This window comes from Aptenodytes patagonicus, chromosome Z (assembly GCF_965638725.1).
Source record: "Aptenodytes patagonicus chromosome Z, bAptPat1.pri.cur, whole genome shotgun sequence".
In the NCBI taxonomy this organism is placed as follows: Eukaryota; Metazoa; Chordata; class Aves; order Sphenisciformes; family Spheniscidae; genus Aptenodytes; species Aptenodytes patagonicus.
This window is the reverse complement of record NC_134982.1, coordinates 45,116,918-45,261,096: the sequence shown is the minus strand read 5'-3', so window position 1 is coordinate 45,261,096 and position 144,179 is coordinate 45,116,918. Positions and strand designations below refer to the sequence as shown.

At 38.4% G+C, this 144,179-nt stretch overlaps 1 protein-coding gene across 1 annotated transcript; it reads left to right on the top strand.

Moving 5' to 3' along the window:
- Positions 1-67,481: 67,481 nt before the first annotated feature.
- RASEF (RAS and EF-hand domain containing) lies at positions 67,482-104,496 on the top strand. The gene is made up of 17 exons (XM_076362496.1): positions 67,482-67,837; positions 79,408-79,554; positions 80,338-80,428; positions 83,156-83,251; positions 84,363-84,440; positions 84,906-85,021; positions 85,823-85,891; positions 86,799-86,883; positions 88,288-88,379; positions 91,211-91,445; positions 92,488-92,625; positions 92,715-92,862; positions 93,825-93,906; positions 95,190-95,304; positions 96,164-96,283; positions 97,297-97,373; positions 99,332-104,496. The coding sequence occupies exons 1-17, from the start codon at positions 67,482-67,484 to the stop codon at positions 99,438-99,440; spliced, it is 2,154 nt and encodes a 717-aa protein (XP_076218611.1). The 3' UTR covers positions 99,441-104,496.
- Positions 104,497-144,179: the final 39,683 nt, after the last annotated feature.

The following is a 144,179-nucleotide window of genomic DNA, read 5'->3' as shown; positions in this document are numbered from 1 at the left end:
TGCTTAATATGAGTCAGCCTGCTTAGGTGAGTTACTTGGGCAAGGGACTAAGATCGGGGTGGGAACAGAAGTCCAAGAATATGCAGTGTTTCACCTAAATTCTTGATCATCTGTATCTGTTCACCTTAGTGGCTTTAAGCCTAGTGGAAGCTTCAGATTTTAAGGAATATGGCTTGCCTTGACAGTATCTGCTGTCAGTTTTGCATTGGGAGTATCTGTCCAAAGAGCAGCCTCTGAATAAATTTGTTTTATTGATTATATTAACTTGGAGAATTGATCTTTGGAAACACAAAGCCAGTCTTAGCTGTGCTGTCAATTCCATTGCTTCACTACTCCCTTTTTACTTATCACTAAAATTGTGATTGATTAGCTTGTAATGTATTTTATTGCCTTGTTTCCTAAAATAAAAAAGTAGCAATATGAATCTGAGGGCTCAGATACTCAAGGAAGATACTTAAAAATAGAATAGAATCATAGAATCATAGAATCATAGAATAGTTTTGGTTGGAAGAGACCTCTAAAGGTCATCTAGTCCAACCCCCCTGCCTTGGGCAGGGACATCTTCAACTAGAACAGGTTGCTCAGAGCCCCGTCCAACCTGACCTTGAATGTTTCCAGGGATGGGGCATCCACCACCTCTCTGGGCAATCTCTTCCAGTGCTTCATCACCCTCAGCGTAAAAAATTTCTTCCTTATATCTAGTCCATATCTACCCCCCTTTAGTTTAAAGCCATTCCCCCATGTCCTGTCACAACAGGCCCTGCTAAAAAGTCTGCTGCCACCTTTTTTATAAGCCCCCTTGAAGTACTGATAGGCTGCAATAAGGTCTCCCCAAAGCCGCCTCTTCTCCAGGCTGAACAACCCCAACTCTCTCAGCCTTTCTTCATAGGAGAGGTGTTCCATCCCCCTGAACATTTTCGTGGCCCTCTTCTGGACCCGCTCCAACAGGTCCGTGTCTTTCTTATGCTGAGGGCTCCAGAGCTGGACGCAGCACTCCAAGTGGGGTCTCACCAGAGCAGAGTAGAGGGGCAGAATGACCTCCCTCGACCTGCTGGCCACGCTTCTTTTAATGCAGCCCACGATACGATTGGCCTTCTGGGCTGCGAGCGCACACTGCTGGCTCATGTCCAGCTTTTCATCCACCAGTACCCCCAAGTCCTTCTCGGCAGGGCTGCTCTCAATCCCTTCATCCCCCAGCCTGTATTGATACCGGGGGTTGCCCCAACCCAGGTGCAGGACCTTGCACTTGGCTTTGTTAAACCACATGAGGTTCACACAGACCCATTTCTCAAGCTTGTCCAGGTCCCCCTGGATGGCATCCCGTCCTTCCGGCGTGTCGACCACACCACTCAGCATGGTGTCATCTGCAAACTTGCTGAGGGTGCACTCGATCCCACTGTCTATGTCTCTGATAAAGATATTAAACAGTACCAGTCCCAATACGGACCCCTGCAGGACGCCACTCGTCACCAGTCTCCATCTGGACATTGAGCCGTTGACCACTACCCTCCGGATGCGACCATCCAACCAATTCCTCACCCACTGGACAGTCCGCCCATCAAATCCATACCTCTCCAGTTCAGAGAGAAGGATGCTGTGGGGGACCGTGTCAAAGGCGTGACAGAGGTCCAGATGGACGACATCTGTAGCCCTTCCTATGTCCACTGGTGTAGTCACTCCATCACAGAAGGCCCCGAGGTTAGTCAGGCAGGACTTGCCCTCGGTGAAGCCATGCTCGCTGTCTCAAATCACCTCCCTGTCCTCCATGTGCCTTAGCGTAGCTTCCAGGAGGATCTGTTTCATGATCTTCCCAGGCACAGAGGTGAGACTGACTGGCCGGTAGTTCCCCGGGTCTTCCTTTTTCCCCTTTTTAAAAATGGGGGTTATATTTCCCCTTTTCCAGGCAGTGGGAACTTCACCGGACTGCCACGACTTCTCAAATACGATGGATAGTGGCTTAGCAACTTCACCCACCAGTTCCTTCAGGACCCACGGATGGATCTCACCGGGACCCATGGACTTGTGCACCTTCAGGTGCCTTAGATGGTCCCGAACCTGATGTTCTCCCACACTGGGCAGCTCTCCATTCTCCCAGTCCCAGCCTTTGCCTTCTGCGGCTTGGGCAGTGAGGCTTGGGCACTTGCTGGTGAAGACCGAGGCAAAAAAGTCATTGAGTACCTCCACCTTCTCCATGTCCCGGGTAACCAGGTCTCCTGTTTCCTTCCAGAGAGAACCCACATTTTCCCTCGTCTTCCTTTTATCCCCGATGTACCTCTAGAATCTTTTCTTGTTGCCCTTGATGTCCCTGGCCAGATGTAATTCTATTAGGGCCTTAGCTTTCCTAACCTGATCCCTGGCTGCTCGGACAATGTCTCTGTATTCCTCCCAGGCTACCTGTCCTTGCTTCCACCCTCTGTAGGCTTCCTTTTTGTGTTGGAGTTTGTCCAGGAGCTCCTTGTTCACCCATGCAGGCCTCCTGGCGTTTTTGCCCGACTTCCTCTTTGTTGGGATGCATCGCTCCTGAGCTTGAAGGAGGTGATCCTTGAACATTACCCAGCTTTCTTGGGCCCCTCTTCCCTCCAGGGCTTTGTCCCATGACACTTGACCAAGCAGATCCCTGAAGAGGCCAAAGTCTGCTCTCCTGAGGTCCAGGGTAGTGAGCTTGCTGTGTGCCCTCCTCAGTGCCCTAAGGATCTTGAACTCCACCATTTCGTGGTCACTGCAGCCCAGGCTGCCCTTGAGCTTCACATTCCCCACCAGCCCCTCCTTGTTGGTGAGAACAAGGTCCAGCATAGCACCTCTCCTTGTTGGCTCCTCTACCACTTGGAGAAGGAAGTTATCATCGACAAGTAATCAGTGTCTACTTTCAAATGAGTACTCCAGCCTGAGACATTGCTAAAGTTCCTTCATATTAAGGGAAATTCATGATTACAGAAGTGACCCCTGAAAAATGCTGTTGAGAGTAAGCTTTACCCAGGTCTTATTAATATACTCAGTCACATGCAGGGTCTTGTTATCAACATTTCCCTATTTGACTGTGTGGTCACTCTGGAAGGCAAATGCTGGTGTTAAGTTGTAAGAGAGAGAAAAGGACACCTTTTTATTTAACCTAGGATACCTATATGCTTGAAGTTAAGCATGTACAAGGTTTCTTGTAAGATTAAGGTCTGTATCTGTAGACAAGTAAAAATGCATGGAGCAGATTTCCTGCTCTTTACATTATTGCTTCTTTTCCTCCAGTAAGATCCATACAGATCTTAATTAACAGCAAAAAAAAATTGTAATATCAACCTTATTGTGGCTTTTGAGTTTAAAAGCAAAAATCAAATTCAAATATATTATAATCCTTTTTGAATGACACCTTGATTGCTAAATTTCATCCTAAATGGAATTGTGTATTTCACATGAGTTGAGGATATCTTGCGGCACTGCAGTGTTCATTCAGGGGAGTTTGCTTGTGTTTCCCAAATCTGAGCTAGTTTAATATTTCTGAGCCTTCAAGACTCAGCTGGACCTTTGAAACAAATAAAATTGTAGACTTCACGTTAATATCACTGGAAATATTTTCACTTATCTCAATGAAGTCAGGATTTCACCTTCAAGGTTGTTGGGGTTTCATGTGGCTTTATAAGATCACACATTAAAAAGATTTTTGCAGAGGCATATATGCATATATCTATGAGTTTGTTGAATATCTGACAGCATAAAAAAACTTCCTTACCATAATTCCTGATGACTGGAATAGTGAGCTGTGATTGAGGATTTCATTTTAAAATTAGGTTTTAATGTTTTTTATTAAGCTTCACTGTTGCTTTGCTGGCTAAATATCAGTTTTATTTAATACTCTATATTATGCTTCTACTTCAGATTGTTATTTTGGAAATAGTGGGTTTCAAAGTTTTGTTTCTGTTGTACCATTTAAATTTCTGATTGATTTTCAAATCAACCAATATAATCCTGTTTGCCAAGTGGAAAATGTATGGATTTAATAGCAAGCTGGAGTTCTGCATGTCGTTGTATCTGGCTTAAAGGTAACTATGAACATAGCTGTGGTTTGATTTGTAACATGTCAAAGTAGCAACAGAATACTGTGTAAAAGAAGCCTTCAGCCCAAAGAAGGAAATCAACTACCTTTTGTCCAAAGAGAAAATGTATTCTGAAGAGAATACATTTGCCAGACATCTTGAAAATAAAGTGGTTGAACAAGACAAGATGGAAGAAACTGGCAATGATTATAGATCATCCAGACTAAGTTTTATTAGTAATTGAAAGATTGGTGATGTGGAACAAAAGACCATACCTCCTGAAGATGAGAGCTCTTGAGCAGAATCTGCTGTAGAATGTGTTTTTTCAAAGCCTTTGGATAGTCCTGAGTCAAGTAATGAAATAAGGCAGAACAAATGTCAAGTTCAGATAGGTAAAGAATTTCTAACATATGCTTAGCTATTGATTTCAATTCTGTAAATAATAATTGTTAATGATGCTGTTAAATACAAAACATGCATTTTGATATGACTGTAATTAATTTTGTTATAAATACACTTTGTTACTGTCTTTAATATAGTAGTAGGAATAATTACATTACCCTGAAAAGTAGTACCCTTACTCATTGAAATACATAATAGATTCATCTATTCCAGCATGGTCAATTTCTGCATTAGAAAAATATTGTCAAATAACACCTGAAAGTTGCTTATATAACTAATTGCTAATGTTAGCACTTTTCTATAGCCTGGTTGTACACAAAACATCCCCAATAAAGCTGTTCTTGGGTGTTCTTCACAAGAGATGACACCAAAAACTGGTTTTAATGCAGCACAATGTAGTGGAGAACCGTGAAACTGTGCTTAAACAATGCAGTTGTGTTACAGTGGAGGAGAAATTTTGCTCTCTCCTTATTAAAAGTAACACCCATCATGTTTTGCATTAATTAAATGTGTTTGGTAACATTTACTATTGTCACATAATTTAGATAAGAATGTCTCTAGATCAGAAACCCTTAGAACAAAAGTGACTGGTCCAAGAAGGCACTGGGATTAGTCCAGCCTTGCATAGTCATCTTACATACATGGGCAGCTGAAGCCAAGGTTTGCTTACTTTTTTAGGTTATATTTCTTATAAGATATTTCTTATCTTTAGTGAGTATTCCAGTGAAGGCTTTAATACTGATTTTTTAATACTGCTGTGTCCTTAATCCTTATCTTCAGCTTTAATATTTTTCTCAATTTTTAGTGTACTGCCTTAAGGTTATAATTGTCCTGAGAGTGATTTAATTTAACTCAAAGAGATCAAATTACAGTCATCAGAGCTTTGTTTTAATAGAGTCTCCAGTGAGGTGGTAGGCTACAATGAATACATCCTTTTAATCAATGTTTCTATGAGTTTGATGCACATCCATAAATGAGACAAGATAAGTCCTATATTATTAATATCCAGTAAGGCCTCCATAATGTCTGTGGTAAATTTTTATTCAAGGCCTCAGAACTTCATTACTTCTGTTTCGTAGACAGCTGAATATTTAAGACAGGGAAAAGAAAAAATAACTATTAGAAATAGAAAGCTTGTATACTTAAATAGAAGAGATTTTTTGGTATGGATCAGATTAGCATTTACAGTAGATGTAAATCTAATATAAAATGAGTTTTAAATGAGAAAAAATTTGAAGTAACTGATCTAGTGAAGAATGAAAATCAAACCCGCTGGAGGAAAGGAGTGGGAGAAAAAAAATATTTGGAAAACAGGTGAGGAAAAGGGCATTGAAAAAACATTTACATAACAAGTACATATTTTTCTATTTCCGCCTTCATTATACACCTTCTTCTAAGGTCACTTACAGCACCAGGAAACTGAGTGCAAGTAAACTGGCTGAGCCCTTCTGGGCTGGTGTTTTGAATGTTCCTGTTTTCAGAGTGCACGGGAATTGTCTGAGTAGGTCTTTTCCTGTCTGGTCGTTGTGATGTGCTTATCAGCATCCTTGCCAAATTATTGCCCGTGGAGTCCCACAAAGGCAGCAGGACTCTGGACCTAGCGGGTTTCCCTGCACTCTCCCATTCCAGTTGTGCATCTGCATACTTGATAAATCTCCCAGCCTGAAACTGGGAATAAGAACGTGGTGGATGACTGAAGTACTGCAAATAGTCCTTTTCAATATCTTTTTATTCTCGAGCAGTATTTGGTCTTAGTGGGAAATCTGTCCCGTTCACTGATTTGCAGGGGCTACTGTCCCAGTTTCTTGCCATGGGCAAGAAATGGCAATGCCACCTTTATTTTTCTTCAGAATCTTTTCCTGCCTTCTATCCTAGTTTTACTTGAGATTTAGCTGAAAACTTGTTTTTGCACAAAATAGAAGTAAAGAATTCAGTGTTATTGTCAGAACCTTATGACAATATTACATTTTGAAAATAAGAGTTTCAATGTAAAATTATATGGGGAGATAATAAAAAAAGTGATGTAACCAAATAAATTTGAAAGACAAATACATTTTATTTTTGAGACACTTCTTAGAATTTTTTCATTGAAAGATTTGTCAAATTGGTGCATTTCTGTAAAAGCTTATGTTTGCAGTTAAGTAACGGTTTCCAGTGGAAAACTCCTCCACCAAAATACTTTAACTACTTCTTCTCAACTTAGATAATCTATGCAGTGTCTGCACTCAGATTGTTCTCAAACTATTATGTGTATATGTTTCTAAAACATATGCATGCATGCATCTTTTTCAACTACCGTGTTGGAGATATACATGAAGAGAGAAAAAGGAAAAAGGTTCTTCAGTGTGCTGACACTATTTTTATTTCTCTTTCTCTTTCACAGCATGTATTTCTGATCATATTGTGACCTTACTACCAACTGAAACTCTCCAAGCTGGATGTTTTTGGATCACCCCATCCCCCCCACCCCGCATTATTAATGCTTTTCAACACTTTGCTGTTATCCTTTTGTTTTGATTAATGTATAACTTCTTATGATTCAACAGCAATGAATTTAGTTGTGGCTAGGATTATTTGATGTGGTATTAGTCATGTGGTACAACGAACTAAGCAACCTGGGCAGTCTCATCCACTCCTAGGTTCTGCTACCAACTCCTTTGCATCATTTGCAAAGAATTTAAATGGGATGAAAGCAAATGTTAGGACTCTGGATTATTGCTCTAAAAGTTTCCCTACATACAGTTAATTGCTGCTAACCTGCTGCTTGTTTTTCTTCATTCTATCAGTTTTTGTTGCATGTGACCTAAACAAATTTGAATGAGCTTTGTATGTAATGTTGCATGAAAAAGTGTAGGAAACTGTATAAAATCCCATCAATTTCCTAAAAGACTTTCGAATGAACTTTCCTGCTTAGAAATGACTCTGTACTTTGTCTCTCATTTTTTCTGGTTCATTCGTAAGGACAAGCAGTAGTAATTTATATTAACAACAAAAAAATACAAAGCTAAAGCTTCTTTAACCCTTGTAGTGTAAATCCGTATGCCTGTATTCATTTTTTCTGGAGCACCTCATTAAGAAGAAATAATAAGAACTCTTCTGAAATACACTGTTGTCAGAGATCATATCCCTAGGTGAGAGGTATACTTGCATTAACATTTGATCTCATTTGTTGTACGATGCTCAAATGAACACAAAGATGCTCTTAATATCAGTTGTCTAATACATGACTGTTAGTATGAATGTCTGATTATTAAATCAGTATAAGCAATGTAACAAAAGTTTGGGTCTTCTGATACTTACATTTCAATGGGAAGAATCTGTATGCAACTCTTCAAAATACTTAACCCATGAAAGCTAAATAATAGAATTTTAATTACTTACTTTGAAGAGGTAATAAGCTCATAAATATAATAGTGAATTCCTAAAATTCTTCATATGACTGTTAGGGTGGTTCCATATTCCTTATTTGGATTTGCAACTTATTAAATTATACTGTCTCTGCAAAGAGGGACCCATTTATTAGGACATGTAATATACTTAGTACATTTAGTAAAATACTACTAGTATGATTTCAGTTATGTTTTTGTCTTCAGTGTATTTTAGTACTATATTTGGCAGCCCATAATACCTAATGGTCCATAAAATGCTAATTAGCATACTAATAACTCTTGATGAAGAGCAAATGAAAATAAAGAACTAATTTAATAAGAATTTTTTCATTGCCTGATACAGATCACACAAAGTCCAAAGACATGTTTCAGCTGTGACAAACAAGATGTTTAGTGATATGAATCAAAATGGTCAATCTTCAGATACGTGAATCAACAGCCATTAAAATGACAAGAGTCCTTAGGCTAAAGGTATGGCTAAGGCAATGGGGCATATCTGTTCACGATGTGCCAGAGTAAATGTATATGCTGTTGCATATTTGTAGATAAAATACAAATTCTGATCAACGTCTAGGTAGCCTGTACCTCCTGCTGATGAATGTGAGGCAAATCTCAAGGTTTCAGAATCTACATTTTCACATGGTCTAAAATGGCTATGTAACTTTGTTAAGAAGGATGAAAATAGATTTCAATCTTTTTATATTTTAATTAAAAACAGAAGTAAAGCATGGCTTTTCAATGAAAGGGGAAATGATGTATTGGAATCACTCAATATTCTTCCGTTTATTTCTTTCTGTTTTAATTCTCTGAATGAGTGTCATTCAATGTGACGTTCTGGTAGCTGCAATCCCACTTCCAAGTAAACAAATATTATGAAGTAGGAAAAAGGAAGCATAGAATTGTCTTCTTATCAGCCCAGAAAGTGGAACTGGATTGCATATATGCCTAGGAATACACAACAAGACCAGTGTAACATCTCACAGTTTGGTGGTAATCACATTGCGTTTCTTTCTTGCCACACAGAATCTGGAGCCTGTGGGTCTGTGTTGATTATTACCCTTCACTTATCTCCAATTACCTCTGCCCTCTGGTAGACACAGTTACTGAAAGCTTGACTCTGAGCTACCAAATGCAGGAGACTCACCTTTGAAAAGTAATTCAGAAGGTTATTAATTCAAATGTACATGATTTCTACATGTCATCTATGAGCTCATTTTCTTCTTCTCTTCCACACACTCCTACTTTTTCACCCTCCATCCTTTTGGAGAGGCATTCTTCTACTATCTACATACCCCTGCTGAAGAGCTTTCACAAAGAGTTGTGCTTTGTGCTTTGCTTTTTGTTTTAAACATGCAAAGCAGTGTCATTCCATTTATCATGGGATTACTTAGAGTAAGGATTTTACTGTTCACATCATTACTGAGTGAAAATCAGAGCACTTTTTGAAAAACTGGGAGAGTAAATAATCCCCTGGCTGAATGTAGAATCACAGAGTCATTGAAGTAGGGGGGACATCTGGAGACTGTCTCATGCAGTGTCCCTGCTCAAAGAAGAGTCAACTAGGGCAGTTTGCTCAGGGCCATCTCCAGTTGGGTATTGAATGTCTCCAAGGACAGAGCCTCCACAGTCGGTCTCCTTCATGGCTGCTTGCTAGAGTTGGTCCAGTGTGACCATGTCTCTCTCATAGTGGGGAGCCCAGAGCAGGACCCAGCTCTCCAGGTGTGTCTCACCAGTGCTGAGTAGAGAGAAGGATGACCTTCCTCAACCTGCTGGTGATGGTCCTCCTAATGCAGCCCAGGTGGTTGTTGGCCTTCTTTGCAGCAAGGGCACAGTGCTGGTTCATGTTCAACTTGTTGTCCATAGGACTCCCAAGCCTTTTTCTGCCAAGCTGCCTTCCTAGCTGGTTGGCTCCAAGCTTGTTCCGGTGCGTGTGGTTATTGCTCCTCAGATGCAGGATTTTGCCTTCCCCTTTGCTGAAATCTATGAGATTCCTTTTGAGACAGCATAACCAGCTAGTGTCAACCAGATAGATCAGGATTATTTCTGTAGCGTTGTGGTATATAATTTAATTATATATGCTGCATAAAATGCAATGTAATACTGTCCCTGCAAACGTTTTGTTGATATTTCATATAGGAGGATTTTTACTGACCCTTTGCTGAATTGTCTGCCTAAGCAAGTAGCTATTACTCTTATATAAAATATTCAGATTTGGTTTTGTGTTCTGTATTTTCAGCCTCTGGTTCATGCTTACACTTACACTTTCTGTGTTTGTTCCATTTCCCTTTTATATTAGTGTTCTGCACAAATCATACAATGACAATGACAATTATATATACTTTCTATAACAGCAAAATGCTTATTTAGCTGAATTTTTATCACACTGTGCCAATAGCTACTTATTTGACAATTCTTAAATTGTATAGCAGTCTTAAAGGGTTTTACATGCATTCCAAAGCATGCTGGTTTATATCTCCTGTGTCTGATCAATTAGATGAAATCTTTCAGTAGCAAATAATTCTCAGTTTTATAGATTACAGAACTTGCTTTTGTCCTTTTTTTTGTATGTCTTTTGTGCTACAGGGCAGCTAACTTATAACAGACAAGTTCCAGTAAATAATTTCATGCATGAACACTTCCACAATATACAGAAAATATACTCTCATAATAAATTAAGAAATTGCATTTCAGTCTTTCACATCTCATGTTCACGGTGTCAGAACACTGCAAGAGATCCTGGAAAGGCCTTAACATCCCATTGCTTAATAGGCTTGTGTGCTTATATTGGACGTGTTCTTACTGGAAGTAATGAGGGGTCATTCAGAAATGGAAGGCCCCAAACCAGCAATCATTTGATAGATAATTTCATTTAACTCTAACTGTGTGACTCAACAATGTTGGTTACATAAAGCCAACCTTGTTCACTAGCAATGCAACTAGAATCCATATTAATCTTTTGCCATTAATCTAGTCATACACTCGAACACAGCACAACTGAAAACTTCAGGCAAGAAGCTAAAAAGCTATTTTACCTTTTTTTTAGCTGCTTCCCCCCCCCCCCCCGTTTTTTTCCTGTTTGTTTATCTCTGAGTTCATCAAGCTGATGGATCCCAAGCCACATATTATGAGAAGCAGCCCATGACTTCTGAGACATGATGTGTTTAAAATGATTAAAATTCATAACATAGGGCTTGCAGTGTTTAAAGAGATTCAAAAACTTGGGAACCAAAGCATTAGGATAGAATGTTTGATCCAAAAAATACCTTCCAGATATATTCAAGACTGAGTGAAGAGGTCTGAATCATTATGGTTCAGCACCACAGAACTACTGGATTACTACAGGTAGGTTATGCATAAAGACTGAGTTGAGTTGTGGCATGGATTCTTTCCAACATTTGAAATAGTTTTGTTCTATGTTCCATTACTTATCACATCCTGAGAAACTGAGAATACTAAAAAATCATGGATTTGCTGATTAAGTAATTAACTTCTTTTATTATGTTATGAAAACACTTTTTCCATAGGTTGTGTCAATTCCAGACAAGGGAAAACACTTCCTTCCTGGAAATTTACTGTGTCTGAGAAAGTACAACAGAAACTGCCTGCTGAAGGCAGAGTAGTAGCTCTTCAGAAGACTGTAAATGCACATAAATAAAAATCTAATTTCTGTGCTTGCTACATCCACTGCTTTCCCTTGCTTGTTTTAACTTCTGCTCAGATCTGGTGTCGTGAATTCATTCAGTGATGGGCTGAGCCAGCTGAACATTGAGCAGTTGAAGCTGCTCCATCTCTTACAGTCAAGTTTAAGAAGCTTACAGGAGGTGGCATAAAAGCATAATCAAATAATCTCTCTTAGAAATGGTTTGAAGCTATTCTTGGATTAGTGGCTGAAGTGATATTAACAGGACTGTAAAATTTGAATGGGATACTACTGATATACCCAGTTCTTTGAAGAAATAATCAAGTAATCTCTAACTTTTGTATCTTAAGATCTTATATCAAGTAGTGCAGACAATAAGTAGTGTATTAAGTTTTAGAATCTGTAAACTACATGAAAAATATATATCTATATAGTGTAGACATAAATATATATATCTGTTATTGTATTGGTTGATTGTAATTACTTATACAGCTTATGTCTATAACTGGGAACAGTGTAGACATTTGCACTTTTACTATTGTTTTGCAATGAATACTAGCAGTTATGGTCCATCTGAGTTTATGACACTGTTCTCTTCCATCCACAAAGATAGTCAGACCCTCTACTTCAGTAGTCACATAATAACGTTTGCATGGATAGCTCAGCATGCTAACTATTTTGCTTTCCAAAAAAGACTCTGTGAGTACACCTGAGATCACATGTGGCTTTGCATCATTGCAAAAGCTATCTGGATAAAATACGGTTGCCCTACAATCACAGGTGCTTTAGACTCAGCATGTTAAACAGAATTTAATTTCATTTGTTTTTTTTTTAAATTTATGAGTCATTCAGGTTTTTTGGAAATGCACGTCTGGTATTCTGCAAAGAATAACGTCAACAGAAGTAGTAGGATGATTTTCATGCATAGTAATCCTGTTAGCACATCAGCTGTCAACTGAAGCACAGAAGTTGAGGTGAAGGGCAGATAGCGCGGCACTCCATGTTCTCACTTGCTGCGTTCACAGCCTTTTAAGTACCAGTTTACTATGTCCATAATTACTGGACCCTCAATTCTCTGCTCTGCCCAGCTATTTAGCTTTCCGTATAAGTGGAGCAACGGAGTGGAACTTGTCAGGCCAATGGTAAGCTAGCAGTCTTCTCCAATCCACCATGCTGCTGAACTTGAGCAGTGTTGATTTCAGCCTAGAAAGCAGTGTCAGTATTTCACAATGGTGTGTAAAAGCCTAATTTGCTTCATGCTAGAATAATTCATTGGCTATTAACTGTTGACCATGTAACAATTACAGTGACAGAAATTAATGTGTAATCACATAATAGCAGTGACTGGGATAAAATACTAATTGAATGAAAGACTGGCAAATAGGTGGTTCATTTGGTGAGGTCTGATTTCTTAGAAATGGGCAAGACATATTAAAAATCATGTAATCTGTCTGCCTCCTACTCTAGGATGATTCCCTACAATGTAGTGTCCTAGTAGTTGTTGGAGCTGGTTTTGTAGAAAATGTTCCTCTGCATGCTCAGACATCTATAAGACAGCAACTGTGCCCAAGTAAGTACAAGCACAAATGATCACGGCACAAAATTTTGCCTCCAGTTGCCTTTGCCAGTAATTTGGAGGCCTAATAGACCTTTGAAAGTCTGAACTAAAATGTAGAATAGATCCCCTAACATCGTAGGGCTTTTTGACCTTTTGCATTGGAAGTTCTTAGAAATTACAGTCTGGCCAGTTGTATAGTGGTTAAAATGGAAATGCTGAATTCCTTATAGAAAATTTAGAAATTTGACGTTGATCCTATTTGCCCTGTGATGACAATGTACATATTTAAAGCTCTGGTAGGGTATGCCAATGCAACTTGACCACTGCTTACGTATTTATTACTTTGGCTTTTTTTTTTATCTTTCCTTACTAAAAAAATGAAGAAAATTTCTTGTAACTCTGGGATTTCAAACTAATCTCTCTTTCTTCTAGTGTCCAACTCCAAATACAGTCCAACTTCCAAAAATACAGTTCAGACTACTGAGAGAACAATGTATTGGGTAAATATGTACATCTCTGCTTAGCTATGTGTTCAAAATACTACATTTGACTTTAATTTTTGCAAAGCCACAAATCAGCCTTTAGATTATTATTTTGTTTTAGGCCTATCCTAAAGATTCTCACTTTGGGATTGCAGAGGCATGAGTATCAAAGTTGACTTGAAAATGATAACAGCATGGCCTTTATTTGCAAAACTGTTCTCCAGCTTATTTTTACAAAATAGCTGTCTTCCAGGGTGTGGTAAGCAGTTTTTAAAGCAGGGACTAGTGATCTTCGTTGCAAGAGTCTCTGGTTCATGCTTTAGATCATGTTTCTTATTCAGGAAAGTCAGATGGCATTAAAATAGATCTGAAGAACAAAAGAAAATGCTCCCCTCTTCAGTATCCAACTTTGCACGCTTATTTCCTTGGACAAGAATTGATTGTCAGAGACTGTACTGTATTTGTTTGTCATCCCTTGCAATTACATGTAGCTTTAATCTACTTTAGCAGCAATAAAGGCAAAAGTGACTTCTCAGTGTGGCTTCTACTGCCTGATGAGGTGTGGCTATGCATCTTCTCTCTGCTGTCCCATAAGGAACTTTTGCAGGTTGCTCGTGTCCACTACCGATTCCACCGGATTGCAAGGGATGAATAATTTTGTAAGTGCATTATAATATCTGGATTAAGATCAGTAAGCAGAAGGGTAAGAAGTCCCCTCTGGTGGGAAATAACAAATGAAGACTCTAAGAAACACCCTAGTAACCACTGGTAGGTATGGAAACCTTCTAATGACATTTTTATGTTTCTATCAGGTAATTATTTAAAATCTAAATAACTTAGTGTTCACAAATGTTCAGACCTAAATTTTAATTTGGCAATACATGCCCAATTCTAATTGATTTATAAGTTTTTGTAGAATAAATGTCTGTGAATACTGTATTTGCTTAAGCAATAACTCCTGTTAATGTTATACAGTCATTGTTAATAACAGGTTACCATTGAGAACTGGTGTGAATATTTTCATTTTTAGGAAATTTTTGAAGAGGAAGAATCTACTTGGTTTTGGAGCAAATAAATGTAATCTTTTATAAGCTATTAAACCCATTTCTGAAGTCATAAATTGTAAGGATTTCCTTTGTCTCTAATGAGTTATGTGGTGGAAAGATGATATTTGGAACAAATTTCTCTGTATTGATAATCTATGCAGATCATGGTTACAAAGAAACATATGTCTGTCTGGAAGGGAGATTGAAAATAACTTAATTTTCATGGTCTTACTAGAAATTTGTCATGTGTACAGTGATATGTAATGTACCCCTTTTTGTTTCAGTATGTTATTTAAGTCTTTTTAGATATGCCGTCTTTTAGATATGCTCTGTTTTTCTTTATATGTGAATCTCAATATTATTGGAAATTGAGTTCAGTCTAGGCTTGTCCATGTGTTCAGCTTCTGCATTAAGGAGGATAATATTCCATAGTGTTCCATTTTTCCTGGAACATAGAAAGACTGTTTTAATTTACTAAACCACTTGCACTACAAAAAGGCCTTGCGAAGTGCTTTATTTTTGTCGTATATTGTAAATCAAGACAATGATAACGTGTGATGGCTAAGTAGCTGCATTATATGAAACAACAACACATATTACTATATTTGTTTTGTTCCATGTAATATATTTAAAAAAAAAAAAAAAGAAAAATCTCCTGAACATACTTATATTTAAGTTCTTTAAATATTCTTACATAAAATCATAGCCATTATAAATTTGGGACTATTGCAAATTCTAGTTAATAGTCCTTGATAAAATGTGAATTATAAATTACTTTAATTGGATTTTTTCAGTAAATGAAGTGTTTCCATTAAGGAAAATTCTCGCATACTTATCTCTTGTAAGTGATTTCCTCTCAAGGTGCCCTCTCCATTTTGTATTTTTGTTTTCATTTTTAAGTTCACCTTGACATGGTAGCTAAGGATTTTCTCCAGGTACTCTAAGTAGTCCTACATTCAGTACCCAGCTAAATGTATGCAGCAGTGTGAACCAAGAATGAAAACAAAAATTTCTTTTATTGTTACAAAAGAACACATAAATATGTGCCATTTCGTTAGGTCTGATCCACGTACTAAATTTGACAGATTTTACTTGAACAAGTTTTCTGTGATGAAAAAGTCTTCCTGCTCTCCTCCTTCAGCAGAGATTTTGACTGCCTGGGCTCACATGCATAGGTAGGTAGGGAAATTGTACGTTTGTGATCAGTGACATCTGGATTCAGATCTTTGCCACAAATTTTCGTTCATGACTGGGGTAAGTCACTGAACCCAAGTTTCTTCAGTTTGTTCATACAGTTTTCCAGAATCTTTCACCCATGGGAAAGTTTAACTTACTGCAGAGAAATAAAAAGAAAATTGAAGATTTTCCATTGTCAAACAGTGTTTCTGTTTCCTTGTTCTCAAGAATTTAAGTCAAAATATAATCAAATAAAAGCACCAACAAACTTTTTTCCAAAGGCCAAAGAGGAACAATTCAGAAACAAAGCAAAAGAAAACAAATATGCACTGAATGACCTGAATGGTTAATAGGGGATGTGGCTTCTAAAAAAAGAAGAAACTCAAGGCTGTGACTAAGGAAGCAAACAAAACTGTAGGTCACCTGCTGTAGCTAGCTCTGTCATGGCTTATGTCACGTTCTCACAGTGAATTCCTGAGCAAATACTTACACCTTGCCCAAACAAACGTCAGGTGTTGCATTTCAGTGTGCTGAACAAATGTTCTAGCAACCAAGCGTGCCGTTCCTTCGGAGAGGTGGCGGAAGCAGCAGCAGCAGCAGCAGCAGCAGGCAGGAGCCCTGCTGGCGGGCACGCAAGTCCTGGTTCAGCCCAGGTGTATCGTTTGAGGAGCTTGCAACAGAGGAAGTCAGCAGGCCTCTGTGCAGGATCTTTGCACTGTGTCATAGACTATCATATCTGACGTAAACCAAACTCATCAGGCAGGCATGGAAAAACCCAGGTCAGAGTCTGGGATTTTTCCTTTGGTTCTTTCATTTTATTCTGCTTTGGTTGTTGTGCATGTCATGAAGAACCAAAGCTTCAAAACTCAGTGAGGTTTTTTCAGTTGCGCGTGGTCAGTTAAATAAGAAAAAGGCTGCCGACTTCTGCGTAGTGAGGATAGCTATGTAGTACTTCCAAAGGCAGCATATATATATTCGTTTTCCAAGATTGATTAAGGCATACTATTATGATTGACAGTAGATACTTCAGTACGTATACTTCAGTGCTATCAGTATTCTGCTACTAATAACTCACAAAGTTTACGAATATGAAGGTAATGCTGATCTTCGTTAGCCTGTTAGGAAGCCTCTAACAACTTAACCTAGCTTTTTTCTGAGCTGAAGGCACTTTGTTTTAAGGGTTAGTCTGTCTTTATCTTGCCCTAGCATTTCAGACTAACATAATATCATGTTCAGCCCATGATGTCGATACAATTATGTACTTCATATGTGTATTTTTAAAATTTGCATAAATTCCTGTATTCATATGTTCAGTAACTGTAGCTACTTTCCACTTTAACCATTCCAGTTTCTTAACTGGTATAATTAAGAGTAGGGAAATACAAGGGTGAAGCCAATCCAAAGGCAGCTTTTTAGAAATCTGCCTGCTGGTGCCCAGCTGGTATTGACAGAAAGATTCATAGTAGTATAAACAGTGATCTTAACAAAATTCCCCTCCAGTTGCTGGAACAGAAAGTACGGCAGGATGGGAGAGCTAGTATTCTGAATACATTAAGGTATGAAGATCCTGGACTTCTCCTGTAACCAGCTGCTGAAAGTTACTCCAGCCATTAGGGTTACTAGCATGTATTTTACATTTAAGGATATCTTATTTTTAAGAAAAAATACAGATCTATATTATTTTATGTATTCTGTAAGCAGACAAATATACTATCTCATCAGGCCTAATTAGAAATAATTAAATCATTTAGCTCCACTGTAGTCATAAGTGCAGATAGCTGCTTTGGGTTCGTTGATAGTCTCTCAGCTGGTTGTGCAATACTCCGTCACGCAGCAAGAGTGGAGTGGGAGGCATGTCTTTCTGTAATTTCTGCTCTTTCGTGTTTAGAGTTTATGTCCCTGAAAATCAAGTCCTGCTTCTAATGCTTAGTTCATACTCTTAATTTCTGTTCTCAACCAGTTATTTAGATATATTTTTTATTAGTCTGTTGTAATGGAGAATGCCATTTTCCAGAGTGATTGCAAGGATTTCGGAACTGAGCACGGGGCAATCTCATGTAGTCAGGCAGTTCTCTTTGGGAAAGGATGTTACTCTGAGTGACTAAACTATATTTGACTGTTTAAAAACAGCAGGCTTGTTTAGCTCATCTATATTGTTCCCTGTCTCCTCTTTGAGGAAAAAGCTGAAAATGGGTCTTAACCAAAGTTATGGATTTTTTCTTCAGTTTTACATGAAGCTCTCCTAAATACAACCCACAGAGGGATGTGTATAGATATATATGTGTATACATATAGATATTTATACATGTAACTGCCATAGAGGCAGTGATTTTAAAAGAAACAAATCTTTGAGTTCCAAGCTCTGGAAGACAAAGTGCTTTTTAATATATACACTATTTACATTAAAGGGGCTGTGTGTTTCCTAAGCTTAGTAAGTCATAGTTAATTAAATCTTTCAGTAGATGTTAGCATGTCTACCACAGCAAATTATACACACCAGGACCTTAGAAAGAGCAATCCATATTTTTCTGTCTAGAAAGCTATCTTTCATCATTAATATTACATTTATAAAATATTTAATTATTATTCCTTTTGCTTCTTGCATTTTGAGGTGCTCTGGGCCCAATCTTGGAGCACCAGCAGTTTCTGTAGACATGAATGCATCCTGGGAGAGTTTACCAAACAAAGCCCTAGCTTGACAATATACTAAATATGACTAGGTCATTTATATGTACAGTTTGAACTGATGTACATTGTGTATAAAAGAGAAGAAAGAGATTAAATCAGTATATTGAAACAGCTAAGGTTTGTCAAAGTCACTTAACATAGAATCTGTTTTGTACTTTCTTTTCTTCTTTTTGGAACTGTAATTTAAGTTAATGGAGGTAAGTATTGTGATTGCTTTAAGTTTTGTTGTCAAATCCTACAGTGACTTTTGGCACACAGAAAAAGACACTAAGGTGATTAACTTAAAGTAAGATAGCATACGTGGTGAGAAATAGCAGATTCTAGATCTTTTGTGAATTAAGTTCGTTATTGCTGTTGTGATCATAGCTATTTATACAGCACCTGATATGCACGTGGTACCCTTTGGACAAGTAAGCAAAGTATTTTAGCTTTGTTTTAGATTAAACTTAATGGTACTTGAAGCAAAGGACAGTGAATAAATGGGAATAACTGATAATAGGATCTTAATATAGTTTTGTGACATTATGAAATCCTGAGCAGTAGGTGCTTAAAAAAGGGAAAATGGAGGACTCGTAAATGCCTGCAACCAGCTGTTTAAACAGTGCCCTCAAACATTTCCCATTAGTAGAACAGACTGTAGAACACTTTTGAATGACAGTATAAACTCAGGCTGCTGTACGTTGAAGTTCTATGCAATAATGAGGATATGAAAAGCCATATGAAATATCCTAACAGCTATTATCCTGTATTGCTTCAGTTTGGATGCAGAATATAAATTGGTGTACATTAGCAGAGCAGTCTTACCAGCTGAAGCCATTGTATGTTGAAGATTTAAGTAACCTCTTTAAAATAATTTTGACAGCTGTTAGGGAATTTTTATAGTACCCCTCAAGGTGAATTAAACACACATTTGTGCTTAAAATATAAAAGAAAAATTTAATGAACAATGCATTGGGCAGAGTCCCATTGCAATACGCTGTTCTACATGGAGTCTGCAAAGATGCATCACAAGCAGATTCCTCATACACACTTGCAATCCCTTGGATGGTTGCATGGGGCACCTCAGCCTGGCCGTGGGTCCATCCCCCAGCCCAGCTCTGCTGTCCAAAGCTGGACCCTGAGCTTGGGCCGCTGGGGCTCCCATTCCAGGATGGTCTACAAGACAACAGCTGAGGCTGTTCTTTATCTCATCACCAAGGGAAACTTCACTCCCTTGCAAGGAGTCCTTCTGTCTCTAGCATTCTTGCTTCCAGCCAGTTTAACCCCTTCTTGCAGTTGGGCCTCCTTGCCCTCCATGCCAGATCATTCCTTCATCACAAATTACCACTGCTGAGCAGTTACAATTAGAATTTCACTTTCACAACTAAAAATATGACTTCTTCTTCACATCCTAGATCCCGTTTCATCTGCATCCTCTTGTGCACTGAGCCTAGCAAAGTGCAATCATTTAATCTGCCATTTATCTGTCCAGGAGATTTGGTTTTCTTTTCTTTCTTGCTATGCATCGTATATATCTCTTGATACTAAGCAGCTAATTCAAAGGCTGTTTCAGATATTTATATAGAGGACTTCCTGTTGGATCATCAGCCACAGCAACCACATTTAAAACAGAGAAGGGAAGGTAATTGGGGTAACCTTTATTAGTGTCTTGCCACTCTCACTGCTTTGGGCGAGGGCTATGTGAAAGTTTGCCCTGGAGCAGTGTTTCATTATGAGGTTGCTATGGGCACTGGTATACAATGCCTTGCAAACACAGACAAGGACTGAACTTTCCAGGGGGCCCTGTTTTAGAGATGTTTCAGTTACTTGGGAAATGGTGAACCTTTAAGGTTAATTTTTTTCAGTGGTAACAGTCAAATTAACCTTTGCTATAACAAATCATTAGCATCTGAGCATGTATTACAAGTCTTTTGGTTACTTTATTTAGATATATGCTAGAAGTAACTCAGGTTCCTTTCTGCTCAGATTTTGCCTTGGTGATGTCCCATGTGTTCATCGTAAATCAGTTAGCTGCGGAGTCAGCTGGCATAGTGCGCTTTCACACAGTGAGCAGTTCGAAGTAAAGAGTCACAGCTGGAAAGAAATAAAGTGAAACTCTGGGAGTGAAGATCCTTTCAAGAGCAAGACTAAAAAAAGATTTTTCAAGCCAAGAAAGGCCCTGCCTTTGACAGATCAAGACCATGTTGAGGGGGTAATTCAGAATACAAATTTGGACTGGAATACATTCTCAAGTATGACCTGAGAAGTGTGCTTTAGATCATGAGTTTACTTGAAAGGTTTTTTTATGCTTCTTGCGTTAGCCCAGATACACAGAGCCTTGTTGAACAGGCTCAAGCAGTGCAGAACTAATTAGCTGACATCAAAGACGCTGCTTATTTGGAAGTGGATGAAGTCGACATGAACTGCCTGAGCAGCATGATCGTTTTCTGGGAAGTAAGCAGAGCATGACTGAGGTTGAGGTGTTCTTTATGCAAAGCCTGACATATATCCTAGAGGAAATTGCTAATGTACCTTCAGTTTTTAACAAGCACAAAGTAGTCTAAGCTTTATCATAACATATTGAAACAAATAATAAAGAAATTTACCAAACACCAGAAAGTAATTTTTTTTTCTCATGCAGTTAAAAATTAGGAGTAACACTTTTAAGAAAGTGATAGTATAAAATTGGATGAGCAAGAAAAGTGTCTGGTGGTTTTATTCCAATGGTGTTAAAGGAAACAGGGCTTTATGAACACCCTAAGCGAAGAAACAAAATTGCATCAGTGAAATTATTGTCTTTTCATAGATTCTCCTTCTAAGAGAAATAACCTGACAAGAATCCAAGAGATCTTAAAATCTGCTGTAGCAGATTAACCAGTATTCAGCAGAAACATGTTTTTAAAATCTTTGAAATATTTTTTGTAATAGACTCAAATGTGCCTTATACTAAAAATGTCTGTTTTGAAAAGCAAGAAAAAATGTTTTTCTAAAAGTTTTACACATACTTATAGAATGGACAGAATTACAGGAGTTTTCACCTCTAAATATACTCAAATGATACCTCTTGTTTGGTGTACACTGCGTAGTGTAGTGCTGTGATTAGTAGTTCAGGAGCTAGAATCAGTACAGCCACATCAGCATGGCTCTGCCCTGTGCTAATTAGGCTGATTGGCAGAGCTAATTAACCTGGATGCAGCATTGTGTTGATGCAATTATACAGCTTTTTGGAACGTAAGCTAATATTGTTGCATGGTAATGTGGTGTTCCAGTTCATTAATAGTTAGATCAGCTGTTTCCCTAGCATGGTATCAAATTCCTTAGTTTAGATGTGCTCACAAGGACTTTGCACAAGGGACGATTTCTGAAAAATTTCCATAAGCATTAACATGAGGCTGGAAACACTTGGAGACTTAAGGTAAGCCAGGTTGCTTTTGCTGCAGCTGTTCTTCAATCCTGCATTAGCAAGACTTGCACTAAACAGGTAGATTTGTAAAAGACTTTAGTCATATTCATTGAGACTAAACTTTAAAGGAAGAGAGGAGAGAGTTTTTAGAAAGTGATGCCATAATAGACATAGCCTGTCAATAGCTTTGGGTTTCTTTGTTTAACAGAGTCACAGAATGGCTGAGGTAGGAGGGACCTCTGGAAATCTGCTAGTCCAATGCCCCAGCTCAAAGTGGGTCAGCTGGAACAGGTTGCTTAGGGCTGTCTCCAGGTGAGTGCTGAATATCTCCAAGGATGGAGACTCCACAGCCTATGTGGGCAACATGTTCCACTGTTCAATAATCCCTAGAGTCAAAAAGTTTTTCCTATGTTTAAATGTTATTTCTTGCATTTCAGTTTGTGCCCGTTGCCTCTTGTCCTGTCACTGGATACCGCTGAGAGAAGTCTGGTTTTGACTTCTTTACACCCTCCCATCAGGTAATTATACACACTGATATGATCCTCCCAAACCTTCTCTTCTCCCAGCTCTCTCAGCCTTTCCTTCTGTGACAGATGCTCGAGTCCCTTAATCATGGGACATCAGTCTCCTTCATGGCTGCTTGCTAGAGTTGGTCCAGTGTGACCATGTCTCTCTTATAGTGGGGAGCCCAGAGCAGGACCCAGCTCTCCAGGTGTGTCTCACCAGTGCTGAGTAGAGAGAAGGATGACCTTCCTCACCTGCTGGTGATGGTCCTCCTAATGCAGCCCAGGCAGCTGCTGGCTCCTGTTCAACTTGTCCACAAGACTCCCAGGTCTTTTTAAGCTAAGCTGGTTGGATCCCAGCCTGTTCTGGTGCATGTTGTTATCCCTCCCCAGACGCAGGACTTTGCCTTTCCCTTTGTTGAACTCCACAAGATTCCTGTTTGCTCATTTCTCCATCCTGCTGAGGTCCCTCTGGATGGCAGCACAACTGTCTGGTGTGTGAGCCATGCCTCCTAGTTTTGTATCATCTGCAAACTTGCTAAGGGTTCACTCTGTCTCATCATCTAGATTGTTAATGAAGATGTGAAATTATATTGGCCCCTGGATCAACCCCTAGTACTCTACTCCACCAGTGACTAGTGTCCAACTGAACTTTGTGCCACTGAACCATAACCCTCTGAGGCTGGCATTTTAGCCTGATCCTCTTCCACCAATGGTAAGTCCTCCATGCTCCAGACTTTCCCCCAGGTCTCAGGGGACAGACATTCCTGGAGGCAAATCCTACCAGTAAAGACTTAGATGAAGAAGGCATTGAGCACCTCAGCCTTTTCCATGTCCGTTGTCACCAGGTCCCCTGCCCCATTCAGCAGCATGCCTATATTTTTGCTGCTGATGTACCTGTGGAAATTCTTCTTGCCCTTCATATCCCTCATCACATTCAACTCCAGGTGGGCTTTGGCTTTCCTAACCCCATCCGTGTACACTTGGACAGTGTCTCTCTGTTCCTGCTGAGTTACCTGACCCTGTCTCCAGCTCTTGAATGCTTGCTTTTTATGTCTGAATTTGGTCATGAGTGTTTTGTTCATCCATGCAGGCCTCCTGCGGCCTTTACTTCCTTTCCTGCTTGTCAGGATGGACCGTTCTTGAGTTTTGAGGATGTGAGCCTTGAAAATCAACCAGCTTTCCTTGACTCCTCTCTCTCCAGGGCTGTATCCCGTAGGATTCTTCTAAGCAGGTCCCTGAAGAGGACCAAGTCTGCTTTCCTGAAGTCCAGCATTGTGCTCCTGCTTTTTGCCGTGTTTTCTCCTCTTGGGATCCTGAACTCCATCATCTCATGGTCACTGCAGCCAAGGCTGCCCCTGACCTGTACCTCCCTGATAAGTCCTTCCTTGTTTGTAAGTGTGAAGCCCAGCAGAGCATCTCCTCTCATCGGCTCCTCGATCGCCTGCTGGAAAGTTGTCATCAGTGCAGTCCGGAAACCCCCTGACTGCTTGTGCTCTGCTGGATTGCACTGCTGCAGCAGGTATTGGGGTGGTTGAAGTCCCCCCCTGAGAATCAGGACCTGTGAATGTGAGGCTTCTGCCAGTTGTCTGAAGAACAGACAACTGTTTGCTGTACGTTTTACCTTGTTCCATTTTTTATGTTTTAAACTTATTTGAGTTATGGGTGCTAATAGTAGTTGTAGATGCTAATACAATGCTAGCTGTTGTTGTTGGTTTTTTTCTAACTACTATTTTTCTCCCACTTTCCCTCTCAGGAGTTTGTTATGATTCATTAGCTGTGATGATATTTTCCCTGTGATTTGGTTGTGGTTCTATTAATTCTGGCATTTACATACCTAAATTACCTTAACTTCTAATGGAAAAAAATTAACATAATTATGGCACATTAACTGTAAATTTATGCTGTGCTTCCTGGAGTACTCCTGAAGTCTCAATTGCAGATTCTGCTGTTGTTAGCCGTCTTCTGTATGTTGTTCTGCGGGTAGCAGAAATGCGAGTATGTTGGCCTTGAAATCCTAGTGCTAGTGTTTCAGGATTTACCATGTCATTCAATAATAAAAGCAAGACCTGAAGGGATTTTCCCTGCAATTTCTGCTTTATGACAGAGAATTTTCATCTCAAGTTAAAACAAGGGGAATAGGAGTAAATGGAAACGGAGAGACAAATTTTGTCTTGGTACAGGCCTACAGAAGATGCAGCAAAGGGTAGTGATTCAATAGTTTGCTTGTTTTCCCTTGATAATTGTAGATTATTTCATTATTTCCTCTCGTTTGTTTGCTGCACTGGCAGGTCAGTGAGAACTGCCCTTGTTTTCAGACATGTTCTGTCAGGTGGAACAAGGGCCCCTCATTTCCATGTACACCTTAGCCTGACCTTCCCTTGCCGTCTCTCCTGTGCAGATCCATCAGAGTATGCTGTTTCCCAGTTTTGTGTTTATAAATCAGGAAGTATGTGGCAAAACCCAAGATGGAATCCAGAGCACTTCCTACAAAACAATATTGATTTGATTTCAAGTTTTACAACTTTATTAACTTAATAACATGGTACTTTTGCCTTTATTTTAACTAGGACTGGTATCTGGCTACCTGTTGTAGCATTACCTGGTCTACCCATGTGCCCTTTCTTATAACATTTTCTAAACAATTAAAGTTTTTTAAAAATTGGTTGTCTTCTGCCATATGATCTATGTAGCCAACTCTTTTAGGATGGAAGTCTCAGGTTTGATGATTTTAAAAGGGTTATATCTAGTGAATGTTTTCAAATATAATCCTCAGTTCTTAATGACATGGAAATCTTCTGTTGTACAAGTAAACCATCTAGATTCTTTTCAAATACAGAACAGAAATATGCGTTGAACAATTTTGCCTTTCATGCAATATTAATAGTTTACCATCTCTGTCTGGAAGTGGGATTATATCATTGGCATTACTTCTTTTGTTGCTAGTTTACATCAAACATGTCTGTCTTGCTGGCCTTACATCTGACAATACAGATTTATTTCAGCAGTCTTTAGCTTCCCTTATCCTTTTCCTGCACTTTATAATTTCACTTTTATTACCATCTATTTCCTCCTTTTAACATTAATGAAATTATTTTTGTTATTTCTAATTGTTGCTTCTAAATGCAGTTCTCCGTTGTTTAGACAAAGATGGCTGGAATTAAGGAGTTCTGCCAAAGGCAACACTTGTTATAACTTCTGATTTTAGTCATATAGTTCCTGTGTTGCTAGTTTTGGCATATCAGAAGTTCTTTAATTTTAAGTGGAGTGAAATAAAGATCGAGAACCTAGATTAAATTAAAGCAATTTACATATGCAGTCAGACAAGAAAACGAACAGTCCTGCCAGAGGAATCAGCAGGCATAGATCTTGCAATCGTAGGCCAACAGTTAGATCAGAACTATTGATCTTCACTAATTATTTGGTGTTTCTTGACCTAAGTCACCACAGTTCCTATACCTTGAGAGATGAACTCTTGAATGCCAGAAACAGCTGACCTGAGACCGGGGTTCTGTTTTGACTCACATGTTCTGATTTTCATTCTCAACAGCAGGTAAAACCTATTGGTGTCCTCAGAAATTGCTCTTCTTTTTCTATTCAGAGTAAACGGGTTATGACACTTTTAAGGTAAAACAATGTTGATACTTTGGCTTGAATGAGTGTCTGAAACTTTTGCGTATGACAATAGCAGTATTATGTCTGGTCTAAATAAATTATTTGAGTTTTCATAGGGAAAAGTGAACATCAGAATGGAATAAATATGCAGAGGCAAAAAATGTTCTTTCATCAATAGTAATTTATATGGGTTATTTCCAAATGGCACTGTGTAACTATGGAGTAATGTTTTTTGTCAAGTGATAATACCATACCAAATAGCAATAAAACTTTTAAAGGATTTTTTGCTGGTAGAAGACACACAGAAAATGTATGTGATTGAATTTTCGTGTTTGTTTGGGGAGCACTGGCCTTTGCTTATGAAGTAATCAAAGTTCATCTTTAGTTCATACTGTATTCTAATGATGGATTTATTAGTAGAAAAACACACTGTGCACATATATTCTGTACCTAATTCTTTACATGAAGTCTTTAAATAAATTATTTTCAACCAATTATGTCATCCAAACAATGGAATAATAATATGTGTTTATACTTCTTTGTATCATGGTAACATGGTAACATGAGTTTCTTTTTGCGGGAAGGCAGATTCAGATTGCAGATTACCATTACTTGAATGATGAATGGCCAATCAGTTTAGGGCTCTGTCATCCTCAGTGTTTCACTCTTTACCTTTGCTGTGATGAAAAACAGCAGCTTACTCATAAGAGGTTAGTTCTTTCATCATTGCAAAGAGTCTCTTAAGGTAATGCAAGGTTTTGTGATGCAAAGTCTTCTTTTTTCAGAAATGTAGTATGGCTTATGTGCTGATATATTCTGGATTTTTAAAAATGTGCCATTTTTCTACTACAAGTAAATTCCAGGAAATATTTATTCCACATAAAGGTCTGCTTCTTTTTTTTAATCCAAATTTTTAATATGTTTAAAAAATACATGTATAGCATGTGATGAGAATTGTCTCTTTGTTTCCTTGTGCTCCTCCATTTGTTGTATTTACTTATTGCCCCACATCTCAGTACTTAAATTTATGCTGTTTGTGGCAGGTACATTCTTTTGTACTTTGTACATTATCTGAAAAAATGATGGTTAAATCCTAGGAATTAGTGATAGACATTGCAGTGCAATAAAATGCTTGATGATAGTCATAAATACTACTTGGATACAAAAAGGCTATATTTTATTTTAAGTATGTTATATAGTGATAGTTAACAACTGTATAGAGGTTTACCTTTTCGAAGTAGTGTCCTAATGACAATCAATTACTGCTATCCCTATTTTACAGAAAATGAGAAAACTGAAGTAAAAAAGCTCTAGCTTTGTCAGGCATATGTGAGTAAAAGTAAGGACTTATATTACACACTTGTTCTATTAATTTCTCATACTTCACATCTAAATATTTTGTGAATATATGATGCATTTTAACTTACATGGTCAAAATAGCATATTAAAATATACACACTTTCTAATTGTATTCTGATTTTGTCAGTAACTGCGCTTTCTAATTTATGTAGGCCTAAGGAGAGAATTTACTATAGTCCTTCATATATCATACGAAGATCCACATACGTTTTAAAAGAAGTAATGGTTTTAAAACATTGAGGATCTATGGCAAGAAGAATTTTCACTAGGCAAGTATCTCAAATCAGCTTTTGTCAGCAATAAAAAGATGGCAGAAAGGACCTGTTGGTTTATTAAAGCTCTGTTTTACTGAACTGAAATAGTGACATTGTGTTTGTATCATAAATTAGGCTTTCAGGGAAAAATGCAGACATTGATTAACTAACTTTGCAGCACTCCTGTTAAGGTACATAATTCTTATCTTGGTTTTACAGCTGAGGCAAAGAACAATTAACTTGGATGCATAAGACTAACCACTGGGACAGCTTTTTCTCTTACTTGTGCCTTTTATATAGCAAAGTAACTGAGAGTGTTCCTGGTTCGTACAATTAGAAATGTAAGAAGATTCGGTTCCAAACAGTTAATGATAACACAGCAATTTTATGCTAATAAAACCTATCTCCTCATTTGAAGAACATTCAGAAAACCCAGAGTCAGGGAGTGGGACTGATAAATCTTTCTCACTAATGTGAGGGAAAGTGCGCTGAAGAACCTGTAATAAATCTTTGAGGTGTGGTTTTAAAAACCCATTATCCCTCCAGCAAATGCAACCAGTGTAAGTGCAATTAACTTTGGGTGCCTTTAACAGGATGCAGATGTCTAGCTACATGATCTGTCAGTTTGCTCAATTAACTATACATCCTAAAAATAAGTCTGCATAACACTCAGTACAGTAAGATGCACTCCTCTAAACTCCATTTTGCCACAGTTCTGTATTCATATGTCTGTGAGCTCTTTTAAGTGGCAGGGTTATTTGCGTATTATAATGCTGTGGTTTCAGTGTTTAATATGTATTTGCGATTGATTACACTCACAAACTGAGAGACAGGATTAAGAAATATTGCCTATGTTGCTTTCCAACTGTCTGCTTGGCCATGTGTCAAAGAAGACACATCTCTACTGAAGTGCCACTGCTGTGAAAAGTTTGCAGTACAATTAGAAAAATAAAAATCCCCACATGCTGGAGCTAAAGTTGGTAAGATAAATAGTAAGCAAAGTCCTACTTTATGCTGTGTTTTACTAGAATGATTGCATTTCATAGTGAGATAGAGCTCACAGAGTTTCTACTTGCTTTTGTTGGTCCTGTTTATTTATATTAGAACTCCCTTTTTTTTCTGCAAAATGAAGTATACTGATTTGTATTTCATTCCCATTCACTTTCTAAATAAATTGGGACTATTCTGACAGTTTTCTCCTTGCTTTTCTTTTACAGACAATCGGGATTACAAATCTAGGCTGTTTTAGTGAAAGCTGTGCAAAAGTGTGTCTATCTATATATGACGTTGCACTGTGGAAGAAATCCTTAAGTTTGAACTAGGTAGCGGTCTCTGGAATGACTAATGCATGCTGTTACAGGCAGGAAGATGCAGACAACAGCCTTCACCAGGACAAAGCCCAGTTTATCCCCAGGGAAGGTTCAAACTGAGTGGTATGTGGGTGCATCTACATTACCAACCTGTGCAGTGCAACAAGGGAAGGACTGGGCATTGATTTGACATGAACTGTTATGCCTCTAGGATTACATGTCTATAGCACACATTTACCAGCAATAAAGTTCATATCATTTGTCAGTCCTAGGCAAGGACTGTACATCTGTCCCTAACAGATGATGCAAGACAGATTGCTGTGGAGAGGATGTTGGTGTTACTAACAGAATACTGGACACAGAGAGTGAACTGCAGGAGACCTTGCATCCACATTATGAATTAGGTGCCTTAACTGATGCCCTTGTGCAAGATTTCAGCCTTAGTTGCACCACTTTGAACACACCTGTGGTGTGCTTGAGTGCATACTGCATAGCTACAAGTGTAGAGACAAGGAAAATTTGCGCAAGGAAACTTTCCAGTGCACTAGATTGCTAAAGTATGTTCACTCAGTGAGTCACTCGATAGTGTAACACTGTAAGTGCAGACTGTAAATTCTTACCCTCTCTGTACCTCCTTTTCTCATATATAAAATAGGAATAATACCAGCTGTTACCTGTCCTGTATGATGAGGACAATTTCTCTTTGTGAGATGGTCTGTTGCTGTAGTGAAGGTCTGGCCTTAGACCTGGCTTTGAATAGTGGGCAGTAGGTGGTACACAGTGGTCCATGGAACCAGGCGTTAAACACTTAAGACAAAACAAACTATTCTGCAGCTGCCCATGAGGTAAACACTGCCGTGCCAAGCAAAGCAATTTCTGTTGAAAAAGAAGTGCGTGATAATATAAGTTAAGGCACTTGAATTAGATTTCCACACACATTTCTGACATCTTATTAGAAACTCCCTTACCATAACAGCAGTTAAAACTATACCTATTCCTTTCCAAAGCTGTCTTCTACTTTTATTTAGCATACACGAATTATATTGGTATAAAATTCTTAGAAGGTATAAAATTTATAGATGGAATTACTTGATTCTGGGTTGCTTTTGATCGGCATTAAATGATGATTCAAGAACTGTTTGATTTTGATCTTTTACAGGTGACTGAAAAAAATGTCTTTACACAAAGCACATTTCATTTCAAAACATTCCCTTGCTTGGATTTCTGTCTGTTATTAGTCCGGGCAAATTTAAGGTTTTTGTATGGAAAGTTAAAATATTTCATAAGAAAAAAACCACGAGGGGGCGCCCATGTCACCGCGGTTTTTAATACACTCAGCAGGCGGTCCTGTGCTCTTTAAGGCGTTAAACACATGAGCATTTTTCTTTAGTAGTTAAAGGTGTTCAAACTTCTGTTCAACGGAACCTAGTGAAAAGTTATCTGATGCAGTATATTTCTGAATGTTACCTTTATATTGGGGAAGGATTAAATCGGTAAGATTCTTATTTTGAATAAAGACAGAACCAAAGAAGGTATTGAAACTCAGTTGACTCAGTTGTTCTCCACTGAATTCAGAAGTTTTCCTATCAACCTTAATGAGATTAGAGTTTCATCTTCAACTTCTTAAGGATAACACACACAAACTACATAACTACGTAATCCGTAGTTTCTGTTGACTTTTTTTTATTCCTTTAAAAATTTTCAAGGATTAACATGGTGGTCATAGCTACCATATAACTTTGATCAACCATTGATTAGAAAAACTCCTTGAAGCCCATTGTACAGTGATGAAATTGATGCAGTGCTCATCAGTATGTCAAGATATTTCAACAGAAAAATATAGAAAAGTAAAAGAAATCCTTTGCCAAAGCTTCATATTACTAATAAAATACATTTCAGTGGCTGCTTTATTGAAATCAATTAATTAAATGTGAGCATAATGTAAAACTGGGGGGCTTAGATCTATAATGGCTTCCCAGAGAACTGTCTCAGAACTCGAAGATGACATAGAGAATTTGGTATTTTGAAACATATACTATTAAGAGCTATTTTGTGCCATTTGAGTATATTTATTAAGAAGATAGCCACACATTTCCAGAGGAGATGTAGCTAGAGAGTTTTATCAATAGTTACGAGAAGTCATTCTACATAAGCAGTAATAAGAGAAAGATTAAGGAAAAATGGTGTTATATTAAGTGGTCTAGGAAAGTGATTGACAGACAATGTGGGAGAAATATTTACAACAAATTTTGCATAAGGTAACTACAGTCAATTGGATAAAATAATTGATAACAGAATTAAATGTGTAAGCACTCAGCATCTTGTAGGGAAGAAACTGGTTTTGGCTGGGATAGAGTTAATTTTCTTCCTAGTGGCTGGTATAGCACTGTGTTTTGGATTTAGTATGAGAATAATGTTGATAACACACCCATGTTTTAGCTGTTGCTAAGTCGTGCTTACACTAGTCAAGGACTTTTCAGCTTCCCATGCTCTACTGACTGAGAAGGCTGGAGGTGCACAAGAAGCCGGGAGGGGGCACAGCCAGGACAGCTGACCCAAACTGGCCAAAGGGACACCATGGAATGCTCAGTATATAAACTGGGGGGAGTTAGCTGGGGGAGGTGTGACCGCTGCTCGGGAACTGGCTGGGCATCGGTTGGCAGGTAGTGAGCAATTGCATTGTGCATCACTTGCTTTGTATATTATTTTATCATTATTATTATTATTATTATCCCTTCCTTTTCTGTCCTATTAAACTGTCTTTATCTCAACCCACAAATTTTACTTTTTTTTTTCCCCGATTCTCTCCCCCATCCCACTGGGCAGGGGGGAGGAGTGAGCGAATGGCTGTGTGGTGTTTAGCTGCCTGCCAGGCTAAACCACAACAGTCCTTTTAGTGCCCAAGGTGGGGCATGAAGGGTTGAGATAACAACAGATCTGACCAGAGCGTGTTAAGGCAAATTTGTTATAAGCATTCATCATATTGGTTTAACAGTCACTGGTCACAATGTTGATTAATTTACTCTCAAATCTGTTGTGCTTGCTCTCAAAGTTGTAACACCTTACTGGCTGTATATGTTCCCTGTTGTGCTGTCTATCACCTCTGGGGGCTGGATCAAGGACATATTTTGCTGCACTATGTAACACTACTGGTTTACGACATGATAAAATTTTTGGTTGTGAGGCTAATTTTGTATTTGTACTTTTGTATTTGTACTTGGCACTGCCATCATCTCCCTACCTCCGGAGCCACCTTTTGGAAACTATTAATAATTACACTCCTTACCTTTTCTCCTCGGGGAACCAATCTATGAGGGAGAGAGCCAAGGACTGATCAGCAAGACTCACTCACCCTTTAACAGTCCCATATGGCCAGTGCAAAAGTCTAATGGAGACTGGAGACTAACAGTAGACTATTTTGACTTGAATGAAGTCATGCTGCCGCTGAGTGCTGCCGTGCTGGACATGCTAGAATTTCAATACAAACTGGAGTCAAAGGCAGCCAAGTGGATTGCCACAACTGATAGTGCTAATGCGTTTTTCTCAATCCCTTTGGCAGCAGAGTGCAGGCCACAGTTTGCTTTCACTTGGAGGGGCGTCCAGTACACATGGAACCGACTGCCCCAGGGGTGGAAACACAGCCCCACCATTTGCCGTGGACTGATCCAGACTGCACTGGAACAGGGTGAGGCTCTGGAACAGCTGCAATACATTGATGACATCACCATGTGGGGCAACACAGCAGAGGAAGTTTTTGAGAAAGGGAAGAAAATAGTCCAAATCCTTCTGAAGGCCAGATTTCCCATAAAACAAAGTAAGGTCAGGGGACCTGCACAGGAGATCCAGCTTTTAGGAATAAAATGGCAAGATGGACATCATCAGATCCCAATGGATGTGATCAACAAAATAACAGCCATGTCTCCACCAACTAGCAAAAAGGAAACACAAGCTTTCTTAGGCGTTGTGGGTTTTTGGAGAATGCATATTCCAAATTACAGTCTTATTGTAAGCCCTCTCTATCAAGTGACCCGGAAGAAGAATAATTTCAAATGGGGCCCCGAGCAACGACAAGCCTTTGAACAAATTAAACAGGAGATAGCTCGCGCAGTAGCCCTTGGGCCAGTCCAGGCAGGACAAGATGTGAAAAATGTGCTCTACACCACAGCCGGGGAGAATGGCCCTACCTGGAAACTCTGGCAGAAAGCACCTGGGGAGACTCGAGGTCGACCCCTAGGGTTTTGGAGTTGGGGATACAGAGGATCTGAGGCCCGCTATACTCCAGCTGAAAAAGAGATATTGGCAGCATATGAAGGGGTTTGAGCTGCTTCGGAAGTGGTTGGTACTGAAGCACAGCTCCCCTTGGCACCCCGACTGCTGGTGCTGGGCTGGATGTTCAAAGGGAGGATCCCCTGTACACATCGTGCAACGGATGCTACGTGGAGTAAGTGGGTCGCACTGATCACACAACGGGCTTGAATAGGAAACCCCAGTCGCCCAGGAATCCTGGAAGTGATCATGGACTGTCCAGAAGGCAAAGATTTCGGAATATCGCCAGAGGAGGAGGTGACGCGTGCTGATATAATAAACTACCAGAAAATGAGAAGCAATAGTCCTGTTCACTGATGGGTCCTGTCGTCTTGTGGGAAAGCATCGGAGGTGGAAAGCTGCTGTATGGAGTCCTATAGGAGAAGTTGCAGAAACTGCTGAAGGAGAAGGTGAATCGAGTCAGTTTGCAGAGGGGAAAGCCATCCAGCTGGCTTTAGATATTGCTGAATGAGAAAAGTGGCCAGTGCTCTATCTCTATACTGACTCATGGATGGTGGCAAATGCCCTGTGGGGATGGTTGCAGCAATGGAAGCAGAGTAACTGGCACCGCAGAGGCAAACCCATCTGGGCTGCTGCATTGTGGCAAGATATTGCTGCCCGGGTGGAGAACCTGGTTGTAAAAGTCCGTCACGTAGATGCTCACATACCCAAGAGTCGGGCCACTGAAGAACATCAAAACAACCAGCAGGTCGATCAGGCTGCTAAGATTGAAGTGGCTCAGGTGGATCTGGACTGGCAACATAAGGGTGAATTGTTTATAGCTTGGTGGGCCCATGACACCTCAGGCCATCAAGGAAGAGATGCAACATACAGATGGGCTCGTGATCAAGGGGTGGACTTGACCATGGACACTATTGCACAGGTTATCCATGAATGTGAAACATGTGCTGCAATCAAGCAAGCCAAGCGATTAAATCCTCTCTGGTATGGAGGACGATGGCTGAAATATAAATATGGGGAGGCCTGGCAGATTGATTATATCACGCTCCCACAAACCCACCAAGGCAAGCACCATGTGCTTACAATGGTGGAGGCAACCACCAGATGGCTGGAAACAGATCCTGTGCCCCATGCCACCACCTGGAACACTATCCTGGGCCTTGAAAAGCAAGTCCTGTGGCGACATGGCACCCCAGAAAGAATTGAGTCAGACAACGGGACTCATTTCCGAAACAACCTCATAGACACCTGGGCCAAAGAGCACAGTATTGAGTGGGTGTATCACATCCCCTATCATGCACCAGCCTCTGGGAAAATTGAATGATACGATGGACTGTTAAAGACTACGCTGAGAGCAATGGGTGCTGGGACGTTCAAACATTGGGACACACATTTAGCAAAAGCCACCTGGTTAGTCAACACTCGGGGATCTGCCAATCGAGCTGGCCCTGCCCAGTCAAAACTTTTACGTACTGTAGATGGGGATAAAGTCCCTGCAGTGCACATAAAAAACATGCTGGGGAAGACAGTGTGGGTTATTCCTGCCTCGGGCAAAGGCAAACCCATCCATGGGACTGCTTTTGCTCAAGGACCTGGGTGCACTTGGTCGGTGATGTGGAAGGATGGGGAATTCCGATGGGTACCTCAAGGGGATTTGATTTTGGGTGAGAATAGGCAATGAATTAAACTGTGTGATGTTAATTGCTATATAATACTGTATATCATCACTTCTGTGGTGGCTATATGCCATATCAACAGTATTACAGTAAGAATTGCCCAGATTAATGAAGAATGAACTTTGATGAAAACCAAGCAAAGCACAGTGATAATGGAACCAGAACGGGCTTCAGCATGCGACAATCCACCACCACACACCATCTCTCCTGCCCTGAAGGACTGTTATGACAGATGGAGCCCAGAGTCACGGGCTAAATGAACTCAATGGACATTTTATAGGGATGGCCCATAGACTAAGGGAATGATATCTGTGTGTGTCCATCAAAAGACAGGAAAAGTGGTGGTGATTAATTGGGATGTATTGGAAAGTGTGGGGACCTGGGCATGATGTAGATGGTATAGAATAAAGGGTGGATACTGTCCTGGTTTCGGCTGGGATAGAGTTAATCTTCTTCCTAGTAGCTGGTACAGTGCTGTGTTTTTGATTTAGGATGAGAATATTGATAACACACTGATGTTTTAGCTGTTGCTAAGCAGTGCTTACACTAAGTCAAGAACTTTTCAGCTTCTCATGCCCTGCCAGCAAGAAGGGGGGAGGGGGCACAGCCGGGACAGCTGACCCAAACTGGCCAAAGGGGTATTCCATACCATGGAATGCTCAGTATATAAACTGGGGAGTGTTGGCCGCGGGGCAGTGACCGCTGCTCGGGAACTGGCTGGTCATTGGTCAGCGGGTGGTGAGCAATTGCATTGTACCTCACTTATTTTGTATATTCTATTATTATTATTATTATTTTCCCCTTCCTTTTCTGTCCTATTAAACTGTCTTTATCTCAACCCATGAATTTTACTTTCTTTTTTCTGATTCTCTCCCCCATCTCACTGTGGGTGAGGAGTGAGTGAACAGCTGTGTGGTGTTTAGCTGCCTGCTGGGTTAAACCACAAGAACAGGTTTGATGATACTTGGATAACTTAGATGTTTGCAATTGATCGGGCCTTCTGTGCTTCTTCCTGGGCTACTGCTCTTAAAGAGCAGACAGGTGAAACCTCAGCCGTAAGCGTAAGCATGTATTATTGTTGTGGAAGAGGTACTGGAAGACTCTAAAAGCCCTTAAGTAGTGTTTATCTTTGAAAGAGGAAAAAGAAGGAAGCCAGGAATTATAGTGTGCTAAGAATAACTTCCATTCCTGGAGAAATTTTCAGATAAATAATAAAATTTCACTATTAATGGTGAAGAATAAAAAGAAAAAGATGATAGCTACCCTTTTCCCATCAATCTAATCCCTTTCTGCAATATGCTAACAAGCCTTACAGAGAGAGTAGTAGATGCCAAGTAGGTTTTGGCACTGTGCTCCGTGATGTTCTCACAAGCAATAAAGGGAAACATGCTAGGTATATATATCTGCAAACAAATGAAAAAATGTTTGGAATCTGTTTCAAGAGTAGATGGAAGTGATTTGTTTTCAGCATAGTGAGAAAGCTTTGAGCTCTTTGCAGTCTTTGTTCTTGGTCCTCTACTGTTGAGAGTTTTAGTGATGATCCTTATGCTGCTGTAGGCAGTTTGCTCCTTACATTTGCAGTTGACACCAAACTGAGGGGCTGTGCCAGGGCTTTGCCAGTCAGGATTAGATAACAAATTTCAGTATGTATCAGCAATGTCATGCTGCTGCACAAAAGGCAAAGAGTGAAGAAACCAGATAGCTTCTGACATCTTGACTGTTGAAATCTCAGAGCTGCTACTGCTTATCGGTGTGGTGGAAGATGTATCAAAAAAACAGGACAAAAAGTAGTGTTATAGACTGATACTTCATATGCAAATGTGTAAATATGCACATACACAGGTATAGATAAATGATTTAACATGCTTCATATATGTATTATACCCAAAATAGGTAGTCTGTCATAGGTACCAGCCAAGTAAAGTGAACGAATCCTTCAGCAGCAAACACGAAGTGTCTGATAAAAGCAAGTATCTTGTAAATAGGTTGTCAGTTATATAAATTAACTAGTTATCTTCAGAACATTAGCTGTGGCTCAGTACTTCCTAATGAGAGCATTGGATTGAATAGTAAAACTATTTTAAGACATAGAGGATTACTAGGAATAATTAAATTAATTTCTGCAGCAGTTCATCTTTTGTGCAATAACCATTTAATTATATGCCCTTTTCTGCAAGTTTCAGATCAGTGAATTGAAAAAAAAATCTATTCTGCTAAAGCAGTTATGGGATATATTTACTAGTATTTAGTAGGTTTTTATTTAATACCAATATTAATTCTCAACTCTGGTGCTGAAAAATTGATGTTTTATGAAATTTGGACTACATACTCTTTCAGGTTTTTCTACTCATTGCCCATTTAATATAACTACATTTCAGACCAAACACAGCTTCCATTACTGGCAATAAAAAGGATCCTAGTGGCTTCTGCGGGAGACAGGTTCTTCCTTTCCTCTTCATTCGTAGACTTTGAGGTTCACCTGAAATTTATATGTGGTCTTCTTCCCAGTGTTTTACAGCAAACCTGACAAAATCTGACTAGTTGCACATCCGTGTAGTGACCTGTTCCTGCATGTGCAGCAGAAACTGTGGCCTGGCTGTAAGGACCCTTTTGAACTGACTCCAGGCCGGGGCTATTTGGATGTCTTTCTTCCAACATCGCTCTTTCAACATTGTATATTCAATGGCTTCTCATTTTCTTAGAGGGCAGTAATAAGAAGGGAGAACAAGAATATATATGGAAGAATAAAGGAAGTATTGATCAGCAACACTCAGTCCATTGTGCATGTCATTAGTCTATTTTCAGTGGTAAAAGCTACCAAGGGAGGAGAGGACCTGCAGCTAAAACTAACCGGGAGATGACAGGAAATGCCATAAGGCAGGAATCTTCAGTAAAGGCACTGAAACTGTGATACGGGAACTCCTGCATCTGTCACAGACTCCTTGTGCTATCTTCATGAAACTTCTCAAGGAGAAGTGAAAGCTCAAGAATTCCCATATTCATCTCTTCAGTTCAGATTTTATTTACTAACAGATAATGGGGCTGATAATGACACTTTTGCCCTCAGAGGTCACTGGGAAGTTATGTTCCTTACCTGTCAAGTGTTCTGATAATACGGTCATAGAAAATATAAAATTATCTTGGTAGATGGGTAGAGGAAGAATGTTAGTTAAAAATTGTATACTATTTTATATCTTGTTAGTATATCTATCATGTGAAATGTGAAAGCAAGAGAAAGAAAGGTGCCTAAAATATTTAACTGGAGTCCAATGATCCAATTCAATAGTAACATTTCAATTGTAGCACTTAGTGGTTTGAAGATTGCATAGGTGAACCATTAATTGGTAATTGATTTTAAAATTATACAAAATGCAATAGAAATCTGTTTCAGTGCTTTCTTCTGTAGGAGAATAACAATAAATCTTTTCTTGATTAGCACAATGGGAGTTTCCTGCCAAAATAAAAGTTTTCTTCTTCTCTTTGGAAATTCGTGTTCGTATCCTGTCTTATAGAGAAATGATTTGTGGCACCATGGTAAAGTTCTTGGCATTTACAATTGCTTTCATGCAACGGGAGTGAATAAACTTCAGAGCCGGGGTAGAGATAAATCTGTTGCCAAGGGGACAGAACGTCAAGTAGAGAAAAACCACAGGGGATATCTGAGTGGGGCAGCCACATAATACCTGGCAGCAGTTCTCAGATGCTGGCATTCAGTGGGCTGTAACCAGGCGAAAAAGAATGGACTTACAAAGGTCTTCAGATTGCTTTGTGAGGAGTGATTAGGGGCAGCCTCGTAATACGATTATCAGCAGCAAACCTGCCTTCTGTTCAGAGCACACAGAGGAGCTCAGGTCCGAAAGGCTTCACTGCACCAAAGGCGGTTGGGATGGGGGGTTTAACAGGCTGACCAGAAGGCAAAGGAGGACTCAAACCCTGGCGCTGGCTATCTTCACACACACTGTAAATACACACTGGTTGTCCATAAGAGTGAGTGTGGTGAGGGCTGTCACAGTGAGAACTAACTGAAGATAAACTGCCAGTGGACTGAGAGAGTAATTGCTCACCGTTGTTAGCCCACTGCTCATGCCTGGTAACTCCTGGGTGTCAGGAGGTAGCAGTGTGGAAGCTACACAGTTCAATTTACAGTCTAAACTGATGTTTGCAGCTGCCGTAATGCTTACCCTTCACCTCTGAGAACACAATTCTGCAGGCTCAGGAGAGGCAAATAAAAGGAATATAGAATTAATTACAATTAATTTATTTTAAGTTGAATTAAAACTGCTTTAAACTTATATCCAGATTTTTGAACTCTTAAAATTGATAGAACCAAATATGAATCCGCAAGCTTCTTCCAGTTATCATTTTATTTGTAACAACAGTAGACAAAGGAAACAAATGTGATCTTTACTGTCCGTTATTTTCTTGTCAACAACAGTGACTTTAGGTAGTGAACAAGTTATTCTGTCCTTGAATGTAGAGAACAAGGGCATTGCTATAATATTACACTGAGGTATAAAAACTTCAACGTATACTGAAGTGAAACTCAGCTGCAGTTAACCATATCAATAAACAGCTAAAGTTTTGCTAAGGTGCACTCTATTCACACCTACAAAAATACTTATTTAGTTTTGCACCATATAAAAACATGTACCTACCGTACACAAGGTAGTGCAAACATAGATATTTTTTCACACCTAAGTGTATACTTTATATGTGGAAAATATGTAGTACACTAAGTACACAGGCTTGTATGTATATACCTATATATTTTGTAAATGTGCTGCTAGTATCCCATTAAAAAGAACAATCTTCAGTGTCATAAAATCATTTTTTAATTGTGTGGATATAAAAATGAGCATGAAGAGTTGTACTTAAAGAATAGCAGCAGGATAAAAATTGCAGCTTGAGAATTCTTCTAAGTCCATGTTTAGTGAAGTAAACTTTGCCAAGGCCTTCCTCTAGAATCAGTCAGCACTGTTCAGCAACAAGGCTGCTTGTTCTTTTTATATCTAGATATTGAATGTAACAAGATGTAGTGGTCCTGTGCTGAAAGGGGACACAATCCTGCTGCATACAAGCATCATTTGTATAGAGCTTACCTCTGTGGATAAGTAGTTGGGCAGCATCTACTGATTTAGGAATCATTTCTTTAGCAGAAGCTTCTTTCACGTCAAACGTTTTAGGAAAAAGTGAAAATCAACGTATACCATCATGCACTGTTGAAGTCCGCACATACATCTTGTTTTGTTCACTGACATAAGTTTTCGAACTTTATTCGAAACTGTATTCACTTGATTCTTGGTTCTCAGCTGTACCAGAGCTCTGCTTGTTGTGCACAGAAGGAGAGTTTGGTGGCGGAGAACAAATCTTCACTCTTAATTTTCCAGCTCTAAAATCCATGTACGCCCTTGGGAATAGGAGCTTTCTGTGAGTAGCTCTCACTTCAGGGGTACAGCTCTTTTCTGTACGTCCTTTTTGCATAGTGCCACTACAGGCTTCCTGCGTAGAGGACTGGAAGAAAGAGGCACAAATATTTACACCAGTTAAAAGTTTTCAATGCCTTTTCTGGTTGCTTGTGTCCAGTTCCCATGCCCTATATGCCTCCTAAGTGGGAAGGAGTTAGAGTAAATTAGTCCTGTCCCCTGAAGCCAGTGAAATTTTCAGCTTTGTGTTTTGTGTTTTGTTTCGTGTTCCCCCCCCCCCAAGACTGTAGAAATAGCCATTACTTTTTGCATTTCAGTTTTCAGGGTGTTTCTGCTAATGGATGCCAGATTACTGATGACGCTTTAAATATCCTGGTTGAAAAGCATGGTAAAAGGTAACTACCATTCAAATGACTTTGTGCAGTGATATTATCAGTTTATTGTGACAATGCAGTTCTTTTGGCTTAGTGGCAGCTAAGTTTTATCATCTGTTTTGAGCTATCTCAATAAAGGTGTGCATGTAGACTGTGTTTACATTGGAAGGTGGGTATTAATATAACTCCCAAGGGAAAGTTTTCATAACTGTTCCCCAAATGGGGATGTAGCTTCTGCAACACTGTACTTGCTTAGCAGAACAGTAAAGCAGTATCCTATGCAGAATAACAGCTGGTGATAACCTAGTGGTTTTGGCAGCAGGGTTGTGTCTACCTGAAGGCATTAATCATTGCAGCTGGTTGGAGGTGTGTTTTTCACACTCCAGAGACACACAGCTATGCCAGAACTTTTAAGTGTAGATCGAGCCTTGAGATTAAAAGTGACTTGGCCTAGGGTTGGAGATAAGTCAAGAGAAAAGGCAAAAAACCCATTAATTTCCCTACTCTCTGGTGTCTTTTGTAGCCCATTTACATCCCTTGCACTGTCCTTACGTCCACTTCTGAGAGACCAGGTTTTGTTCCAGCCGTGTTTATGAGTTACACATGCAAACTACACAAACACAGTCATAACATGAATCAGTTCTGCTTGGCTATTTCACCATCAAGCTGTTCAGATTTAAGACTGCACACATTTTTCTCTAAGAGGATTCTGTACTGTAACAGAGCTAATAAAAACTGGAAGAGTAGAACTGAATGTATGAACGGCTTATTTCCTGGCTTTATACAATTTGAATTGGTTGATATGCCGTGTAACAACCTCAATATCAACCTAACTGAATTTTGTGTTTGGGAGTATATAACAGGCATTAGATTTGAATGATTAGCTAGGAAAAAAGTCAAACCCTGTGGAACGTAAAGAGTTTATTAGCAGTAAGAGCTATGTTAACATTATATTTAAATATAATAATAAAGCAACAAGATGCACAAGAATGAGAGAAGATGAGATAATTTTTGCAATAATTCAGTGTTTATGTATTTTTTATAATACACAAGTCTAGAAGTGGAAGGACTATACTCTGAATCTGTGTGTTACACATATATTGCTAATTAAAAAACAAAAAAATTTTTTTACATAAGGTATTTTGGCAGTAGCATATAAGAATGCATGTGACACCATGTGATAAAAGGAAATCTTAGCTGCGTGGTAGCTAAACAAAAACCAGAAAAATCAAGGGCATGAATTGTGACTTCTTTTAACTACCCAGACAAAGGAGTACTCTGAAGCGGTCTCACTGGCTTGTCATTGAACTTCCTTCTAATACATGGAATCAGAAAACATGTAAATCTGTTGGAGGTTTTTTGTGTGTGTGTTTCTGACATTCCATTTGTTATTGCTAACAAATGTGATGCAGAGGATGGAGAAGCTCAGCCAGATGAGACCTATTTTTCTTTTGTTTATAGCCAGTGGCCAGTTCTTTTCCTCAGATATTTGCTTGGGGTGGGGATGGGATAAAAAAATAATTGTGAATGAAGTTAGGGGTTTTGTAGATGTTGATGTAGGTTTCTTCTGAAATGTAGTGGAGCTGAGTTTTAGGCAGAAACTTTGTTTGGCTGGAGAGAAGGCAGATGATCTAGTAGCTCAGATGGTCACTTAATCTTTTTTGTCCAGCAGCAAATGTCTTACTGTGATTTGTTGGGAGGAATATTGGAAATGCTGCTCTCTGACCTCTTTCTTAATTCAGAGTTTGTTCAAGTACCTCAGAACATCATCAGTGTACAACGAGGTGCTTGGATGAATTAAAATTCAGTCACGAAATCCAGCCTTGACTCCGGTACCTGCAGGACGTCAGGGAACAGGGAAGTTCTCTGATGGTGTTTGGGCAATGGGTGAAAATACTGGCAAGGGTCAGTCTCGTGAGTTGCTTGAATGCAGCCTTTGAACTAAGCACCATCAAAACTGATCATTTCTGCTTCTTTTGCATGCTTGGGATCTGTTGAGGAGCATGGGGTATATCAGTCCTCCATCTTTAGACTGATTCTTCCAACTGAAGGGGAAAGCCAGCCGATTTCTGTTCAAACTGACCATAGCTATCCATTTTTAAACTCACACATTAGCCAAACTGCTGTCCTCTCTGAATTCACATTTTGCCCCATAAGACTTAGTCATGTATGCCTTTTTTGTTTGTATCTTCTTGGCAGGATTTTTAAAATTTTGTTTTCTTTACAGGATTGTGGGAAGTGCTTTGTTTTTTGTTGCTTTTTGGGGTGTCTGTGTAGGTACAGTAAATATAGAGTCATTCTGTGCTTATTAACTACTCGAAAGATGAGTGGTACTCAAATGATCCCACTAATATACATATTTTTAAGCAAAGTCCTGTAAGGAAATTTCTTTCTTACTTTTTTAAGGATGTGAACAGTTCCACTTTTGTCAAGCTTATCTGTAAAGTTACATTTTTTGTATTCAATATATACAAATATATATGTGTATACATATACATGTAAACGAATACACATTAAAAGACCTGCATTACCTTAAGTGCAAAAGGTAGCACATCATAAAATTGTTATTTTAAACTAATGCCAATAACTAGTACATTTTACTCACTCAGGTATGTTAATTAATAGGGTGAGACTGTAAGTTGCCTGTATTTCAGTTGAGAAATACTAGATATGTGTGCATAGACACTCCATAGTGGTCAGCACATGGGTAGTAAGTGCAAAAAGGCTTGGACTTACTGTGTTACCTGTACCGATCGAGTACAACACGTGCAAAGGGTCCAGTGCATGCAAGATGTGCTGGCTCGCTGCATGTGCCATCTCTATGTTTGCGGAAGCCTGAGATGTCCAGATGTCTGGTAGCCATACAGAACAGCAGCTTTGATCAGGTCACCAGAAATGTGGCTATCCTGTACAAATGACCAAATTCTTTTTCAATTTGTGCGAAGTTTCTGAGAAGAAAAGATCTGTTGGGGGAATATGGTACCTGGGGATTACATGTGATAGTCCCCTACTCTGCAGTGCATCATGTCCTTCTTCATTTTAAGACCTGATTCTTTGAAACGCACAGTGTGGTGGTGTCTTATATGTCTTATAAATTTAAAAAGCTCTTATCTGTGTAAAAAGGGGAAAATATCTAATCTTTCCTAGGGGAAATTCATAGTTCCTGAAGGTTGCCTTTTGCAAAAGTTTAGGGAAATTTTCATGACAATGTCAATTGTCTTCAGTTGAGCACTCTGAATGAGTTTTCATCTGTTTGAATTAACATTGTTAATTGTTAATACTTAAGAATTCAGCTTATGCATCATTTATTGCTAAGGATGACATACTTCAGATATTGTAGCAATATCATTCAGTGAAAACTATTACCACTTCTGCTGCTTTTTCCAGAGAAGAATACTTCCCCCCCCCCCCCCAGAATTCAAGAATTTTATTGTATGGTGCATTCGTTCAAACAAATTACACTAGCAAGAAGAAAGGAAAGTAATAGTAGTCAGCTGCACTGTCTGCAAAACAGTTCTTTAACATTCTGTGCAAAGAATGTGTGTTACGAATTAAGATGATGGAAACAAAACCTTGCCAATCTATCTGATTTTCTTCAGCAAATAAATAATGTATGTTTCAAAGCTCTGAGGGTGCTTAAAAGTTTTCTGTTAGTCTGAATTTTTTATTTAGAATGACATAAAAATGTCTTTATATGATGAACTGCTGACTCTTCATCTGTCCTTCCTATTTCATATCATGCAATACCATGTACTATCATAAATTAATGTGTATCAAAGCTTAGGGCAGGACTCTGCTCCTCACAGTGAATTGGAATTGTACGTGATGGGCTAGATCCCTGGGTAGTGTAAAGACAACTCAGTAGGATACTAACTGATGTTACAGGGGCATCTAACTCTCCAGACGACCTCTCAGGAGTTGACCTGGTTTGTTTGCGTGTATGGTTTTACATTTCTTCTGTGGCAGGCAGGGAGGAAGGATGTTCTTATTTGTTATAAAAATCAGAGAGAAACGCAATCCAGGAGCAAAAGCAAACTCTTCAGCATGCCTTCAAAAGTAGGAAACACAGTTATTGGTGAAATAATACTATTTTAATAATACGACCTTTCTAACTCACATAATGGCAACAGTATCTTCTGTAGTACTTTTGACACAATCTTTCGTCTTTGTTTCATCTTTCAAGGTTAGACGTCTAAAATTAGGTATTTACAGAACCACTTTAAGATTGGCCTGATTTTCACAGCTGGTGAACACAATCTGTGTAGCCACCGTACATCTCACAGGGCAAAATGGATTTCACAGTTTAAAAAAAAACAACCATTTAATTGATTTGGGAGATGTCTGCACTGGCGTTGGCAGGTGCATGTAGAAGTCCTACAGCTAGCTCGAAATGTGAGAGCAGGGGTCCTGCAGGCAGCGTTGCAGAGCAGAGCTCTGCCTGCCCGGTGGCAGGTCAGTGCAGGGGAAGCTCTCGTGCTTCTCCTGGTCTGGATAACTCAGTCACACTTATCCCAGGAACCTCTTCACCACGATTGGTAGTATGTCCCTTAGGCATATCTGTACTGGCTTTAAACTAGCTTGGCTAAACACTGGGATCACCATACAGAGAAATGCAGCTCAGAGTAACTGCACAAATATATATTTAGCTGCTTTGGGTACTTATAGTGACCACAGTTATGCTCCATGGTGCTGCAGCAACGCAATAGAGTTCATTCAGTGCTAGCTGAGGTATGGCACACAAGCTGTGATCACAGCAGCGGCTGCAGACGTATGCCGAGTCCTTGACTGTTGAATTCTGCTTCCATTTCCTGTATGTCCACGTATGGCTGCATGACAGAGTGAGAGCAGGTGCTTGCCAAGTGCAAAAAAACGTGTAGTTATAAACAAGCCAGCCAGGATCCATATCCTGTAATTAAAGTTTCACTGCCATTCCTGACAGTTCTTCTCCGACTTCTCTTTTACCGTTTTCAAAAGAACACCTGTTCCTCTGCTTACATGTAGGTCTTGTATTAAATATTAATCCCCTCTTATGTCTGTCTCCCACATTTTGTAAGATAGGAGTGACCATAATGATCTGCAAAATGGGAAAACAGATGGAACAGGTTATGCAGGACATGAAGAAGGGAAATCCTCTCATGCTTAGAAATAGTAGAAATGGCATCAGAGGCAGAGAATACAAAATAACTGACTTTGTCTCTTTTCTTCCTAAGATGGAATGAAAAGATATGGAAGAGGCAAAAAAGGGTAATCATGATCATATGGGACAAACGGGCTTCTAAAAATAGATTTCAAAGTATCAGAGGGAAGGAAAGATGTCAAAGGAAAAAATAAGAACAAAGAATAAACTTTAAAATACTATAAGAAATATAAGTAAGATATAGTTCTACTCAGGAGGAATGCTCTTCTCTTTCATATCCTACTAGATTCAGGAAATGAGCACATCATAAAGTTTCCAGCACACTGCAGATTCAAACTTATGATGAGAAATTGAAACAGGGACTTTCTTATCTAAGTGTATATTTGCCATGTGGAAGCAGCTATAAAACGTCCCACCTCATCCTGTGGGGCTCCTTTGGGATGACTGAAGAACAGTTTTAAGCTGCAGTCTGGTTTGTTGCAGAGTACAGAAGGTGTCTAGTGAATAATTCTAGTTAGTCACTAACCTTACTCCGTATTTTCAAGGCAGTTTGATCCCTACAAGGCTTGAGTTGCAAGTTCAGCTGCAAGTGAGGTCTTCGGTGGCTGCTGTTGCTCAGCAATAGCTTTAATAGTAAAACACCAGAGAAGCAAGTAAAGAGTTGAGACTGAAGCAATGTGTTTTGTCTTCTGCTCTGTTATAGATACTCTGACTTTTGGCAAGTCACCTTCTCTTAAGTAAAAGTAAACTAACATAAGATGATATCATTTACTTATCTCTCAGAGGAATTATAAAGAGAGTTTAAGTTGCGTTTCAAAGGATTCACATATTTTATTGATGTGATCCTCCAAAGTGTCTAAGGTGGAAAAAAAAAGTACTCAGTGCAATGCTATTTTACAACAGTATAGTGCAGAAAGAGAGAAGGAAGGTTTCCTCATTCTCTGACTCTGAGCTGTGTTGGACCCTGATTAATATCTATATTATCATACCACTAAAGGCACCTCATAAGGCATTGAGGAAAGATGGTGAATTAAAATTGCACGTCTGCTCAAGCCTAAAATTTTAAAGCTTCTGTAAGCTTAATTTTGGAAACTGTATAGATTTTATTAAATAGATTTATGTTTACATTATATTAGCATGTTAATGGACTATGAAGTAGTCCTTAAATGACCATGTATGTCAGCATCTGTTACTGCTTTCAAGGCTAACCATGTAACTTTCTTGTTTAATACCTTTTTCATTTCTTCTACTTCATTCCTCTTTTCTAATGGATTGTGTGTTGCTGTAATGTAAGTCCTTGGAGAGGGGCTGAGTCCTTCCAGTTTCTGAGTTATGTTGTACTGGACACTGTGGCTAAAGGGTCTGTTCAGGAGAGAGGAGGGGAGTGTTGATGAGTAAGAAATTAGGTGCCATCCAAGAGATCTACATTTACATTTTCATCCACCAAAATCTTCAGTTTTTATGTCTAGGATTATGGTCTATCAGGATGAAAATTTTATACGATTAGATATCCCAAAGAGGTTTCCATCACTCGGATCCGCAGAGAAGGAGATTCAGATACAGGGACTAATATTTGACTACCCGCTTCTTTCCCTGGGGTTGTTTTAGAAGTTTCTGTTGTGCTTATTTCTTCCCACATTATACCAGAACCAGATGATAAGAAGTTATCGTTCTCCTCTATCAGCGTTTGCAATGTTTTTGATGTGTCAAGTCCAGTCTTTTTAAGAAAAAGAAAATTGAAACAATTTAAAACAACCTTGGGACTTTTTTGCTTTTTACATTAATGATCTTGGATTTAATGTTTCTGTAATTTCATCCTTTTCTCCCCAGACTCAGAAAACTAGAAGTATTTGGCTGTCATTCTCTAACTGCCAAATGCATAAGCTCCATGGCTAGTGGCGGTCCAGATCTGCAGATGCTGAACATTGGCAGAGTCCTGAGCATTATCCGTGCATGTTCATCACACATTTTGGAATATCTGAGAAAACTAACTGCACTCAGTATAACTGGGCTCAATGTGGTAAGAAAATTTTGATTTCTTGCTCTTGCCTCAATTAATTTTTAAAAAAATAGGTGCAATTTGGTTTATAGCTGCATTATTTGCATTATATGCACATGCTGATATTTGTAACGTTATGTGTTGATATTTGCTATGAACTTGCAGCATTCTGTGTAATCCATAGGATTCACAGTAGTGCCTGCACTTCTTGTTCCTCTATAGGCCTGTGGGCATGGTATTATACAAATGGCATAATATAGTGCATAAGAATGTCTCTTACATATTTTACAACACAGAGAACCCTAAAAATATTGTGGTGGTGTCCCCCATTCATGTGCTAAAAACTACACTTTGTTGCAGAGTGTTTTCTGCAGACAGAATTTCATATATAGAAAAGACACTAAGGTACCAGGTCTCATTGAATATCAGTGGAAGTCATTACATACAGGATTTTTTAAAAAAACAGGATTGGGGTAGAAAGTGGAAAGTTATCCTCAGTGAGAGGATAGAATATTCTTTAGATAGCCTATTCTTTAGAATAATAGGATTTCATGGTGTTATTTGATACGGTGTTTTGGCATAAATTTTGTTCTAGCATATGATATATGTATATATTCTGATGCAAGACATACCTTAGTAACTATTCTGCCATTTTAGCTCTTAATGGGTCAATTAGTGCTCTAAAATCCCATACTGTTGTGACATAGTTGTAAGCTTCCCAAGTTTATTATCCATCTTTGGTGAGATAATTCATGAATGAACATGCACCACTGGGTTTTTGTCTTATGACACAAGATTGACATTCATGAGCTGCTTAGGCATGAGAATTGCAAGCAAATCTAGTGTTTCTTACATTTAGAATTCAAATAAAGCAACTTGTTTATAGATCATTATCTGTAACTCTTGGTTGCATATAATTCATTTATATTCTGGGAATCATTTGCCTTGTAAAAAGTGAGGATGTGTATATAAAAGCCTGAGGACAAGGTGGAGGCATTGTCTTAGTATGAGAAACTTTCTTTTCTACAGAGATTATCTTGTTGATCTAGTGAAAATCCTTCTCATTAAGAGTTTTTATACAAATTTCTTTTAAAATGAAGCCATAATAGAAGCAGAAGAGGTGAGAATTAATATGTATTAATATAGAGTGTATACATTTTAGAGTAATCAACTTAAACTACTTCTGTCATGGTCTTACTAGTATACTTATTTAAAACATACAGTAAATTGATACAGATCAACCTGAAAACATGACTGTTTCTTAATTTCATGATGTTGTGCTTATAACAGACATACTTTGGAAGTAATCAGTTGTTTTGATGTCTACAGGTATCTTGATATTTGTGGCTGTAACAGGTGACTGATAGAGGAATTCAAGCTTTGGCAGGGAGCTGTCACCAGCTTCATTATCTTGCCCTGAGCTCTACAGTAACAAGCAAAAGAGGGTAACACCCTTGTCTGAGGTTTAATATGCTGAAAGTAACTAGTATTCTTTTTCATTTTCTATCTTCTTTTGCTGTAAGAAATATTTTACAATTTTGTTTCTTTTGTAGAATTTTCCTTGCTAATTATGGACATTCAAACATGGCCTATATGGCATAACCTTCAGTGTAAAGAATATGCAGTGGACTTCAGTAAAGAATAGATATATGCTAATCACACACTGTGATTGGCACCCTTCCCTAAGTAAGAATTATGCCAGAAATCCTTGGTTAAGGCAAATACTATATCACAGTGTCACAAACATGAAGGTTGGAATGGCGCTTGCTGTGCAGAGATCTGCAGATATTTGAATGATTCATTCTCCTCATTACATTTCTTTGGAACAAACCATTGGCATAGCAAAACTCTGCGTATGCATGGGGTGCTGCCTTAGGAATTAGACTTCTTGCTCCTCAAATGCACAGACTCATTCTTTGAATGAAAAAATTATCAGTGAGTCAGATTTTCTCCTTCGTCGTCTTCCTCCTATCCTCCCCTGCCTACGCAGTCCCAGCTGGCACGCCCTCACACCACCCTTGAATGTAACGTGGGAGTCCCCATTGTACTATCCTATGGGTAACCATTAACTTCTTCCCTAAATGTGACCTAGATCCTTCTCAATTTGAAAGTCCTGCATGCACACCCCTGATAAAAATCTTCTTGCTTCTAGAAAAGCTTTACAGTTGAAGAAGAAATATTTTAAATGTTTTTATGGTTTGAAGTTTACTGCAATTGCTAGCCTTACAGTTATTACTGCATTAATTTATTTCCTATTTAAAAATCAAAATTAAAGCTCCACCTGTGATATATTGTCTTGGTAAAATCTTCATATATATGAAATACTTCTTAGTTTATAATGTATGGAGTTGAATCAAAATACATTATTATTCATCTGTATGTTTTATGCTTTTTCATAAGACATGAACTATTGTATGTAGAAATTTAACACAAATGTAATTTTGGAACATTTCTCTAGATATGTAATCCCTCTTGGAAAAATTGATTTAATATTTATGTACAAGTGTTAGAGAATAGAGAATAGGAAAAATGTCAATAATAATTTCTAGTTATATATTTTACATCTGTATCTAGATAGATAATTTTTTTCTGTATTTGTAAAGAGTATTAGGAAATGTCCGTGACTTTTATTTTTGATAGCCTGTGATAAGGTGCAAATGTCTCATCCCAGAAATTAAAGCAGAGGCTAATAAACTTTTCTTATAAGGGAGAGAAATACTTCTCACAGTTTAAACAAACTGTTACTCTTGGCTAAAATGACTGATAGTAATTTCTTATTAAGAATATAGATGATTACAGAGGAAAGATTTTGTCCTTGCCAATCATTTGCTCACAGGAAAGGGTGAACCCTGGCTGGTCACTGGATCCTGGAGGACTCAGGCAGAGCTCACAGCAATCTCTGGTCATTGATTCAGTGGATTTTTTTCTTTAAGTATGAATCAGTGACAAATATTTTACGCATGCATTGACCATCTCATTTCTTTTCCAATGGTTGTAAGCAGTGATTCCAATATTCTTTTTCTTATTGCTCTGTTCTATATGTATACTAACAGGAAAACAGATGTTTTGTCTATTTGAAGTATTTTCTTCCTGGAAGTCTTAAAAACATTTTGTCCTTTTTTATTGTCATATTAAAACTGTTAAGTATTTAATTGTTTGGTGGTTTTTTTTTTTTTTTAATAGTGACATTCTAAATCAAATTTTCATTTCAGAGAAATATTCAAAGTTGTTGAAAAAGCAAAGATCTTAAATTTTCATCTTGAACAGAATGACAAATCTTAATTGTCTAAGGAACATGAAACCAGAAGACAGTGGCCAGTGTATGATCCACATAACACGTGATCATTTTGTGATCATTTTCCTTTAAAAATTGTTTTTCAGAACAACGGACTATGCATATGTTGGTTTTGTGTTACCTAAATGTAGGTGACGTTTCAAATAGTCAGATATGTGAGCGTAATCTGCATTCTCATTCAGGCATAATGTTCACAGATTTCATTCAGAATTTATTATCTACATGTAACTGTGATGACCGGAACAGCATTAGTTCAAATTTCAATGAATATTAAGATAGTGTTGTATGGAAAGCATATAGGCATGTGTTTTCTCATTGTGAGCTGCAATTTCTTTGATCTTGTCTGGGCCCATTCTGTATGTTTATGTATGTGTATATGCATGTGTATATATGCAGGTATGTATGTGTACATGAATGCCACATACACAAAAATTTTGCCATAGAAATGAATGAAAATAAGTGGTTCCAATACAGATGGGTTTCAGGGAATTTTTGTAGTGTGTTTGGTACAGGCTATTTGATGATTAGCTGCTTCAGTTTCTCTTTCAGATGATGGCTCCCTCAAAACTCAGTGAGAATTATGGTTGAAAGGGGTAAATTTTATTGGATCAGTTCCTGGACCAGAAACGTTTTTGGAGATTTTTGTTAGAGTTGGGTTTGAATTTTACAATTGATGTGAGACTTTTTTCCAATTTTATATTAAAAGAACCCCTCTAGATGGTTATTTTAAAGATTTGTCAGAAAAAAAAATGTTAATTTTTTTTGGTATACTTGATGTTTGACCAGAAGCGTTTGTGATTAGGACAAATACCATCTTCAGCATGTGTTTGTGTCTGTGTCTGTGTATATATATGAAGAATCAGGTGACTGCAAAACAAGGAGAGCTACATGTTCTAGATGACGAGCATGTGTGATCGGTAACATGCTAGCATTGACAAGGCTCTGTTTATAAGATGTCTTCAGATTAGCAGCACCGACTAATTTTTGGCTGAACCTCTGCAGAGAAGGCACACAAGCAAAATTCTGTGACATGCTCCAAAACAGATACTACAGTTGCAACACAGCTCTGTTTAAGCATAATTTAAAGCCGCATTATAGTTGCTGGTTTTGAGAGCTGGGGTCTGACAGGCACGCTTTGGTTTGGTCTCACAATGCTAGAGGAACCTGTAAGCACCGCTGGCATTTCCCTCTTTTTTTCCTGAGGCACTTATAGAGAGGGCTCTATCCTGAAATGTAATGTTCTGGATGTAATGTTCTTCCACTTCAGGTATTCTTTAGCCACTTAAACACCCCTCTCTGTTTCCCTGTCATGTTGCTGGTGCTCTTCTTTTTCCCTTTTGTAGAATCACAGAAAATAGGTATTGAAGGGGCCTCTGCCCCAGGCAGAATATCATACCTAGATTATTCTTTAGGGATGTGTCTTTTAATCCCGTCTTAAAACTCCTCAGTGGTGGAGACTAAGCATGCTTACGGCTTGAAATGCTTGCAGACTGGGAGAATATTAAGGGTGAAACATCATCTGTTTATGACCTGTTCCTACACTCTTTCCTGCTCATCTGCTGTTGGCCAGTCAGAGGTAGGATACTGGGGTAGATGGTGCTGACGTAGCCCTTCCAGCTTTCTTGTGTTATGTTCTAATGTCCAGCGGCAATACATTCCTTACTGCTAGAAAGATTTTTCCTTGTGATCAACAGGTTATTCCCTACATCCTCACAATAGCCTCTTATACTGAATATTGTTATACCTTTGCTCAGTGTTCCTTCACCTCGGCAACCTTAGTTATTTCAGACCTTTGGAATAGGGTAGGTTTCCCAGGCTATGATCCTTGTTATTCTTCTCAGGATTCTCTCCAACTAACCCATGTAGCAAAAATTGGGCATCGTTCTCCCATTGAGACCTTATTAGTGCTGAACACAGTGGAAGTTTATGTCAGGTGTCTCTAAGGCTGTGCTCCTCTTTGTAGATCCCAGTATGATGTCTGGTTTTTTCCTGATTGATGCTGAGATGATGATTCACACACCTCCAGATCCTCTCCTGAAAAATTACTATCCAGCTGGTTATTTCTCAACCAGTTGGTGCCGTTAATCATACCTGCCTAAGTGTGGTATCTAATTAATGAAGATTTTGTCCTCACTAATTTGTATCCTGTTTTTTCTGCAATTTGCCCAAGTATTTTTTCACTCTAAGCCTGCTATTTCACTTGCTTATATCTCTTTTCAGCTAGGTTTCAGCTACAAGTTTAATAAGAATATTCCTAACTCCAGCGGGGTTATCATTGAAAATCTGAAGAGTTATGTACCTAAGACAGGTCTTGAGTTTGACTTTGAACCCTAGGAAAATACTTTCCAGATATGGCTTTTCAAGGGATTTTTTCACCTACATAACAATAGTTTCATGTTCTCTATTACTTCATCACAGGCTGGTCCACAGCTAGTTCCCTCAGTCATTATGAGGCAAATGTCTTTCCCCACATAACTTTTGATTAAATTTCTTGCAACTGTATTCTGATTTAGAAAGTCTAGAAAAATAATTGTTTGCATATAATTATTTATACCATCAAGGCAGTTCCATTTTTTTTTTAACAACTGAAAACATGTATCTCATACTGGACTTCAGATTTTTATTTTTCAGTAGTAGAAAGCTACACTGTTGGTTTATAGATCTGAAGAGAAAAAGGGAGTGCCATACACTTCTTATCTGTCCACTTGTTTACAGCTGTGGATCTTAGCATTCTGATTGTAACAAATTACATCTATTTTTTATGAGAAAATTATTTACATTTTAAAAGACCATCTTCTCTGAGGGAGTTGATGTGCGTCACAGGTTTCAGAGCTTCTTGTTGAGACAATAGTTACTGGCAGTTATAATGAATATACTTTCTTTTCATCATGATTCAATCTTTTAAGAGGCTAAGCGCCTGCTGATTAAAATACAGAGAGCAAAATAGGTAAAAGAATGAAAGGGCTTTTCAGTACATTTTCAATTTCCTATCTTGAATCACAATGTATTAAGATTCCAGACTGTGTTTCATAGGTAGCTATAGTAACATATATTTCTGTTACATTTTATGTTTCTTTAATAGAGTTCAGTGCTACAAGAATACCCATTTTATTTCTGTTTGTTGTTGTCCAGTTATATGTTAACTTAATGTGAACTTTTCAGTTGATCCTGAACTTAGTATTTTTTTTCTGTGATGAAAATGAACTAAAGTGCATTTGTATTGACTAAACTTTTTCTGTTGGGTGTTTTGTTGGTTTTGGGAGTATTTTTTGGTTTTTTTGGGGGTTTTTTTTTGGGTGGTGTTTTTTTTTAATTATACTTAACTTGCTATGTGTAATAAATTATCAGGATCATTTTAAGGGACCTTCATGCCTGTGACTGCCTTCTACTTTGCTCACTCTAAGGAAGGCTCTCTGTATTTGAAAGAATCAGACCAAAGGTGTTTCCGTTTATGCTGTATCACCTATAAATTAGTTAGATTGCATGAATACTCTAACTCTAAAAAAATTACACCAATTTGTTTTGCAAGGATAGACTGCTGTAGTTTGACATTTAAAGAGAAGGAAAGAAAATTTTATTATTTATTTTAAATATAAAAGTGATTTCATTATACTTTATCAAGCAATAATTCTAATCATTCAAGAGATTTCAAAAAAAGAGATGCTTAGCTGTGATCTTCTCATGCAGATAGCATATAATTTTGGGAGCTGGATTTTGTCATGACCACATGTCTAGAATGGAAGGTCGAATCTACCTGCATTGCATTTGACAAGGGCTCAAATACTGGAAAGCTGTAGCTTCCTCCTTGCTTTCCTCTCTGTTGCAGCTTTATGTGCCATCACTTCATCAAGTCCTGGAGAAAGCCGACCCTCTTCTTTCCTTATCCCTGTGGAGGAGTGGGCCTTCCCTTCCACCTTCTCCTTCCCCACAGCCCTTTTACTCTCCTGTGGAAGTCACTAAGTCACTAAGTCACCACAACTGTTTCTTCATCAAATGCTGCTGCTGTCAGTAAGCATCCTTCAGAGACAGCTTTATCACAAGAGTATTTACATCAGAGTTCACCCGATTCATAGTCACTAAGTCAGCTTTAAACTGCTTAGACAAGTACTTAGACATTTCAAACTGTTTTTGTTGTAGCTGGGCCTAGGATTGTTCATGTTTGGACTTACGGAGCATAATATAAATATTTTCTGGGGGTTATCCTTAATATCTTTCAGTTTTATTTTTTATAATTGCTTTATGTTGTCCAGCTTGTTCAGCACATACACTGTAGGGTTTTTTTCATGGCCTCACTTTAGTTTCTGGGTTTGTAGATTTTACCTGTATCTCACTATCTGCTGTCATTTGTTCTTTTTCTCAGTCGTACGTTCAGTATTGCTGTGAACAAGTATCTGGAATTTGTTTCTGTAAATCAGATTCTTAGATACATTGCACTTTTTGGTAAGATTTCTGTCAGTATTTAGAAAACTACTTTTATTCCCTTTGAATGTAAAGAAAAAATCACTAAGGAATATTAAGTGCCATATGTTGCCAGTTTTATGGTTACAGTTTGTTCTAAAGTTAGCATTTATAATGGTGAACCCTATGGAATACATGCTTTTTTTTTTTTAAAGCTAGAGTGGAACCACAAGGCAGAGACCTGCAATCTTGCCTGTTAGTATTACTTCTCACAGATGATTCTCTTGAATTATGGTGGTGTTATCATAGCCGAAGTGGTAGCCCTGCAGACTTGAAAATGTGTAGCTTTTTGACTGCAAAGGACTGCCTTATGCTTTTGCATGCTTCCTCTTTCATTTTAGATTTTTAGGCATAAAGAATAGTGATTCCAAAGAACAAACATATTTTCTGCCCTTTTTTTATTAAATAGCAGGACATAGAAAGTATCCCAGTACTCTGCGGTCTAACCAATACAGTCAAAGGTCTATGTCCCTCAACAGAATAATACACGCGTTCTCTTTCAAAAACTTATACTTTTAAATCTTCCTATTTTCCACAAATGAAAGAGAAAATAGGAACATGTAGCCTTGAGCTAGCTACTCACATGTAGCCAGCAACTAACATGTAGCCAGAGCCAAATGTAACCCCTTCCTTCGGCAGCCAATCAAACTACCTTGTTTGGATTTTGTCAGCTGAGTAAGACTTGTGAATTTTAAAAATTTAACATATAGGTGTCCTTATTGATCTGAAAACCACAACTGTTTCTTCATCAAATGCTGCTGCTGTCAGTAAGCATCCTTCAGAGACAGTTTAATCACAAGAGTATTTACAACAGAGTTCACCCGATTAATAGTGACATTCTGTCAATTGAAAGAATTCAAATGAATGTAGTCATCAGAATTGATTTTAATTTCTCAGTTGCTATTAGTTACAATTTTACATTTATGTTTTCCATGGAATTCTTTACAGTATTACTTTCCAACCCCATTTTTATTGAAAAAAATGGACAAGTTTTCTTTTAATTGTGTTATTAACTGACATATTTTCACTTTCTAATCTTATTCCTTGAGTTACGATAAGTGAACAAAATTGAGTACTTAGACATAATTATGTATTTTGAAAATGAGCACTAATTATAAAAATCTTAATTGAAAACAAGCTCTTACAGCTTACTGCATGATGCATAGGCTTTGTAGTATAGTATGTATTCATGTTAAAATAGCAATTAAAGTTACACCACCACTACCCCCTCCCACATATGAGAATGATAACCGTATTCCCAGCTGCAGGTTACACCTGAGACAGACTGGTAAATTCTGCTTTGCCAGTTATGTTTCCTAAGATCCTAGATGCTGTGTTTCGAGTTACAGTAATTGCTCTTACTTTTTAAATTATTGTATAAAACCCAAATTTTTTTCAAAACCCAAAATCATGTTACAGTTCTGTTTCTGTCTTTATTTAAATATAATGGAATAAATTTCATTTTTAAATTTACCAGATACAGCTGGTTCATTTTGCGTTTAATTAGTTTGAAATAAAATCTGGAAGAATAGCTGGTCCAATGAATTGTCACATATGCCTCTTTATATCAATTAGTTTTGGTCTGTGCTTTTTTTTTTATTTCTTGCTGCTTAAGCTGTCTGGACAGAAACCTGACCCTGCTTGAAGTAGTGGCAAGATTCTTGATGGACCCGTGAATCATCTTGCGTTTATATGAACTGGTTCAAGTTCAGTTACTGAACCAATACAATTGCCATGGAGCAGTTAGAAACATTTACTGCTGCTTGCCATTATAGGAAATGGGAACTGTAAAGAAAGAAGGACTTCCTTTTCTTTATCCTGGTCACTGCTGTGTTTGTATATTTTTAGATTGCTTTCCAGAAATGTGCCACTCGACAATTCTTCTTCAGAATTAATTGGCACTCCAGTGTCCTGTGAGAAAAGCAATAGCTCTTACACCCGTACTAGTAAATAAATGAGTGTGCCTGGGAGTATTCCTGGGTACTGATACCAATCCACATGGCACGGCATGTGTCTGTGCAGTCTGACTGCATGCATACCCCGTTTTGGGAACAGTGTCTGAAGCATTCTAGCTGCCTGGGAATTGTTCAGAGAGTGCTAGTTAGAACAGGCCAAATTTGTGCCAAGAAATGGTCTAATAACTGACTAGCAGAGGCAGCTGAATTATAGTGTCTAGGAAGTAGCAGTGACACGCTGAAGAAGAGGAAAACTAGCTATTTAAGTTGGACATATGGACAAAGTGCCTTTTCCTAACCTTGAAAGTTGCACATTAAAATTCATCTTTAGTTAAAAATCTGTACAAAACTTGCTATTATTTCCAGAGGCTTTTTCTGTCCCGGCTTATACATAATTTCCCTTTCTTTCCTTCAATTTTTCTAAAGCATGGAAAATGAAATTAAAACTTCATCAACTTTACCAGGATTCTGCATTTAATATTTATTAATGGTTTTCCAAAAGTAAAGCTGACTCAGCCTTTACAATGATGTGTTGTGTAGGTCTCTGTGCCTATAGGACCTATGAAGGTATTCTTAAAGATATCTGGAAGAACGTAGGGTTAACTTGGTTTTTGTTTGTGGGTCTCAGGGTGACCAGCTTTTGCTAGGTCAATCTGGAATCCCTGAAGCTCAGTTTCTGCAGAGATTTCACTTTGTATGCAATTAAAAAGCTCTGTAGTAACTGCAAAGGGTAAGTGTCTGGCTTTCCAGAAAAAATATTCTTCAGTCTTTGGCTACAGCTGCAGCATTTCCTGTCAGATCCTGATAATTTAATGCAAATATGAAAGCATTATTATTCTCATTAAATGCAAAATATATTTTTAAAGCCATTCACAGCTAACTTTTAAAATGCAACCAGTTTGTGTTACCTTTACAGGAATTTGTCTGCACTACAGAGTGTTATAGTCTTGTTATAGTAATTCATAATGTCTGTTGTTAAAGTATTTACTTTTATACCTTGTACATAATTTTTTCAAAATTACAGCTCTTAAGGACAGAGTATTTTACAGCATTATGATGTAGCTATTTTAAGTGGTATACTTAATATATCTTTATATACTGTATATATATGTATATATATACATATATATATGTATATGTGTATATATATATAATATATCTTTAACACTGTATGAACAAAAGTAGATTTGTTTACAAAAGATTGTATTTTATTCAAACACCATGTTTTTAAAAAAGTGTATCATGAAAGTAAGAATTATTATATACATCTTTGATACAGTTGCAATGAATCATTTAACAAATAGTTTCTAAATTAAGAGCAAAATTTTTTCTGTTGCTCTGGATTTCCTGTGAATAGTTTCTCTTTTCTTTTTTTTTTCTCAAATCCATTTATTCAAAATTATCCACTGGATCATCCTTAGTTTTAGCTTGAAAATTATCAGTTCATGATGACTATTTGAAACTAGAGCTGTCCTCATTTCTGCTGAAGACAAAGTCACATGATACGCTTTTTCTCCCTGATCAGATGGGTGAATGTGATGGCCCATTTGTGCTAAGAAAACCCCCCAGCAGTCAGCAAAGCACACTATGTTAACTGTCACATAGCTATAAAGTGGTATGAAATACAATATGAATATATCCAACAGCTTTTAGCCCTGTGGTGTAGTCAACTAAAGCACTTAGACTTCATCACAGCTAAAGCCTTACAATTCAGCTGAGTGAGCGGCAGTTGTTATCTTTGGGTTTCAGAAGTCAGGTGCTTTAGGAAGAGGATCAGCCTGCCACCAAAAGCACTTATTTTACATACACAGAATTAACTTTCCATAGATGTTCTTGAGTATTTGCTTGAAGTTTACTAATACATGAACATCAGTATTCTCACTTTGTAAAAGATTTGTGAGCAAAGGTTGATACAATACGATTTGTGGAAGAAGTTTCACCTGGAGAAAAATAACACATTGGAAATAGTTATCTTCGTAGTCTTCTCCAGTTGTGTAAATCTTGAAGATGTGAAAGATAATACACATATCTAAAGGGTATATTAAGTCTGTTAATGGATTTGGGCTCATAAGAACAACATTTTTTTTTCTTTATGCTTTGGAGGCAGATGAGAAGGGACCTAGTTTTAGTGACCTTTTAGAGGAGGAAACATCCAATAGAATTATTTTTTTTTTTCTTTCTGATTTTATACTATGTTGCTGAGATGCATTGTCTTTTCTGTAATTTGTACAATGAGAAAAGAGGATCTCTTAAATTGGTGGAAACTCTGGCAGATGTTTTCTCAAGTCTTCTGTCTAAGGCTATGACAAAATCTCACACCTCTTTGAGATTAACAAGCACAGTATTTTCTCTTACGTTCCAGAAGAATTAGTGTGGCTTTATAACTTTGTGATTCTTTCACTGTTTGTTTTACTTTTCAGCTCTGAGTCATGTAAACTTTAATCTCCTTTGGTTTAAAACCCCGTGAACTTCCTTTAACACTTTCTTATTTAGAAGATCCTTGAGGGATGCTTTACTACACCTTTCTTCTTGTCCAGCTCTCCATTCTTTTATTGCAATATTGTTTGGTGGTACATTGTAATAAGTAATTATTTAATGTTTTTGAATGCACTTATTTTACTTCTCACATGATACAGAATTAACCTTGCTTAGGTGGAGAAAAGTCAAATTAGTTGTGTTCACATTTATTCAGCACTTAAATTTGAACTATTTTCAAAGTACTATATATTCAGGAAGTAAATTCTAATAAGATTATCATCTCAAATGTTATTCTGACCTTTTACAAATAAAAAAGGCCTACACAAGCTATTTTTCTACCCTAGTAAATTAAAAACATGAGAACTGTTCTCTGGCACTGAGGCCAGTGGGCATGGCATTGTCCACTTCATTATTATTAAACGGGACTTACCTTCCAAAACAGGGTGGCCACATTAAATCTGGCTTATCCTATCTCCCAAACAGTGTTCATTAGGACAGAGAAATCATTTGGGAGATGCTAGTTGTCCTGCATCCAGTGCTGGGGGGTTGTTCTAAACAATTTAGCAGTGTAGGTGGTTGAGTTTCAGTGCCTTTGCCTGAGATCTGGTGCTTTCAAAATTATTAGTTGCAGTCAAGGGGACTAAGAGACACTATCCAAAACTGCTTTCAATGGGCCATTGACTGGTTCTGTTTTCCCCAGGAAAATTGCCCAGAAGCCTGAAGTTGGGGGCATGTCCAGTAGCCCTGTGGGCACTGAGCAGCTCAACAGCCAAAATCCTCTTGGGATCCAGAAATGGGACATTCTTCCCTTATTCTTTAAGGGTCTGCTCTGATATCAATACACAGAGTTTACCTAATATGAACTGGAGAAGGTTTCACACAATGAAACAGTGGCTGCCACTTTTACCCAAGATAAAGTAGAAAGAAGTACTGATTGTGTGTGTCTTCTTTATGGAGCAGCCTGAAGGTAAGAGCATTACACACAAACTTCAGAGATGGATTCAGTCTTCCTCTCTGTCTGAACAGATTCAGATATTTCTTGCTCCATGTAAGAATCCCTGTCCTTTAGGCTGTCTTATAGTTGCTCAAGTGATTAAATATATACCATTTAGCCAGAATCTGTGAAAATAATGTAAGACTTTTTGGCCAGATAGAAAGAAATGAAGGATGGATCCACTGGCATAGGGAAAACTGGCATCCAGCATCTGCTCCAAAGACTTTTTTATCTAGTTATAATGCACTGTAAAACACAGATACTTGGAGCAGTGGCTTTGAGCCGCTGGATGCTTCTCAACTCCATCCCTGTCCCCAGTAGCTTTATGGTTAGGACACCTGACTGAGGAAAAAGAAAGGTAACTTTAATTTGCTTCAGGCAGGACAGTGAATTAAATTTGGTTCTCCTGCTTCTGCGGAAATGTTCCAACACATTGAGCAAGAAAGGGAGGTAGGAAGAGGGTGAAACAGTGACCTTTCTGTTTGCAAGGAAAACCTGGACCTTGCTGTGTTTTTGAAAGAGCTTTGGCACCATTGTGTAGAAAAAGGTCAAAGCTAATCCTAACTGGAAGGAGATATGTCTGTTTGACCTGACATTGTTCATCTCTGTCCTGAAAAGGACACATCTATCTTCTGTCTTCAACATTGCTCATCATTAACTAGATTTGTACATGGGGAATTGTATTTTGAGATACTCATTTCTTCAAGAACAGAGAAGGTTCATCAGTAGATGTAATTCAGTTTTGACTATTAGAATTGGAAAAAGTATGTGGATTTTCAAACACAAGGAAGGCTTATGTACCTGATAGCTTGGATATCTTTCAGTTAAAAAAAGATACTATCTTAACCTAGAAAGCTTATTTTGCTTCTCTCTTTAGACTAGTCTGTCCATTAAAGCACTACCAGTGACTCTCTTCATGGCTTCTGTAGGAAACTTGGGAGCTTGATCAATATGGATTTCACCATCTGTGACCATGCATGAAGGAATATTTAGTCCATGGTGAAATTTGAACTCTTAATAATGAGCAGCATGTAATAATCTAATATAATAAATGACTTTTCCATTGTCATATTATTTCTCTGTGCACAGAATAACTGTTTTTCTTTTCAGTTCTTTTCATGAATGGACTCAGAGAATTTTGCTTTAGATTAATTTCTTTAACAGCTATGGAGAAAGAAATGGTAAGAAATTAAGCAGTGGTCAGATTTTCTCTCCACAGAGCAATGTAATTGCTGCTTGTTCTAGCAATCCAGCCTTACCACAGGAAAATAATGACAGAATGGATCTAGCAGCTTTCATTTCTTTGAGCCTAGTGGGACTGAAAAGACAAGGGAAGAAAAGCCTCTATTTTCCAAGGATGCTTGTGGATCTTTCCATGTAGACAGCCTCATTTGCCCCTTTGTTTCTGAGGAAATGTTGCTTCCATACCTGGAAGTGGAATTTAAGATTCAGTGACTTCTTTTGCATTGCACTCAACCAATTCTGCATTTCTGTTCTTGTTCATGAAAAAGCAAGGTATTTGTCAGGATTCCTAACACCTTAAAAATAGGACAGAACAAAAAAAAAATATTCAAGATATCATGAAAATCATCATGAAAGCCTTCCTGTAAAAGACAAAATTCATAAGCATTTATTGCTAGCTGCTTATGTTATTCAAAACCATTATAGAATTTGAGAATTGGCAACATGACAGCATGTCTTTAGAACAGACCTTTTCTGTTATTTCTGGGGTTGGAGTACTCTTGTTAAAGCAGCATGAGGATAGCTGCTGACACCTCCAAACTAGGCCCAGCAGTCATTATTGGTCATTTCAGCATCTCCCTGGCTATTCAGCTGATCATACAGACAAGCTTTTAAAAAGGCTGTCAGATGTTCATACCTCCTTTGCTGCCAATACTTAATAATTTCTGCAAAAGCACCTTGGGTACTTCACTATTCTTTTGCTAATGGTCTGTTTTCTCTTTTGCAGGCTGAAGATGTTTCATCTGTATGGTTTCCTCTTCAGTCATGGTCTGGAGTCCATTAAAGAAATCAATAAAACTGTGAAAGTCTTTCATAACTTCACTGTCCCAACTGCTAACATTTCAGTTGAATGAAAAATTCTGTGTATCCTGAGAGACATTTTTGGCTTTTAAATGTACCTCTGCTTTGAAGAAGAGTTTTTATGTCACTTTGTGTCTCATTTTTCGATAAAGTTGAAGCATAAAATTGTGTTCTTTTGCAATATTATGCAAGTTACTTAATTTCTCTGCCTTGGACTAAGTTTTTAAAGACATAGATTATGCCTTTTCCCCTTCAGAGGTTATAATGATGCAATGTATCTCAGAAGTACAGTCTACATGATGGCTGTTCCTAAATACATTACCCTTAGTTTTTGTTTGAAGAGAATAAGATTGAGTCGCGTTCAGTAGTACTAAAAATTATACATCAGGGAATGAGAGTATGTAGCAATGGTCTATAATCTGCCCAGACTTGGCATTTAAGTATGTGCACCTATCCTATATGCTTCACACAAGCTGCATGCCTGGATATAACCGGGTAAACAGCTGAAAATGCCATCAAAGTAATAAAAAGTGCAAATGAAGGTACAGCAGGAGAAAGGCAGGAACAGAAACAGTGGGGGGGAAGAACCATTGCCACGGCCCATCTGCTGGAGACCTCCCAGAGCTACTCCACTCTGCACGTCACCCTCTTACCATGCCCTTCACCTGCCTGCACACCCTGTGCTTCCCTTCCTGATGGTAGGGAGAGGGCGAGGTTCATGAACAGGTACGGGTACAAAAGGAAGAGATGGAGTGTCAAATTTGGATTGTGATGCTTTGGGATATATGGTGGCTTGCAGAGGTCATAAAGTTTGTGTCAACGAGTGGAGAAATTGGAGTAGGTTTAATTAATTAGTTTTCATGGTGCTGTGGCCAGTTTGATACCTGTGTGTAATGCTAACTATTTTCAATGAGATATTTCTGTATTAGTGGTTGATTCTATTTTACTTATGCTCTACTTTCCAAGTAAAGTGCACAGTTTGTGCTAAATTGCTCAAACTGTCCAAATGTAAAACAGACAAAGGTGAATAAGAGAGTTGTTGCAACCATAGAGGGATCCATTCACTCCCTTAACCATGCATAATATTGGGAAGATTAGTTAATATATGTAAGAACTGTAGAAAAGAAATACTCTGTCTTCAGAGTAAGGTCTGAATAGTGTGCGTTAAATTGTAAATAATGCCCAAGGCCACATACAATAATGAGGAGAAACAAATTACTGAATAATTGTTCCAGTTTATGTTCTATTTCCTAACTTTTAAATGCTTGATATTTCAAGCAAAAGCTTCCTTTTATTATGTATGTAAGATTCCTAAAACAATATATAGAGAGGGGTGGGAAGAGGACTGCTATTTTAGGTATGGGATCTGCCTGGAGCGCAGCGCTCCAGCTTTTCTGGGCTTGTGCACAGTTCTGCAAAGCTACTTTCAGAGACCACATGTATTCAAACAGCATTTAAGAGTTCTGTAGCTTAACCCACCAGCCAGCTCAGCTCCTCTGCTCTTTTGCTTCCTGGGGCAATGCTAGGTCTTGATGTCATGTGGTGCCACACCTCCCATTTCTGGTTACTGTGTCTCTTCTAATCTACTCCATTTAACCTCTGTGCTATAATAGCATTAAAACCCACCTTTTCCCACTCAGTACAATAGGACACTTTAGTAGTGATACAATGAATCTCTTCTTGTTCATGTGTTATCTTAGGCCTCCCTGAAGTTCCTGGGCATGATTTCACGTTCTGTTCTGCCTCTTCAGCCGAACGGATGCTCCGGCTAACTTGTGTGGTTCATGGCACAGCAAAGTAAAACAGATGATAGACTGAAAATTGCACGTGGGGTATATCTGTATCTGTAGCTTCGAAACCTTACTTACGAATTTAAAACTCCTCCTGCACCATATCCACACTACTAGACCACAGAAACAGTGCTTTGCTTTTGCATATTTATTTAATTTAGAGGTGGATTTGAAGGGACAGATCCTTCTAAGAATAAGCACATAATTTCAGAAGAAAGCACTGTTTTGCCATTGCCTGCTGGGAATCTTGCTCTCACCACTCACTCTTAGGTCTCATCAAATAAATAATTTTTTATTTGTCATCTCTGTGCTGCTGTGTTAGGACCATTTGACTGACCCATGGCCTGCCGAGCAAGCACTGGTTGCGTGGCATTGTGTAACACGGCAGGCACCATCTGTATTGCAGGATATACCTATGCCTTGGCAGTGCTAAATGACACACCGTACTTCATGCCAGTGCCTGAGATTTGTGTGACAAAACTTCTTTAACAGTGGAAATAAGGGAGATGCCAAAAAACAGATTCTCTTTTATGACATCCACTGAATACACAAGGGATTACCTGCACATGAAGGCAGAAATCTGGCCCATGTAGGCATCACATTGGCAAATATTGCAAGACTTTTATATGGCTTGATTCAAAACTGAATGTTAATGTGAAGATTTCCATTTCTTTTCAATGTTTCTTACTATTTACTTGGATCACACAGGTAGAAACATAAAGCTTCCGAAGAAAACAAAGGTGCAGACCTTTGCAGCAGGAGGGTCAAATCCCAAGTTGTATAAAAACGGGGTTACATAGAAAAGTTTGGGGAAAGATGATGTTAAATCTCAGAGAAAAAAAAAGGGGGGAGCTATATGTCCAAAGTCTATGCCCTCTACTTAGCTGTCCAAGGTAGTCACTACCACAAGAGATACACAGAACAGAGTAAGAGAGTGGGCAGGATAAGGATTACTGACAAACATGAACTCATAAACCTACAGCTACAAAAGCAAACAAGAAGGTGAGCACATTGAATTGAGTGGGAACTCCCTGTCTAGTGAGACACACTCAGGCCCGGGTGAGGCTGTTCCCGTTCAGCTCAGGAGCTTGTCGACACCGAAAGCCAAATGTCCTGGTTCCTATGAACAGACAGCTGGTGTATGTGAGCAAGATAAGTTTGTCTCATCTGATGGCTGAACAACCCTTCATCAGCCCCATAAGGGCTTCATCATACTCTTTGGGTACAAAATTTTGATGGGCAGATGAGAAACCACGGAACAGAAAGAACACTTGTTAAATGAACTCTGCTTTGCTAAAACACTAGATTTTGCTAGACTCAGAACCTGAAGATGATACCACTTTGCTACTCTTAGTAGTTTTACAGTTGTGTAATGGAAATGTAGTGACAAAAATGTATAAAATCATAAGTTGAAGTTCTTCAGTTACCTGATATTTTTAAGGTAAAATTTATATTCCAAATTACTTAACAGCTGTATTTCTCTAGAGTGCAGGGAACATTTCATAAAACATTTTATTGACTAGGGATAGATTGTTGGCAGGATTTTAGGCTGTGTCTGTCTAAGCCTGACAAAATAGGAATCAAAAACTGAAAAATAATAATAATATCCTTTGAGGGCATTCCACACCTCTTAGGCAGAGAAGCACTTTATAGTTTCCATTTACAGTACGTGATTTATTCTAATGAGAGGTCAGCTGGACTATTTGTGCTTTGCTGGATCACGTACTTAGCCTTGGGCTATGTTTTGGTCAGTAAGGAAACATGTTTCGACAGCTGGATTTGTATTCTGTTTAACTCTACCACAACTTTGGTATATGCAATTTACATTTGTAGATAGACATAAACAAGAATAAGTGCAGGGAAATAGCACCCCCCTCCCCCCCGCCGTTAAAATTTAACTGCTTCCAATGAAATCTGAGTGTTGAGTCCAACTTCAAGAAAGTGAGAAGTCTTGAATTCTGTCAAGAAAGACGCTAGTTCTTCTATACAGAACACTGAAAATCTGGCTCCTTTGGTTTATTGATTTGAATCTAGCTTTTGTATTTTCAGTTTAAGCTGGTATTTTAACAATGTACATTTCTAAATCACTGGTGATGGGATAGCAACGGGCACGTACTCGGCAATGTGTAACTCCAAGATTACTCATGGGCAGCAAGAATTTACCCAGCGAAACTTTGTGTCATCCCGGGTTCCTTGCCTTCCATGAACAGAAGGAGTATTTTTATTTTGCTGGAAAACAGAAATGAGATTTAACACCTTACGGTGACCGCATAGTATTGGGAATCACATTTGACTGCTGCACGGGCGTGTGACGTGTTTTTAACGTGTGGTGCCCGTAAGTAGTTACCCGTGCTGTTAGCAACCCCTGGGCAGAGAGGTGCGCAAAGGGAACACCCTGCCTTTGCACCTCCGGCTGCGGGCGGGAGCCCGCGGGAAGAGGGGGCCGGCACCTGCCGGCCGCTGGGTCGCGACCTTCCTGCTTTCTCCCGGGGGCGCCGGCAGCCCTGCCCGGGTGCCGCGGGCCTCCTCGGCGCGGCCGGGCGCCTGCCACAGGCGAGAGCCGCCACCTGTGGCCCGCCCCCGCCTCCCGGCCGCTCCCGGCCCCGCGGGGCGCCGGGGCGGAGCAGGGCCCGTCCCGCCCCGCCGAGCCGACGGCAAAGTTGTGCCGCCAGGTCGGGCCGCCGTCGCTCGCCCCGTCCCGTCGCGTCCCGTCGCGTCCCGGCCGCGGGCAGAGGATCCGCGCCCCCGGCGCCGGCTCCGGCCGATGGATCCCGAGGCGGCGGGGGACGAGCTGTCCCGCCTGCGCGCCCTCTTCCTGGCCTGCGACGCCAGCGGCTCGGGGCGCATCGAGCGGGAGGACTTCGCGGCGCTCTGCGCCGAGCTGCGGGTGCGTCCGGCCGAGGCCGAGGCCATCTTCCAGCGCCTCGACAGCGACCGCGACGGGGCCATCACCTTCCCGGAGTTCGCCCGCGGCTTCCGCGGCGCCACCCGGCGGCGGCCGGGCGGCGGCGAGTCGGAGGGCGAGTCGGAGGCGGCGGCGGTGTGGGCCGCCGCGGCGCTGGAGCAGCCCTGGAGGGACTTCGAGGTGCGGCTCGGGGACGAGGCGAGGTACATCCCCAGGTAAGGCCCGGGCCCGCGGGCGCCGCCGCACCTGCCCCCCCCCCCCCGTCCCCACCGACCCCGGGGCGGCGGCGGCGGGAGGGCCGGCCGCCTCGGTGGGAGCGGGGCTGCGGCCGCGGGGGTGCCGGAGCTGAGCCTGCCCGCCGAGGGCCTCTTGGCGGCAAACCGCCCCTGCCGCCCTCCGGAGAGGGAACGGCCCTCCTGGCAGCAGCTTGCGCCGGTGCTGATGCAATACCTTGCTGTGGAACGGCCGTACCGGAGTTCAGCCTGACCCCTCGCCCGCTGTACTTGCAGGTGTATAGAGCCCTCCCCACACCTGCTTCCCGGTTTTGAGGGTTTCCAGCTCTGTTTTTCCAGCGTGCAGCCGCTCCGCTGCTCTGCCGGCGACCGACGTGAGAAATTCAGGCCGGTGAAATGCACGGGATGCAAAGTGCTGCCAGCTCCGCAAATGAAACTTTCTCCCCCCGCTATCCCCCGACCAGCCCCCAGCATCTTTCCTGCACCCCTGTCTTCCTTTTCCTGGCAAAGGCAGACCAACACCACCTTTGCCTCCGCGTTAACGGTGTTCATAAGTACGGCTCTGGGGCTGAGGAGCTCACTGAAGTCCGTGAGAGCCTTTGCCCTCGATGTCAGTGAAATGAAGACAATTGGTGGTAGCCTGGTTTGGGGTTAAACCCGATTACCACGGGTCTGTCAGTGCCGAGCTGTTTCCACTTTACAGAGGCATGTTTTGGTGATTTGCGGTAATCTGCCTGAAACCCGAGGTGCTCACAATTAATATGAAGATGTTGGCCATAAAAAGTACAAAGTGATTCTGCGTCGTTTAAAAACTGTAATTTAAGATGGAAAACAAGCCATCTGAGTTTAAGGGCTTGGCAGCTAGTTAAGAGGCAGTTAAAAAAAAAACGTACATTAATACATCCAGAGAGACTGTGTCAAGCTGCATTGGGTCCTGGCTGTGAGGTACACAGAAGCTAATAAAAAGCACATTAGTTTCTGTCTAACTTTTGTAATAATCGAGTTGAATATGCAGTTTGTTGTTTTACAGGAGCATGTATCAATTCATTGGCAAATTTTTATCATATCAGTCTCCATATAGTGCACCTTAAATTCTTATCTACCCCAATAATTTCGTTCTAGCCACTTTTAAAAATGTGTTCGGATTGTGAGATGAAAAGTTTCTCCTGAGAAATTTTCAGTTACTTAACCTGCTACTCATGTGCACAACTGGAGTCGATTGTTCTTTTCTTTTTGGACTGGAAGGGTAAATAACATCGGTTAGTCTTACTGGACTGCTGCATTTCAGATAGATTAGTAACTTCATACAGGTCTTTCTTACCTAGTTCATGATGCCTTCCTTGCTACATACTTGCTTTCTACAGAAAGAGAACAAAATAAAAAGGCTGGCTGAAAATTTGCAGAAGCGATTAATAACTTAACCTAAAGCCGGACAGAAACTCAATAGGAGACGGAGAAATCTGACTCATGAATAGTGGTGGCTTGTGAAAGCATCTGTCTCCTTTTGGTAATAAGCCTATCTCAGTATCTTGGTTGCTATGTTTGTAGCAGCAGTTTGAATATAGTCCAGTTGTTTGTCTAAGAGGATAGTAGGAGGGAAGGGGAATAGCTTTTGTTGGCCTGACTGTGCAGACACGTCCTTTAGTTTTGTTAAATTCATCATGACACAATTAATGTCATTTGTGTTATGATTCTTATACATCAAAATTGCAAACAGAACTAAATTTTTAGAGTTAAATACACGTATATCAGGTGGGCAGTGTTTGATATAAATGCTTCCTATTCATGTTTAGCTTTACAAATAGCTTTGAACATCCTTCGTAGTTGGCTGTATTTATTAGGTGTGTGCCAACGTCAGCTGAAGAACAGTGTGCCCTTTGTTTTCTTGTTCTTTTTGTTTCCTGTCCTGAAGTGCTGGAAGCAGATCTGTGTTACAGCTCAACTTTTATCCATTTGTGGCCCACATCTTTTTTTGTTGAAACATATGTGTAAGTTTTTTTTCATGTGAGTAGTCCCACTAAAATCATTAGGACCACTTGTGTAAGTAATGAATATATTGAAATTGTTTGAGGAGTCTGGGCATAGGAGACATTTTAAGAAACAGAATATAACAAAACCATGTAAAGTACAAGCTGGTACTTCAAAAAAGTTATTTATCTTTTTATTTAAATTATTTACATTTTTTTAGTTGTTTATCAGTTCAATTTTTTTTTTAGGGAAAGGCAGTACTTTGAAAAACAGACCTAGCTTGGAACACACCTGCATCTTCAATACTGTAAAACAGTTGGTATCCTCACATGGTGGTTTATTACTCTTCATATGTTTGCTGTAACATTGGCATTGAAAACCGTGAGGAAAGTAATTACAAAGAAGAAACTCCTCAAACCCAGATGAGTGGAGTTAGTTGTCCATATTTTTTGTCTTGATCATGTGTGTTTTTTATCTTGATCATTTTGGGGTTCAGTCCCTCAAAATGCTGTGCCTTCTGGCCCCAGTCTGGCACATGTGCTTTGATGCTATTGTGGTTTGTATAGAGAGAAACAAGGCATAGCAGGTGGAAGTAGTGAGATAAAACCAGGGCTGAGGTCAGGAAAAAATTACGCAGTAAACACCTGTGGTCTCTATCATTCCTGAGCTTGACTGAGTGCCCATGGAAATCAACGGGAAATTTTTCACTGATATCAATGCACATGCTTCAGCGTCTGTGTCTGCGACCGAGCTTTTAAAAGCCATAAATAAGCCTCCATAATGAGGTGTGAAACCCAGTAACAGACCAATGTCCTGACACAGTTCTCAGCGTAGTAGCAGACATTAGATGCAATATTGTTTACTGCCAGGTACTGCCTTGTTCCAGGTACTAAAATAAGCATATACTACAATAAGCACACGTTGAATTTAGTTAATTTTAAAAAAGATAGTTTTAGTATGGGGTGGATCCTGCCTTTCTGTAGTTTGGTGTATCGGTTGCACAGTTCTGTTAGCTTATACTTTAAAACATCGTGTGTACTGGAGCTGTGATTGTATTGGTTGCAGTTAAACAGGAAGAGTAACATTTAAGAGTTTCTTTTCAGCCTTGCTCCTTCCCTCTCCATCTGAACAGATTTTTGGGACCAAATTCAGTTAGATTTCTTGGTAAGGTGTTCACTGTGAGTTGAAGTATTGTTTGCCTTAGTCTTCACACATGCTCAGTGGGCAATTGTGCCTCTAGCACAAAAAAAGTGGGAAGTCTGTCCAGGCTGATGACCCAATATAATGTGTGAAGTCAGATTTTAGTGGAATTGCATAGAGGTTGGTGGGTTTTTTTGGCATTCATTTCACTTAAAATGCAGCTACCCTTCTGTGTTTTTATATTCAATCAGGTATAATAAGTAATTAAACACCAAAGATTGCAATGTCTTTGGTTTATATGTAGTGAATCCCCAACCAGAGTATACCTGTGTGAGCCATAGGAGATCTGTTTTATTGAGAACTCAGGCACGTTTGTTAGTTTGTTCCTCTAAGAAGTATTTGTAGTGGTACAAGAGTAGACAAAAAAGTTAAGAAACTTACCTGTTTGGTGCTCCAGGCAGTGAGTGCTCCAGCGTACTGCCCGCACTAGAAGGGTTTAGCCCTTGACCGTGTTACCTAACAAATCTAATGGCAATGCTTTTCCATTCCTCAGCTTGAACAAAGAATGATCCAACATCCACTGACACTTCAAGAAAAAAACTGTACTTATGAATGCTACAACATTACAGGCAAAAAACTTCCCAGAAAACAGATTTTTAAATTTTAATGTCAAAGACCTTCCATCAGAAAGAACAAAGACTTGGACTGTGTGTGCTGTGTGTGTTCTTGTGTATTGTGGGATCACTCTGGGACAAACTGAATCCCTTTAAGCCCTACCAGGCAAATTTTATGTGATATTTGGCAAATTGGATAATCTGATTGGAAAATGAACTAAATTAGTTTGAGCATGAGTGGGTGGATAAATCTGGAGAAGTTTGTATCCCTATTTCAAGTTAAATTCTTCTGCTTCTGAGTCCTCATACTTCATTGCTTTGCTTTTTAGTCTTGGGGTCTGTTTTGCTTGTGTGCCTTGTACTTTGGGCCAAGCTGACTGTTCATCGGACTCTGATTTCAGCGCTGCCAGACTGAGATTTTATGCATCGTACAAGTCCAAAGACTCCTAATGTGATTATGATAACAGTTCGCCCCCAATCATGTCATCTGGACCTGTATAGAAAATGTGGATCTGGGGGAGGTGATAAAATGAGAAAAGAGTGCTTTTTTTAACATGAGCTACTTAAACTGTGAAGACAGGCGATGCTCATGGGATATACTGCTGTGCTACAGCAACAGAGAGGGGCTCTGCTGCATAAAAAAAGTCCAAAACCTGTCATGCTCTTGCCATCATGAGCCAGGATGGATTTTTGCCAAAGTCAATACAGAGCACAGCATCAACTCTTGTCAGCAATTTGTGTTTACTTCCAAGAGATGATGAGCCATGATATCAGCACTGGAGAGATTTCTCTGGAAGTTGAAGTGTGTTCCCAGGAGAGGGGATAAAGGCAAATCCCGAGGTTAAACAAATGCTGGGTCCCCCTTTGTCACAGTGCTGGAGAGGGGATCTCTGCTGTAAGAATGATGTCTTGTCTTTTAATATGTCTCACGACAGGGGTTTGACAATGTGATCTGCTGGAAGTGTGATGGATGCCTTTCTGTGAGCTAGAAGGCTTTCTGAGCTACCTTAGGTTTTAATGCTCTTTTGTTTTTTGCTTTAATCAGAACAGCATCTGTGCCAAATAACTTAAGCACTGTAGCATTCGTTTTCCTCATATTTTCATGTCACACGATCGTTTGTCATAACCGTATCCTTTGGAGAGTTCTCCTTTTCCACAGATTTCATCTTTTTCTCCCTGTCCCACAGACTTTTCCACTCCTGCTCCACTGACTCCAAATCACACCTCTGTCTTTAGGAAAGGAACAGTATTTATTCCTTGGAAACATTAAAAATCCCTTCCCTGGGAATCAGCCCTTGGTCAGGCTCTCTCATATGGGGGTTGCAGATTTCTTCATCTTCTTTTAATGCAGCCTGTTTCTGAAGGGGCAGATACAGAAAAAGAAAAGGTGGTATTAAAAAACCCCATAGTGCTTCAGGTTGAGAAATACCTTGAATTTTACACCGTGTTAATGTTTCGTGTAATCTGTTTTTCCTCAAGGCACTTAATCTAGGAGAAAGTGTTAGGCACTCAGCTGTGACAAAAGTAGATCCTTTCCAATTTGAAACGGATTTGGTCAATCTTTTCTGGTGGCTGATATGGCGGCATGCCCAATGTGTATGCTTTTCAGAAAAAGGTATTTCTCTATCTCTTGGTGGCACACATAGGCTAGGCTATTGGTCTCCAGTGTAAGGACAATCATCAGATGCGTAATGCTTGATCTTTCTCTTGCTCCGACCACCCAGCTCAGACCTTCCTGGCTCAGACCACCTTATACTTCATCCCTTCATGCCCATACCAGAACAGAGCTGCTACAAGTGATGAGAGTAATTTTACAAGCTCACCTACACTGGGAAGAGACCATTAGAATAGTGTTCTAAAACTTAGGAACGGGAGCACGTTATCAGCATGAAAAAAAGTTTAAGTGTAGTGGTGATTATATTTGCTTTTCCTTGCCCCTACAAAAATAGAAACTACATTTTTCCAGTGCTTGAAAGATATCTGGGTCAAGAAAACAAAGAGAAAGTGTTTGGGGACCTTAAGTCTGCAGGTGAGAACATGGATAAGAAAGAAGATAGAAGTGAAGACAGAGGTCAGTAATTGGCAAGGGATGGTGTTGAGAAAGATATGGATGTACACAGAAGGACCTACAGAAACAGTCCTGCTGGGGAATGCTTTGGTCTAGTTTTCTTACCTCTCAGTACTACCCTCGCCCAGCTAAGCCTGACGGCCCACGCGCAGCTCCCGCCTAAGTCAGCTTTTACCTTGTTTTGCTGCTTTGTGCTCCCCAGAGTGCTCTGCACAAGGGGGCCCTGAAATTGTGCTGGTCACCTTGGCAGTCTCCACCTTTCTGAAGCAGACCCAGGTAAACATACACAAAATAGCAACGGAAGAAACACTGAATCTTTACCATGTGAATGAGGGAAGGTGGTATTATAACATCACTTGCACATCTTTGATTTCCTCCAGTTTTCCACTACCTTATTGCACTTTGTACATCTTTGGTGGAAAACTATACTGAAAATATTGCCCTTGGGGTCAGACTAAGGGGCCCACGTAACATAACATCCTCTCTCTGGCAACTACATAGGGGACACATTTAAGATACTGAGCAACTGTAGAGTTATTCTTCTTTGATATATTCCATCAACTCCCTCTGAGCTGCATTCAGAGTGTGGATCATTAGGCAAATGGTCACTGTACATTTAGCAAACCAAAATAATACTATGAATTGATATGAATTAGCATAGCTCTGTGGGTTAAATGATATTATGCTGCTTAATATAATCTAAATATCTGATATCTCTAATCCCAGTGTTGTTTTTAACCTTTTTTTTTCCTCTGTTCTGCTCCTCCTGTATTCTACCATGATATTTTAAATCTATCATATTACAAATTGTGTTATCATCAGGGCAGTTTTATTTTCTTTCTGTAATTCTCTCAGGAACTCTCTGAAACTGTGTGAATACAGCAATTTGCTTAAGTTAACTCTTACGTGAAGTTGTGCAAATATTGACTAGTTATACGTACTAATTACTAATTTTATAGAGAGCTTACATTATAAAACCTTTGAGAAGAGGTAAGGTAAAGCCAGAGCAGTACTTGGCCAGAATACTATACTTTTTTGGGTACTAGTGTTTAATGTCTGCACTTTGTAGAAGGAGCAGAAAGGCATGCATGGTAGGTAGCGTAACCATAGTGCCAGATGGTCCAAAGGGACAGGTTTCTTTCATGTCGTATATCAAAAAATGCTCTTTCTATGCATTAGTATTTGTGAATGTCTAAAGTTGTGTTAGTGTGGAACTTAAAGGGGTGCAGCTAAATCCATTTAAAAGTAATTTCAGGATTTCAAGGAAGACCAGTTTTAAAGGGCAAACCTGAGCATTTCTGATGAATTTTGCTGAAACTGAAGTGAGAGCATTCTAGTTGCCTTTTTGTCCAGCAAAAGGATAGACTATTCACAGTTCAGGAGTCAGCCTGGTGAAAGCCATTTGTGAAATCTTCCTTGATAAATAACTGTGAATAACTAATGAATTTGCAGAAGGAAATAGTACGTATTCAAGGGGAACTGGAGACAAACAACCAAATTGGGCAATATTAATTTTAAGTAATCTGTCCTGCTGCAGTGGTGTCACTGATATTTACCAAAGCATGTGAAAACAGAGGAGTGACTGAAAATACGGAAAGAGACAATTCAGAACAATTCCTCTCATAATCATCAAATACTTACTGCATGTTGCTGTAGAGTATATATAGCTGTGTCCTTCTAAAATCCTGTATATCTATAAAATATTATCACAGTGTGCTTGCTGTGCTTCATCACAGATACTTGGAGTGATTAAATCAATAGCAGTCTTCCCAATTCATGAAAGTGTGTTACTTCTTGCTGAAGGCATAAGGGATTAAGCAGAGTCCCATCAATTTTGTTGCATGACTTTAATTTCTCCTCTGTTTTTTGTTGCTGCAGTAGTTGTTGAGTCATGTTTTTAATTAAGACTTCCTGTAAAGTTGCCATAGAAGCACTCAGGTAAGTGTCACTGAGAATTTCAGTGGCCAATTTTAATCTAAAAAAGCCTTCCAGGCCCTCTCCAGGATCCTGCACAGCTGTGGTTGTATGGGTATTGTTTTGCTTCTTAAGCCTAAGTACTGCTTCATAAAACTGGGTCACTGAGATATTTTGAATCCATCTGGATGGTAGCTAGTCACTGGGCTAAGGAGGAATAATAAATATAAAGAGGTTTTTATATCATAGAGGGAGAATAAACTCTCACAATAACTACCTTGTGCTTCTGACTGCTGCATCTTAAAGCAGACTTAGCTGTATGACAGAGGCTCAGCAGCACGGAGATACTGATTTCTTATCTTAATTTCTGGTATGTGTAGTTGTATACACTTTGAAAACAAGATGCAAGAGGGAGTGGCTGTGGCATTCTTGTAGAGAATGAAAGGTGCAGAAATACACTACAATATTCCACTACAAATGTCTTCTGCTCCTGGCACAAAATACAGTCAACAAAGGCCAGCCTAATTATTTGATTCTCTACTCCCATCAGTGTAAGACACTGTATCTTCAATTTTGCTACTCCATTAGTAATCTGTATGGCCTCTGGTATTAACAATATGCATGTGCTATTTTTTGAACACAGGATTTGTAGTACAGTTTGAGGTACAGTGTAGTTTTATGGATGTAGCTTCATCTGATTTAAAGGCAGCAGCTGATTAACCCTGTACAAGATGGGGTGAGAAAGAGTACCAACATAACCCTATAATCTTCTGAAAAATGTTATGTAGGTCCTTAAAGATCCAACCCTAACTCAGTGACCTGTGATTTCGAAGATAATCAGGAAAACATTTGTTCAAGTAACGAATATTTTATGTTAGCATCAAGTAACAAGTAATTTTCCTACTGTTTGCTTGCTTTCTAGGAAACAAGGTTGTTAGTAAGCATCTTGTTGGTGAAATTTAAGGGAAATTTAAAGGAAAAATGAAAATTTCAGAACACAGATTTCATGTTTGTATTTTGTATTTCTAAAAATCATATATGTTGACCTAGATTGTGCTGAATTTATCTGCCTTGGAAGATTGATAAACTGTCCATCTTGCTGTGGCTAATGCTACTTCTATTTTACATGCGACTCATTTAAAGGACTGTGTATATATTCACACTGTTTGAAGAAGTGACATTCTTCAGCAGCTAATTCTGGATATGCACAATGTCTGCTTCTATCTAAAATGTGAAACTTTTCTGGAATAGTTTATTGGCTGTTTTTGTGAGCAATTTGCAGCTCTGAAGGACAACTGCTGAAGTGCTAGGAATTTATGAAATGCAGCATACGTTACCAGCTCTCAGTGAAACTATCAAAAATAAATGGAGAGGCTACATTTTGTAATGTTTGAAGTACAGCCAGGCTCCAGCTTCAAGCCTACCCAACATTAATGGGAAGTGTGGTAGGAATTCTGTAAATGGTAACACCTTGGGACACTGAACTTATTGTTTGTGCAGCTGCGTGTACTTGGAAATCAGTGTCTAAATGCTACAAGTCTGCTGTACACTTGAAATTTAATTGAGATCTGATGAACCCAAACCTCAGACTTATTTTGTGATCCATGCTATCATCAGAACCATTCCAAAACTCTGTTGTGCAGTAAAACCTTTAGCACAGGAGTCTCACATTTGTCTGTATGTGGTAATAGCACAGAGTGAAAGGAGGGCAGATTTTAAGTCTACAATTTTATTTCTATTTTTTGTTTTTTCCTAGTTTTAATATTTATGATGGTGCTGATAATGTTAGTGTTGTTTTAGTGCAAATTTGTTGCTAAGGAAAATGTCTTTAACAGTTTCTTAAATGTGAATTATTAATTGAGTAAACATACATTTGGGGAGTTCTTTAATGATATATTATTTGTACATAGTTTGTAGCATCTGATGATCAGATAAATCTGCACATTATTGTGACTATTTGTGAACCTTGACGTTACTCTGTTTAAAATATATTTTGAAAAAGAAATTGTGTGGATACATTGGAGGATATTCAGAGTGCTACGTTAAGTTTAACTTAACTTCTGCAAATACTGAATACAGCTAAAGCATTAGCCTTTGTAAAGGAAACCTTTTGCAAGACAGAAACATGTATGTACACAGAAATGCCCCTGGCATCAGTAAATCTATATTTCTTTGTGCTACTGTTATGTTTCTGTATATTGAAATGAATGTCAGCATTTCAGCTGGAAACAGGTTTTACGGTGTCCTGAAATACTTCAGTTGTTTAAAATGGGAATCTGAGAGCTATAGTAACAACTATTGTACTGTTATAATAAAGTAAGTTATACCTTCAGTGGGGAAATCACATAGAAGAAGCAGAGTGCTGCAATGTTGATAATCTAAGCTGTGGAATTGCTTCAAGTGGCAAAAATGCAGAGAATATACACTGATTGTTGATATCATGTGTATTGTGAAGGTATTAAATAGCACTACCTCCACAGAAGACAGGAAGACATTAGTTGTCTAACGAGGAGGATCACTAAATCAGAGTTTAAGCTTTCCTTTAACAACAAAAAGAGGTCATGTATTCATGATATGTTAGAGGTGGTGTTAGTCTAGAACTTGCAAAACATTATTGTTGTTTGCATTTCTGCCACTGATATGCTGTATTTCCTCATTACTGGCCTGCTTCCTCCACCTTTCTAAACCTGATCTTCCCTTTTCTTTTTTTTTCTGTTTGATTTTTAAGTTCTTGAATACTTGTTCGTGTTCTGGCATATAATTTTCCTTGGGACTGCTAAATTCTGTCATAGAATTTTCTCTGGTATATTGCCTTGTGGTAATCCAGATATTGGAACCTAGCTGGCATGTAACACAAAGGGTTACATGGCGTTACTAGTGTTATGACCAGAAATCAGTGCTTTTCATGTAGTAACCTGTGTAAAAATGTTTTGGTGCTTATGCTATCCTTTGTTTTTGTATCTTGTCAAGATTCTTTGCTTTGACAATTAGAACTGTATACAATCTATGTAAATGAGTCCAGATCAAATGGAAATCGGAATATACTATTCCTGCATTGGGGAAACTTTTAAGAAGCAGTACAAATTTCAGGAGGGCTTTTAATAACTAAAGGATCTACAGAAATTTTTTTTTTTCTTCTGTATGAGATATATCTGTTATCTTTCACATGAGAATCGTATACAGAATTAACTTCTTATAACAATGAATTTTTTGGGATATAAAACAAGGCTGGCATTATAAGGAGTGCAGTCATCTGGACCAGAATAATTTGTCTTAAACCAAAGAGCTATATTCTCATATCCCCTACAGCTCCCCCCCACGCCATGCATTGATACAAGAGATGGAAATACTGGAAGTCCAACAGCTGAGGGAACATCAAACTTTTTCTGCTTGAAGGAGATATGATCACCTCCCTCTCTCCCCTTTAAACATCCATTTTAACTTAGGTGGTTGGCGTTCATACCCATTTTCATTTCTCATGCAGCCTCCTAAAGTCGTAAACTTCTTCATGGATTATGATTAATATTAAAGCCACCAACAACTTGATATACATTATGGGTTACTCCAGTGGCATGCTCTTCAATACACTTTGAATAGAAGTACAAAAAATTTACTTAAGCTAAAAAGTTTTTTCTACAGTAACTATATGAAAGTAGAGAAGCAGGAAGGGTAAACGTAATTTAGAAGAATTCAGACATACTATGCTGAATGTTCGAGGTCCGTATCTAACTTGCTAAATTTTAAAAATATGCAAAAAGGGAAATATCTTCATTTGTAATACATTTTTCAAACCTGTTACAGACCGTTGTTCCAAGTAAGTACGTTAAAATGGTATCTCTCTTTTTCAGACAAGAGCAGGTCAGTGTTCTGTATCAGAACATACACATAGCAGAACCAAGATTAATCCAGCCATACGAACATGTCATTAAGAACTTCATCCGAGAGATCAAACTTCAAAGCACAGAGATGGAAACTTTGGCCATCGCGGTAAAAAGGTATAGTGAGTTGTGTTTTTAGTTCAGATATGCAGTTACTTTTTTCTCTATCACACTTTGTTGGGTTAAACTACTGGGAGTTAATATCAAAATATGTCATGCGTAGTGTTTCCATAAACTGAGTTTAAAGGTTAGTTTATATGCACACACATGCGCATAAGCACATATAGCAGCTTGCAAATGATTCCCTGTTCATATTTTGGATAAGTCCTGGACCAAATTTTTGCAGGCTCTGTTCTTATGTTTAATGTCTTAAAACATTTTGACTCCTCTTCTTTGGCTGTAACTTTGAGTTTTAGCATACACGCCCACTATACTTTTATTTTAGAAACCATATTTTTGCTTCTTCAGCTTCAAGGGGTGTATTTACCTATTGTAACTACTCGGCATTTGTAATCTCACATCATTACTGCCAAAACCAAACAGATTAGCTCAGGACAGAGATCTTGTATGTGTGGGTGATGCAAGTTGCTGTAATTATCCTTTTGAAGTCTCTTCATAGGATAACCAGAGGGACCTTTTATCTCTGTAACTTAAATTTCAAAATGCAGATGTGATGTGTTCCATACTAATCATCAGCTGTCAGCTATTATTTAAAATCTAATTTGCTTGTATCTTCAAATTAATTCGTGATTTTGGTTCACAACCATATCAGCTTCAAGGTCTGGGCAATGTTAAACTGTTCCCCTGTCTGTCTGTCTAATTTGTTTCAGCTGAGGTAGGCAGATGTGTTTCACAAGTCAGAGGGCAATTCCTAAGAGAGTATTTACTTTTAAATTTTAGAGCTCAGGATAAAGCGGCAGTTCAGCTCAGTGAGCTGGAGGAAGAGATGGAACAACGGATACAGGCTGCAGAGCATAAAGTTAAAAAGGAAGTGAGTATTTTGTATGTACAGAATTTCATAATTACCAAACTCTCAGTGGTCTTAAGCAGGACTGATGGCCAGGTGTGTTTTTGATCCGGATGGGCTGACTGAAAGCTTCCGAAGGCAGGGCCTGGATGAAAAGAAGCTATCCATGAGATTGAAAACATGTTCTCTTAATGCTTTCCCAAAGAGGAATGGCTGCTCAGTTGTAATAAACCATGAAAAAAAAATCTTTCTCTTTTGTGAGAATATGCTGGCCTAGAGGAATTTATTTCTTGAGACCAGTATTGGAAACAGATTGGAGTAAATGACCTTTCACCATAAAAGAATGGAATCTAGTTCTCCTAGTAGATGAATTTATGTAGAAATTAATGCTTAGATCATTTGTTCCTAATTTGTATGTCTGCCTGGAGCCGTGATCTTTCTTTTCTCCATTCTCATCCTGCAACTATATTTTAGAGAGTTATAGACACAAGAGAGGGTAATTGTGATGACAGCGTGTGAGGGCCTGGACCTCCCAAAGTTGATGGGAAATTTGTGCTCAAGTTTTAGCTGTTGTTTCAACCAGCTTGCAGTCTTGATAGAAAAGTACAAGAATCCTCTTCCCCTTACCCACTGAAAGATATATTAGAGCCACATGTGGCTGTGTAATTCTAAGCAGAAAGTAGTGCAGTAAAACCACCCTACCTGTGTTGTCTGCTTCATGTTGAACTAAGTTCACATAAGATAAACCTAACTTTATAATGTGCATAAGAATAACAGTTTGTGAAAGTGTTCTAATGTGGACCTAAGAAATGCATTAATTAAAACATATACTATGGGCATAATTATTGCTTTGTAGGACATACAATATACTATATATTTGTTATGTTTTTTTTCACCAAAGCATTTGCAGAATCAGAAGCAACAAAGTGCAGTCTGCAAACTTGCTGATTTTAAATAGTTCACGGTAATTGATCTGTGAAGGTAAACTGTATTCTGATAGATATGCTTCAAACAACATCTTTTTCTAGGCAAGAGGAAACACTCCTGCCAAACCAGAAAAGTCAGTTGTTTTCCTAGAAACAAAATATAATGACATAAAAATGTTAAAGATATCACCCCAGCAAAAAAAGCTGTTCATAATATGTCTAACTAATGATAATGCAACTCTTAGTAGAGACAAACTTTCCATTTCCAGAGAGACTAAGCATTTACGTTTAGAAAACAAATAAATTTGCTCTGGAAAATTTCTGTTTTGCAAAAAGTGGTAAATCACTGAAAAAAGCCCTGAAGACTTTTTCACTACTGTAAAAAGATGACTGGGATGTGTGTATTCGCTCACTCTGAGAACATACACAGTTATGTACTAACATTATTTAAAACCACATCTGCTATGTATTATCCACATCTCGTCTGTGTTTCTCATTCTAAAAAGTCCTCAAATTGTCACCGAGTTGCATGGATTGTGATTTCACTGTTCACACCTAGCTATAGATATGAAAGATGGGCTGTAACTTGTTTCACACAGCGCTCTCTTAATTTTCACTCCTAAATGTTCCCTTTAGCTCATAGCTCCACATACTCCGCCTCCTAAACCGCCCTGAGAGTAAATGTAAGATATTTACTTTGTGGGATTGTACTAAGGCATTAATCTTAATGCCTGTACTCAAGGCTATTGTTTGTCAGAGTGATCTCACTCATGCCACCGTGACACCTGCCTCTGCATGATAGTATCTGCAGGTTGAGCCTATCCTATATTTTGTTTCTTCAAGGGAAGCAAATAGTTACCAAACAATACTTAGGAGTCCTATGTAGGTGCCAACAGTAAGAGAATCCAGCTTAAGCTGATTACGTTGATTATCGTTTTAACACACGGATGTCAGCATCACCTACCGGTAAGCACTGAATTCTGAGCAAAGTCCATGTCTGTCTTCTCCGTGTGAAAACTCAACCTGTCTCATTGGCACCACGTATCACTGCTGCATTCTGGTTTCTTGTGTTGTGAAACTGTGCACTGAAGTCCCTGGGGAGTGACTGAAGTGAGTTAAACACATGCTCATCTATAGCACACGGAACATACCATTCTTCTCATTGGGCTTGATGTTACTTCCTTTCAAAACCTCTCTGCTTTGATTAAAATAAAACTCAGAACAGTGTACTTGGTTTGATATTCAGACCAAGTACCATATGAAACTAAAGATGCTGTCATCAGCATACCTTTTACTGAACATGGGCCTGTAACATTCCAACACTTGCAAGTGAAAAAATTTAAAAGAAAAACAGAAATAAATAAGTGGCACAGTAATGCTATTACTAGCATATTATATGCCGATCCATAGAAGGCTGGTTTGAAAAAAAGGATGTAATGCCCTGATTTGTGTGCAGGTGTGTATGTATACATCTATATATGCAATACACACTTAAATTTATGTACAAGTATAATTTGAACACTTCTCTTTAAGTGTTGGGTTTTTTTTAAGCACAGGAGACTATGACATGAATAACAAACACTGAATTGACCCATATCTTTGCTTCCACCTTACTATTTTATTTCTATGAATATTTTATAAGTGGACTGCAATTACAGAATCAGAATCTGTGGATCTTAAGGAAGGGGCAGGTTGATGTAACGGAAAGACAAAATTACACACATTAATCTAAGGGGAAAGTGTGTGGTTTCCAAACTGATGAATGCATTTTTTAATAAACGTTTGAAACCTGTCTCAACTTTTAATGAGATTAAAAATATTGCAGGAGAAGCGAAAAGCTGAAGAAGCACTAAATGAGCTGAAGCGCCAGTATGATACTGAAGTTGGGGATCTTCAGGTGACAATAAAAAAACTTAAAAAGGTAAGTGAGTTGAAGTCATGGTGAGAGTTTTTAAAGTGTTTTAAGAGTTGCTGACCTTATGAAGTGCCTTCCCCAAGATGGGTAATCATTATTGTAGCTTTTTAATTTAATGTGTATTAGTAAATGGCAACTGCAAATATTTTTTTAGGTTGTGTTGTCATTCTGTGCTGTTCTATTCATTCTGTGTAGTTTACTGAAATACTTAGGAAAGGGACCAACTGCTAGCCAAATTCTGTTGCTGAATAATTTTCTAGGTCCATCAAGTTGTTAACTCTGCCGTTACCTACTCTTGTATTTTATACATTAGAAATAGTCTAATATATTGCCGCTAAGTATTTGTATTTTATAGATTTAGATGAAATTGGCAACCCAAATATAGTAATTTAGAGTAGTATAGTGCCTTTTAGCAGCTAGTGCATTTCTCTCAAATGTTAATGTTAGAGGTGGGTTTAAGCTGTAGTTTTAAACTGAAATTACTGGTGGAACTAGTTATTACTAGTCTGAACCTAACTCCAACCTGATCTTTTCATTTGATACCTAAGCATAAGGTAAACTGAAATCTCAGATATGAATATTAGTTTGGGTTATTTTGTAATTTGGGTTTAATTTTGTCATTAGTTTTTGCTGTAAGTTTTACCAGAATTATAGCAACCAATGAGGATATATTTTTGTTTCTTCATATTGAATTGCACTTAAAAGAGCATTGATAGAAATAGAAATTTCTCACAAGAACCATGACAGCTTGTAGTACAAATACTACACAGCAGACATAGTATATAATTTTTTTTTTTTAATGTTAGTGGGGATACACCTGTTTATACCTTCTCAATAGCTGGCTTCTGTGTCACTAGTTATGCATATTCAACACCTATGGAGTGCAAAATGCTCATTAAACATTTTTTAAGTATTGATTTAAAAAGTTGTATAGAAAGCCAGTGATTTTTGGAGTAATGCTGCCTACTCACACAGTTGGAAAACTCTGGGTTTTAAAAACTTTAATAGCTGTAAAATGTCTTAGGGGTTATTTAACATGATTTCCATTGTTTTTTGTGTACTTTGAATCAGAACAGTCAGTAACATACATTAACTGTGCATTTTTTTATCCTTCTAGCTGGAGGAGCAATCCAAAAATGTACATCACAGGGAAGATGTGTTTGAACTGAAAAAAAGAATACATGATATGTTGCTGGTAAGAGATGATTATCATTAACATATTAATTTAGCCTCAGTTTTAGTCTCTGCAATACAGATTTTTATTTATTTATTTATTTATTTACATTTAGTACTGGTAAGCTATGAAATAAACTCTTAAAGTTGTTGATACGTGTATGAGTATCTTTAACTTGGAAAAAAACCTGTTCTGTATAAATGCATACACATTCTGGGTATAATGTTTAGAAATGGCTTGAGATGATGTAGTCCCCTTTTTGTGTGACTGAAATGGAAAAATAAAAATTAAGTGGTTCTTGCATGCTAATTTACTGACTTCTCTGTTGATTTAGAGTTCTTTCATTTTCTTTCCCCCTCTATGCTCAGATTTTCTAGTGTTTCATTTTTATTTAAATTTGATGGTTTTTATTTTACCATTATAATATGTCAACATTTTATGCAGGTCACTATGACAGCTAACATCTAATATCTTCCTTTTTTTAAGGAAAATCAGAAACTTAAGAAAGATCTTTTAGAAGCACAGACAAATATAGCTTTTCTACAGAGTGAATTAGATAGCTTGAAAAGCGAGTATGCAGATCAGACTTTGAACACTGAGAGGTAAGGTACTTCTACATGATAATAGTTTCACCAGGGGAAAAAATCTGTTGTCTGATGTAGTTATTATGTATGCAGTTGGTAACTGTTATTTTCTAAATTTGCCATAGATGAGAGAGGTACACATTGGGCACCATACAAAGTATGTCATGACTACTGTTCACTTCTCTTGTCAGGTTTCTGAAAGAGCAAGTTCTGGATATGATGCGAACCCTCATAATCTTGCAAGAAAGCCCATTGATTTTACTGGGACTTCAGTTAGGAGTAAAAGTTATAGCATCAGGCAATTTTTTCCTCCATGACTTGCAGTCAGATGAATATCAGTATGAATATTAGGGAGAATAGTTTTGGAAGCCTCCCACATCAGTCTCAACCAGTTTTTTTCTAAAGTGAATGAAAGCTGCTTCTAGATATTCATTTAAAGGAGCGTAAATGACAGTTTCATTATATGGTTATCTTCAGATAACACAAATGATATTTCAAGGGGAAAGGAGGCAGTCCATATGGTTATTTTGTAGATCTTTTATTTTTCATTCACAGTCCTTGTTGAGATATAATGGCAGAGATCAATGAAGTTACCAAGTGATTTTACTTCGCATAAAACTGCTTTTAATGTATTTCAGCAGAAAAGTATACATAGAAAAACTGTATTCAGAAATAGTTTGAAATGGTATCTTTTCCCCACCATATATTTATCACCTCTTATAAATGTTGACTGTTGAGTTTTGTCCTCTGCCAAAAGCAATATTATAAAAATAAAAGAGGATATCCTGTAAAGTATAACTTCTTGGGTTTTTTTTGCAGAGACCTAGAAATGATCCGAGAGTATACTGAAGACAGAGATAATCTGGAAAGACAAATTGAAATACTTCAGTAAGTTGTTGGTAATTCAGGTTTTTATTAACATACTTTGTCCCAACATATTCAGAGGTAAATGTTTCTGTATGCAAAAGGCCGGGCTGAGATTTAGGAAAAAATACTGAAATGGCCTCAATTCTCATAGAAGGTACTGTGCTCAAGTCTCATAGAAGGTACTGTGCTGCTAACTCTACTGTGTTACCGAGCCACTAACTCTTCATTGTTTTTTTTTTTTCTTAGCCGCACTGACTTTCATTTCTTTATGATAAGCTGAACGAGATTTGAATCTGTCCACACTATTGTAAAAATTATTTCTTGGCTCTTTTTTTTACTGACTTCGCTTCTCCAGTAACTCCCTGTCTTCTCGTTATGTGGGAAGTACTAAGTGTGTGCAGTATTATACAAGGGGCACACAGATTTTTGGTTTTGAGAAGGGTCACAATGAATAGGTTTTTTATATCTTTAATTTCTTTATCCTGAACATATTCTTTCTTTCAAGCAGCTGAATCGCATCTGTCCTTAGAGTCATCTCAGCAATACTTAAAGGGTAGCCACTTTGTGTTTCAGAAATGGCTGTACCAGTTTACTACCCAGTAGCTGTTTTTTTGCAGCCATTCCTACAGTGTCTTTTTTCCCCTCAGCTGACCACAGACCATGCTACAAAAGTGAAACAAGGTTTCCTAGGCTGCTATTGGAGGCTACAATTCACACTGCTTTTTTCACGTACAATCATTTGTTTGAGTATATGACAACACATTTCTAGTTCCACATTACTTTTTAGTGTTTATCTAAAGAAAAACAAATGGTTGTTTTGGTATTTTGTTTTGTTTTGATGTTTTCAATTTTTCTTTGTGATAAGTTACATAATTTTTAATGTTTTCTTTACTCTACTCCTGCAAGTTAAACTATGTTTCCTTGTTAGATCAGCTAATAGAAAGCTACATGACAGCAATGATGGTTTAAGAAGTGCACTTGAAAACAGTTTCAGCAAGTACAACAGATCATTGGTATGTATTTATAATTTTGTTACGTTGTACTAGAAGAATTAACATGCCAAATGCAAATTTGTTTGTACTTCAGTGGGTACTCAGAAAATTGACTTTTATTCAGTGGACTCACTCTGAGAATATACTTGTGTAGCTGAATTTTATTAGATTTTCTTATGTTTTGTGAAATAATGGAGTTCTGTTAGAGCACAACTACTTTCTGAGGTGCTTTGGAAAGTAGTTATTTTTTTAATATGCAAAGGCCAAATGTATCTGATGAGGTGAATAAATCAGCAGTTTCTTTTGCACTAAAGGGAATATGTTTGTATTGTGTATATGGGAGTGCCCTACCACTGAAAACACACTTTTTCAGAAAACTGCTTTCTTTTAGTAGCAAGGTCTTAACGTAATTTGAACTTTTGTCCAGGCAAGTCACTGTGAAAATGAATAGCAGGCACTGCTGATAATAGGGACCTCAGTCAGACCCTTTTGGGCCATCACAACTGTATGGGGATCTGTGGTAACAGATGTAACCTGGCACCCTCCAAACCAGAGAAAGGAAGGCTTGAAAGTTACAAAAAATCTACTCTGCATTGCCATTTTGCAATATTGGGAAACCTGTTAAACTCCAAAACTAATGATCGGGCAAGCCCTTACATCATCAGGAAAGCAACTAACTGTTTTAGAATGATGGGGCCAGAATAATGGGCCCACAGAGACAATACTGGCCAGGAAGGAGGGAAACAGTGGTCATTGCCTGTTTCCAGCATACCCTACCAATGAATGCGAGTGCCTTTCGCTGACACAGGCTACCAGAGATTTACTGCAGATGCAACAAGAGATACCATTTCCTTCTGCCATGCCCTGAAACATAAGGGAGGCAGATTACAGAGAAGACAGAGGAAACTGTTCCCAGTGAATAAACGTGTAGAGGGACAGAAGAATGTACGAAATACTCTGTCATGTGCTATTGGTTCAGATCTCTCCTTCTCTCCACTATCTCACTCAAGAACCAGGAGGAATCTCTACTGAAACTAGCTCAGCCAGTGACATTTCCCTTTTCACTTTAGTATCAACATACCGTTTTTCTAAATATTATTTTTCAAAGTTTAGCATTTCAAAGTCTCCAGGTGTTGTCAATTAAATCATCCTCTTGGAATTTCCGTTGTCTTTTGTGGTTGAGTGTGGCTAGCAGGTTCAGTATTAAGGCAACACTGGAGCCTAAATACTATATGTAATGGGCCTTTTGACATCCAGTCCTATATAAAACATGATTTATAATTTTCATAATTAAAAATAGGTAATTAATTATATATGAAAATACACAGTAGTAATTTTGATGATGCACACTTTTTTCATGACAAATCTAGATGCTTACACTGTGTTCATCAAACTTATTATGCATTTGCTATGTATCTGTCACAGCGGTTAGCAAACACCTCACCAGGAAGTACCATTTCTAGAAGCAGTCCTAAATTTAATGGTGGACAGTCTCCTCTAAACCCACGGTATGACAGGTAAGCCAGGTTTGCTTTTATTAAGTTTAAAAAGACTAGGGCATCACACTTGTCTTAGACAAGCAAATATTGTTAAATAACAGAGATAATAGTTCTGTCTGATGCAGAAGGAATGTGTGACCATAGCATATGATCCAAAGTATACTGAAGTCAACAGGAATCTTTTCAATGACTTCAGAAAGCTCAGGAAAACTCTTTTCAGTGCAAATCATGAACTTATTGAGAGTTCAGACAGCCTCTTGTTTGGTTTTGGACTGTTTTGATTCTAGTTTGATTCTCAGTCTCCTCTCCTTGTCTCCAAGAAACTATAAAAATCTACTGAGGACCTCTGTTAGCTAGCTTACTTGGTACTTAGGAAATAAAACATTTTTGGTCATAGCTTCAGCTTGTATGTCTGGTTTTCCCATGTAATAATTATTACAAAGGCCTAATTCTTCAAAAGCATAAACGTCCTCGTCTCACACTGACATATAAGACTAGTGAATGCACTTGGATATTAATGGGGTAAGACCCACAGAGAACAGTAAATTATCTAAATGCAAATATCAGATGGTCAGAGCTACTTTGGTTTTTTACTTACTGGATGCAGGTCATCGATCAGAGCTTCCTCAGATCATTGCAGAGACTCTCACTGAAGTCACTGGGCATTGGATCCAACCTCAAGTGCTGTAGATCATGCTATGTTTTCACACTTTTTTTTTTTAAAACAGCTGGAACTGCCAGCAAAAATGTGTGTCCTTACTCAATTGATAGATTGTTTTGTCTTACTTTTCTTTCAGTGGTACTTCAAACTCTAGAGAGATGTCTGTTAGAGTTCTTACTAGTCCGTGTTTTGCATTTTGCCAGAGAGATTAATATCTTTGGTAGGGATTATGTTGGCTTCTGCTTCACACTAATAGTATCCCCATTCATTCAATAGTGTTACTCTTATTCTGCTGTCTCCATGTGAGATGTGTTTGCTGGCTGTAACATTTTGCTTGTCACAAACTGATTCTTTCTGCTGAATACAGATAAAACCAATTCCCCTCTGTTGGAGCCTCTGCAAATTTTGAGAGGCATCCACTACTAAGTTGCATATTACATTGAGTAATTTTCTGAAGGGAAAACTAAAACCTCTCTGGAGGCTTATATGATGTCCTTCTCCATGAATATTTATTACTACCTGCCACATGGTGCAATCCTTGCATTCCCACAAAAGTGAGAAATGCAGGCTACTTTAGAAGAAAGTTTACGTGGTAGGAATAAAACTTACTCTTAACAGGTGTCACTTAGTAGCATTGAAAGACAGAAAGAGATGAATGTCCTAAAACCTGTTCCTTTTCAGTACTTTGTCTCCTGACATCAGGTCAGCATTAAGAGATACTGATTTGCATTTTAACGTGTTTTAAGCAATTTGCATTAGTAGGTATACTTTTTCTTTTTTTTAGCTGTATCATACACCTTGGTCTCACTTGCTTTAAGCACATACGAAATCCCCAGCATTGAATTCATGCTTCAGTGAGGTTGAAAATTGACTACTAAAGACCTTTATTTCAGGGAATGCCTGACAAGCTTAACTTTGTTATAGCATGCACCCTTCCTCTGTATTTCAGTGGTTTGGTATAGGCTAGTAGGTGCATGAATACAAATGGCACGGATGCTGTGATATCCCACAGCACAGATCACGCTCATTCATGTGATCATTCATTAGCCTGAAAGGATGTAAATTAGATGGTTCTGGATGTTGTTGCATGGGACAGTGACGCCTCGCTCATCCCTATTTGGCCACTTGCAGGGGGGAATTATATTGGACTCAGTAACAGCTTCATAATTTGGTGATTCTCCCCAGTGTACTCTTCTGTGGTGTGTCATTGCACTGGGAGGTCCCAGCCCCTCTGGTAGCAAACTATCTTTACAAGGATTGATGCTGACCTTGTCTGTTCCAGCAGTTTAGTGCTTCACATCCATTCCCAACAGGAGAGAGCCAAACTGGTTCTCTCTTCTCCACTGTGACTTGGAGACCTTTTCTACCTCACTTTAATTTGTGCCTGTCCCTGTCTTGCTGCAGGAGCAGAACAATGACTGTAGACATAGTAAACTTTTTTAAAAGATTGATTATTTTAAGATTCACTCTATTAATCTTTCTTTTCTGTAGTTTCATTCACATAAATAAAAACTGAATTGTTTTTCCTGTAAGCCATACTGTCATTGCTGCATCCATTTAAGTATTTTTATATTACAGCATCCAGAATGAAAAAAAAAAAAGCCTTTAAAGGAAGGGCGAGGGGAAAGAAAGGACTTTCATGTAAAACCTTAAGTTTTGTGTAGCCTACCAGACTGTAAGAAAACACGTTTCAGTGACTTCTTCCACCATTACTGATCTCCTGAACTCGGTTACCCCCTTTTCTGTATTTATAGCTGTTACTTATTGGCCTGTATGCCTCTGTGAGCAGATGCATTCATTTAAATCAGGTCCTTTTATGTGTCTTAGAATAGGCCAAAATTAGCTAAACCATCAGCTATCATTTTCTGCCTTTGATGTCTTCATAGTATGTAATTTTCTGAATCTTTTTTAAACAATTATTTTTTCTGTGTATGAATAAATAGACATTCTTACTGAGACTCAGGAAGTCGTCTTCAGTAACATAGATTATATAATTTAATCTGAGCATCCTAAGAGATAAGATTGAAAAAGAAATTATTTAGAAAGGCAAAATAGGCATTGACATATGTCTTAAACTTTATAGTTAGCATTTCTAAGTATTGACTATTCCAGAATGACTCAGGTTTTGTTGGGAAAACCAATTGTGGAATAATTTCTTCCCCCCCCGCTTCCAATATTTTCTTGTTAGATCGTCTCATTCTTCTTGTGTGGATGAAGATTATGATTCTTTAGCCCTTTGTGATCCTATGCAAAGGATAAACTGCGAAGTTGACAGCTTGCCTGAGAGCTGTTTTGACAGTGGTTTGTCTACCCTGAGAGATTCAAATGAGTATGATTCAGAAGTGGAATACAGGCATCAAAGGACTTTTCAAAGGTCACAGTGTATGCAAGAAAGCTTTGGTGGTGATGCTTCTGATACAGATGTAAGTGCCAGACTTCCTCCTTCTCTGAGAAACACCTTTGGTTGGAGACAAAATTAGTTTCCTGTTTTTAAAATGAAATGGATCTTCGCCCATAGGCCAGTTATTATTTGGCTTATATGCATGTAAATAAGATCAGTGACAGTTTTTTGGAGAATGCATAAATAGTTACTCCTCTTTAAAATAAAATGTTTGTTTTGAGATTTTTGATAGATTTTTGAGGTAGTAACTTTGTTTTTGAAGTACATGTGGTTTTTTAAGGTTGTTAAACAGCATGCAGACAGAAGCCCATTTTCTAATGATTAAAAAGCAGATACTAGAGAAGTAAAATAGGTTTCTGTTCACTTGCTCTTACTATGCTGTGGCAGTGAATGAAAAAATCACATATATGAGAAAAAGAATACTGTTAGTGCATACATTGACTTACACAGTAAGTCTCAGGGAATTTAGAAATGTAGGAAGGTGTTATTGTGTCCATTTTATTGTTAGTAAAAGGGAGAGCTTTACTGATGACTACATAGCAAGACTAGTATCAAGCACAGCAGAACACAGGGTTTTTTGTAAAGCAGATCCTTTACTGTGCGTTTAGTAGAGCCTCTGCAGTTGAAAATCCTATGAATAGTGCTGATTACAGCTGTGCTGTATTTAATTTAGCTTGAGTAGTAACAGCATAGAGAGTAACGTCTTGTAGGAAAATTCTTAATTTTTGTAAAATAAGCTTTGAAATAAAGTATTTATTTATTGTAATTATTTTTTTAAGCTGAAATTTTCCATATGGAAATTAATTTGCTCTATCTGGAAACTGTACTGAAAGCATGTATGCCAAACAGCAAACACATTTAAGGACCAAATGTAGGCTATAGTAAACAGCAAATGTGAGTAAGAACAGAATAATCACAGTATTTCAACTAGAACTGCACAGCTCTATTTGGTCATTTATCTCTGTTTAATCCAAACTGTTAAATGTTTTAAGCACTCTTAGCTGTGCCTTTCCAAAAAAGCATACTTTTTTCACCAGACCTAACACACTAGCTTGTACTTTCAGGTTCCAGAGATCAGGGATGAAGAAGCGTTCAGTCCTGATAACAGCAGCTCAGTATTAGACTGGAAGCCCTCACGACCAGTAAGTCGAAGCAGCTCAATTGCTTCAACAAGGAAATACATATCCGCTCTCACCCCTCAGGTAACCAGTTCTTTAGCAAAAAAAGAAGTGTTTGATATAGAGAATACTTTTTATGAGAGTTGAAATAGAGGAGTTCTTTCTATTTTCAGTCAGATGCAACTGAATGTACTCCGAAATACCCCAGTTCAGAGAAGGCTTACAAGATTGTTCTTGCTGGAGACGCAGCAGTGGGAAAATCCAGTTTCCTTACGAGACTTTGCAAGAATGAGTTTCGAGGCAATACCAGTGCAACCCTGGGTATAGTTGTTGTTCTTCTTAAAATGCTAAAGTGAATTTCATTGCTGTTCTGCAGAAGTGGGTGAAAAGATTACCCTCTGTGATTGCTTGCCAGGGTTTCCTGAATATACACATGCAGTTTCTTAGGCTGTGAGATCTCATTGAGTACTAAAGCTTAGAAGTGCCTAACTGCTGTTTGGAGTGGATAATAGGGTACTGCTCTAATTTATTTTCTCTTTGCAAAGCACAAAGCCTGTTCCTGAACAACACAAAGCACCAGAAAAGGGAGTTTCAGTGTAATGAACTTAGAATGTGTGTATGATCCTTTTTGCATTTCTCATTGCTTTCTTGTCTTCTCAGCTCTTTCCTCTGTCCTTAGTACTTCATACTATCCTTTGATGTTTTTCATACTATTATTTGTCTCCATTTCTTCAAAGTGTTATTGAAGCTTTGGTTTAAGTGCAGCTGGAGGGATTTCTGACTGACCTGTATATTATTATAGCTGTCAGCTAACAAACTTGCCTTACTGATTCCAAAGACTGAATTTTTGTCTTCCAATCAAATCACAGTTATATATTTGTTTTATTGCCCCTGAGTCAGGATTTTTGTTCTAATTTATCTTTTTCCTCCTTGGCATTTGAAATAAAGTCTGTTTTATAAAACATTTTCTCTTCCATAAAACTGTTTAGCAAAATAAAGCAGAGGGAGATCTTGTTTGCTGGTCATAATGCCAAATTTGTATCAATGCTTCTGGGAAAATGTGTGGGTAAAAATATTTCTTTAAATGTTTCTCTAAAGAAAAATTAAATACGTTCAGGGAATTATTGCAGTTCAAGGCTATGTGAACGACTGAAATCTGATAATCTATTAAAGGAGATGAATTTTGAAGTAACTGTTGTATATGGCACATAAGTTTTCATTTTCTGTGGGCTTTTTAAGGTTATTGATGTTTTTTATTAGACCATACACATTATCCTTTTCAGGTGTGGATTTTCAAATGAAAAGACTAATTGTTGATGGAGAACCAACAGTGCTACAACTGTGGGACACAGCTGGGCAGGAGAGGTTAGTGATTCTCTCTGCACTTATGTAATTTCAGTTGTTTTGTTTCTAAAAGACGTTTGCCTTTTTTCATGTAGGTGAAAAAAATTCCACTAAATATTATATGGCCCTATAGTAAGTCAGCATGGCCATATGTAAATGTGTATAAACAGATGTGATTTTGCTCTGCTGAGACCCCAAGACAGGTGGAGTATTTATTTGTTAGCTTTGGTGATGCCTGAGGTACTCTTTTCTCTCTGCAGAGAGAAATAGTTGAGGTTTACCACAACATTAATCATTTAAATCAGTATGGCCCTCTCTTGCAATACAAAAAGATGGAGTAGATGTACATTGTTCCTTCCATTTTTAGTCTTTAGCTTTCTTTGTCGTTACAGACCTGTATTTCTGAGCAGGCTTTGTCTCAGAGGTTCCCTTTCCTTCACCCTCCTCTCCTCTTCTTTCCTTGAAAGTCCCAATCCTGATTTACATTGTATTTAGTGTATGAAAACTTCTTCCCAAAGACTTTAAAAAGACTTATGGCGAATTTGTACAGATTGCTGAATGTATATCCAAGGTTCTTCAAATTATTGTGTAGAGTTTCCTCAAAATCCTATGACATCCTTACTTGAGAGCCATTACAGCTTTTGGGGCTTGTTAAGAGGTTAATCTAACACCTTGGAAGTCAGTTTAATCTGTTCATTGACTAAGACTTGTATTGGGCTGTATGTGTTTACTTTTGCCTGAATGAGTGATTATGTGAAGTAGGTAGCCAGAGGCCCAATCATTCTCCTCCCACATAATCAATTTATGAAGAATATTTTAATATATAATGTAAATACCTAGTTGCTGTACTTGATTGTTAAGTAGATTGTGTTATGTTAATGGCAAAGATGACTGTAACTGATGAATTCGTTCCTGGAATAAGTTTATTGGTTTCATATTTTTTCAAATGTGGCAGAGTAACCCACTCAATTTATGTAGTCATAGGTAAGTGAAAAAGCCTTGCCACCTAATCAAAAGTCCAGTGCAAAGCAGATTATTTGTAATAGATACACTGTAGATTGTTTTGATAAACAAATGTTGATTGCTGTTTAGGAGAGAATCCTGTGGATCCTTACAGAGCATTTGTAGACCTGCATCAGGAGTTTTCAAGAACTACTTATGAAAGAAGCTATTAGAAAACTCATCTCATAATGTGGAGAGAATCTTACTCAGTAGTGCAATAAAATAATGCTGTGTTCTTAATGATGTTAAATTGAATTCTTTTTTGATAATGTGGCCTTATGCAAATCTTTTTTTTCTGAAAGATTCCGAAGTATTGCTAAATCGTACTTCAGAAGAGCAGATGGTGTCTTACTGCTATATGACGTAACGTGTGAAAAAAGCTTTCTCAATGTGCGAGAATGGGTGGATATGATCGAGGTAAGACCCTTAAGTATATACAACTTACAAACTATGCTTCACTGCATTGTTAACCTTATTATTTATAAAATTTGAATATCTGTATATTGGAATTAGCCAGACTGCAGTCTCTCAGAGAAGTGAAAGCTACATCGAAGTCCTAAAGGTATACTGATGTATTTAGTTAGTGTTAAAACTGATATATCTTTTTGTATAAAAGGGTATTGTGTAATCACACTCTTCCCATTCACTTCCTTTTGAAATGAACATGAGACCCCATTTCAGATACCCTCTTGTGGATGGCTTGAGTATTCCTTGGAGTCTTCGCATTTTAAACCAATATGTTAGATTCTGTAAATTAGCTATAGCTCAAGTGAAATTTTCAGTATTTCTTTCTACTATTACTTCTTGTTTCTTTATTTGAATACAAATTTGCATTTAATGAAAAGGGATTTTCTCTTGTACCAGAGGTGTTTAATAGGAGGGAAAGTGATAAGCCAAATCTTTAATTCATCTTCTGAAAGCCATTTCTTTTAACCATGGTATAGGAGTTGGTCACTTTTCCCATAGGAATTTTGTTATATAGCATTTGGATACAGTAACCATTTCCATTAGATTAACTTAACACATGAAATTCCTTGTTGGGAAACAGGGCTTATGGGAATGGAAGCACATCTTTGTAGGCTGATGTTTAAGCTGGCTGCTTAAATATCGACTAGCTCATGAAAAGTTCTCAGCATGACTTTAGTAATTTGTCATTTTTTGTGATAGTGCGCAAGACTTTTTTTTGTGGGAAGGCAATCAGTATGACATGATGATGCTAGTTACTTTTTTGTATTCTGAGTGTTCTAACAATAAGGAAATAACATCCTCTTTACAGGATGCAACTCATGAGAATATTCCAATTATGATGGTGGGAAACAAAGCAGATCTCCGTCAAGCTGTTACAGAACAAGGGCAAAAATGTGTGCCTATCAACTATGGAGAAAAGCTGGCTATGGTAAGGTCCAAGTCTACCTCTTAATTAAATAGTCTTAAGAACTTTAGTCTGAAAACCATGTGAGAAACTAGTAAACAGAAGTCATTTTCTGGTCATTTGTTCAAATCTAGTAATTAGGATTCATGGCTACTTTTCATGAAAACGATCCTATTTTGATGCTGTTTGCTGGGCTAAATCACATCTCAGTGTCCACTGACCTGAACTTCATTATTGGCTGGGATAGTCTTCTCAGTCTTTATGGTTAAAAAGTGGATGGGCTAGGAGACTGAGTTTTTCTGCTGCCAAAGAGAAATTGCCAGTGCAAATATGAAGCACACTAGTGAGCATATGAGGCTTTTCACCTGGCTTGTGTCAGTCCAGCTTTTGAGTGGAATACTTTCGTCTTCAAGAGACTATCTTGTATTCCTGCCATGTCTGCAGAAAGAAAAAAGGAACTTTCTGCTATAAACAGAAGTGTGGACAAGTTTTCTGAATGTGTTTATATAGGGGATAGGGACTGCACATATCCCATATTTTGCAGAAAAAAATGTAGAATCTTTAGAGTCTTGAGTTGCTGAGTGCTTGCACAATTGGTTGATTATACTGGGGCAGATATCATGTCTGTTACTTATGGAATGATATTTCTGGTTAACCTAGAATACCAGATGCTGTAGTTTATGAGTAGCTAACAAGCTGGATTCAGTTACCTGTCCTAGCAACTCTCCTCCTATTTTGCAGTCTTGTGGACAAGAAGATTGAGTTTGGACATTAAGCCTATGATGTGTTTTTTATTCAGTTCATTAATTCAGACTATACTGAATATAAAAAAGATACAATTAAAAAGCAATTACTGTTTTTTTCACAGTACTAAAGTGTATATAGTGGAGAATGAAGAGTACCAGAAGAAATCCTGTTCATTTAAATGTGTGTCATCTTTCTTTGTGTTATTGAGTAAACCATTTGTAATTGAATATACATATTCACATGGGAACCATTTCAGATTAGTTGGCTTAACATTTTATTTTTACTCACAGACTTATAATGCTCTATTCTGTGAAACAAGTGCTAAAGACGGATCTAATATTGTAGAAGCAGTTCTTCATCTTGCTCGGTAAGTAGTCATGTTTCTATTTTTGAATAAACACATCTGAGTATATTTTAGAAAAAGGACATTAAATGTGAATATACATACAAAGACACACATGTACATTTAAAATTGTACCAACATCAAATTCAACAAACAAAATTTAAAAAAGAATACCATGTTAAATCTTTATAGACAAATGAAGACAGGATTTATTCTTAGTTTAATCAAGTAACATTTTTGCTTGCAAATGTTACAAAACTGTCTCAATAATTAATATTTAAATTAGAGCTCAGTTATGGAGCTCACGGTTTTAAAACCCATTTGGTGAATTAATTACATTTCTTAATAGTACATGGGTTTACTTTCTTAATTCTTTCTTAAATTAATTTCAAATGTGTATAATTCTATGTTTAATTAATTCTTAATTCTTTCACATATATTAATATATATTCAATTTTATTACTGACCATTGTAATCCCACATATTTTATTTGATGTACCTTTCTCTAAATTATTTAAAAGACAGAATTTCTGATTATATCAATTTAACAACCTGGTATTTCTGTGATAATGTGTGAGCCAAACATTACACTTCTACTACCTTTCCAAACCATTCTTGGTTACAATATAATTTTGAAGGGCTGACGGTGTGTAATGCATCCTCAGCCTCTGATTTTTCAGTTTAATACATGGAGCTCAAGGCCAGAATTACAAACCATATTTGTGTGATTTTTGCAGCAGCCTGAGGTAATAATCAAACTTTTTGACATTTGGTCAGTATTTGATTATTCATTGTTAAAATGCTACTGATTAACATGGCTTGAATACAAAACATTGGCTTTCTAGAGAGGATCATTGCTTCTTCACATGGGACTTTCAAGAGCACCTGTATTTCCAGGAAAATGCATCTGTTAGAGATGCAGCAAGAACGTAGGCATTTATTTGTCTGTCAGCATCAATGTGAAGTTAATTGCTGATTTGTTAAGTCATTCATTTCCAAGAACCTGGCCATGAATGCAGCAGTGGATTATGAAATTAGAGAACATACATAGCACAGTTGTATGACGTTAATCACAGTTGGAAAATTATCTCTAGTGTTCAAACATAATAATTTTGTTTAACTGTTTCAAGGATAAAAAAATGTTTTGGCAGTTGGAGCCTCTGTTCAGAATCTCAAAAAAAAAAAAAATTGTCATTTTTCTTTACAAGGTTCATTGATCCTCAGATGGTCTAGATGTTACCCAGAACCTTGGTCTGGAATGGTTGGCTGCAATTTCTTTACTCAAGTCTTAGTAATTTGTGTTCTTTGACAGAAGCATTTAATTTTGAAATAAAAATTTCTAAATGAACATTTCATTACCATTATGTTGAATAATACAGTATTCTGAGAGGAACTTAATGAATTTATTCTAGTAATATGAGGAGGACTTAAATTATTTTATACATATGTGTGTATATATATGAGCAAGAAATTTTAGAGCTGGCTTTTGACATTCTAGGGAGCCCATAGTAAGAATACAGATCAATAATCACTCATACATACACAACTTTTCAATCTGCATTTATAATAAAACATCCAGCAATGTGCATTTTTCCTCTGAGGGTAAATTTACACTTGAAATTGCAGTTATTTAGTTTTATACTTTCAACTGTGGACATATTCTGTTTCTATGGTAATATATTGAAGTAAACAAATTAAAGAAAAATTATCAAAAGAAAAGGAAAGGGAAAACAGAACATTGTGGAGTTATTACATATCAGAAATTATTATATTTCTATCACTAACTATGATTTGTATAGAAATATTGATATGATTGGAAACTTATGAGACATGTTGATTCTGTGAATGGTTAAAACCCATAGTTTTAACTATGCAATAGATGATGGTGAGCTCTGTAAGGTATACTGGAGAAATGGAACACTGAACATGAATAGAAATATATTGAGTGCATTTTTTTGTTTGTTTGGTTGTTTTTTTTACAGTGAAGTGCGAAAACGAAGTGATAATCAAGATGATACGAGGTCAGTAACCAGCCTGGCTGGGACACCTGTCAAAAAATCGGCACTCATGAAAAACTGTTGCAATGTTTAAGTGACAGATACGTTTCCTGACCTAAATAACTTGTATATTTAAAAAAAAAAATGAAGGATTTCAATAACATACTCTTTTTATTGTGAATTTATATGTTTGTGTATTTAGAAATTGCACATCATGTTAAAAATCCAGACTCTACTTTCTGGTCATTCATATTTATGCACTTGCTTTGCCCCATAGACTCTCTTTTCACTTTTCTTAAGTAATATAAGTCAATGAAGTGAGCTCAGAATCAATGCTACAGTAGTCACTGCATACAATATTGTAATATATTTTATCTTCTTTACCTGTTTGTTTCTTTATGGGCTCAATATTTCTTACATACAGAACATGATAATATCATATATCACTCATAGGAAAAGAAAAAATTACAGCTTCAATTAATTTAATCTCTTTTTGCTCATGTTGGCTTATCTAGTTTTTTGAAGGCCTTAAGTTATATGTTGATGAAACATTTTCTGAGAAAACCCCAAACTATTAAAAGGTTGCCTAGATCCAGGTAAAACCCGAAGTTAAGGGCAGGAAGCAGAATGGTCTCTGTCGGGAGAAGACAGTGGCAGGTGCATGGAGTTCTGGTGTAATTTCGCAAAAGTTGGTGAGTTAGAATTTATGTAATTTTGTGAGTTGGGGTTTGATTCAGATACATCTGATCCTACACAGCTCAGAAGTGAAAGGAACATTAGCATGGACCATTACTGTTCAAAATTCCAGTGAGACTATAATACCTGTGATATGTAGGATTACTGAGATGAAGTAATGATCCAATACCTGCCTGTTTGTTTAGACTAGATCATTATTAGTATTACAGAGAGATATGGGTTGTAATTTTTTCCTTGTTTTTCAAATGTCTTCCATTCAGACACTAACTGAGGGATTGTAATAGTATAGAGGAGTCTGTTTTAATGGATATTCTTTATGCATTTTTGAAGTTTTAAACCTGCAGGTGAAAGAATTGCTGCGCATGCACAAGCATCTGTATAATCTGTTCATTGAAAGAAGTCCCGGAAATGAACAGCAACCACTTGCCTTAATGAGAATTCCTTTGCCTGATTTTAGGAAAATTCTGAGAAACTCACCAGTGGGTGGTAGCTTTAGGTGTCAGCATCTCTAAAAACTGAGTTATTATTGCTTGTAATAGTTTCCAACAACCCTATAGTGTAGTAAAAATTGTAGGTATTTCTACAGTTAACAATCATGATCCAATTCTTCTTAGCTTTTACTAATTTTGATGGGAATGAGATAGGGCGTCTTCAGAGCCAGCAAACCATTTCAGTCTTTTCTGTGTATATTAATAAAACAGCTCCAGGCTGAAACCTAGCTCAGTAAATCAACCTTGGATAAAGTTTTATGGACTGATTGGAAACCCGTATGACTAGCAGCTGTTACTGCATTTTATCAACACTATATTTGAACACAGTATAGCCTGTGCTGTGTTATCAATTTTATAAAATGTGGAGTTCTCAGAAACAGGATGGTTCATCATTTAAAGAAAAATACAGTTCTAAAGTAGGAAGAGCAGTGTTTTTAGACATCCTTTCAAACCTCTAGATCAGAGCAGCTAATCCTCAAGTAACTATCTGAAAGCTTATTCTTAACAAGACAGAGAAATCTAATGACAGAAGGAATAAGACATTTTATTTCACTGTGTTGTACTTCAGCCCTAGAAGAGAAAACATGTTTGGTGTCCTTTTTGAAGTACTAAGAGACTCTTCACACACTACCTTATTCCACGCAGGAGACTTTAGGGTTGTAGCATCTTCCCACGCTGCAGTACAAGAGGCCTCACTGTAGTCCTGAGACTTATCTGGAGCAGGTCGCAGAGAATGAAGGAGATGCAAGTGTACCAGGAATATGCCTGGTCACATATGTATTGTTTACTATTAACCTTGTATTATTTAAACAAGAAAATTACAGCTGTAATTAGCTTCTCTGAGGAGAAAACCATCCTTAACTGAGCACATTGATGAGGGCCTCTTCTGTGTTCTTTGTGTGTAAAAGCTTTTCTCTCTCTCTCCAAAGGAGTGAAATGGAAGTAGAATTAATGTGGGTTGTACTTGCAGATAGTTCTTCCTGCAGCACTAGGGAGGAGAGAAGGAGATGATCCAGCACTTTTTTTCTGAAGTGTAAGCTTACAACAGGTAGGCATTTGCATTTTATCAGGATGAGAAGGTCATGATTATAAGCTGTTACTTACATTCCAAAATATTGCTCCTTCAGTGTTATTAACTTCTGTTAACTTGTAGGTCTCAGACTGAGGCTCAGTGTTCTATATGAGTCTCCTGAACCACAGTGTTTCACCAGCTCTGTGGTCTTGGCCTGCAGTAAATGAGGTGAAAGATGTTTGCCTAAACCTTGTTGACACACCTGCATGAGCAAAACATTTTGGTTGGATAAAGAGAATCACGTAAAGTTGTTTGCAAGAAGGATTTCTGGAAGTGGTTTTGTCCAACCTCCCAAGCACCCAAGCAGAGATGGACTGTTGCCAGCCCTAGATCAGGTTAGCTGTGGGTTTGGCTAGCCAGGCTGTGAAAATCCCCAAAGACAGAGATTCCACCACCATTCTGGGCAACCTGTTCCTGTGCTTTGACTCCCCTTCTGGATAAAAATTTCTCTCCATATCCAACCTCAGTTTCCCAAGTGGCTATGAATTTGTAGCTATTTCCCCTCATTATATCATCTCCTGCTACCTAGAAGAGTTTGGCTGTGATCTTGGTAACTCCCCTTTCAGTATCTGTAGGCTATTAGATCCCCCTTGGCCTTCTCTTCACCAGTATAATAACGTCGTGAGGTACCTCTTGCAAATGGGGGTTCCACATCCCAGAGTTAGCAGTGTGCGTGCATGTGCAGTAATTGCTTTCATATCTAAGATTCTTATTGTACAGAGAGTGCCATGTGAATGTCCATGCCTGTAGAGAGCCTGGTTGAAGGATGTGAGTTCAGGGACTTGCCTTCACACCCATTTTTTTCTCTCTGCAGATTTGGGCCATTGATGTTTTGGGTACTTTTATTTTAATGACCAAAATCTCTCTTGTGTTATTTGGCCAAATTATATAAACTGGATCCCTTTTTTTAAGCTCTGTAATTTTTATGTGTCATGTAAAGCAACTTTAATTTGAAACAGTGTTGTTTTTTAAATAAGATTCAGTGTTGGAAACTGTTAACAAAGTTTTACCTTGGAGTAGTTTTCTGGTCAATGTCTAAAGTACTAAAAAAGCACTACCAAATGGGGATGTAGCTATAGCTCAGTTGGAACTGATTTTAGAAATCCTATGATGATCAGCTCCATCAAGTCTGAATATTCACATAATACCATGTAGAATTCATGTTAAAGCAAAAGAACTTGGAAAAAAATTATTAAATTTAGAAATTAAAGCATGTATTTATACATGGAAATAATGAATATATAAAGTTTTCTGTTGTTTTGCTTTGAAAGGTTACCTTGCCTTCTACCTAAAATGTAAAATGGCAAACATCAGCTTTATGCTCTGACATGGTTGCACTATTGTACTTCAAATGTTTTTATGGTTTTGTTTAGTACATAAGAACTATTCATTTAATCGCACAAAGTTATTTTTTTTAGTTAGTGGATGTGTTCCCTTAATACATGTATTTATTTGAAAAGGAAAGGCCTTTCATGTTTTTCCTCATGATCTGTAAATAAATTATTTTTATTCAGTTGACACAGAAGTATTATTTTATCCTGTATTATTTTTGACCCTTTTTAATTGTTGCGTAGTACGCATTTCTGAGGCAATAATTTCTGTGAGATGCTCTGAAAATGTTTTAATCACGTAAGTTCTTGTAACCACTTTGTGCCTGTTTAGCATACATTAGTGGCTTAATAAGACAAGCTGCAGCTTCTTTTAATTGTTCTTAGAAGTACAGTTATGGCCTAACATGGTTTAAGTATTTTTCCGTGTAACTATTTTTGTATTGACTACAAAATCCTCTATTATTTTAGGAAAACTAAATTACAGTTTTAAATCTGTATAGCCTGTTAAAATGTATTCCAAGGAAAATACCTACAGCCACCCCTGCAAGTAGCATCATGTAGATGTGCACCCATGCAGATCCCCAATTAAGCTAATAGGCTCTGCGGTAGCGCAGGCAATCTGTTTTTTTTTTTTTCTTTTTTCCCCAATCCACTGCTGTAGAACAATGCTAGGTAACTTTTTAGGGAAAAATATTTCAGTGAAAGATCCCTAATTCGTAAACCAAAGGGAGATATTTACTCATATATTCAAGGCACTTTATTATGTTACAAAGAAACCTACTTCCAAGATGTTTCTGACTGTGTTAGGTAATTAAAAAAATGGACCAATATCTTATGTGCAGTCCAAATGCCCTTTACCGCTACTCCTGCCAGATTTGATATAGCATGTAATGCTATCCCTCTGACCCTGTCCAGGCTACTTATGGATTGGAGAAGCTTTTTACAGCACCAGTTATTTTAGTATTTCTCTCCCACTGTATTACTATTAGACCTAAACCTTTCTTATTAGGACTGGTAACATCAATATTCATCATTATTCTTTTTTTTTTTCACCTATCTTGTTTTGTGAGAAAACTCTTATTGTAAAAGAAAATTTGACTCAGATATGTGGAATGTAGGTTCAAATGTGTTACTCAGTTTGTAAAAAGAAGTCTTTTTTCTACAATTTCTGCTCTTTGAGTTATGGCTATAGATACCTGGGTTTATAGGAAATTAGTCATTAGGTGACTGAGTAACAAATAAACCCAAGCTGTGAAGGTTTCCCACTGAATATGAAGTGAAGTATTTAAAATAGAAGTGTATTTTCATACTAGTATGAGGAAAACAGTCAGTGCCAACTGCATGTGTCAACTTTTAATAAAAGTCTGTATATTATATAAATAAGGCTCTAAATTGTGAAAACTTTTGAAACTTCATACTGTTTACAAGTAAAACTGTGGTGTTCATGCAGTTTGTTCCTCCTCAAAACTACAGGTCACCGCATTCACTGTACATATATATGTTTAAAAAGAACTACACATTTTCTGTATTACAAATTGCTCTATAATAAAATATGCTTCAATAGCCATTTTTCTTCAGTGTATTTTCTTTTTGTCAGTGGCAATGAGCAGCAGTCCGGCGTAGCATCTGTGACCTGTCAGCTTAATGTCATTAGGGTACACCAATTTCTGTGGCCAACAGCATACAAGAGTGATGCAACCACTGGTATCTCTGGCTGCCTCCAACTTCTTAGCCTCAATGAACAGTCATCAACTTATATCTGAGCTGAGAGATGTCCCTCACTGTGAGTCCCAAATAAGTCTTGAAATTATGCTGCTCTGTCTGTTTACAGAGATACTTTAGCCACTCTGTCTCTAACCACTAATATGTGATATTGGTAAGGTAAGAAAGACAAGGAAAAAAATAGCCAAAAGTAATAAGCCTATTGCAAATATGCTTTATATAAGGCTCAAGACTTCAAATAGAAAATACTTAGGGGTCCAGATGTCAAAGAAAAAACTGCCCCAAAACCCAAGTTAAAAGCTCCTTCAAGTAAAATTGGCAACTTTAAATGTTATCATAGAATCACAGAATCATTTAAGTTGGAAAAGACCCTTAAGATCATTGAGTCCAACCGTACCCTAACACTACCAAGTCTACCACTAAACCATGTCCCTAAGCACCACGTCTACACGTGTTTTAAATACCTCCAGGGGTGGTGACTCAACCACTTCCCTGGGCAGCCTGTTCCAATGCTTGACAACCCTTTTGGTGAAGAAATTTTTCCTAATATCCAATTTAAACCTCCCCTGGCACAACCTGAGGCCATTTTCTCTTGTCCTATTGCTTGATACCTGGGAGAAAAGACCGACACCCACCTCGCTACAACCTCCTTTCAGGTAGTTGGAGAGAGCAATCAGGTCTTCCCTCAGCCTCCTTTTCTCCAGGCTAAACAACCCCAGTTCCCTCAGCCACTCCTCATAAGACTTGTTCTCTAGACGCTTCACCAGCTTTGTTGCCCTTCTCTGGACACGCTCCAGTACCTCGACATCCTTCTTGTAGTGAGGGGCCCAAAACTGAACATAGTATTCAAGGTGCGGCCTCATCAGTGCCGAGTACAGGGGCACAATCACTTCCCTACTCCTGCTGGCCACACGGTTTCTGATACAGGCCAGGATGCCATTGGCCTTCTTGGCCGCCTGGGCACACTGCCGGCTCACATTCAGCTGGCCGTTGACCAACACCCCCAGGTCCTTTTCTGCCAGGCAGCTTTCCTGCCACCCTTCCCCAAGCCTGCAGCGCTGCATGGGGTTGTTGTGACCCAGGTGCAGGACCCGGCACTTGGCCTTGTTGAATCTCATACAGTTGGCCTTGGCCCATCAGTCCAGCCTGTCCAGATCCCGCTGTAGAACCCTCAAGCAGATCAACACTTCTGCCCAACTTAGTGTCGTCTGCAAACCTACGAGTTCGATCCCCTTGTCCAGATCATTGATATTGAGCCCTGGGGAACACCATTTGTGACTGGCCGCTAACTGGATTTAACTCCATTCACCACAACTCTTTGAGCCCGGCCATCCATGTTGATCCAATAGGAACTTAAAAGCACTTTGTTGTCTGGTATCTTCTTACAAATGTATTCTTAATAAGTACAATACTCAAAATACTAATCCATTTTAATAAAAAGTAAGGTAGTTGAGAACAACCTAAAAGAGATCATAGATTTTTAAGTTAATCCTTAGATTTACTGGCAGAACTGCTGTGGTGTATGTTCCTAGGCTTCAGAACATCTGCTTTCCTGAGTACTACTGACATCTGCCCTTGCAAAGTTTTGACACCCTGAGCTCCTTGATGAGGTGAGTTTAGAGTGACATTGGCTAGCAGCACACTGTGTATCTTCATTTATTTCTAGGCTTGGAGTGAAACTTTGACCTTCTCCTTGGCAGTTCTCAAGGTATTTTAGATTTGCTTGAGTTGGCTTTTGTAGCTACTCTGAAGTCCATAAAGGCATTATGTTCTCCTGCATATCAACCTCTAATTTAATTGGACTTAGAGCAACAGAAAAAGCGTGGCTTGGGAGAGCGGGCATAGTGTGAGAGCAAGTCCTATTTTTCTAAGCTGACACGTGGCTTCACTAGTGTGGTGGTGTGCTCCTCCTGCCCTGCATAAGCAATGACCACCAGTGGGGGTTGTTGTGGCTGTGTCCAGCTTATGCTGGACTTTGGGGATGGATGACACCATAGTAGCCAAGGGCTGTCTGGAGCAGTGAGTCAAATGACTTGCTCATATGCAAATATGACTATAAGTCAATCACCTTACTCTATAAATAGTGGACAGCCCAGGTCCCCTTGAGCTCTCCCACACGGCAGCGGGCTGCACGGCGGGATCTCCCCTTGAGTAGGGACGCCTTTCAAGGTTACTCCTTGAGATTGAGAGATTCCCTGCCGCAACAGATCCTCGGTAAGTGACTAATAGCGTGCTAAACTTTGAAATCTTAGCTGAGTGGTATAAAGGATTGATTGTGCATATATAATCCTTTAGACATAAACTGTTGACCAAGTCTGGGACTAGGGTTGGATCCAGCGGTACCTAGACTCCTCTCTGAGAAGTTTAGAAAGCAAGGGGGTCCTTTCTGAACTTCATGGCTCAACAGGAGGGTCTCCCTGACAATTTTGTCTGACCCTGTCCTCTATGTAGTAAACAATTAAGTGTACCATGGCATTGGATCTTGTTAAATCAGTCGCATTTACCATTGAACTTTGTTAATTCATGCTTTAACTCACTGTTTTCTGTCAATAAAATATTGTTGCTTATCTCTTACGAGTGAAGTGCAGTCTCACTCCATCCATGACAACTAGTGATTGGATCTGGAGCTAAAGCATGAATGTGTGCTCCTTTCTGCCACAGGGCAATAAGCCCTGGAAGGATGGGGTGGGGGTGGGGTGTTTGTCACTACCAAAATGCTCTTTTCAAAGCCTGAATTCCCTTCTTTCAGAACACAAAGCTAATAAGTAAGACATCAAATTTAATTTTCATATTAATTGTCCTCTTTAGGTATTTTCCTCCTTTATTTCTGTAACCGATTCTTCCCATGGCCATAAAAGTAGTAAGAATTAAAATGTAGTTTTGCCTTCTTTATAATTTGCACAAATTAAAAATTATTGTTGAAACTGAAACATTTAGCCATATTTAATACCTGATACTATCAGCACATAATCAGAAACAATTTTTATAGTCCTACATTAAGAGGCTGTATCTTCTCACTGATATTTCATAAGCTAGTGTTGTAATCCAAGGAAAATGAGATGTGCAGCAAAGGAGGTTGATCTTCTTACTGCAACTAAAAATACTCACCTGGTAGTTTTCTGTTTACACTTTTCTGTTACTTTGTGCAAATAATCACTGACTTTGCTAAGAACTTGCTATTGTTTTCCTTTTGCAGAAGGTCTTTTTTTGATCTTATTTAAAAATAGGAAAAAAAATCAAAGAATCAAGGATAGAATCCTTAAAAGAATGGAGAAAATCCTCCTTATGAGTTGCTTTTTTTTTTTCTGCTCCCCAGCTCCAACTGTGAATTTCCATGAGGAAAAATGTTAAAGTGTTTGCACCAGAATAAAAGAGCAATGGAAACATTTAAGATACAGGAAAACAGAAAAAAAGGCCAAAGCTACTATATTTAGAACAGAATACTGACTGGTTTTTTGCTGAAAGTAGCTTTCCACTTTAGTCTGTATCCATTCCTGTAGAGTGTTTCCTTTTGTAGTTCTTAGGGAATCATTCTGTTCCTGTCACAAACATATCTTTACAGAGGTAACTGTTACTGGAGTTGTCAGAGAAAATCTTCAGGCATTTTGCAGTAAATTTATGACAAAAGTTCCCTTTATCAATTGAATAAGTCAGAGTGCCTGAGATTTGGATTGATTCCACTAAACAAACTCATTTAACCTCTATATACTGAATAGATGCACATTCTAAGATAAAATAATGGAGCAAATTAACTGTGTGAAAGATGTCAAACTAAAAACAGGCCCGTGAGAGCAAACGGTGCTGTATTTAAACTATGTGAATAAGTGATGCAAATAAAATTAGAAGTTATCAATTTGGTGAAATGTTTTAGAGAAATCTAATCTAAACCCCAAACTGTGAATTATAGTAACAATTTGTGAAGTAGTTGGTATTTTCTAAAATATTTCTGCTAGTCTTTATTTTACCCAAAACTGAAGACATTGTTCTGGCACTATCAGAGCTGTAACATTAAACTTGCCTGTAACCAGACTTGTGGGCCACAAGCATCCTAACTGAACCATACACAACCCTTGCCAACTCTGTAACTCTTCCCATTCTTAACCGTTATCCTTGGTGAAACTGGTGGTAATCTGAACAAAGCTGTATAGATGTGATAAATTCTACTCCAAGAGATTTCAGCAAATACACACAAATACATATATTTTTTCCACATTTATTTTCAAGTCATCTGAAGTGACCAAATATGAGTGATAGTGTAAGGCTAAGCAGTGACTAGTAAACCTTTTTTGCACAGCAATATTCTGATTCTGGAAAATCAAGTTTAGGGAGGTATATACATATACGTGCCTATATTTACATACATGTACATGTTAGAGTATATATACTCTTATTTTTCTTTTATATACACATGTGCATGTATGTATCTATGTATTATGCGTGCATATTTGTATGTGAAACAATGACTACTGTCTTTCCCTTAAAAAATTAAAATCCTAGGTCACAGGAGCTTTCCCATAGTGGATTTCATAAAAGGCAACAGTGACATCAGTGTTCTTGTCACCTTTTCATCTTAGTGTAAGTCTGCTCTGAATCCAAGGTTGTATCTTTCTAAGCACATACTGGCAGCTACTTTTGCTTTTGAAATCCACAGAGTATTTTTAGTGGTTTATTGCAAGGTGCTTCGGGCTACCTTGTGCATAGAATCATAGAATTGTTTAGGTTGGAAAAGACCTTTAAGATCATCAGGTCCAACTGTTAACCTAGCACTGCCAAGCCCACCACTAAACCATGTCCCTAAGCGCCACATCTACACACCTTTTAAATATCTCCAGGGGTGGTCACTCAACCACTTCCCCGGGCAAAGATACTATAACATTTTTTGCATTCTATTCTGTAATTACTTGGGAATGTGCATCAATATTTGAGTATAGAAGTGCCTCAGAATGATCCTCTTCCAAGATTTGCATGAATGATTTAGGTTGCAAGGTGGTCCCAAGGAATAAATAGTCTTTCATAAAGACTTCATGGACCATTTGAGCACTACAGTTCTCACAGAATAGCTGTGTTTTTTGAAGAGGAACATGAATAATTGGAGCAGTGAAGTGCTGTGATGGGCATAAAATCTGTCCCTCTTAAATGGGGAACATACACGGATCATTTCGTGTGTGTAACGGAGAGATAGTTTTTTCTGCCTGTTAAAGAAAGACTTGTCTCTTTTTTTTCCAAGTGTATTTACAAGTAATGAAGTACTGGAGAGGATAGGAGTCATGCAGCCTGTGTGTAGTGGCTTTCTCAGAGAGCATGATGACAAATCAAGCTTTTAAGTGAGTTCAAAATAGAATATGACACTTTCAGTGAATGGAACAAATAGGTGATGTGGAGTGTGAAATATCTTTGGTGATTAGCTACTGATAGGATTTTGTTGAATAAAAGTGGTAAAATTATACTTCCAAAGAATACATTTGAAGCTAGATGGGGAGCTTTAAAATCCCAACCAGCGAAGCACGTAAGTGCCTATATAACTTTGAATGAAAAAGGTATAAGCAGGTGTAACCTGGGTCTTTTTCTTTAAAGACAGGTTCTATAAACATTTTGTTAAGTCATAATATTTTATTAAATCCCATCTCTTTCTTACTTTTATCTTAAATTTGAGATTCAGGATTTAGGCAACTGAGTACTTTATATATCAAGACATTTAAAATATTTTCTTCTTGAAGGAAAGTCATATATCCAAAAAATGTAACCAAATATTTGAAGGCCAAAAGTCGACCTGCACAGCACATCCAGAAAGGCTTACTGTTCTGCTCCCATGTTGTGGAGTTTTCTAGTTCTTATTTTAGTCTTTTTATTTTTAACTTTGTCCTGTGTCTATCCATCCCATACTCTTACTATCCTCCTTCCATGTTTTTCCACACCCCTCTCATTCATCTACTTCCAGTTATTCATGTCTTTTTTTCTTTCACCCATAGCTATTCCTTTGCAAACTCCCATCCCTTCTGCCTCACTGTGATCCCAGTGCAAGGGCTTTGTCTTCTGACACTCCTGGGTCTGTCCCTGCTCTGCCTCAGGGAAAACTTTCTCAGATAATCATGTGATAGTTTCTTTGCCAACTTACTAAAGAAGAGCCCAGGTAGTAGACACTTTCTCTGTGAGTGGTTGGCATTGGTCTGATTTCAGATAGGAAAATGCGGGTAGCTGTTTTCATCACTGATTCTTTTCAGATAAGAGCTTATGGGTGGAGTAAAAAAGTGGAGTCCAGGAATCTAAAAGACTGCACGTGTGTGTCCCAGGGGTTGATTATTAGTTAGATAGCTGTTTAGTATTTAGCGCCCTCTGTCCTGCCAGGTTCATTACAGAGATAAAAGGTTGCTAAAGACAGAAGAAATAGTTTTGCTGCATTCATCTGGAACGTTGTAGTCCTGGGTTAACTGAAAACTGGAATGTGTTCTGCTAGTCAGAGCACAAGTGCATGAGAAACCAAAAGGCGTTGGCAAACTCAAAGTCTGTAAAGGTGGCATGAACAAGTTGGGCTTTTTTTTCAGTATTAATCTGATTCAAAAGAGAATTTTACTGAAGCTAGCTACAGAAGACAAGTTTGCACTGTCAAAAAACCATTATGGACTCAGGACTGACTGATCTGTTAGGCCTGAGTGTTGTCCCGAATGCGGGCTCGTTACCTGGTGCGCAACACCAATTTACACACTGAGGTGAGGTATTTCCATTTCTTTTATTTTAGTTTGCACAAAGTAGGGAGCTAGGTGGTAGCCCACAGAAGACTAGCTCTCCAATGATCAAAACTTCACACTATTTATATTCTATCACCTATTGGTTAAATGATTCTCTTGCTTCTTACGCTAATTAGACCGCATGTTCAGTCTTTCTCTTCTTTTGAGTCAGAGGGTTTCTTGAATCGGTGGGCTGTGAGTTGGTGGTCGTGATCTCTCCTTGTTGGAATTAACTTTCCTTCACCTTCAGTTTCACGCTTCAGCTGTTGCAGCCAAATTCCTGTGCTTTTGCTGATAAAACAAGTTATCTCCTAACAGCCTGATTTATACAGGCCAAGATGCCCTGCTTGTCCAGGATGTTTCTGATATATGTCCCTTGGGATTAGATGCCATGCCAAGTATTTACTTCGAACCTCCCTGGCCTTGAATAGTTAACAAAGCACTGGACAAAATAATTGCAACATTAATCAATGGCAGCCTTCTGAAAACTTACATCATGAGTATGTGCTCTGATCGTGTTCACATTCACAACATATTTGTTTCCTTTCCTCCTCGCATTGCACATTCATCTTGGTTTTTAGCAGAAAGGAAATGGGAGTGAGGTCCAGAAGAAGCTTCCCTGCAGCATCCAAGGAGCATCTCTGGTGCATGCTGTTTAGATACAGCCTGAGAACTGGGAAAAAGAAATAGTCTGGCTTACATAAATGCACCATCTACTTAGTTTATAATCTCATTGGGTCAGAGACTGACTCTTAATGTCCTCATACTGCCAAACATAGGCCTAGGTAATGCCTTAATACAGACAAAGACACTGTAAGTTGTAATTTTTGAACAGACTATTCCTTTTCCTAATTCGTAACTGTACTTGAGTGGCAATAGCTTGCTTTATTGGGAGGAAATGCCAGTTTAAGGAAGTTTGAGAATTTTGAAATTTGAGAAATCAGCAGTAATTTCATAAAGCAACTATCTCATACTCCAGGGCTTGTTTGAAAAACAATGGTTAAGTTTCTCAAGAATGATTACACTAGGAAACATTAATGGTGCATTAACCCTTTCCAAACCCCTTTCCCACCAATAAACCTATGCTAGTTATGTGATTAAGTTGCTAGCCACAGTGAATTGATTATATTGTTACAAATGACTGGAGGTTTATGTCTGTAGGATTCAGAAGTTCTCCACCAGCTTGATGCGTATAATGATGCAAAACAGGGTTTTCACTGAAGTGGTTTACTATGATGTTTCAGTTTGTTATAATTTAGTGCAGTTAACTGTTATTTATGCTGGTGAAACAAAGAGTTTTAAGATTTTGCAACAAGAAACTGCATCAAAGAGAATGATTTTCAGCATTTTTCATAATATGGGCAAGGTCCCATTAAAGTTAACATCTATAAGCTAAACAAAAAAATACGGTTACAAAATATCGCAAATTTGGAACTACAGTATTAAGGACTGTCAAACAACCTCCCTACTGTAAAATACAGATTTTGCAAAAAAATAACTTCGAATTTTTAACAAACCTTATAGTACTCCTTTACTCTTACTGAAATGATGGGCAATTCTGCACATACACAATTTGTGAAATGAAGGCAATTATGCATATTTATGATTTATGCTGGTTTTTGTTGAAATGTCTGACACTGTTTAGTGTGAAATGCCCAGTAGTGTAAACACTGCCACATACATAAAATGTTTCTCAGATAAATTACACCAATTTGTTCATTGAACTAGTTGTCATGTAATATAGATTTCTTGTTTGCAGCTGTAACTTTTCTGAATTACTTGTCATACATATTTTAATGCAACACAAAAGTATTGCTGATTGTAATCTGTGATCATTTATTGAACTACACATTCCATTTACAGAAATGTTTATTTATTTATTTACATTCAAGTACTTTGTTTATTCAAATAATATTTTAAGGCTAAGATTAACTAAGATTTCACTCATAAAATTCTATCACAGTTCAATGATACCTGACTGATCACTTATATGTATCTTGAGAGCAAAGAAACCTTTTGCAGCAAATACTCTTCCAATTGCTTGTTCTGTACAGTCACTAGAGGGCAGCAATGTCCAGTATAACACTTCAGAATTAACTCTCAATCCTTCAGGTTAGGCTCCTGTTGCAAAAACAAACACACACACAAAAACCCCACATCAGAAATACAAACAGTCAAAAAGTAGGTTAGTATAGCAGAACATTCGTACTATATTAGTTAATTCAGTACTGTTTTCAGCAAAACAACCCTTCTGAGTGGTTTATTACTTGCTTGTGAAAATTACCACAAGGCTAAGCTTCACATTCAAAAACCTTACTGTCCCCCGACTCCTGTAGCACGTTTCTTTTGCTGTACATTGGTTTGGCTGTTCTCATGTTGCAGTTAGTGGTGCAGCAGATATGTCTGTGGCTATGGGTGCCAGCTGCTGTCTTGCAAAAGTGCTTGGATTAGTTTCATTCTTTGATTGTTTTTATTTGTCTTTTAGGTTATTATTATTATTATTATTATTATTATTATTATTATTATTATTATTATGAAACCAAATTGCTGTAGGGTAGTTTTTGGTAATGAAAAGCATTTCATTATGGTCTTTGAATGGAGGGAAAAAAACCCATTACAGCTTCTCATATTGACACATGTTGCACAGAACGAGGAATGTGTGCCATGTTTTGTGTCCTGGAGTATCTCATGGGCTGAAGAGATTACTTCTTTTAAGAGTCCTTTTACACATATATCTTGATAGTCTGAATTTGTTAATTTTGAGTAAGTAAATAATTAAAATATAAGAAATAGAAGGCCTTCACTTTGGGACTATCCTGATTAGAATTTTTGGTTGTGTAGTAGCATGCATTAATTGGCAATTAACTCAAGTTAACTAAAACAACTGTAAATGTTAAGACTGGCTAGTCCCAAGGTATTTATTCATTGCCCCATTTCATCAATGCAGCAAATGTTTGTTCTCTACCCTGCTGATCAGCCTAGGGTAATGAACAAATGTTTGCAGTTGGAAACAAATGAGCTCCACGGTAATCTTACTGTGTGCCATGGAGAACACTTGCAAACGTGGAAAAAACTACTCATTAAGTGGCAAGCCTCTGATCCTGGATCAAAGACGCTGGCCTCGTGCTACGGTAGCCTTTGCCTTCGCTGTGGAGGCTGTGGGCTGAGGTGAGAGCTGGCCCGCCATTGCCCCACAGCCCAGTGCCCCTGTCACTGAGGCCTGGGCTAGCTGCCTGTGGCTGTGGAGAGTTTACTGCCCCCGAGGATCACGGGAGGCTTGAATTAAAAATTTCCAGGTGCTGCACAAACACATGAGAAAAGGGATCTGCCCCAACCAGCTGCTGCCGGCCCCCTGTGAGGTCCCAACCCTGCAAGGTGCCGGCCTGTGCTGGTGGGGGACAGCTAAGGAGGCTTGGGGTGCCATGGGAGCTGGTGGGCAAGGGTGAAGCAGGACCCTGGCCCCAGGGGTTGACCTGAAGGTTTCCCCCCATAGCAGTGGGGCTGCTGAGTGGGAGGGTGTGAGGGTGGAGCCGCAGGGCCTCCCCCTCCACCAGAGGTGGTGGTGGTGTAAAATGGCATCCCCCAGGGTGAGCAGCGTGGTGGGGTGGTGGGTGCTGATGTCGCTGTTGGGGATATGCCCCAGGGTGGATTTTTTGAGCCAAACCCCTCCCATATTGTGTGTGGAGGCCCTGTGCATGGGACGAGAGAGAGCAAACATTGCCCTGCTGCAGGCTAGCAAGGCTGCGGTGAGGGAATTAATGTTTTTGAAGGGGAATAGGCTCAGAGGGCTGGGGAGAGATGGAGAAAGAAAGCATGAAGTGGGTAAATGGAGGCCTTGAGAGAGTGCTATTTATATGGGCAGCCTGTAACAGCACCTATTTTTGAGAGGATGTCAGGGCTGCAGGCTGCTAAGTGTGCTCTTCCGCGTTGCCGGTTGAATTGCATAAAGAAGAGTAGAATTTAGGCTCAGCCAGCCTCCCTGTGGTGTTCGGCCTTGCCCCGCTCTGGGTGTTGGTGCTGCCTCGCGCTCTCACATGCTGTGTGGAGAGCAGGGAGCAGCCCTCCATGGGACTCGGCTGTACTGCTTTATATAAACTCACGTTGTTTTACATAAGCTTTTTTTCTTTTTGTTTTTTTAAACAGAGGATTTCAAGATCAGTCGGTCACGTCCACTATCTGGAAGAGCCCCTGCCCTGTCATCATCCACCTCCCCGATGGACTTGTAGGTGGCTGCGGCTGCCGAGGGATTGGGAGCTGAGGCATCTGGGCCTAAGTACCCAATAGCCGTCTCCAGTCACCCTGGGGAGCAAATGCCTCGACACCCTACATACATGGGCATAAGTTTGGCTGTCAAAAAGGTAGGCCAGGAGGTGGTGTCTAATCCCAAACGGTAGCTGAGTATGAGTTGCGTTAGCGCCCAAGCAGAGCCTCCTTGGAACCCCGGAGGAGTTTGTAAGATGGTGAGTGCTGAAGCTACTGTGAGGTGATGGTGATTCCAGAGACAAAATAGGTTGAGAACTGTTATTTCTCCTTTAACTGAACATGTGAAAAAGAACAAAAAACCGTAAGTAAATAAGGATTTTTGTTTTGTTTTGTTTTTTTTTTTTTAACTGGGTCTCATAGATAGCTATCTTTGATTTCTGGCTTGTTTTCTGTTGTTTTTGGGAGGAGGTGAGTGGGAAATAATAAAATAATTAAAGCCGTGCATATCTGTTCTGGAGTTTTGATGTCAAATAGATTATATATTTTTGTGTGTGTGTATATTCATATATATATATGTATATCTATACACACACAAACTTTTTTCCAAAATGAGCTGCTTATGAGGTTTCAAAAGCCATGTTTCTATGACTGTTTTTGTGTTGCTTCAGTAACTCTGGAGCATTTATCCATGTAATAGCATGGTCTTCTGCTTCACTGGTTATATAGACCTCATGCTTCAATAACTTTGTTTGATAGGATTCAGATGAAATGCTGCTTAGTATATTTTGTGTTTAAAAGCTTACTTATAGCAAATAAGAAAAGCAAAGGTTTAAAAAGACAGAATCAGTTTGACTTAAGAGGCTAATTAGGTTTCAACATATACATTAAAATATATGACTGAGCAACTTGTTTATAATTGCTATAAATGTTGCTGTGTATTGTGGTAGAATTGAAATGTGACTTATTGGCAAATATAGTTTTTGTAAATGAAGAGATCTTAATTACTTGTGTAAATAAAAAATCCTAATGGGCAGTGTATTTTAGAGATTGATTGTGAAAGCTGTTTCAGGTAGGCAAATATCTATGTGACCTTAACAGAATCTTCACAAGACGATAGTGGAACAATCATTGCAGGGCATACGTGATGCTGATCTAGATTAGCTTACAAGAGCAGTCTTAACCATTATATTACCAGTACTCCAAAATAATTAATCTCACTGAGTTGAACTGGCTGTCCTAGCAGATGAGTGAAACTCAGTCAGATGAAAGTTAATCCAGGAGTGGTAGGTATAGAAGGTTAGTCTTCACACCTCAACTAACTCAGTAGTCACATGCATCTCCAGCCACTTTCTTGCAGCTCCTTTTCAACAGTTACTTTCAGTGTGCCCCAGAGACAGATAAGGGTTGTTCTGGAGCAAGTAAGAAAGTAGGTTTTTGAAGCTGAAAGTTTTACCAGCTGTGCCTTCTCATACGTCACTGAATTTCCAGCTCAGACTCTGGTATTAGTAATTCTACGGGTATGGCAAAGGAGAAAGGTTGCCTTTCAAATGAGTTCCATACATACGGAGCCTAATAGCTTAAACCCCAAACTTGGAATTCAATCCAGGCTTGAAAGCAACTGATTGCACCTAGGGAAGGAGGGACATGACAGGTATTTGGGCAACTCACTTCTCATGGACTATTTGTGACTGCTGGAGTCAGTAGGATCTATTAGATAATGTCTACAGGCTTGTTACATTCACTCAGTTTACCCTCTCAAAATTTAGCAAATAAGAGACTAGTAGTGTCTAGGAGGGTTTCTACCTAGCAAGGAAATTACTATCAGTTAGATAGGCTACCAGGAGAAACATGGCAAATCGAGGTTATTATACTGTCTCCAGAGTACTCTCTAGAGTCCAGCCTATAAGATGTAGTTGTCTGCCAAAAATGGCTGGAAATCTGGTTTGAAGATTTGCTTCATCCTTCTTTAAATAGCAGGAAATGTTGACATCAGATGTTTGCTATTCCTTTTTTAGTAGTTATCTTGGGACCACAGTTTCAAGGGCTCTTCTGTTTGTGGTTCAGGAACTTCTCCACAAGACGTGCATGCAGAATCTACTTGAGCTATGGATATGAATCTGTTGCCTATTTACCATGAGAGGGTAAACCACCTCTGACCTCAGAGCAAGAACTTTAAACACTTGGAAAAGAGAACTTCCTGTTCTAACACTTAACTCTGGAGACAAATGATTTTTCCTCATTTGGTCTTGTGGATTTTCTTTTTAAGCATGTGCAACAAGGTAAAGCTATTCTAGCCCTTTGAAAGTTGCTGCAAGACAGCTTTAACTGAAATGTTGAAAGTCTAAACTCCATGTATAATTTATTTTTATCTGATCATTTTTTAATTCCCCCCCCCCCCGTCCTTTACAGATTCAGCATAGAACTACACTGTTGAGTGCAGGACAGAGCGTGATCATTGTCTGTATTGTAAAACTCAAGTTTATTCTGAGAAAGCCCTAGACTGTGCACATGTGATAATCTTTGTCCAAGCTGTTTTTTCTGTTGTCTGTGTAAGTCAGGTATTGTTCAGGCTGAGATCACAACAACCAAGCTCATCAAACAGCTGCTCAAACTAAGGGTTTCTTAATTACAGCATGATCACCTTCAGTGAGAGACAGCTGAATCCCCAGCAGTGAGGAGGGAGAAGCATGTAGGTTGTGGAGCTGGTCTCTACTATCTACTGGAAATATGTAAAATGGAGGAGCATGAGGTCTATAATAAATTGCCTAAAATAAATTATTCTGAATAGTAAGCCCTCCTCAATGGTGAACACCATCTGTCTGGAAAAAAAAAATTGGTTAAATCTTGTCAGAGTGCAAGTATATGTTGTGACCCATTTAGACTACCAGAGCAGTGGTCTGGGTTTTGTAGTTTGAAAGATTTGGCTAATCATTTATCTTCCCTTGTTTCAGGGGATCAAGGGAACCCAAAAGGGACAAAGCCCATGTAATACTCACTGTTTGCATCTCAGCCTTGGATTTGTCTTACACAAGAAGATATTCTTACATGCTATTGCTTGTGTTCTTAACATAAGTAATTAGAGATATGGTGTTACTTGAATCGCTAGTGTGTGTAAGCTGGAAACCAGGGGCATGCTGATACCTGAAGTTCCTGTGATTGACCCTTGGGGCTGGCATAAGAGTACAACATTTCTGGGAAAACTCTCAGAGAAGATAGAACAGTCAAGCATAGACTTGGTCTGCTCATCTTAGTTGGTATAGCTCTGTGTGGTAGAAGACTTAGTTCTGTTTTGGTTGTACCAGAAGATATTGCAAAATGTATAGTATTATCCCTGGTACATAAAAGTGTATTTTTCATAAGACTCCTATGCCAGTAAGTAACAGAATGCCAAGGTGCCTGCTTGAAGTGATTTGGGAATGTCAAGGAAAGCTAGACCTTTCAAAGAATTAAGAAACAAATCTCACTTAACGCTTGGACAAAAGAAGATTTCTCTGTTTTCCAAATGCTTTTCAAATCTGCATATGTTTATCAAGATAGCAAATGTAACTTTTTGATTGTTTGTTCATCCTCTGCAGAAAGAAAGTCATGAAGTGGCTAGTAGTGTTAAAAAAATCATCTGACTTAAATAGGTAGTTTCACCGATTTTCTTTTTTTTTTTCCATTGACCTCTTCCTGGGAAATGGTTGAGCTGTTTCTGCTGGTACATTTAAATGCATTTAATATAACCTTAAGCAGAAAGAAGGATGAAAATTTCACTCTTAACTAGTAAAATTTGCTGGAGTTATAGGCAAGGGATAGAATTATAACAAATGTAATGCCACCTTCATTTTTCTTGCAACACAAAGTAAATGTCAGTAGAACTGAAATGCAGGTTGTTGTAGAGGGAGACAAGAAGAATACATATCAAAATCATTGCTTCTATAAATGGTGAAAAATATGTAAAATCATACTTTTGTGTGATCTGTTACTGCATCGATATCCAACATGGAATATCCAAAATGGCTTTTACAGAACTATTTGATAGTTTTCTGTGAACTTTTCCATTCAAATTGCTGTGGATACAGATCTTATAATTTGGGGGGGGGGGGGGAATTGATCTGTGTATTGATTTTTTGAGGGGTACATAAAGTCATGTAGGCACTGGTGATATGAGTGTGTGCTTTCATGCTGAGTGTGCAAGTGGCAGAGTACATAGGTTTTGCGAAACTGGTAGGATGTGTGAGGACAGATAAAACAGTGAGAAATATGGTAGAACAAATCAACGCAGAAAAGATGAGCTTCACAGAACATGATAAAAGATCAAAGGGAAAAGAAATAACTAGTCATGCAAGTATTTAGTGGGGAGATGCAAGCACGTGGCCAGAAAAGACCTAAGAGCAGTCGTTCTGATTGCCATGTATTTGGGAAAATCTGGATGCTTGGCCAGTTTTGTGGGGCTTATTTATTTATTTTCTTGAGTCCTCCTTGAACTTTTTCATGCAGAATATGAGCATTCTGACCACTCCTCCAAGATTTCCAAAGGTCTGATAAGGTCTTGTAACCTGGGGTGTGATAACTTTCTTCGATGACCTGACCTAATGGCACGCATGCAGACTGTCTGTGCAGTGCAAATAAATTGGTTTGGTTTTTTCTGGGCATGCACTACGTGGCACAAAACCTTATTTCCATGTGTAATTCCCTGGACAGAATCATTCCAGTAGAGATGAAACATGTTTTTCACTTGTGAATTGAAGTTACAGTAACACTGTCTGTCATACAGAATGCATATGCCAATACTCTACATATATTCAAAAAAGATTAGTAGGTTTTTATTTGGTGAATTTTCTAAATTCTAGCTAAAAATCTAGTAATAGCACAAGCTATCCAATCAAATGCTTAATGCCACCACCTCAGGAAGTCCCTAAGCTGAAGACTACTGAAAGTTAAGAAAGTTCACCAGAGAAGTATCACTATCCTTAATTCATCAGTATTTTCTTCCCTACTGTACTCTGTCTGTTTGAGATGGAGTTAATTTTTTTTAATAGCAGGCTGTATGGTGCTGTGTTTTGAATTTATAACTGAAACAGTGTTGACACCACACCAATGTTTTGGCTATTGCTGAGTAGTGCTTGCCCAGCATCAAGGCTTTCTCTTTTTCTCACTCACCTCCCTCCCGTTCACCCCTCAGCAACTAGGCTGGGGATGGGCAAGAAGCTGGGAGGGGACACAGCCAGGACAGCTGACCCAAACTGACCAAAGGGATATTGCATGCTATATAACATCATTGTCAGCAATAAAAGCTGAAGGAAAGTAGAAGGAAGTAGGGACATTTGTGGTTATGGTTTGTGTCTTCCCAACCATTATGGGAAGGCCCTGCTTTCCAGGAAGTGGCTAAACATCTGCCATCCCATGGGAAATAGTGAATAAATTCCTCCTTTGTTTTGCTTGCACACGCAGCTTTTGCTTCACCTATTAAACTGTCTGTCTCAATCCATGAGTCTTCTTGCCTCCCTTCTCTTTTTTCCCTTTTCCAAGGGATAGGGGAGTGACCAAATGGCTGTGTAGGTATTTGACTATTGACCTGGGTCAATCCACTGCAAGCTTTTTTGTTGCACAACATGGGGCTTAAGGGGTTCGACATAATGTCAGATTTGGTTATAGTGTGCTAGACTGAATTTATGGCTGTTATAACTGCTTAGCCATTAATTGGCAGGCTCCCATGCTTGCCACGGGGCTCATTTACTTTGTTGTATATTGAAGTCTATGGATTTTTAGTGGCTGTTTTTTTTTTTTCTCTTTGATGTACTGCTTATCATCTTACATTGCTGTGCCTGGTAACATTTTGATAACAGTATGTGCCCATGTGCCTGGGCTGGCGTATGACCCTGGCATTGCTGCCATTCCTGTACTGCTGTACCAGACATGCAGGAAGTCAAATATGAACTGGAGCAGGAACACCCCTGAAGGGACTGTGGCCTGTGAATAAGCCCATACTGGAGCAAGTAAACCCACAGAGGGATTGCAGCCCACGGAGGATCCATGCTGGTACAGGTGCAATGGGTGGATGTTGTTGCAGTACTAACTCTACAGCCTGGTCCAAAGGGACAAGGGGTGGAGATTGTAATGGATATACATTTAACCTGTTGTAACCCATGGTTTGAGTTGAATGTTATAGGAAGTGCTATAGCAGGAACCACCCAAACGAATGGAGGATGAAACTCACAAGAAACTGGGTAAGTGCGGTGGTGAGCTGGCTTTGCTTCTCGACACCAAACCAAACCAAACCAAACCAAACCAAACCAAAACAAAACAAAACAAAACAAAATATGTCTTCTGTTCTGAGCAACCACTGTAACAGATGGAGCCCAACTCGTGGACTGAATAAACTCAATGGACATTTATGATCTCATCTTTCTCCTATTTTCTCCTCATCCTACAGGAGAGGTGAGTGAGCAAGCAGCTGTCTGTGTGTTTGGCTATTGGCTGGGTTCAACCCACCACACCTACTCATCTGTTACAAGATACATTTAAAAAAATTCTTCTCCCTCTATATGGGTGTCACCTCTCCCTTTCAAAACCTTAGAGTTCTCTCTGATCCTCAGGGAATAAAGAAAAGGAAGCTGGGAAGAAACTAACTACTAGATGCTATTTGAGACAGGAGCTTAGCCTAGAGGGACCTTTCATGTGATCCAGTAGAGTTTTTTCTGTTATTGATAGTGAAATGGTCCTTCTCAGTCTCCCTTATGTTTTGAGTCAGTCGTGTTATTTGGTTTTGTGTTCTTCTTAGCAGAAAGACAAGGTGAGTTAAAACTTAAATTAATACTTGAGATTTATAGTATGTGAGGACACTCAAACTTATGAATGGTTAGTGTATGCTTATGTGAAGACTGCAATTTTGGCTTGAGATGCATTAATCTGCAATTAAGCTAGGTATAGTACTAAAGAATGTACAGAAAGGGATGAGTAGTCAAAGAAAGTTAAATCAGCTTATCTTTCTTTTCCACTTGTTTTTGTTCTGAGTAAATAATTCTTCAATTTACTTTACATATGGTAAAGACCTTAACCACTCTTGAAGTATGCTTGTAACTAACACATACAGAGTATCTTTCACACCAGAGAAGGATATGATGCAAATGATGGCAAATAATTTTTTTCCTGGGAAGAATATGGCAATGTCATTTAATCTCAGTGCCTGATTCTACTGACTATCCTTATTTTTTCCCCAAAAAGAGATATACAAGGGTCTAGCCAAAGAATTATATAACTACTGACTTGCCATCAAATTTTGTTTCATTTTTCTGCCTTGTTTTGGTCTATTTTCATCAAGAAGAAAAGATTATTTTGTGGCATAGGTTGAAATGTGTCTGGCATCCAACTTCTTTGACAGACACAGCTCAGGCTGATGTGTGCAATTCTTTTCTACTAAGGTATGAAAGCTGTGGGTCTGAGTTGATTATTTCAGGTTTTTTTTTTGAAAAGGAGGTTGCTCACTGATAGGGCTTTTAAGTAGTTGTGTTCTACTACAGCAGCTAAAAGAATAACCTTGATGTACTCTTGCCAAGATAATCCTTCTTTGTGGCTCTTTTGCTCAAATCTGTTGGTTGAAGAGAGGGGATTTAGCTTTTTGGATCAAGTGTAAGCATGTCTGTTGACCTGGATTTACAAATATCTGATAACTAAGACCTAGAGCATCATACCTTAAACTCACACAAACAATGGCATCAGTATTCAGCAGTTCAGATTTGTATTAAAAGACAAAACCCAATAAATAAATAAATGAATGAAAGAGGAAAGGTCCTGTAATACCTGCTGGGCATGAGGTAAATCTTCTGATTCATGTTTTAGCAAACAGGGCAGTGCTGCTATCAGTGGCAGCAGAACACATGTTGGGGCAGTCATTGGAGCAGAAATTTCATGTTGGTGGATTATCTCTTGCAAATGTGAAAGAAGGAATTAAGTAGTGTTTGAAAACAGTAATTTTTGCTTGTTGAAAAACTGATTGCCTGTCAAAGCATTGATTCACTTACAACTACGAACTATATCTCCGGTGTGCTAAATAATGCTGGACTGTAGCCTCCATTGCATAGATGCACATTTAATTGAGACCAGCTCATTACTGTCTCTCTCATTACTCTCATTTCTCTCATTACAGAGAAGAGTAATCTTTCAGAGAATGTGTAATGTGGTGATAGCTGATGACAACTACAGGAAAGTAACAGGATACGTAACCAGTCAGGTCTTAGCAGATCAGCAAATGATCTGCGATCATAATTTGGGAAACACGGATTGTTTGCAACACTATCCTCCTTGTCAGATTGTAAGTTGTATGTACAAATACTTGCTTGGTCAAAACCTTGACTGCTGCCCCTCTGTAGCCTCTATGTCTTTTCATATTTAACACAACAATAGAGACCAGTAATTACTTTGCTTCTATTTGATCCAGTATTTATACTTGTACTGGTACACTTGGAGACTCCTTTGTATAGGATTTTTGTGTGCATGTATGCACAAGTGTGCACAAAATCCATTTGTCTCTCACTAGACTGCCTTCTGTGTCATAATGGCTTTGCTGTGGCCTTCTTGTTTGAACATAAGAGCTATTACAGAGCTTCTGCATTTGAACTTCATGTCCCTAATAGTCAATAAGTTGACAAGCCCTTCAGCTTAAAGAAATGCTGAAGGTACTACATCCTTCCACAACACGTAGGGGAATCTTTCAGCATAACAGGCTGTTTGAAAAAAGAAAATCAACTCTAAATTGATTAATGATGGTACTTACAGATTATAAAGTAGTTTTCCTCTTCAAGATGCTTCAATCGTTAATTAATTTTTCAACACCTTGCCATCTGTCCTGGTTTCGGCAGGGATAGAGTTAATTTCCTTTCTAGTAGCTGGTACAGTGTTTTGGATTTAGGATGAGAACAAAGTTGATAACACACCGGTGTTTTAGTTGTTGCTAGGTAATGCTTACACTAGCCAAGGACTTTTCAGCTTCCCATGCTCTACTGACTGAGAAGGCTGGAGGTGCACAAGAAGCTGGGAGGGGGCACAGCCAAACTGGCCAAAGGGACATTCCATACCATGTGACGTCATGCTCAGTACATAAACTGGGAAAAGCTGGCCGGGGGGGCCGCTGCTTGGGGACTGGCTGGGCATCGGTCAGCGGGTGGTGAGCAATTGTACTGTGCATCACTTGTTTTGTGTATTATTATTATTATTATCATATTATTATTATCATTTTATTTCAATTATTAAACTGTTTTTATCTCAACCCACGAGTCTCTCTAACTTGTGCTCTTCCAATTCTCTCCCCCATCCCACCGGGTGGGGGGGAGTGAGCGAGCGGCTGCGTGGTGCTTAATTGCTGACTGAGATTAAACCACGACACCATCCTCCCCATCTGCTCCACCATTCGCCTCTCTGCCCGTTACCTGGTTATTTTCTACCATCCTCTGATTTTCCACGTTAGATAATACAGTCTCACTGTCTTTTTCATACTTTCATTTGGTGGCTATCTATAAGCATCATGTGATTCTTCAGTATATGTTTTAAAGCATACTCATCACTGAGCATAAACCATAAACCTATGGAACATTTAATTTACTGCATTTGACTGTGCATCAGATTCTAGCAAACTGACCATAAATTTATCTGAAACATTTTCAGTGGGTACTAGACTTAGCACTACTGATTCATTGAGAGGTTGTCATATATAAAAATTAATCCTAAATAAACAAATAGATGATGGTAGCTTCAGCAATGTAAATAAATATATACAATTAATTTATCCTTCAACTTTACAACTTCAGAGTGTGGAAATATTAATAAAAGTATTATGAAGCTTACATTTTGCATCATAAATATGACTTTTAATTACCTAGAATATTAGAGAGAAATAAAAGTAATTTGTTTTAAAATTCAGTAAGTCAAGTGTCATACATCTATTGCAGGCCCAAATGATGGGACATGCAAAGATCATGTTTTTCCTTGGGATTTTGTGGCTGGCTCCAGAGAAGGGCATTGCTTGCACCATCCCTCCTGCAAAAGGGGTGGAGCTGAAATGCAGGTACACATGCCCTCCATCTGGATTTCTTGGGGACCCACAACGTATAGCAGTGGGCTTTTTCCCCTTTTCTGTAGGGACTGTTTGGTGTCCTTTAGGACAAGAAATCCTTTCATACGATTGACAGCTGTCACAACTTGTCAGCTTTTATTAGTGTTTTAAATCTACATGAGAATCACTAGCTCTGGTGAGTTATAATATGAATACTGTTAAAAGCCAACAGGTGATTTTCATTCTCTAGTGACTTTACTTCTTATAGAAGCTGTGTTATTTCCAAGACTAGAAGTAGTCTGGTTGCTGTTTGTCTTCACTCCAATTAGTTTATACCAGAAAGATGAATCTGTGCATGGTGTGTACTTGGTATTCTCCCAATTCCCAACATGTACACAGTTGCAGCAGTGCAGTCTAAAACAAGAGTTTGTACTTAAGGTAACAGACAAGGTACGAGTAAATGACACTTCCCTAACTCATTGCATTAATATGGGGAAAACTAATGGGTGTACTGGATGTTTGTGTACACATCTCTGACATTGTCTTGCAGGTGTGTTTGTTATATACTGCATGGAAAGAACTTGTGTTGCTTTAAGTTTTCTGAGGCTGTTCTACATGGGTATATTGGCACTGAATTCTCAATGACTGTGCAAGTTGATTGCTTAACTTTGGTCTTGAGTTCAAAGAGTTTTGCAATTCCTATCTAGCTGTATTTACCTAATCTAGATTGTTAGATCCATTATCTTTCATCTGCTTTGCAAGGTGTTGGTCTATAAAATATTGTTTACATTGATGATGAGAAATGATAATTGGCTGGTCTTTTTGTCTTTGGGGTTTTTCCTTTCTTCCCCCCAGTAGCGTGGGCAGAGGTTGGGGTTTTTTTTCTGTTTTATTTTCGTTCACGTTTCATTACTTTGTAGCAGTTAGTTTGCTTTAATGAACCTGTAAACTTGAAGTCTATAAAGATAAGGGACTAGCCCTTTTGCATTTTTAAAAAACATAGGAATATTTGTTTATTGGTTACATATAACTGAGAGCTTTTTTAAAGTAACAACCAGTGCTTTATAGCTCTACCACATCATCAGAACTGAAACAGTTGTTACTCCTCATGGAGATTTCTGTAACAGAAGATTTTAATTATGCTTGTCCTGGTTTCAGTGGTTAAACCATGACAATACTATCAAACAGCAAAATACCCATGAGGTCTTTCCTTAGATTGCAATGGGAAGCTAACCCAAATCTTCCAAAGTAAAAGGTTATCTTTCTTTTATTTCAGCAATAAAACTGCCAATCGTTGAAGTTCTTTTACAGTATCGATTCTGACAATTCTCCCGGATGTTTTGCCTACTGAGCTGAATGAGCAACTTTCTTTTACCTGAGGCCTTTATATTAAGGACCAATTGTTCTGGGTCACCAACTAGGTGTTGTCCTAAATGCTTGCTACTACCTTGTTTTGTGCTTCACATTGTCTTTTCTATGAAAATAAATATTCCTCTTCTAAATTCTGGTATTACTCATCACCATGCCCAGCTTTATGTTAATATTAAAAACTTTAACTGCTTCTGAATTTATGTACTCAGAAGTTCTTAGCCTACAAAAAAAGCTTACTATAGAGGTGGTAGGCATGTTGTTGGGGAATTCTTGGCATGGTCTAAATAGGGCAATTTTTTAACCACAAAATATAAGGAATGGGTATTCCTCATACATTCCTACTATGAATAATCAAGGCCGTTCTTTGTTGCTCTTTCAATAAAAAAAGAAAGGTAGTGCTCTACCATTTTATTTCCTGGGCCCTGGAATGCTGTCCAATGTGCATCATAATTGTTTTTTAATTGTTCTACCTGAAGAAAATTGTGATTAAGCTATAATTAAGAATCTCTTAATTATAAAACTTTCTGGGAAAATTATGTGAGAAGGTAATAGACTGAATAACGCTGATCTAAAGTTAAGTGATGAATGAGATGGGATATGACATACATGGAAACCAGAAAAGATGATTATAGCAGAATCATTGTCCCAGAATTGATGAGGTAAAATACAGATAAGATGGTTTTCTGCCTGAACCCTGTTTAACTGGGGAGAACGGACTAAAAGGAACTGATGGGTGCAATTTTAGTAAACAGATAAGGCAATTACCCACAGGGCTGTTCTGTTCTGATAGGCATAGTGATAAGCAATATTCTTATTAAATTAAGTGTAAGGAAGGACTGTTTTGGGCTTTATATTTATTAAAAAATTGCTAATTAACATAAAACATTTTGCATTTACTGTACAAGTTTAGGATTGAATAACTTGGGGGCTAATTAGCCTATTCATATTCTGTGGTGATTTTAGGAAAGATGCACCATGCCTGAATTCTGACTTATGCTGTGTAATTAAGTGAAGTTGCTGTTTGGGACAGTGACTACAGACTCCTCAGTGTCATAATTTCACTGGTTTGTAGCTCTGTCAAGCCCATGGGTAGTGTCTGAATGGGCAGGTTTCACTGAGCTTCTTTGTAGGAAAGTGGCTTAAATGGAAGGAGAAAATGGGTCCCAGCAAACCAGGCAATAGCTTGGCTGGTTAGGTAGTGGGGTACAGCTCCTGAAAATCTCTAATGGTTTTAGAACAGTTTGTGAAGGAGGGAGGTATGAAGCATGCTCTTTGGCAAGAGAGAAGCAGTTGTTTAGCTGTGGGACCACTTCCATTTCAGAGTTAACTAGCCTAGAGCAAAAGAGCAGTGGGAGGGAGAAACATCCTCATTTTGAAAGGAATCTAAGAAGCTTTCTACTGTTTTTAACCTTTTTGACCTTCTGGGAGGGAGCGGTTACAGGTACCAGTTGAGGGCAATAAATACTGTCAGAGTTAGTGTCACTGGGTAAAAACCTGCTCAACTCATGTTGTTTAAATCAGATGATAATTGTTTATTGATTTATTAACAACACGTAATTATCTGGTAATCTGTGAACTACACATTCAAGGTCAGTATCAGCAATACAACAGAAACCACAACACTGGACACTTCTAAAATGTTCATAAGCACCTACAAATTTCTAAACGTGCTTCTTTGATCCTCAAAAATAGTAATTCTCCAAAGTCCTAGTCCCACCATCACAAACCCACTTTCACTGCTGCTCTGTAACCAAGGTCTTTTCCCTCAATCACAATTTAAAAAAAAAAAAAGATTATCTTCAAGCTGAGTCCTCTTTCTCAAAAGTCTTTTGGTAATCTCTTGGTTAGTGTTTGATCTGCCTGATGGTAGCCTCATGAAGTCTTTTTCTTTGTTAAATGCCTTATACCTTTATCAGGTTTTCGGCGAATGCTTTGTGACAGTTTTGGGTAGGCCATTTGTATATGCTCTTCTCACTCACATATCATGTCAGCTGTTACTATCCAGATCATGTCACCAAGAGGGGCCTTGTAAATTCCCCACACTTAATTTCCAAAGTCTTGCATGAAATTAGAAGATGACCCAATGTATACAAGTTGTCCTATTTTTTGACAGGAGGTAGAAGTAATATATCAGACCAAATGATATGTCTGGGAAAATCAGACATTGATTTGGACACATTATCCTTCCTGTTTTTTCTGATTTTTCTTTTTCTTTAACACTGTTCTGCATCCTATAAAGACTCTTTTTCTGTGTGTTGTACGAGAGGCCTACAAAGTGCACCAAACTGTTTAGTTTAAATCCAGGACACAGATAAACAGGATATTTAGGGAAGGGATTTTTTCAAGTTCAAGGCAGGTGTGGGATTGGTCAGAATTGATGCCTATTGTGTCTGGCTGAAAGGTTTCATCTTCACGAAGGTATAATGAACTGCCTGTTTTGCCTCAGAGGCCAGAGGAAGAGCAATGCTGCAGCCTACTTAAACTGAAGTAGAAGTAGACAGGCTAACAAAACAGATTTTCCAGAAGCCTAGGTAGCTTCATTGAGACTAAGGCATTTGTTTTTATACCTCTAAAGACAGCGGATGTTAAGAAATCTAATTTAAGTCTTTCCATGTGCTACCATGTTCTTGCAATTTAATCTTCCCTTCACTAATGCATGTGTATTCTATAACAAAGTACCTCTTACACCTTAAGTGCACATGAGGAAACAATGAATGTAATCTTAAATATTTCTCTAGTGCTATTGCTTTTTTTTCTGAAGATCACTATGACTATTCAGACAAATTCACTTCCAAATAAGGACAGACATGTGGATGTTACAGATTTTCTTGTTTTCCATTGTCCTTGAAAATGTTACTGCTGATTTCTTAGATGATAAACATTCAATGTTCCAGTCTTTCTAACTGAATTTTAGGTTTGGTGATGTGATTAAATACTACCATGATGAGGGCAATAATAATAAGGTCAGCTGGTCTCTGATTCAACATCCATCAATGATGTACAATCTATGGAGGGGCAAATACAGGATACATTTTGTTAAGGTTCAGGTGATGCTCTTTGTTAATTCTTTTTGACTATCATGAGCAAAGGTGGTGATTTATATTGACTCAGATTGCACCTATCTGAATAATGGTTGTGTTCTCAGACCTCTGTGCAGCAGCATATTGTCATAGTCCGAAAAATGTGAATTGCAGCTGCTCCAGAATCTATGCAAAATCTAAGTGCAAGAATTTCTCCAATCAGAAACCACTGGTCTTAACCAGTGAATGTTTTATTCATTGTGATGTTCAGTCATAACTTTTTGATAGTGCTTTTCAAAATCTGAAGCTATGCAATTACAGTATTTAGAAATACAATGTATGAAATTCTTGGTTATGGTTCACTGCATACTTGTACTGTTTGCTTTCCCAGGTAGTGTGGTATGACTCCTGATCTTGACTGCATGATTTGGGGTTTCTGAGGCAGATGATTCTGGTGAAATTATTAGTACAAGAAGGAGAGTTGTTTTGTCTTATTAACCCCTTGTCTTAGGATCAGAATCTAATTCAGTACAAACAGTTGCAAAAAGTGAAAGATGAATACAACTGAGTGAAATGAATGACTTTTATTCACACAAATATTTCATTGATATATTCCTGGACAGATTAAACCACTCGTGAAAGTTGATTTCTGAAGTTAGTTTCAGTAGTGCAAAATACTTTAAATTCCTAATTATATCAGAGAACCAGTGTAGAATTTATGTATGATTTTTCAGTGAGATGACATCTATGAAGGTTTTTAATGTATTTTGGCAACTAAGTTATTAATTTTGTTTTCTTGTGTTAATGATATTAGATTGGATAGGGGACTTCCTGTGAAATGTTTATCAACATTCAGAAAACATGAAGCTGTTTAGATAATATCCTACAATTGATACTTCTTCCTGAAAAGATTCAAGTAACTTCCTTGGTTAGAAGTATTGTGTAAATCTGATTGTTGTCCTTGAAAATAGTAAGCTGTACTTTCATGTGCACCAGCTGTATCATCCTTGCCTATGCAGCATTTGATGTCATCCACAAATGCTCCTTGTAGAGACACTAGAGATTAAAAGCGTAGTGTACTAACACTGTAAAGGATAGATTTACCCTGTGTTCTTAGCAATAAATTTCTTTAACATCCTTATGTATTTTGGAGAGTTGAAATAGGAGAGGTAATGAAAATGTGTTAAAAACTCTGAAATGATGTGGATAGTCCAGTTTCAAAAGAAAAATCATCACCTCCCAATGGTTAAAAAGTTCAACGGCCTCACTCATTGGGATAAAACCATAAGCTAGATCATATGATCTGTGACTTGCTTCCTGGTGAGCTTCTGTGCTGTATCACAGAAGTCCTGCCACTCTGGCACATTTTTGGCAATGTAACCTGGTTTAGGTATAAGAGAGAAGCAGCAGAGTATGGGATACTATAACAGCATGGGTCTTGCTTAGAGGCTCATAGGAAGAGTAACCCTATTTGCTCCACATGGGTATTCGGAGATCTCCATCTGCTGTCCTCCCTTGCTGTCACCATTTGCTACCTGTACTACTTTCTATTTCCATCCCTATCTTTCCCAGCAAAATTACTTAGTGAAAATGAAGTCTCACAACTCACTACATCTTATTATATCAGATAAATACAAGCCAAACTCTGAGGTATCTGGTCACCACTAGTTACACACATGTAGGCTTTCTCTCTGTTGCTGGTGACTGTTCACATTTGTGACATTAAGACTGAACTTGCTGCCCATACGGAAAATAAGCCTGCAAACATGGCCTGGTGTATAGAAGAGGGCATCCTATAAAGTGCATGAAGCTGTGTGTGTGTGTTTGGTGGTGTAGTGTACAGGGAGACACTTCAGAGCAGGCTGCCACATAGACAGGAGGCATGCTGTGATCACAGCTGCTCTGAGGACTGCTCACTAGAAGAAATGCAGGCATGACCAGTAAGAGTTGGCATTGCTCTGCTCTGTAGTAAAAGTTTTTTTCTCCCTGTGGGCTAGGTTTCCCTCTCCCTGTCTTCTCCCATTACCTATAGCTATGAAGAACTTTAGGCATCTGCAAACATTTAAAAATTTGATCTTAAGATATCAAGGGGGAGGGTTTCAAAACAACCTACAGGCCCAGCTGGCACTGAATCTTTAGACACCTGAACACCTCTAAAAAGCTAGCCCTTGGGCACTTTCAATAGAAAGTTGGCTACTTTTCTGCAGATATATATATATACATATACACACATATATTTCTTGGGTAGTAATCCCTAATGCTCACTGACAAAAGGTAGTTTCCTAAATTAATGCAGCATATCTGGGCATTGTTCCAATGAAAATGTTGGCTAGATGCTACTCTGGCTGTAAAGATACAGAGAACGTATAGCTTCAGGCAGGCAGTACCAAGGGGGTAGATCTTCTCCTCAGCCTGAGGAGATGCTTTGTGCATGCTTTGATGGGGAAGGAAGGAGTAAAAGCAGCAACTGCTCCCAGATTGTGGAAAGAAAATACTAAACAAAAAGAAAAGATAGCTGTTAATTAAACAAATTTTAGGTTCAGTTCCACATATGCATGATAGTGTTGTCCAAACTTGATACCTTGCACTAGATTTCATTTCAATCAAAATGGCACTAAGAAAATGTGTATAAAGTTAAACAAATGAATTAATACAGCAGCAGCTGGGGTCAAGTCACTTTTTTACCAAAGCTGGCATTAATTTGCAATTTCTTAAGACCTTGAATATATATTTTTTAAAAATTCCTTTTGAAATGAACCTCCATAAACTGAGGGGTCTGCCTCTGCAAGACCTTTCTTATTATTGGTTGGGCAGGCCTTGTCGCTGCTCTAGGGACTCTTTCCCTGGGCAAAAGGAGCTAGAAAGAATAAGTAGTAATAAAATAGATAAAGAAAAATAACTTGTCAGTACTCAGCTTTTCAAGAAGTTAGTTTCCATTTACATTAGAGAATGGGATAGCTTTACACTACGTGTGTGTTGGGAATGCTCAGTCCTACTAAATGGAAGTAGTTGCATGCTGTGCAGAGGTATAGATGAAGGGGCCTCAGCAACTGTTCTTTAAATGTACAGATCCATTCTAAATGCATTGAATTACATGTTAATGTAGACATAGGTAGGTACTTTCTCCTCCATTTGGTATGCCAAGTAACACACTAGTATCTGAACATACCATAACATTTAATGTATTTATTCTCCTGTACACAAATGTGCAGAGATTAAATAGGAAACCAGCAACAACTTAATGTGGAAACATATATGTGTGTGTATATATAACATTACATATATATACACATATATATATCTGGAGTGATATTAAAGGCTGTAATCTACCCTAGTAGGCTAAAATGAGGTTAGAACCTTTCTGATACTGCAACCACCTGGCACAGAGCAGCCTGTGTCCAAATTCTTTTAAACTGCTGACAACTGAAATGCAAAGTTTGCTCCTAAACTGGCAATTAACATGGGCAAGAGGCCTTTCCCAACTCCTGAGCTGTGTCTGGAAGTTGTTTATGACAGCAGTAGGGGCCATTATGAAAAATTAGTACTAGAAATGAGTGGATTTCAGTGCCTAGGAACATTCCCTGGCACTTTAATTTACTACCGCACATATTGCCAAAGAAATGGTTGAGTTGCTCAACTTCAGGGTACTCATAGCCACGTGGGAAGCGTGTGACCATGTACTTAACACTATGCTGTATGGCTTCTCCAAATAGCAGACAATTAATCCTTTCCATTAGTTAACAATTGACATTTCTGGTGATAGAACACACCTCTCTTCTGTGTATATATGAATACACATTTAAAAAAGGAGGGGGAAGTCATTAAGAAATCCTTGCTGGCTGTGGTGCATGCCTTATTTTAGCTTGTTCAGCAACAAATGGGATGAAAATTCTTCACTCCTGCATAAGCCTTCCCATTAGCAAATTAAGAGGAAGAAATGGGTAAGTAATGAAAAATGCTTGGTTGGAAATGTTCAGAAATGAAGTTCAGTAACACATGTAATAGCATTAGGTAGTCATAGGTTTATGGCACATATTGATTCGCTAATGGCAATAAAAAGAAAAGATCAGGATGTTGCAGACAGTCTGTGATATCTGAGCCAGAGACACTGTGATCCATCACTGATTTGTGAGATCCTGAGGAGGACATAGTACACTAATAAATCCACAGGGAGGAAAAAGCTCTCATGTACTGACACTGATTTTACCACTCTCTTTTTATGGAAATGTATGCTGGAGAAAACAAAATGTTTTGCACAAGAAGACTGTCTGTGTGAACAAGGGGATGAGTCTCAGAAATGGTTCTGCTTTGTAAATGTTAGAAATTCTGAAATAATGTTTCCACTTGTCTAAATTTTAGAAACAAGAAGCAGCAACTATTCGTGGGTACCCTGGGCAGCATGAAACATTTCATGGCAATCCACTTTATCTTATAGAAGACAGCTGTGCATTTGTGGCACTGGAAGTTCCTGATTTCCTGGGCTAGTTTGTTAATTTTGGTTACAAGACTCGTTCTCCCTGTTTATGTTTTGTTTCTGTGGGACTTATTTGGCACAATATGCATAACGTATATGGGACTTACACTGTATCATTGTGAAGGCATTCAGGGACTTGTCTTCAGAGGTTAATAGAAAATAAACTGAAATAGGGGTGACTGACCTTCCTGACCTTGCAGGCTGCTTATCAGAACCTTCCTATGCTTGAAAGCTCTGAGATTCATATCGTGTCTTGGACGGATGAGGAAAAATGGAGCTTTCAGGGTAGTTCACAGGAGGGGGATGCTAGTGGTTCCCTGGAGTGTCACAGCTCCTAGAATAAGACAGGAATGGCCTTTGCAGGACTTGCTGACTCATTTCCTCTACAGGTAGGGATCTCTATTGCCTGTTCCCAGCATGACCTCACTGCTAGCTGACACACCATACAGGACTGTCACTGCTTGAGAATAAAGTGAGAGTCAAAGGATGACTGTAGTATAAGAGAACTTCCTGATTTAATACTTGAAACACTAAGTGAAATTCCAGTATTTTGCTGTATTTTTCCTGTTCAGAACTTTACACAGTAATAGATATTACACTCTGTGGAAAATTCAGATACGAGCTACTCTGAACTCTGATTTTTAAGGCTAACCATACAGTGGACAACTTCATCCATTGGCTTTGTGAAATAAAATCTTAAAATGCGGGCTCAGAGGCTGTTTCCTATAGTGGATGTGAATGAAGGGAAAAGCTTGATTTACATTCTCCTTTGACCTATAGAAAAGGCAGTGACATTATTCATGATGTGAAAAAGCTACTACCCTATTTCTGCTGCCAAAATGCTCTTGCAATCACAGCCTAACAGAAGACAAGCAGCCTTATTTAGCTAACCTGTATGTAAAAGCTGCATAACTTGCTGTGACCATTTCACAACTCCTCTGGAAATAATTCTTAAGGATACAGAAAAGTGATTTTAAATATGGTTTACATAAGGAATCTTTATTGTCCCTTATATTTAATGTCTCTATCAGGAAACTAGACTACTTGTGTTTCTATGCTCTAGAAAACCAATCCTGTCTTCATTATCCAAGCCATCAGTCCACAGACAAAGGGGAGAAACAAGAAACAAATGACTACATTGACACCCCGATCTTTCCTATTTTATCTTGACAGGGTTTCATTTATACGATGGTGTATTTTTCTCTTGCAGCTATTGCCTCCTGTTACTCTTTATGGTAATTGAAGCTGGGCCCAAAAGACCTTAGAGGCTTGTATCTTCTCCTCACATGAGTGACACTTCAGTGATAAACTTGAACTTAAAGTTACTGAGGCGTAACTGAGGGTTCATTTGATAGCTAGTGGTTTTCAGCAGCACTGCAGGGCTTCAGGGGCTCAGCGTGAGCGAGATTGTTAATGTCCTGTGAGGGAAAACAATAACACATTTCATTAATGCGTTCATGTGTGAAGCATCCATTAGTGCACTGGAGGTATTAATGACGTTATGCTTTAAACTGACATGTGGGGCATGACAGGAATTGCAAGGTCTGATGAGAACAGATGACAAGATAAGCAAATATTTGAATGGCTTCATTTGCCTGCAGGTCAAACCATGGTGCAGGAGAACTGAGAAAGCTAAAACCTGGAAGAGATTAGTGTATTCCTAGCATGGACTGGACCACAGGAAAGCTGAAGAAAGATTGTTTACTAAGTAAATAGAGGGGTCAGTAAGGGCAATAAATATGTAAAAGGTATAAGCTTAATTATACTGAGCCTCAGTTGGTAATTCTAATTTAATTTGAATTAAATTGTTAAAGCCACAGCATAATTCAAGGTATAGATATGCAGACAAACATTTTGCTTGTATGAATATTCTTTTTCATTTTCAGTTGATTTCCCTCTTTCTGCCTACTGTGAGGGTTTAAAACATATAGACAAATAAGCTGCTGACTAAATCAACAAGATTATTGCACTTTGTGCCAGAACTGAATTTTGCCATGGGATTTTAATGAACTAGTTTGTCTGCAGGTCAGCAGAAGGTGTTAGAGTTGATTAGATTATTTTTCTTCTCTGATTGTCATGCACATTGTTTATTTTGTCAGGTTCGAACTAACCATAAATTAGCAGACGAAGGCCTGTTCCCCTGTTTTGGACCACTGTTGGATTGCTACAGGAGGCTCACAGTGCAAGGGATTTGACAGCTGCAACTCAGCCGTTAGATGACAGTAGTGCACATCTCAATGCCATCCAGTATAATTTAACATGAATGATCTGACATGCTTGGCAGCTCCTTGAAGAAGGGGGAGGAAAAGGCCACTCTTTTGCTAGCTCTGATTCAGAATGATTTCGTACAACCAGACTTTTCCTTTTCAGAAGCAGTGACACTCACTAGCTGGCTAATGCAATGAGATTGCGCATTATGAATATTGTGTTAGTGCCACTGTGCAAAACCAAAGCCAACAATTTTTGCATGGTCAGTCCTTCAGGATTCATGCACATTTCACTTAAATATCTTCAACCCACCTTCATCAAATACACGAACACTTCTCCACACCCCACTATCCTCTGATTTTCATCTTTTAGTCCAATGTGGTGATTTCCTGTCCAGGTCTTTGTCCTCATACATTAATTAGTCTTGTAATAATTAAAAAATTAAGCAAACATCTCTGACACTTTTTCACACTGAAATTCTGGGAAGGTTGCTCAGCAGTTTCCATTACAACTGTTGTCACAAATATTCCTTATTTGAGCTGAAATTTTCCATCCATAGACTTTCCCTGAAGATACATTTTTGGGAAAGAAGCTGAAACCTAATCCCTCCAATCAGTTGAAGTAGTCAGGAGGTGGCAAAACACACTTTTTGACTGCATAGTTGCCAACATGTAAAGATATTGTCAAGGGCAGTGTGTGTTTTCCCTTTTAATAAGCTGCAGATTTATGTGTACAGTTTGGTCATTTTTATGCTTGTCTTCATAGCAGGCTGTCTACGAGAGAGCACGTGGAAGGACTGCACGTCAACTCTCTCCCACTGGCTAGTCAAACTTGTACCCCTTTTTGTTTCTTGGCCATCCATCCTTCAAATTAACTCATGTTATATCTTCTTAAAATGCAGACTCCTTAGACCAGAAGGAATGGGAAGTGGCTGACTGGTATAGTAGATCGGGAAGGGAGTCAGGGTTGAGCTGCAGGGAGCTGATGTTAGTCTATTCTTACTTAGGTACTCCTGTACCTAAGATGAGAGGGAGCTGTGTGAGAATGACCCTGCAGACTGATCCCTGCTAAACTGGTTTTCAGTGTTCTCCTAAGCTATGCATCAGTTTGGGCTTTGAGTTCTGTCTGCCCTTACTCCTTCTGTTCTCAATTTTGCCTCTGAACATCAACATTTTTCTTCTTAAGACGCACTACTGATTAGAAATTGCTAATTTAAAAAAAAATAATAATAAAAGCCTTCTAGGCCTACTGAGAATATTTGCTTAATCTATTCATATCTCCTTTTCAGGGTCCTCCTCATGTCATGGCATAAGCTTACCACACCGTTTATTTTTATATGATTTCCAGTCTGCCCTAGAAATGGAAATGATTTTGATAAACAGTTGAACTTTTGAATGTTTATTTTAACTCAGCCTCCAAGCCTTTTGTGACTTTCCTGTTGCTAATGTTGAACTAGTGTCTCTGATGTTGATGATGATGAGGGGTGGTGTATGATGTTGATGCTGAATGTTAAATAGTGAAGACAAGAGCCTAAGATAAAAGGAGGCCTTTAAGCATGAACTATCCCATGGCAACAAAGTGACACTACGGTATTTTTTATAGAAGATTTGACCTTTTTGACGAGGACATGTCTAGAGGTAAATGACAAAATGCCAGGTCTGCCCTTTGCCTTTCATGTTGAAAATGACTGACCAATATTTCTTCCCAAAGCATGCCTTATCTAACAGGAGATAAAGAAGGGACAGCTGAAGAATCTGAGGAGCCATAAGCCTATATGGAAAGCAAGTCTAACAAGTTGGAGTTATTACAAGCATGCAGATTGTGCTCTACACTTTGTGCACAGAGGGACCTGATTTAAAGAATACAAACCCAAGAGGTTTTTTTTGCATAACTGCAACAAGACTGATGCACAGAATTTTTTAAAGGGTGTCTAATGTCAGATCAATGAGTCCAGCCTCAGGGATATAAGCTTGTGCTTCAAGACAATAATGACATAAAATTTATCCTTTTTATGAGGTGGTATCTATGTTGCATTCCATGGTTTTGATCTCTTACTGTGCTAGTATTCCTCTGCTTAAAATACTCCTTCACAGGTGAAATCTGATTTGGGAAAAAGCTCTACAGGGGCAAAAGTGATTATGGTAGAGTGAGAAGTTTGAGTCTTGGCACTCTACTTGTGAGAAATGGGTTAATAGTGTGAGTTTCCTGCTTAAAAATTTCAAAAAATTTTTCCCAGTAGTCGCCATCAACATTCAGGAAGGCCCTTTTTAAACTGTAAGAATATGTGACATACACTTTCTAGTCTTTGCTTTTACAACTTTTGAAGTCAAATGTAAATCTTCCCAGAATGGCTCTCAATTTTTTTTAATTGTGAAAAGCTGTGGTTTCTTGGAGTGAGAGACTTGTGCCACACTGGATACTTGGAACTGAAGGTATTAAACATGAGCAACCATTCAGCTGGGTCCCCCAGGTCACTTGCTCTTCTTGGTAGAATTCTTTAAGCCAACTGCTAAGAAGCACAAGGAGATATTCTCCCCCTCACCTTAGGTTTATTACAAGCTGAGAATTTCCAACTTAGAGCAGAGGCCTGGCAAATGCTTTCTTTGGCTTTGCTCTTTGTTTTAAAATAAAATCTTTCTCCTGAAAAAGCAAGCCAGATTGACAACTAAGTGTTTCTCTTTGCAAAGACAGCCCTCAAAACCTGTGTGATTAGGCCTGTAGAGTAATTCTGTCACATTACTTCAACAGCTCTCACCTCTTGCTTGCTTCCAAGACATCCTCACAGCCTTACTTAATGTTTCTACTCCACAGCAAGCAGCTTTCTGCCCCTCTAGTTCAGGGGCTGAGGTCCATGAAGGAGGAATTCAGGACAGGGGAGGCTCTTCAAGAGATTGTATTGAGAAGAAGTGGATGCCAGACAACTGTGAATGCCCTGCCCGGCTGATAGATAGTAACAGTGAGAATGTCCTTGTTCTTCCTAGAGTTATTTGACTATATGACAAGTTCATTCTCCCATCCCACAATGGGATTTCTTGGTAGAGCCCCTGTAAGGAAGTGTGAGATACACTGCAAATCTAAGTGGTTTTGTTTTGTTTTGTTTTGTTTTGTTTTTTAAAGTTGGGTTGTGGGGTTTTGTTTTTTTTTTTTTAATGGAAGGTAGGATTTAGGAATGTTTGGTTTCCTTCTCGGTGGACTACGATGACTTTCAAACATCTTGTGAAATTGTGACTATGTGGTGTAAAACTTCATTTGGGAAACTGGTCACAGGGAGACTCTACAAATAAACTAAATCCAAACATGTGGCTCTTCTACATAACAGTTTTTATGGACTTTTGTTTGCTGTTCATATTTTGAGTGTCACTTTTATTAGAACAGGCAAGTTTGGGTTGTCCTCTGTGACTGTTAGAGTTCATAAGCTGCTGCAGGCATCTTCTCAGAGAACTTCTGGAAACTGCTAAAGGAATACTGGAAGGAATCTAACTGAGTAGCAGGCAATCTGCAATGTAAATTTCTTCCACACAGCTGAGCACTAGGAATCATGCTGTTTTAATATCTGATACAAACTTTTATATAAACAACTGCTGATTTGCAATTAGTAACTAGAGAGAGTTTGTCACAATTTGGTTACTTTGTATTTCACTGATTATCATCCACAAATGATGGTCTTTCTTTGCTGACAAAAAGATTTAAGCAAAGTGATCTTTCCTATTGCTGTAATGTCACATTCTAATCAATGGGCATACTTTGAAAGTCTTATTATAAATGAAAACTAAACTAGCATTAAATGTTGGGGTTTTTTTTTTTGCTATTGATAGTCCACATATAATACTAGGCCTTTAGGATATTTTATACATTTATACATGTGTAAGTACATAAGAAAATAATAAAATGCCTACCACTATATGTGAGCTGTCTATATACTAAAACAAGTAGGACAAGACATGAATTCAGAAAAGAGAGGATTTGTTGAAACTCGTTGAAGTAACCCCTGACATGCTCTTTAAAAAAAAAAAAAAAGATCAGCTTGTTTTTTCCTGGTGCAGTGAAATGTTTGAGAAGTTTGAATGGTATAAATGATATCTATATGAGCTGGGATTACAAAGACTTTTTACGTACTACAAGCAGCATATCTCTGTGAGATCAGTATGTCAATGACTTTACTAGGAAATGCATGAATGATGTATGAGGATCAAACCTGGCTTTAGGACCTTGCTCTGCCACAGGTTTTGGAAAATAAGCACAATAGAAAGGAGAAGAATCAGGTGGTTAAGCAGCCTGGCTGTTTTCGTTTGGACCAGTTTACTGAGAGAAAGTGTCTGAAATTTAGTCCAAGAAGAGTATGAAGATACAGAGTTTAAAGCTGGTGAAAGGAGAAACTTCTGAGGAAGAAGGCAAGTGGGTCAGATGTTCAAGCAAGCAAATATTTGTTTAATAGACAGCATTTAAGAGTTTGCAGTTTGAAAAAATTGCTGGATTTTCCTGTGTTATTATGTACTGTGTCTTTTGCACAACTTGTCTGGCAATAAAATGACAGTGTTTCTGAATATTGTTCGCAGATACCTTCTAGGAAAAACTAGCAGTTTTGAAGTCTCTGGAATGATATAATTTCTGTGCTTACCCTGCTGTGCCATAGTATATTTTTACTGAAAAACCTAATAATAAATCAGTAATTCATGACATATTTCATTTAGACACTAATTGCAATTCTAGCTCATTATTGATATTAATGATCCAGCAACTCTAACTGTTAAGGGATGAACAATGCTGAAATCATGGTCCATAAGTTTACTATTATTTTAATAGATTTGAATGAGAATTAGAATATGTATGCAAATTGGGGGCTAAAAGGAATGGGAGTTTTTCAGCCCCGTTGAATCAGTTCATTTTATTGGAAAGCAACATAATGTTAATTTGGACGAGTGTTTTGACCAGTACCTGAGCAGCATCCTCGGCCGGGGCACTAGGTGTCAGTCTCGGAGCTGATAGAGAGGAGGGAGCATTGGAAAGCTGCTGTGTGGTTGAACTTTGCAACATTCTATTTTTCTTGGGTATCAGCAGACTGCATTGCTTCTTAACGCATGCACAAACGTGAGATAAGAAACGAATAATGTGTCTGAAGAGGATCAGTGCTTCTTTCCCAAAGAGTTCCTATGATGCTTAGTGCTGCACTGGGGAGGAAGAAAAAAAAAGCTCCTTACATGTTGGTAACAATCCCATGAAGGAGAAAGTAGAACCGTGACATTAATTCAGGAATGTTGCAAAATTACTGTGGTGTCCTTCTGCACTTTTAGTCCCCTGGATTGGGCTGAGGGGGAAGGGCGGGGCATGAATTTCTGGACAGCTTGTATCTCTGTACAAGTAGTGTTGACATGTCTGAACTGACTTGATTTTTTTTTTTTTTTTGAAAATTTTATGTACCTACATCTGTCAAATGCTTAAGAAAATATTGTTTCTGACAATGCAAAAGAAACCTGAAGGGTATCATCAAAAGGGCAACATCTAGCACAACCCATTGGAAAGAATGTGACTTTATTCACCTTTAGTTGAGATCCCACCTGACATCCTTGGTAAAATGTAAGTATTTGATGGATAGCTAGGAAAAGTAACATTTTAGGATATTACTGAACAGTAATTGTTAATTGGCCAAGCAAAATAATTTGTTTGCAGGTCAGTTGCTAGTTGGTGAACATGAACAGAACTGCCCTCATCAATCATGGGAAAAAAAAAGTTTATGTACATTTAAACTATAAAATTTATTGGCTAACATGATTTAATTCCAACATTCATGAAGTATTCCAATAGATGGAAGTTCATATTACAAAATACGGATCAGGATTCCAATTTGAAATTGCTCCATATTTAAAAGTGGTAATTCAAAGAAGCTCAGCTAAAGTAATCTCTTATTTTCAAAAAGGAAATGCCCTTTTTGCTAGGGCTGGCAATAATTATGCCTGTCATCTGACTGACATGTATTTATGAATGTTCTTCACTTTGCTGTGATCCATAGTTGTAATTCAGACACACACTTAAGTCTGATTTATTGACTCACAAAATTCATACATGACTAAATTCTATATGATGGTTGAAAATCTACAGAGAGGCTATTATTCTCTAATAAATCTTGTAGGCTATATAAATTCATACAGAATTCTATTACATATCAATAGAGACTTTATTTCATCCTTGTTAAACCTTTATAGAATTTTTATTGTTCTTGAGTCAAATACTAACCTCCCTGTATGACAGAAGAGCATGCAAAAGTTTGAGTACATGCTGATATCCACAATAAGTGAAGTACATTCACTGCAAACCCCAGCATTTGAACTGTACACGCTACAGCTGTAGCTTAACACTTCATCGCTTAACAACCTGAAAGCTGTTATTAAATGAGAACTGTTTCTAGGTAGTGTAACAAATTCACATCTAAACAGTCAAGTTGATAAAGATCCTTTTCATAGCATTTTAGTGTCTAGCTGTGCAACTAACGTGTTATTTACATAGTGCTACTGATGTTCTGACCTGACTCCGAAGAGATTGAGTTGGTTGGTCATCATGACATCCATAATTCTTGGCTGGAAGTTTTTTGGGGGTGGAAAATGTGCTGTACAATGAAGCTTGTGAAAACTTTTACAAAGTTTTAAAACATATATTGCTGAGGGAGGATCTTTAACTACTGCTTAGGAACCCAGGGCAATTGTCTGCAAATTTCATGGTAACCTGAACCACACAATGTCCTCCATAACTTCTCATGACTTTAAAGGACAAATACAGGGAATGAGTATCAGTTCTGGAACTCTTGCCTATTAGATAAAATCCTTGCTCTCTTACCTCACGCTAGAGAAACACTCCCTATCAATACTGTTTAAATATATTTAAAAAAATGTTTTCCCATCTTTATGTACTGCATGCGTATACTATTTTTAAAATTAACGTTGATACTTGCATAAGTAGAGCTTAGTTTATGGGCATAAATTCCTCTTCTTGTGAAGAGGACTGTGACTGACAGTTGTTACACTGCTCCTGAAACAGTTGCAAATAAATATACTGTACAGCTTTATATAGTGACTCAAATCTGTTAGTTTAACAATACAGTTGGAAAAAAGATGGAAGATCAGTCAGATGTTTTCAAATCTCATACTTCCTCTGGATCTTCTATATCTCAATGCTTAAATATCATGTTACATAGACAGAATAACAATGATTTAGCAAGCATGTCATTTCTCAACCTGATAACTTCCCTAAGACCTCTGCTTCTTTGTTCCAGCACTTGAATTCTGTTAGATGAGTTTGTTTCTTCAAAGTAATAATAAAGTAGTAATAAAGTCAGCTGAGAAGATAGCAACTGTCTTAAAGAGGGGAGGTGATTCTGCCCCTCTACTCTGCTCTGCTGAGACCCCACCTGGGGTACTGTGTCCAGCTCTGGAGCCCTCAGCATAAGAAAGACATGGACCTGTTGGAGCGGGTCCAGAGGAGGGCCACGAAAATGA

Bases quoted from the DNA above. Each gene is read 5' to 3' on its own strand.
- RASEF (XM_076362496.1), top strand. From the start codon at position 67,482: ATGGATCCCGAGGCGGCGGGGGACGAGCTGTCCCGCCTGCGCGCCCTC. The intron at 85,022-85,822 runs GTAAGGTACTTC...TTTTTTTTGCAG, and splicing joins CAGACTTTGAACACTGAGAG to AGACCTAGAAATGATCCGAG. The intron at 95,305-96,163 runs GTAAGACCCTTA...TCCTCTTTACAG, and splicing joins AATGGGTGGATATGATCGAG to GATGCAACTCATGAGAATAT.